This window comes from Phaseolus vulgaris, chromosome 1 (assembly GCF_000499845.2).
Source record: "Phaseolus vulgaris cultivar G19833 chromosome 1, P. vulgaris v2.0, whole genome shotgun sequence".
NCBI lineage: Eukaryota > Viridiplantae > Streptophyta > Magnoliopsida > Fabales > Fabaceae > Phaseolus > Phaseolus vulgaris.
The window spans coordinates 30,681,804-30,825,982 of NC_023759.2; the positions used below are offsets into that span (position 1 = coordinate 30,681,804).

At 35.7% G+C, this 144,179-nt stretch overlaps 9 protein-coding genes and 2 long non-coding RNA genes across 15 annotated transcripts; 3 read left to right on the top strand and 8 right to left on the bottom strand.

The window, feature by feature from the left end:
* The first annotated feature begins 3,010 nt into the window (after positions 1-3,010).
* On the top strand, positions 3,011-6,316 carry LOC137813903 (psbP domain-containing protein 6, chloroplastic). 3 transcript variants are annotated; one of them, XM_068616366.1, is made up of 4 exons: positions 3,011-3,448; positions 4,412-4,728; positions 5,333-5,516; positions 5,986-6,316. In XM_068616366.1, exons 1-3 carry the CDS (start codon positions 3,136-3,138, stop codon positions 5,501-5,503), a joined length of 801 nt encoding a protein of 266 aa, XP_068472467.1. In that variant the 5' UTR covers positions 3,011-3,135; the 3' UTR covers positions 5,504-5,516; positions 5,986-6,316. The 3 variants fall into 3 exon arrangements, with proteins under 3 accessions (XP_068472467.1, XP_068472468.1, XP_068472469.1); XM_068616367.1 differs by having other exon boundaries at positions 6,015-6,316; XM_068616368.1 differs by having other exon boundaries at positions 6,044-6,316.
* A 28,456-nt stretch (positions 6,317-34,772) lies between these two features.
* On the top strand, positions 34,773-38,480 carry LOC137813900 (uncharacterized). Its single transcript, XR_011081521.1, has 6 exons — positions 34,773-35,302; positions 35,394-35,453; positions 35,581-35,928; positions 36,778-36,814; positions 37,677-37,808; positions 38,275-38,480. It is a non-coding gene; the product is annotated as an uncharacterized lncRNA (long non-coding RNA).
* A 7,028-nt stretch (positions 38,481-45,508) lies between these two features.
* LOC137813902 (bZIP transcription factor 17) lies at positions 45,509-49,168 on the bottom strand. The gene is made up of 2 exons (XM_068616365.1): positions 46,900-49,168; positions 45,509-46,214 (listed from the first exon to the last, which is right to left on the bottom strand). The coding sequence occupies exons 1-2, from the start codon at positions 48,809-48,811 to the stop codon at positions 45,772-45,774; spliced, it is 2,355 nt and encodes a 784-aa protein (XP_068472466.1). The 5' UTR covers positions 48,812-49,168; the 3' UTR covers positions 45,509-45,771.
* Positions 49,169-65,587: 16,419 nt separating this feature from the next.
* Positions 65,588-68,992, top strand: LOC137813907 (uncharacterized). The gene is made up of 4 exons (XM_068616374.1): positions 65,588-66,243; positions 67,003-67,624; positions 68,000-68,282; positions 68,694-68,992. Exons 1-4 carry the CDS (start codon positions 66,132-66,134, stop codon positions 68,742-68,744), a joined length of 1,068 nt encoding a protein of 355 aa, XP_068472475.1. The 5' UTR covers positions 65,588-66,131; the 3' UTR covers positions 68,745-68,992.
* A 1,172-nt stretch (positions 68,993-70,164) lies between these two features.
* On the bottom strand, positions 70,165-71,084 carry LOC137813908 (uncharacterized). Its single transcript, XR_011081523.1, has 2 exons — positions 70,937-71,084; positions 70,165-70,831 (listed from the first exon to the last, which is right to left on the bottom strand). It is a non-coding gene; the product is annotated as an uncharacterized lncRNA (long non-coding RNA).
* Positions 71,085-74,644: 3,560 nt separating this feature from the next.
* LOC137813904 (transcription factor MYBC1-like) lies at positions 74,645-78,007 on the bottom strand. Its single transcript, XM_068616371.1, has one exon. The coding sequence runs from the start codon at positions 76,572-76,574 to the stop codon at positions 75,639-75,641; it is 936 nt and encodes a 311-aa protein (XP_068472472.1). The 5' UTR covers positions 76,575-78,007; the 3' UTR covers positions 74,645-75,638.
* Positions 78,008-78,865: 858 nt separating this feature from the next.
* On the bottom strand, positions 78,866-88,652 carry LOC137813905 (calmodulin-interacting protein 111). 2 transcript variants are annotated; one of them, XM_068616372.1, is made up of 11 exons: positions 88,237-88,652; positions 87,434-87,601; positions 86,416-87,293; positions 84,495-84,699; positions 83,225-83,432; positions 81,696-82,150; positions 80,735-81,161; positions 80,434-80,514; positions 80,128-80,318; positions 79,859-80,046; positions 78,866-79,678 (listed from the first exon to the last, which is right to left on the bottom strand). In XM_068616372.1, the coding sequence occupies exons 1-11, from the start codon at positions 88,534-88,536 to the stop codon at positions 79,597-79,599; spliced, it is 3,183 nt and encodes a 1,060-aa protein (XP_068472473.1). In that variant the 5' UTR covers positions 88,537-88,652; the 3' UTR covers positions 78,866-79,596. The 2 variants fall into 2 exon arrangements, 1 of the variants encoding a protein (XP_068472473.1); XR_011081522.1 differs by lacking the exons at positions 78,866-79,678; positions 79,859-80,046 and having other exon boundaries at positions 80,257-80,318; positions 80,673-81,161; positions 88,237-88,610.
* A 1,430-nt stretch (positions 88,653-90,082) lies between these two features.
* On the bottom strand, positions 90,083-93,016 carry LOC137813906 (G2/mitotic-specific cyclin S13-7-like). The gene is made up of 9 exons (XM_068616373.1): positions 92,729-93,016; positions 92,202-92,340; positions 92,042-92,102; positions 91,736-91,933; positions 91,508-91,633; positions 91,170-91,418; positions 90,926-91,084; positions 90,630-90,808; positions 90,083-90,530 (listed from the first exon to the last, which is right to left on the bottom strand). The coding sequence occupies exons 1-9, from the start codon at positions 92,763-92,765 to the stop codon at positions 90,377-90,379; spliced, it is 1,302 nt and encodes a 433-aa protein (XP_068472474.1). The 5' UTR covers positions 92,766-93,016; the 3' UTR covers positions 90,083-90,376.
* A 17,505-nt stretch (positions 93,017-110,521) lies between these two features.
* LOC137813909 (G2/mitotic-specific cyclin S13-7-like) lies at positions 110,522-113,586 on the bottom strand. Of its 2 annotated transcripts, none has more exons than XM_068616375.1 (9): positions 113,131-113,586; positions 112,676-112,814; positions 112,530-112,605; positions 112,221-112,457; positions 111,990-112,115; positions 111,649-111,900; positions 111,393-111,545; positions 111,041-111,219; positions 110,522-110,933 (listed from the first exon to the last, which is right to left on the bottom strand). In XM_068616375.1, exons 1-9 carry the CDS (start codon positions 113,165-113,167, stop codon positions 110,780-110,782), a joined length of 1,353 nt encoding a protein of 450 aa, XP_068472476.1. In that variant the 5' UTR covers positions 113,168-113,586; the 3' UTR covers positions 110,522-110,779. The 2 variants fall into 2 exon arrangements, with proteins under 2 accessions (XP_068472476.1, XP_068472477.1); XM_068616376.1 differs by having other exon boundaries at positions 110,642-110,933; positions 112,221-112,451; positions 113,131-113,318.
* A 14,934-nt stretch (positions 113,587-128,520) lies between these two features.
* On the bottom strand, positions 128,521-129,774 carry LOC137815857 (uncharacterized). The gene has a single exon (XM_068618968.1). The coding sequence runs from the start codon at positions 129,772-129,774 to the stop codon at positions 128,521-128,523; it is 1,254 nt and encodes a 417-aa protein (XP_068475069.1).
* A 9,987-nt stretch (positions 129,775-139,761) lies between these two features.
* On the bottom strand, positions 139,762-140,169 carry LOC137815858 (uncharacterized). Its single transcript, XM_068618969.1, has one exon. The coding sequence runs from the start codon at positions 140,167-140,169 to the stop codon at positions 139,762-139,764; it is 408 nt and encodes a 135-aa protein (XP_068475070.1).
* Positions 140,170-144,179: the final 4,010 nt, after the last annotated feature.

Here is a 144,179-nt window from a genome sequence, read left to right on the forward strand (position 1 = left end):
TATGCACATCAGCAATGTTCTCCTCGGGTTGCATTCTAAACAATTCATATTCTTGAATGAGAGAATGTTTTCTTGATCTTTTCACATCTTCAGTACCTTCATGAGTAACTTCCAAGACCTCCCACATCTCCTTAGCTGAACTGCATTGAGATATTCTGAAGAACTCGTCCATTGTTAATGATGAAGTTATGATGTTCTTGGCTACAATATCATATTGACCTTTTAAAAGTTTCGCACAGATTCAAGTTTTATCACAGTACACATAAAATAAATCGATTTATTTAGCAATGAACAAATTTATTTTTACACTGTTTATGTATTAAAGCGTTTATAACAGTAAAGTAATTCTTGAACTTATGCAGATTGATTTGCAAGCTATACACACACTGCTTTTAAAAGAATATTATATAAAACAAAAAACAATGACCTTTAATTTTTAAGCAAGTGATAAAGGTTCAATTATTAGCTTGGCAATCAATTGGGTAGCCTATCACAATCAAATTGTTCCAGTTGTAATTAACAGTTCATATATCTTCTTAACAGAACCAAACTGATTTTTTAGAAAATAAGAACAGAATGAATCAAGCCCAGAAAGAACAGATTTATTTTTAATTGAACAGATTCAATTTTAGACAGATTAACAAATAAGCAAGAAACCGAGTGCAAGGATGAAGAGAAATGAACACACAACAGTTATACTGGTTCACTCAAATGAGCTACATCCAGTCTCACCTAATCGAAGGTGAAATCCACTAAACAAACGTAACAAACACACTTACACAACCACTGTTCTTGAACCCTACAAGAACCTTGACACACTTGCTGAAAAACACTATTCCAGCACACACACTCTTCAAGAAACACTATCAAGAAGAGTTTACAACCACACTTTACAAGAAATTGAAATGTGAAACGAATACACCTGATAGAGAATGCAGAAATCTGCCTTAGACCAGTAGAACAGATTGCTCACACAGTAGCAATACCTCTAACCAAGCTTTAGAACCAACCAAGAACAAGCACACTTTGTGATGTGGAAAATCTTTCAAGAACACATGCTAATTCTCTGAAAATCCTTAGTTCTCTATTGTAAAACTTGTTTTCTCAATTGTACGATCACTCTTTAAACGCAGAAACAAGCTCTCTTTTTATAGAAAAACAACTTATAACAGATTTTCAAAAAAAAAGTTAAAGCTGTTATAAAAAGAACAGATAAAAAATAAAAAGAACAGAATTATTTTCAAAAGTAGTTAAAGAATCTGTTATGTGAAGGAGACTTAGTCAAACACACTGGTGCAAGGATAAAAACATAAAAAGCCTTTTAAGGTAAACTTGGCACCAGACTAAAAATAATCCATTCATTTACAGATGAACAAATTTATTTTCAAAACAATAACAGAAACTTCTTAACAAATAAAACACAGTCGTTTTGATAGATTGAAAATTTAGTTAAAGTACTTGATGCACAAACCATGATTTTCACAAACACTTTATCAAAGCATCAACTTAAGAAAAAAATCTATTCATTTAGAAAATAACAGATTCATTTTTTATGCAGTAAGGATATTTTTGCAAAACATGTGAAAAATAGTTTCAGAAAACTTGTGCTTGCTCTTATCACATGGTATGGGGTTAAGAGGTGAGTTACCTAGCAAAAAGCCTACTCTAAACAACCTCTAAACTATACCTAATACATTTTTAAAGCAAATGTAAATACAAATGAAATTTACACAAATGCCTTCACCAAACACATGTCTTGAAGGGGCATCAACCATCTTCAACATTACTAACAGTACTAGTATTTCTAGCAGTGCTAGTATTACTAGCAGTATTAGTATTACTAACACAAATAATATTACTAGCAGTACTAGTATTACAAGCAGTACTAGTATTACTAGCAGTACTAGTATTACTAACAGTACTAGTATTACTAGCACAACTAGTATTACAAGCAGTATTAGTATTACTAGCAATACTAATATTACTAATACTAGCAATACTAGTATTACTAATACTAGCAGTAATAATATTACTAGCATTACCAGTATTACTAGCATTACTAGTAATACGAGCAGTACTAGTGTTACTAGCAGTACTAGTATTACTAGCAGTACTAGTCTTACTAGCAGTACTAGTCTTACTAGCAGTACTAGTCTTACTAGCAGTACTAGTATTACTAGCAATACTAGTCTTACTAGCTAGCAGTACTAGTATTACTAGCAGCACTATTATTACCAGCAGCACTAGTATTACCAGTATTACTAGCAGTACCAGTATTACTAGCTGTACCAGTATTACTAGCAGTACCAGTATTACTATCAGTACTAGTATTACTAGCAGTACTAGTATTACTAGCAGTACTAGTATTACTAGCAGTACTAGTATTACTAGCAGTACTAGTATTACTAGCAGTACTAGTATTACTAGCAGTACTAGTATTACTAGCAGTATTAATATTACTAGCAGTACTTGTATTACTAGCAGTACTAGTACTAGAATTACTAGCAATATTAGTATTACAGTATTTAGCAGTACTAGTATTACTAGCAGTACTAGTATTACTAGCAGTACTAGTAATTACTAGTATTACTAGTAATTACTAGGATTACTAGTAATTACTAGGATTACTAGCAGTACTAGTATTACTAGTATTACTAGCATTACTAGCAGTACTAGTATTTACAAATTTTTTTACAATCTGTTATTATAATGGTTTATATATAAATATCTGTGCAGCATAATAAAATTATTATTTAAAAAAAATATAGGTAAAATTATTTATAATTGACCTTGTGAGCAATAATTTAAAAAAACCAATGATATTAAATATTTAATCCTTTTTAACGTAAAACAATGATATAAATAAAATTCAAATAAACACATAAATAAATAACAAAATGTTTTTGAAAAATGAAAAATAAAATATTAAATTCATTTTATAGTAATTATACTGAAGAACAACTTGAAACTTAACCTTATTAGTTGTTCCCATAGAGGAGGAGTATGAAGTGTGATCCTGGTGTGTCCACAACGGATAAGAGACACGAGACACGGTGAGTCAGATTCTAACATCAACCTTAATATTGTCCCTTCATACACACATTTCACTAACATTAAGCCCCCCCCCAATCAGAAATGGCAACCTTTCCATTCACTTCCATATTCCCACTCACACTCTCATCTTCATCTTCATCTTCATCTTCCAAGGTCTCAACTTTTCATGCTTTCAGAGCCTCAACTTCTGAGTATGTTTCCTCCCAGCACACACCCAGAAGGGAATTCTTGAAGGGTCTTGCTTTGATGCCTCTTCTTCCTCTTGTGCTGAGAGAGCCACCCCCTTCTCATGCTAGAGAAGTTGAGGTTGGATCCTTCCTCCCGCCCTCACCCTCTGACCCATCTTTCGTTCTCTTCACGGCATCTCCCAAGGACACTCCCGCCCTTCGAGCAGGTACATGAATTTTACACTACAGACTAAGTTGAATTGTTGAAGTATGTGGCTGGAGAGAGTGTTAGAGTAGATAGTGATTGCATGGTTATGTATTTGAGCATCACATTGTGTTGCTTTATGTACTAAGATAATTGGTGATTATGATAATGATGTTCCAAGAACCTGAATAATTTTATTTGCTGAGGAAACTATGATTTTGATGCCTCTTATGCAAACAATTTGGCGCGTTAATTGATAATTGCACCTCCGAGTCTCTTATTTGATCTAATGGAATGCCTCTCAGTTGAATATTTAGAAGATTATAGCTGTAATTTTGGAGTCTTGTGACTCTCAAAAGGTCTCATTATTGTTATTGGCATCTAGGTATAATTCAATTTTGTAGTTTAACTCTAGGGTTAATCTACAATTTTGTTACTATGTGTACTCTCCTCCTCCCCATGAATGCGTGTTTGATCCCTCTTGATACTGTTAAATTCCTACTTGCTTAGAAACCCTCCTCAGTAAGACCATTGTACATTCCAGGAACTAGTTGAGTAGCTACATCCGGGTAAAAGTGCTTATGGTTTATTCTTGTTTTGTAAGCATCCGGGTAGGCTTCTGCAGGTAGGTATAACATGTCATTGGTGTCTTGCTATTGGAGTGCCTCCATGTTCTACCACATTTTTTTAGCACCAAAAAAGAGGTGTGGGTCTGTACAGAATGGTTCTCAAAAGTATCAAATTTCTACCAGTCCCTCAAAGTACTAAGTTTGTTTGGATAAATCCTTTCAGACCAAAGTAGTAACAAATTGCCACTCATGCATCTACAGTTCTACTAAGAACCCTTTTTTGTAAATGTTTATTAAGTCAGTGCCTTCTGATTAATTTTATATATGCATATTTGAGAGACAAACCATATCTCAGGCATTTGATCATGCCTACTGTTGTTCTATGCAGTTGATAGTCTAGATTTAGTTCTTTGCAGGAAATGTGCAGCCATACAAGTTTATCCTCCCCCCAACTTGGAAACAGGCTCGTGTAGCAAACATATTATCTGGAAATTACTGTCAGCCAAAATGTGCAGAGCCCTGGGTGGAGGTTAAGTTTGAAGATGAAAAACAGGGAAAGGTTCAGGTAGTGGCTTCGCCTTTGATACGCCTTACAAACAAACCGAATGCAACAATTGAGGACATTGGTAGCCCAGAAAAACTGATTGCTTCTCTTGGGCCATTTGTCACTGGAAATACACTGGATCCAGAAGAACTCCTTGAGACTTCAGTTGAAAAGCTTGGTGATCAGACGGTACATTTCTTTCCATGCCTATGTTGTCTAAACACTCAAGACATGTTAGAAAATGAAGAAACTGAATGAAGTACTCAACCAATAAGTTTAATATTTAATAGTCTTTTACTTTCTTCAACTTTGTCACAAAATCAATGATATTGACGAGTTCCTATCCTACGCAGACAGAACAAGAATGTTTCAGTTGAAGCGCTTCACTAAAATGACCATGTAGAAGATGTTTATACACAAATATATCATACAAGTAGCAATAAGAAATTACAGAAAACAAAAGTATTTAAAACTCTGGAGGGTGCAGAATTCTTAGCTAGTGTCGTTTTACTATTAACATGGTATTTTAGCTATTCATGTGTTGCAATAAGGTGCTTATTACAGTTTTATCCATATGTCTGTTCTTAAATAAGAAACCCCATGTGCAGTGTGCACCCCCAATTAAAAAAGATAAACAGAACATAACCAAACTTTTTTTATCCACTGAAACTCACACCACTATAGATTTCATTGCATACGCTTCTTTTTAAATATTTTCTTTTCATGTTCTTGGCTAAATATTGTTTAGTTATTAACAGTTATTAGTGACTAACATTCTGAATGGTATCTGCAGTACTACAAATATGTGCTTGAAACTCCATATGCTCTCACTGGCACACACAATCTTGCAAAAGCAACAGCAAAGGGAAACACTGTCGTTCTGTTTGTGGTTAGTGCCAGTGACAAGCAGTGGCAAACTTCTGAGGAGACTCTAAAGGCCGTGCTTGATTCCTTCCAAGTTTAGTTTTCTGTCAAAGGTAAATAAGAGAAGTTTACCTTCAGTCTATTTCTTTCTAGTTTTGTTTATACCAAAAGACTCAGCAATGCATTGGCCACCATTTCAAATTTTGTGTTTCGAGGTTGGATCGTGTTTAAATGCTTTAACTTTATAGCAGTATGGCCTTTTTCTTTTTGTATATACCTCATTGAGTAAATCACATATGTCTTTATTGTCTTAAATTCTTAATTTGTTTATCTTTGTAACCAAAAACTAGAACAAAGAAAGAAGTTAAATAACAACCAGAAGAAGAAAATAAAGATGTTCAGTGCAGGAGCCGATTCATTGACTTCATTTGCATTTGTACTATAAATAGTTTTGTTGATTTTTCACAATTCAGTTTTATGAACTACAACTTTCTTATTCCAAAACCTTTGTTATTTTCATTGCTTTATCTAGTCAGAAATCTAATATATTCTGGTCTTCTTTTTCTTCATCTTTGGCACTAGGGACTTGTTTTTTTATGGTTTTTCTGCAGTCCTTCTGAAGATGTTATTTCGTGTGAAGTTACATAGATATAGAAGAAAAAGACACATGGACTTGTGTTTTTAAGGAAAAGACCTGAAGATCTTTAGTAGGAGAAATTTTAGTCAATATAAATTCTGAACTTGGAAAGAAGAAAACAATTAAGATGGAGCTAAGGAGTGAACTAAAGGAGCCATATATATAGTCACTTGTGATCATTTTACACTGTATTTAAATTAATGTAAAAATAATATTGTATGGTTCTTCTATAGTTTTGTAAAATAATGCATCATGTTAGTTTACACGTGTTAAAAATTTTGAAAGTCTTGTTCTAATGATGAAAATTTGTTCCCACTACTCCTAATATTTAAAATTAAGGGCACAATTATATATATATATATATATAGAGAGAGAGAGAGAGAGAGGGAGAAATTGCAGGTATTTTAGGTTATATAATTCTAAAGAAAGACATTAAAATGCAACATATTATTCTATTGATAAAAGTCTAACTTAAACTAGATTTATTTTATCTTAAGGAAACAAAATCAATTTTAAGGATGTTCACCACTATATCAGAATTTAATTTATAAGGATGATAGAAGTGTTAAGGTTTCCAAGAGAAGAAGATGAACAGCAGACAAGAACAAAAACAAATGAGAACATAGAATAAGACAATGCGGTAAGAGAAGGGAATAAAAAAAGGGATGAAAGAGAATATCTTATAGATTGATGAAGATTGTCACACTAATTGGAGAAGTTCCCAGATACTCCATGATATGTGTTAGATGTAATTGTCACTTGATCCAATGATATAACATAAGACTTAAGAAAGAACGTTTTCAAATAACCCTAGAAAATATAGAAAATCTCAATTCATTCAATACTCCAAAAGTTCTTTTACAAATAGAAGATGGGGCTATTTAACATTTAAGTTCCAAAAAATTTAAATACAAGTGAGGGAAAATTTTGAATTTCAAATTTGAAAAAGGAAAGTATTACTTTGTTTGTTCTTTCAGTAGCTTTGTTTTGTTAAGGTGTGTATTTGGTTGTCAATTGATATTGAATTCCATCTTGCTCAAAAATGCTTGTACAAGAGACATATTTTTGGCCTATATTTGTTATAAGCACTTTAATTTTGTATCCACTTTGTTTTTCTACTAATGTCTTAAACATCTTAAAGACATCACATGCTACTGATTTCTTTCTTAGGAAGTAGACCCATATTTTTCTCACTAAAGTCATTAATGAAAGTGATAAAATACTTATCACCATATGTTGGTATTTCAACTTCACACAAATTTGAATGAACTATTTCTAAGTTTTTTCATCCTCTTAGACTTTTTAGTTGGAAACAATTTTTATGCCTTTTTCCAATTTCACATGTCTCACATCTTTAATGGAAATATTTATAATAGGTAAGCCAAATCAATTTCTTTTCAGAGAAATAATTTAATCTAGAGAGGTGAAAATTATCATAACACGTGTTATAATTATCTTTTTCATGATGAATTTTTCAAAATGAATAGGTGGTTGGGAGTCATATGTACCTTAGTAATGAATCTCCTATTTGTGTTAATCAACATGAAGTAGCCATAATGAATTTTCCTTTTGTAACATTTTTTTGACAATTGTCCCATACTCAATAAATTGTGATGAAGACCTAGAGCATAAAAAACATTGAATGATAAATTTTGAGAATCGTCTTTCAATTTAATTTAATTTAATAGTAATTTGACATTTTCTCAAAATGGGGATATTTGTGTTTCTTCTAAGAGATTTCACAATTTCATCTAAGAAAGAAAATAATTCTTTTCTTTTTCCGACACATGTGATTGCCACAACCAATATCAATATCAAGTATTTTCATCCTTGAAAATGTTGTCAAAATTAAACTTTATGGTCTCACCAATATGTGATTTTATGCTACTTTTATTTGTTCTTTAAATATGTAGTTTGCAATTTTATGTTCATATTTTACTTAGTAGAAATCAATTCAAATTGGTTATGTCTTGGTAAGTGTTACCACATTGTCTTCCTTAACTGACAACTCCATACTTATTTTCACCATGCATTTAGTTGAATGATTTGAATTTTTTTTCTCTTCCTTGGTTGGAATATCATTGTCTTCTTCTTCATAAGTTTTCTTAATATTGACCTTTATAATTTATCTTACGCATTTGTTGAAATTATCACATCGCCTTTTTTCATCATTTTGACTAGTTCCAACAACATTGTTGAGATTCACCTAACACTTCAAGGCTTTTGTCTTACTCCTTTTGCCTTCTCCAAAATCCTACTCCAGTGGCTTTGTATGCTTCCTTGCAACTTTCCCACTAACATGTTGTATATCCCGTGGGACTCAATTATTATAGTCATTACATGATCAAACTTCATCAGCATAGCTTTAACATTTTAGTCCATCACTTTACATTAGAAATATATTTTACATACACCTTCATCTTATTCACTAGATGTGTCATATATGAAAAAATTTGTTTCACAAAATCAAAACTAGACCATTTTTGGCTTTATTCTACTCTTTTGTAAAATAAACTTTAATATAAAATTCTTTGACAATTTTGGCATACAACTTTGTCCAAAAAATAGTAGTCTACTCCTTAGTGAATCAACAATAATAATTATTATTCTCTCCGTGATTTCGTTAGCTCTCCGTGAACCAAACTCCTTTGTGAACTCTCAAATGTGTAGGCAACAAATTTTTTCATAATTAAAATCTAGTTTATTATATGGTTTAGAAATAAAGTATAGAATATTACAACAAGTAGTCATTTTCTCTCCAAAAAAAAATATATCAGCACTATTTTTTAAAATAGTATAAATGTTTTTATTTTTTTCCACATTCAATATTTTTCACTAAGACTTTAAATAATTTTGTTCTTTTATTTTAATATCCATACATATATACATATATTAAAAGTAGATATAATTATGTAATAATTTCTAAATCTTTAATTGATTAATTAATGTCTCTAATAGGATAAATTAAAATAGTTATTATGTTTTCATATTAAATTACTTTATTAAAACTAATAATTAAAATTTAATTTGTAATTTGTAATAATTTAATTTTTAATACTATTATATTTACATCTTTCAAATAATATAATAAAAAATAGTAATAATTTAAATATTTTTTTTTATTTAAAAAGCGAGTCAATGGATAAACCTATTTTCTCATGTCTACTTTGATCCTGATCCAGTGAACTAGGCGAGACATGTCAAAGCAATCTAAAATTAACAATCAAATACATCCAATTTGATCTACTTTGTGATCCCTACGCTCATTGCACCACATTTATATTATGGATTAAAAGATAGAATTAATCAAATGCTCACAAAAAAAAAGGAAGAGAATTACATTTACTGTCATTTTTATTCTAAAAAAAATCTCACTTATATATTACAATGAATTCTTACGACCCAATCCTAGACAAAGTTTAGTAATAAAATTGTGATAATCAACTCTAAATCATGTTCAATAGACAATCTATTGAAGAGCTTAGTTAGATGATCTGAAAGACTGTCTACTAGAAACAACTTAGTAGTATTAAGAATAGTTAGACCATCTAGCACGTCTCATTATAATTTTCTTAAATATTTTTCTCAAACGGTTTTTTGTTATTACGATCCTTAGGTTCTATATATAGAGATTTTTATGTGTATAAACGGTATATTGTATTATGTGAGACTTTCTATGTATAAAATCTCTTTCAGTGTTAATAAAAGTGTTTTCTTTCAATCTTGTTCTTGTGTTTTTTTTTTTTGCTTATTATTGTCGCAAACTCAATAATTGACGTTGTATGTGGGAACAAGAAAAAGAAAGTCAAGAAATTGAAGACACGACCACCAAGTTTGACATCAAGAACGTTTTCGAGGGAAAATACTTTGGATTGTGGAGAATCAATATGGAGACCTTCTTGATACAAAAAAAAAGTTGCAGTCATGCTCTAAGGGGTGAGGCGAACATGCCAACGTATATGTCTAAAAATTAGAAGGTTAACATGATGAATAAAGCTAGAAGTGCCACAATTTTGTGTCTTGGTGATAAGGGATTGAGGGAAGTCGCTAAGGAGAAAATTGTTTTGTTGATGTGGGTAAAACTTGAGTCATTATATATGACTAAGTCTTTGGCACCTAGACTTTGTTTGAAGCAACAATTGTATTCATCCCAGGATAACCAAGTCAAGAACGATGGTGGATCAACAAGCAGATTTCAACAAAATTATGGATAATCTGGAGAACATTGATGCGAAGCTTGATGATTAGGATAAGGCTTTACTTCTTCTTAACATCTTTCATAATACATATGAACACTTTAAAGATGTTTTGTTGTTTGAGAAGAAGCAGATCATTACACTTAAAAAAGTGCAAACCTCAATAAGGATTAAGGAGTTTCATAAGTTTTAAGAGTAAGAAAAAGGATAAGTGGCTGAGTTTGAATATTTCTAAGTCAAAGGGAAAGAAAAAGAAAAAATTTAAAAAGAAGAAGTCAAAATAATACTATCAGACGATAGTGCAAAAGTTGAGTGTTACAACTGCCTCAACAAAACTCATTTCAAGTCGAGTTATATAAAGAATGGAGAAGTGAGAAAGGAAAGAAGTCTCATTTCAAGAAGGAATTTTTTTATGTTGCAATATCGTCTGATAGTTATTAATTTGTGAAGGTGTTGGAGGCATCTACATCTGGTACACAGAGGAGTTAGGTCAATGACTCAATCCATTTATCACATGTGTCCTATGAAGATGTCATTTGAGACCTTGGAATTGAAAGAAGGTGCAGTAGTCCTTATTAGGAACAATAAAGAATGTAAGTGTTGAAGATAGTGAAGATTCTACTCAGCTTTCATGAAGATATGTTTAATGAAGAAAATAAGTTTGAAGTTGTATATGAATGTATATCATGGTCTTAATTAGGATAAATTTGCTTCAGTGGCCTTTTGCATTTTGACACAACTCCATATCTCATAGCCATGGTAATGATCTCAAACACAATGGTCTTTTAAAAGGAGTATTAAAAATCTATTCAAGTTTTACTGCACTAAAATTTCAATATGTTGTTTGATAAAACAATTGATTTCACTGTACTGCACCAAAAATGTTTTCATTTTTCAAAAATTTGTTTTGTCTACAAAATTCAGTTTTGTTCACATATTTTGTTTTTAACTAACCAAAGGTTGGTTATGTTACCATCAAGTGCATTTTCAAAATATAATCTATTCTTTTAAACTTTAACCTGTTGTTTTAAAATTGTTTTTGGAAAAACTGTTTTGATTTGATTCCTATAAAAGGATAGTTGTATCACAGTTCAAATCATCCCTTGCAATTACAAAGTGCTTACTGTTTACAAGAGTTTTTAGAGAAGTTCTCAAGTGAGTTTTGTTTTTTGGAATATTTGAAAGTTCTTGTGTTCTTTTTACATTGGCTGGGGATTTGAAGTTCCATCAAAGTGCTGCAATTGTGGAGATCCAGTTTTGAGTCTCTAAAGTCTTCATAACAAGGTGTTTCCTTTACTTAAACTTTTTTTTTCTATGTAAGGTGTATTCTTTTGCTTCTTGATAGTGGTTCTTGAAGTAGAAAGTTGCTGAAATAGTATTTTTCAGCTTGTATCCTTGGTTTTTGACAGGTTCAAGAACTGTCTTGTTTATAATTGTATTGACCAGTGTCCAGTTCTCGATAGTATTTTCAGATACTCGGTTCTTTTGCACCACGAGAGGCTTGCTCGGTTCCTTTGCACCGTGAGAGATCTGCTCGGTGTTTGGGCCTAAGTAAACATGGGCTAATGACCTTGGTCAGGTTGGGCCCAGAATGCATTATGGGTACACAAAGTAATTTCATTGATGCACCCGTTAAAAAATATATTTGTGTGGTAGATATAATCTTGTTATTATTATGTAGCAATATTCTCTCTGTTACGTATCTGTTGCATGTTTTTGTTGCATATCTGTTACACGTGGCTAATTGCTATTAACCCTATTAAGACAGGGAGATGCTTGAGTAACAGAAGGTGGGCCTGCGGATAGCAATCATTGCTGCCCGTGGCAGGCGGTTTTCTGTTACAAACAAAAGTTTAATATAATTATTTTCGATTAAGATTCGCTGATCTCCAGGGAGAATGGTGGCATGTTGCATGAGCAGTGATAAAAGGAGAATAGGTCTCCAGGTAAGGGTACGCTGTTTTTGCACACTTGACTAAATTGCTATTTTTTGGTGACACCTAATTGACTTGATCGTCGGAGTATAATCAACAGGTAGGGTGCCCTATGTCTGATGTGATTCCACTAGCACAATTAGAATGATTCTTGACATTCTTAGGAATCATCTTGAGTTGGTTATGAGATAGGCACTTTATCATAGAATTGGATCAAGGTTCTATGAACAAGAACTCACCAAAACTAGTGCAAAAACACAAACTCATATGGCAGTTCCAATTATTGTCAAATTGAACCGATTAAAATGAGAGGAAAAGCAATTGCACCGAATAGAATGGCTTAGAATTGAAATGTACCGAACAAAAGATAAGAAAACTGAATTAGAAGTGCTGGAAATTAAAAGGCACCGAACCAAAATCAAAATAGAAGAAGAACAGCAGCTGGAAAATGAAAATGCCGAACCAAAAGACAAGGAACACAAGCTAATACATGAATATAGAAAGAGAAGGAAGGAAGGAGAAGAGAAAGCTCATGAAGATGGAGGAATGGTTGGATGATCACGCCACTAGGAGGATGGAGACTCCAAGATAAGTGTGCAAGCCGCCACTTGAGGTAACCATGGAACCATCAAGATAAGACTAGTGAAGAAGGCACAAAGCTCTCCAATTCTCTCTCAAAAATTGAGTATAGTTTCTTTAGTCTAAATTCAAATCTGAAATGTACAAGGGCAACACCTTAATTTATAGCCTAGAGGTGCTGAAATGCAAACTACACAAATTCAAAAATTCCCCCTAAATTCAAATGAAAGTGGCGCCTAATCCAAGTCATAAGGAAGGTGTGATCTCTTCTCTCACTTTGGCACCTCCTTATTTACTCCTACACCTATCTACTAACGCACCCCCCCCCCTAAGACTCCTAACTAAAGACTAAAAGATGCTTTAACAATAGAGGTTTCTAATGTTTCCCTCTAAGCACCTTTCTAAACAAAATTCTTTATTATTTAATACTTGGCCTTGCCCTTCATGAGATGGACTTGGGCTTTTTGGGCTTTGGCCTTCTTGGGCTTGGGCTTGGGCTTTTGGTCTCATCTTTTGCAAAGATTAATAAGAAGAACTTTAAGTGTGAGGGCGAATGATCTTGTCCTTCATTATTAAAGGCCCCCTTTATTTGATTCTCATCAATGTCCCAACAAAGCCTTATTCTAGCGCAACAAGGAGACATGATTCTAGTTCCAAAGGAGACAAATCTAGGAGGCAGTGTCCAACTTAAGGTCAACCTGCGACGCGATCAACCGAGGAGAACAGTAATGTTTTGTAAACATTGTTGTGTTTTTAGTGGAATTCATCTTGGTGTGGGATGAGACTGGATGTAGCTCAAGATTGAGTGAACCATTATAAATCCTTGTGTGTGATTCTTCTTTCATAAATTTCTGCCTCTAAAACTGAGAAATTTGCATAACCATAATAATTGAATATGTTGTTTTTAAATTGAATCTATTGTTTTATTGTAGTATTGGTCTAGTTTATATTCTGATTTCAAGATTTTGGAAATAATTTAAAATTGCAAGGTAAACTTAATCTTTGATAGATTTATACTTAGAAACTAGTCATTGAAAATCAAGTCTCTTATCAAAACAGTATATAGAAGAACTGATTTGTATCTAGCATTTAAAAAGAAAACTAATTCTAGAAGAACTGATTTGTATCTAGCATTTAAAAAGAAAACTAATTCTTTTAAGTACATTGTGGAAGCACTATCCAATTAGAGTTCAGTTTTGAATGCTTCTGTTTTGAATCAGAAATTAAGAACCTGGACTTACATGATTCTTTTTTCAAGATCTTGCTTTCAAATGGAATTTGAATCTTTGATAACTCACTGTGTTTTAGAGATATTTAAGCTTTTATCTTTTGATACTAATTTCAATATTCATTTTGTATAAATATAAGAACAACTTAAAATAGAATTCATAAGTTAGGAATATAATTTGTTAATTCTAAAATTAATTTATTGTTATTCTGGTTTGCACCCTCAACAAGAAAATCAATTTATTTTCCTTCAAATAAATCTATTCTTTTACTGACAGAATTTCTTAAAACTTACATTTTCAAAAATTATTCTAAGTACAATTCACCTCCTCTTAAACTTAGACGCTCATAGACTCAACGGTAAGGTGCAAGCCATGTTATCATATTAACGTTTGATAACCAAGAGATGTTATTATAAGAAATGGGTGTTATGCTTAGTAAATTTTGATCTCCGAAAATAAGTCAGGCTTAGTAAACTTCAACCTTTTTTGTTGCACCTATTTACTTAACAGACTATAAACACTTAAACAGATTTACTTTAAGGTTTTAAGTAATTTCAATATATTAACTCAATAGTCCACTCAATTAATATATTCATTGTAGTCTTTTAAGACTTCGATTATTAACATTTTAATATATTTAATTATCATTTTAATCAATTAAAATTATCTCTTAATCGAAAATAAAATCTAACACTAGAAAAAGAAATCTTTATAAAACTAAGAATCAACTTAATCTCAAGAGGCAAAAGCTGACAACTAAAAAACACACACATATCGTAATAAAAAAAAAAACTATGCCTTGAATCATCATACAAATTGTATTCATCATATATAAGCTTGATATTCATCTTCATCAGTACTATCAACCCCTCTCATCTTTTAATATTGACTTTGTTCTTTATGTCTCTAATTATGTTTTTAATGTACTATTTTTTGCTCAATTATTTTATCTTCACACAATCCCATGATATTATCTTCACTTTCACTAAAAATATAAGAAAATGATAAAAAATGGTAAGAAGAAGAGATGTTTCTTATTCTCTTATGTGTATATTACATCACTCATGTATAGGAAATATATAGGGAGTTTCTCTCTCCCAAATTACAATCTAATTAGGTAGGATACTAATCATGAGATTCTATAATTATTAAATTAATTGCATATAATTGGGTACAATATCGTCAAATATTGCATACAATAATTGCATATAATTTGATAATTATTATTTCCTTAATACTCCCCTCAAGTTGGTAGGTGAAGATCAAGAACCCCCAACTTGTGTCGTAGCGTCAAAAATCGTTCCTTGCCCAATGCCTTCGTAAAAATATCTGCGAGCTGATACTGTGTCGGTACATATGAAGGACTGATTATCCCAGCTTGTAATTTTTCTCGCACAATGTGACAGTCTATCTCAATGTGTTTTGTGCGTTCATGAAATACTGGGTTTGCTGCTATATGTAATGCCGCTTGATTAGTTGAGCTGGCAAGTTACATGGCACCTTTAAATCCTGCAACAGATATCGCAACCAAACTATCTCCAAACAAGTATTGGAAATTGCGCGGTATTCTGCTTCTGCTGATGATCTTGATACGTTTGTCTGTTTTTTTTACTTCCATGAGATAATAGAGGAACCAAGAAAAATGCAATATCCAGATACTCATCTCCGAGTTGTCTGACAACCTCCCCAGTCAGAGTCGCAATAAGCTGTCAATGTCAGATTGTTTTCGGATGGCAATAGCAATCCTTGTCCTGGTGATCCTTTGATGTACTTTAGGACTCGAATTGCGGCATCCCAATGAGGTTTCCGTGGATCCTGTATATATTGACTTAGGGTCCGAACCGAAAATGCTATGTCAGGCCGAGTAACCGTGAGGTATATCAGTCGTCCCACGAGTCGCCTGTATTTTACTGGATCCTTTAATAACTCTCCATCGTCTGGTGTGAGTTTTAGGTATTGTTCCATTGGAAATTTGTCTGGACGAGCACCTGTGAGTCCCGTATCCTGCAAAATATCAAGCGCATATTTTCTTTGGGACATGTAAATACCAGCTTTGGAACGGGAAAATTCAATCCCTAGAAAATATTTTAGGTCTCCAAGATCTTTAATGCGAAATTGTTGTAATAAACAATCTTTAACACGCTGAATTTCTGTCAAATCATTTCGTCAAAAGAATATCATCCACATAAATCAAAAGGGCAGTAAATGATGAGTTATTATGTCTTGTGAATAGAGAGTAATCTGTCTTGGACTGTTGAAATCCTACAGATTTAATCACATGAGAAAATGTTGAAAACCATGTTCGAGATGCTTGTTTGAGACCATAAAGGGATTTGTTGAGTCGACATACAATGTTCTCTCCCTGTCGATGATGTCCGGGTGGCAAGTCCATGTAAATAATTTCATGCAATGTGCCATGTAAGAAGGCATTTTGCACTTCTAGCTGGTGAGTAAACCAATTTCTGGCTGCTGCAATGGTGAGGAGACACCTCAAAGTTGTTAATTTTGCTGTTGGTGAAAAAGTTTCAGAATAGTCGACACCTTCAATTTGAGTGTACCCTTTTGCGACAAGGCGCGCCTTATATCTGTCGACGCTACCATCTGAGTTGTACTTTATTTTATAGACCCATTTGCATCTGATGGGTTTCTGTCCAGCGGGTAACGGTGTCAAGGTCCACGTTTGATTTAGCTGCAAGGCGGAAAGCTCTTCGTCCATTGCTTTTTGCCAATTTTGATCAAGGATAGCTTGAGCATAAGTGTGAGGTTCTTTGGTGGTTGTGATGTTAGCAAGATATGCACTATGTGTAGAAGAAAATCGTGAATTAGAAAGAAAATGATGCATATGATACCTGGTTCCATTCGGTCGGTCTTGGGCAGTGGTCGAATGATTGGCTTAGGATCCCGTTACGTAGTCTTGAAGCCAGGAAGGTTGGGTTGATGTGCGACTGGATCGTCGAACAGGAAGGTCGGTTAGAGAAGGTTTGGTAATGGGTGCTAAACTTCTTGGCATGGGAGAAGAAGGTTGGTCTACTGGAGGTTCAGGTGTATTATGACGAGTAGGAGAAGAATGTTGGTTTGATGGAGGTTCAGGTGCATTGTGACGAGTAGGAGAAGAGAGTTGGTTTGATGGAGGTTCAGGTGTATTGTGACGAGTAGGAGAAGAAGGTTGATCAAGTGAATGTTGGACATGAGTGGGTAAGTCAATGTCAATAGTGGGCAAAATACCTTGTAATGGAGGTGAGGATTGTGTCTGTGACTGTTGGCAGAATGGGAAAACACTTTCATGGAAGATGACATCCCGACTTGTAAAAAAAGTGCTTGCATCTATATCAAATAATTTGTATGCTTTTTGACTGTGAGGATAACCAATGAAGATGCATTGTCGGGCACGCGGATCAAATTTTTGCTTAGGTGAAACAACAGTTGCGTAACAAAGGCAACCAAAAGTTTTTAGGTGAGAAAGTGAAGGTGGTTGATTATATAGTAGCTCAAAAGGTGATTTATTTTTTAGTAAAGGTGATGGCAAGCGATTAATGATATATGTGGCAGTTAAAACACATTCTCCCCAAAATTCTAATGGTAAATTGGATTGAAATAGGAGGGCTCGTGCTGTGTTTAAAACATGTCTATGTTTGCGTTCTACTACTCCATTTTGTTGAGGAGTGTAAATGCAAGTGCGTTGACATTCAATACCTTTTTTGAGAAAAAAATCATACATTGAAATAAATTCCAGTCCGTTGTCAACGCGGATGGTTTTAATAGATGCCTGAAATTGATTTTGTGCAAATGTAATGAATGACTCTAAGAGATGTTGGGTTTCAGATTTGTGATTCATAAGAAATAGCCAAGTGCATCTAGTATAGTCATCGACTATAATGAGAAAAAAACGTTTTCCAAAATGAGTTGGGGTTTTATGAGGACCCCAAATGTCACAATGCAATAGATTAGATGGAGAATGAGATTTTATTGTGCTTAAAGGAAAGGGTAGCCTTGTATGTTTAGCTTTGGGACAAATACTACAATGATTATGAATGGGAATGAGATTTTTACTGATAGGGATAGGTAGTAGGGAAGATACAAGTTGTAGACACGCTGGAGAATGATGTCCAAGGCGCTTGTGCCATAAATCAGGATCGGTCGATATTTGAGATGCGTGGGCTTGGTTTGGAAGAGGGGACATGTAGTATAAGCCTGCGTGTTGTTTACCCGAGCCAATCATCCTCCCCATAGCCAAGTCCTGTAAAACGCAATCATGTAGAGTAAAAACGACACAACAATTTAGTGAACTGGTTATCTTACTAATGGACATGAGATTTAAATTAAAAGAAGGAACACAAAGAACATCTTTGAGAGTGATTTTGTCATTGAATTTAATTGTGCCTGTAGATGAGATGGGCGCAGTTGAGCCTGTGGGCAGATTAACATTTGAAATAAATGATGATGAAGTGTGTGTGAAAAATTGTGAATCAGATGCAATGTGATGGGTTGCTCCGCTATCCAAAATCCATGGTTTCGTAAAAGCAGAATGAGAAGAGGAGTTATGGGCAAGCAGACCTGCAGAGCTAACAAACGTGTCACTTTTACCGTTATTGTTGAGCGAGTAAATAGCCCTTGCCAATTGCTGAATTTGCTCGGCACTGAAGCGTTGTACGTGGTTTCTATCGGACTCGTTACTGGTGCCATCTTTGCCAGACATGATTTTTATTTAGGGGATAAAAATGGAGAGGCTGTCAGGGCACCAAGATCGGTGCTCTGATACCATATAAGAAAATGATAAAAAATGGTAAGAAGAAGAGATGTTTCTTATTCTCTTATATGTATATTACATCACTCATGTATAGAAAATATATAGGGAGTTTCTCTCTCCCAAATTACAATCTAATTAGGTAGGATACTAATCATGAGATTCTATAATTATTAAATTAATTGCATATAATTGGGTACAATATCGTCAAATATTGCATACAATAATTGCATATAATTTGATAATTATTATTTCCTTAATAAAAAATAATGTTACCTTGCAAGATTGCATATCAGGTTGGACGATTGGCATCAGATGTGAGTGACATAAATTTTACTATTTCTATCCATCATCGTTAGTATGTTCATCAATCTCTCAAATTATGATTCATGATATTAATTAGAACATGTCGGGTTAAAACAGTTGAAGATGGTGTCAAGTTTAAAACATTTATATGCTTTGGATTGTGAGTCATGTTAATTAGAAAACATGTTTGTCACTCTTTTTTAGATGTTTTAACAAATGAGTTTTGTCTCCTTTTTTTTATTTCACTCTGATATTTGAGGTCATTCATATTGTTACTCCTTTGGTTTTAAATATCGTATCACATTTATTAATGATTATCCGAGTTGTATTTAGATTTCGTTGATGAAGAGTCTATTAGAAATGTTTTCTATAAATTAAACATTTTTTAATCAAATCAAAACATAATTTGGTATATCCACGTTTGTTTTTTGTAGTGACAATGCTCGTGAATATTTCTCTAGCCAATTGAAATCCAATGATATCCTTCATCAAAATTTGTGTCTTTATTCTCCTCCACTATGGAGTGGTTGAACATGGTTGAGAAAAAGAAAACATTTTATTGAAACTACTTGAACATTCCTTCTTCACAATCGGCTTCCTCGCCATTTTTTTGGGGATGTTGTCCTTACACCATGTTATTGATGACTGTATACAGCAAGTGCATCGTGTTTTTAGAAGTAATAATGTGTCCCTAAGGACGGATATCGAACCCACAAGGAACAGTTGAATAATCAAGTAAAATATTCGCTAAATAAATAACAAAACAATAAAAGTTTGTTGAGAGTTGTTATGATAGAAGGAATTAACAAGAAAACAAGTCAAATAGTTTGTTGCTTCAAATGGAAAAATAGGGATTGGATTTCATCTTTCTCACTCTTTTGTATTTTGATTAGCATGAAAATATTGCGCCCTTTGATTGATATTGATGCCCGTGTAAAAATCATTTATTGATTCTTCACAAATAAAATTATTAAAATGCTACCTAAATATTGATTCCTCGCATACTTATAAAAAAAACTTATCTTTTAAGATTATATGTTGATAGCAATTAACATTTAAAGTCTATTCCTAGCACTCAAATATGTTAAGTATTATTGTTTAGGTCAAAACCCTAAAAATACTTTCCAGGCTAATTTAAGATTCTAGATCAAGAATTAGAAGCAAAACAATAATACCAATAATCAATCAATAACATAATATTATGTTAATATATCACCTCAATACATAAGAGTTTGAACAGATTACTCCCAATCCCAAAGGGTAGAAATAGCCACACGTCTTCTAACACATTCTATTCTAAATTGGATTACAATTCACTCAATGGTGTTTTCCTCTCCATCTTCCACACTAGGGTTGTGCCTCAAGTCCCCTACTTAACCTAATTTTCTAAGGTTAGGTGACTTTTTGCATCGCGCTAATGGGTTGATTGTGAGATTTCATAACAGCTTTTTGAAAACCTATTAATTTGTTTTGGATGTGAATCAAAACTGTTTTGGCTAATAAATGCTGCCTAAAATGGCTAGTTTTGTGTGCTATAAATATAGTCTTTCTTTCAAAACAAAATACAAAATATTTATATCAAACATAGTGAGATTGAGATTGATTTGAAAGAAGTTTTTCAAAAGTTTTGCAAGATTGTTGTTTAGCTCTGTACTAGTTCAAGGTCTGATCATAGGAGCTTTCTGATTCCAGTAAACTCAGGTGTATTATGTTCCTTTCTTGATTCTTGTCCCGACCAGTCCTCATTCATCGACCCAGAGACTGACCTCAGAGATCGCGCACCGATGTTTGGTGATGGAAGGGGGCCACATGAGATGGGCCCCAGATGCACCTACCAGGGAATTGGTTATTCTTCAATATTTGTATCCCAAACCCCGATGTTGGAGATCAATATCGAACCTCACCAGTAGAGGGAGAAGATCAGACATCGGTTGTATGGACGTTGCAGAGAGCCACGTAAGATGGGCCCTAGAGTTTTCTTAAGATAACAGCCAATGAAAAGAGATGTGTGGGGAAGCCTAAGTCATGAGGGATCCATGCACGTGGGGTGTATGACGCATGAAGGCGCAGCACGTGCAGATAATCCTAAGAGGCGTTAAAGCCCATTGGGGTTAGGGTTTCCAGAGAAAGCTGCATGCATGGCACGTGAATACTAAGGGCACCCACGAAGCAGATGGCGCAAGAGATTAGGTGTACAGGTTAGTACCCAAGCGGCCACTTTGTTATTCGTCGCACTCCAGTTAAGGGAAGTTCATGTGCCAGATACGCTAAAATTCTATGAATAGCGGCGCAAGGACATTCCCCAAGGAACCCTAGTCAAGGGTAACAACGCAAAGGTAAACCTTAGTTTCAGCCTATATAAAGGGTGTCAAAACCCTAGTAAGGTACGCAGTTTCTAAGACTGAAGCTAATATACACACTTGGTGTTTCTTTGCCCTAATACTGACTTGAGCATCGGAATGCAAACGACCGCTAGGGCGCCCCTTTGTCTTTGCAGGTCAGAGGTTTCTTGATCAAGAAGGCACGTTTCTCAGGCAAGATTGAAGGGTGGCAGCGATTGTTAGAGTCAACCAGCAAAGTAAGTCAATCGGCAGGAACATTTGGTGCCCACCGTGGGGCCCGTTAAAACAAGGTCCCACTCACAGTCACGTTAAGAGTCTTTACCAACAAAATAAGGAGTACGAGGCAAGAAGTTGTTGGATCCGTAGGAAGGCTACCCTCCGTGGAGGACAATGTTACCACGCAACAAATCTTGGATACGATGCGTGCCCTCCAATTAGAAGTAGCGGCTTCCCGAACGGACAACGCAGAATTGCACAGAGCCAATGAAGAACTACGTAGGGATTTGCAACAGGTGGGGGAACGCGCGACAAACGAACGTGCTCCGCCGGCACCACCTAGGGCACGTCCTATGTCGTTCTCACGAGCAATCATGAATACGGCGTTACCAACAATGACCCTGGGCCCGAAGGTCTCCTTCACAGGAGTAGAGGACCCTGAGGCCCATCTCACTGTGTTCCACACCCAGATGATGCTCACTGGAGGGTCTGACGCCGTGTACTGCAAAATGTTGATGAGCACACTATCGAGCGCGACAATGGAGTGGTTCGTTAGCCTTCCCGACAGACACATCACCAACTTCGACCAGTTTGCTACCCTATTCAGGGAGCAGTACCTCGTGAACAAGGCCCCCACTCGGCTTTCTTATGATGTTTTCGATGTCAAACAGTACCAGGGGGAGTCCATAAAGGACTACTTGAACAGGTTCGGTGTTCAAGTGGTAAGGTTGAAGCCCACAAATGAAGCCATAATAGTACATGCCTTTGTCAAGGGAATGCTGTCGGGACCTTTTAGTGAGTCACTACTAAGGTTCTACCCGAAGACGTTCACAGAGATTAGACATCGTGCATTAGTACACATCACGACAGATGATCGAGTAACGCAAAAACAAGGTCTTGTTGGCCCTGCCGGACCTCGAGCGGCAACACAACCTCCACCAATGAGGGTGCATGAGGCAACCACGGAGAATAAAGGGAGTGGGAAAGCCCTATGAACGGACCCACACACGCACGCGAAAGGACCCACCCCCGAAGCATAACTTTCGTGTGGAACTCAAGGAGTTGATCGCCATCCCGAACATAGCAGCGAAATTGAAGGTACCAACGAAGACAGATAGGAAGATAGGGCCCAAAAAAAACGCTTGGTGTGAGTTTCACTAGGCAAGTGGCCACTGCATACGAAATTGTTTGGCCTTGGCGCATCAACTAGATGAACTGGTGAAGAGTGGTTTCTTGAAGAACTATCTTCAAAAGGCACAAGACGACCAAGCGTTGGTAGTTGCGGGAGCGGATCAAGGGCACGAGATGCCTATCCACGGAGAGGTAAACACTATCTCAAGAGGATTCTCATGAGGAGGATGCACTGCCTCCCAGCGAAAGAAGTACGCACGAGAGGTGATGGCAGTAGAAGTACTACAAACAGACCTGATCCCCGACGTCGACCTCACCTTAACGAAAGCCAACCTCCAGGATGTCATACCTCATGATAATGATCTGGTGGTAATCTCGCTGGTCACAGCCGGGAGGAGGGTGCGCCTTGTCCTTGTAGACCAAGGAAATTCGACGGATGTTATGTTCCTGACAACCTTCAACCGGTTGCAGTTGTCCACGGACCAACTAAAGCCCTACACCAGATGTTTGTATGATTTTACAGGGGACGAGGTAGAGATTCGCGCGCACATCGAGTTGAGGACAACATTCACAAATGGCACGTCTTCACACACCACAAGCATCAGATACCTCGTCGTTAACGCTCCCTCGGCTTATAACATATTGTTGGGGAGACCGGATGACTAATGGACAAAGTACTAGCGGCCATGTTGGGGCGGAATGTCCAAGCGTACGTAGATGACATGGTGGTCACCTCCCAGCAGAGGGAGCAACACATAGCTGACCTGGAAGAGCTATTCACTACGATAGCAAAGTACAGGCTAAAGTTGAATTTGGAGAAGTGCGTGTTCGGAGTGGAGGTAGGAAAGTTCTTGGGTTTCCTACTCACTGAAGTGTGCTGCCATAATAGCTATGAGAAGCCCAATCTCAGTGAAAGAAGTGCAGCAGTTGACGGGGCGCATGACCGCTCTGTCCAGATTCGTATCGGCAGGAGGAGATAAGGGACACCCTTATTTCAAGTGCTTGAAGAGGAACAACAGGTTCGTCTGGACCCGTGAGTGTGAGGAGGCGTTCGCCAAACTGAAGGAGTACCTGGCCAACCCCCCGGTGCTGTGCAAGCCAGAGTTAGGTATCCCACTCCGTTTATACTTCGCAGTAACGGAAAGGGCGATCAGCTCGGTCCTATTGCAGGAGCAAGACCAGGTACAGAGGCCAATCTATTTTATCAACAAGGTATTACAGGGGCCGGAGGTGAGATACCAGGCCTTAGAAAAAGCAGCCTTAGCGGTGGTATTCTCAGCAAGAAGACTCTGCCACTACTTCCATAGCTTCACCGTGATAGTGATGACAGACCTTCCAATCTGCAAGGTTTTGCAAAAACCGGATGTGGCGGGAAGAATGGCACGATGGGCGGTGGAACTGTCTGAATTCGACATACACTACGAGCCTAAAGGCCCCATCAAGGGCCAGATCTATGTTGATTTTGTAGTGGAACTCTCCTCGGCGGTCACACACCAGGAAGGGGTAGATTTCATATGGGTACTCTTTGTAGATGGTTCCTCAAACCAGCAAGGTAGTGGAGCAGGTGTTATCTTGGAGGGACCAGATGGGTTGCTGATTGAGCAGACCCTACGGTTCGCCTTCAAGGCCAGCAACAACCAGGCAGAGTATGAGGCCCTGATCGCGGGGATGTTGTTGGCTAAGGAGATGGGAGCAAAGGGGTTGTTAGCAAAGAGCGATTCCTTGTTAGTTAGAGGCCAGGTCACAGGAGAATACCAAGCTAAAGACCCTCAGATGGTCGCATACCTAGAATACGTTTAGGTCCTGAAGGAGTCGTTCTAAGTGTTCGAGTTAGTCCACGTACCCAGAGAACAAAATGCCCGAGCTGACTTGCTTGCAAAACTCTCCAGTTCGGGCAAGGGGGGCAGACAGAGGACGGTGATTTAGGAGTCCCTGAAGACACCCCGAACGACCACGGGCGATACGACAGAAATCCACCAGATTAGCACATTGGAAGGGACGAGAAGGAGTCATCGTTCGTTTATACAAGAGACAGTGAAAACACCCAGAATAAGCATGTACCCAGTTGTTGGAGAAATAGTGCCTCAAGTTTGCCAGGTTGAGTTAGGAGAAACCTGGATGACGGCCTACCAGCGCTACTTAGCCGATGAGATACTCCCGTTAGAGCCCGCAGAAGCTCGAAAAATCAAGAAAAATTCGACCAAGTACACCCTGATCGATGGGAAATTATTCAGGCACGGATTCACCCATCCTATACTGGTATGCGTGGATGGTGAGCAATGCACGCGCATCATGGCAGAACTACACGAAGGGATATGCAGTAGCCACATCGGTGGTCGATCTCTCTCGTCAAAAGCCATTCGTGCAGGATATTACTAGCCAACCATGAGGGAGGATTGCACAAGATATGCCCAACGGTGCAAACAGTGACAACAACACGCTGATTGGCACAAAGCGCCCCCAGAGAAGTTGAGATCGATATACAGCCCGTGGCCATTTCATACCTGGGGAATCGATATTCTGGGGCCTTTCCCTTTAGCGGTACAGCAGATGAAGTACCTCGTGGTTGCCATAGAATATTTCACGAAGTGGATCGAGGCCGAACCAGTGGCACTGGCTTGGTGTATGGTTCGGACGCTATGATCCCAGTAGAAATCCAGGAGAACTCACCATATTTCCAGAACTTCATGGTCGAGGAGTCGAACAAGGAAAGAAAGCTGAACTTGGACCTACTGGATGAAGTGAGGGAAGAAGCAAGGATTAAAGCTGAAGCCTTGAAAAGGAGGGTAGAGTACAAGTACAACTCCAAGCTGAGACCTCGGCAGTTCCAGGTCGCCGACCTGGTGATGAGGAAGGCTCATCCGTACCAGTTAGAAAACAAGTCATGTCCCAAGTTGACCAGTCCTTTCAAAATAACAGAGGCCCTCGGGAATTGAGCATACGGGCTCGAGACATTAGAAGGCGGTGTGATCCCTCGCACTTGGAACGCGACCAACCTGAAGTTTTATTTTAGTTAACCTTGAATTGTACATGTTTAAGGGGACACTCTTTTTCCCTTGAGAGGGTTTTTTAACGAGGTCACCCGAATAAAGTTTATTCAATTAAGAAATGTGCATTGCAAATAAACGAAGTAGTATGGTCCCCCGAGTGGACCTCCCTGTTGTGTAAGTTCACCAAGCCCGAGAATAGTATGGCTCGCCGAAATAAACGAACCTCTCCCTTGTAGTGAAAAGTCAAGAGTGGAAGTAGTATGGTCCCCCAAGTGGACCTCCCTCTTGCGTAAGTTCACCAAGCCCGAGAATAGTATGGTTCGCTGAAATAAAGGAACCTCTTCCCTTGAAGTGATACACAAAGAAGCAGAGGTAGTTTGGTCTTCCCAATAAACCCCTCTCGTGTAAGTTCACCTAGGCGAATAATAGTATGGTTCGTCGAAACTAAAGGAACCTCCTTCCTTGAAGTGACATGCGGAGAACAGAGGTTGTTCAGCCTCCCCAGTATGTTGAACCAAGTGGTGTTCAAGCTTTGAAGAATCCAAACCCTTTGAAGGATGTTGAAGCCTTGGCTGAGCTTGCTGTTGCTGTGCTGTTTTAGTTTAGTTCTGGGGTAGTTTGAGTGTTGTAATCCACCCGTTGATTAAATCTAAAGCATAGGCATTCTCAATCTTTTTGAAAGTAAAATGTTTTTCAAACTAAGTTAAAACAACCGATTGTTTTGTCGAAACGATTGTTTATACTTAGATGTTTTGAGAAAAGATTGAAAACTGTTTTTCAAATAGTTGAACTGTTAGAACCAAAACAACCGATTGATTCGAGGAAACAACCGATTGTTTGTTTTGGGACCATAACAGAAAAACTGTTTTATCTTTGACTGAGCTTTAAATGATTTAACTGCTTACGCTCCAGTCATTAAATGCTTTGACCAATCTTTAAATGCAATTTAAGAGTTTGTTAAGATTTCATAAAAACAACACCTTTGAATAAATTCAGAAAAACAGATTTGAGTAACAAGATTTTGAAAAGAGTTTTTGAGTTTTTCAAAGAGCTGAGATTGCTTAGAGTTTGTGATTGATCAAAGTGTGTGGAATAGGATTCTGCTTGTATTGATTTCAGATTATCTTCTGTAACAAGTGTAATCCTTGTAGTCTGCTAAACAAGTTTTGTGTTTGTGTTTGCTGAGATTGGTTGTGTTCTTGAGGGGATCAAGATCAACAATCTTAGTGTTGGTGTGTTGGCCAAGAAGAGTGTGTGTCTTGAGGTGTTCAAGGTCACTTTCTTGGTTGTGGTGTAAGTGATCAAGTTGTGGTTGCATAGTGGATTTCCTCAGGGTTTCTGAGAAGACTGAATGTAGCTCTGGATTTGGAGTGAACCAGTATAAACATCTGTGTGCAATCTTTCTATCCCTAACTCTTTAAATTCAGTTTTGTTTGTTGTTTGCTGGTATAAACAACCGATTGTTTCTGTGAAACAACCGATTGTTTTTTTGGTACTACTGTTTTTTATTGCTGTTTTGGCAAACTGAATTTCTTATCAATTGTTTCTTGAGATAATTTCATTCTTGTTTTAAAAGTTTGCGAAAACTCTCTTTAAACAATTCACCCCCCCCCCCTCTAGTTTAAAGTCATCCATTCTAACACAGTAAACCCCTCTCGCGTAAGCACACCAAGGCGAAAGGAAGTACGGTTCGAGTACCAAAGTCTCGTCCCTTGACTTTTGTAGCAAGGGCGAGGTCAGCTATCCCCTGACTTTATACAGCAAGGGTGAAATCGAGAAAGTGTCGTTCCCTTGGGGTAGGAACATCAAGGAGGGAGGGGCAGACATACGTCCCCTCTTGCGTAGTAACTCCAAGGTCGAACAAGCATACAAAGTGAATGGAGGCCATAGTTAAAAGGAATAAAATACTAATAAAGTATACATACAAGAAAGCTTGATTGTCAACAAAAACAGAATTACAAAGGGGAGTCATTCTCGTGGCACGATCTAGCCATCCACAACGCATTTAGACTCACCAAAGAGGGTAAGATCCACCTCGGGATGCGCACAGGCAAACTGAGCGACGACGTCTTAAAACCCCTCTCACCGTAAGCCTCAGCGGCATCGTTAGTGAGCTCCTCCTCTGTCCTTCTGAAGGATTCAGTCGTCCTAGCCAAGGACTCAGTTTTCTCGGCCAACTCACCTTCAACCCACCCCAGAAGGATTTCGCGCTACGTGGCCCTCTCTTCCAGATTGGCCACTTTTCCTTTCAGTTTGGCCACAAGATCTTCAGGCTCGACCGCACGATTACGAAGAGGCAAGATCCTCGCTTCTAGTTCGACCGCCTCTAGGCCCTTGTCATGGAGGGCCTTTTAGGCGTCCTTCTCAGATTGGCGAAGGCTTGCCAACTCTAGGTACAAGGCAGTTTCGCGATTGGTAAAGATTTTGGTCCTAGTGGCCAAGTCCTCCTCGAGCTTTTCCACCCTAACCTTGAGGTCCTCGGACTCTTGGGTCCTGTTAAGCGCAAGGTTGGAGACAAACAGGAGGTCCCCAAGAACATCGGCCACTCGCTCTTGAAGGAGATTGTCGCTTAAGCCCTCCACCTCTTGGCTTTGGAAACGACTGAGTGCTTTTTTGAGCAGCAAGGGAAGTGGCGAGGAGGAGGGTGTTTCTTGGCCTCCGGGGGCACTCCGAGAGCAACAACTTGAAGCGGGAAGGAGGCGCTAGGGGGATGATCCATGAAGGTCGGGGTACCGGTAGAGGCGGAGGCAGAAGGTGCCACGGTCACGCCCACCCTCGGTCGTTTGAAAACAAGACCGGTGCACGTATTTTCGTCATCAGACTCGACCGCCACTCCACCTCTTAGCTCAACAGCGGCAGGGGCCGGATTGGTGGGTTAGGAAGCAAGCGCAGCCGAAGATGAAGGGGTTAGGGGCGTTGAAAGGCTCGCCCCAGTAGGAGCCGCCCTTCGCTTGGCCAAGAGGTTGGCCAGCTTCTTCTTCTTGTCTTTGTTGAAACCCATATCTGTGTAAAAGCAACAAGTCAATGCGGAAGTAAGTAAACAAGACAAGTATGCAGGCAAAAATGGGATAAAATAAGAGGCATAAGAACAAAGGAGTACCAATATAGGTTTCGAGATCTTCGGGGCTAAACTCACGCTTGAGTAGCTCCAAAGTGTTCAAAGGGGCAAAGAGCCAAAAGAGAAGCTCGCATACACCTCGCTTCTGAGGGGAAAGATCCTCAAGACTCCGGGCTCTCTGAAGGTTTGGCTTCTCCGTCCAATATAAGGGAAACCCATCTAGAAGAGAAGGGTCCCTCCGATTACTGCGATCTTTGAAGAAGTTCTTCTTGAACCCCTAGTATAATTGCTAGAAGAGTGTTAAGAGCACCTTCCCAGCCACACCATTGAAGCTGACCCACAACTTTTTCCCTGGGTCTTTGACCTCGAAGAAATAAAGGAAGATGTCTACGGACGACGTGAGGTCGAGGCTGCAACAAAGGATGGCAAAGGCCCTCATGAACGCCTAACTATTAGGGCGTAGTTGGGCGAGGGCAACATTCACCTCGGCCAGCAGCGTGCGCTCGAAAGGGGTAAAGGGTAACCGAAACCCCAGTCTTCGGAAGAGGGTGGAATAAATGAAGCAGAAAGGGCCTTCGGGGTCAGAAGCTTCGTCAAAACATACTGGCTCCCCCTCGCGACAAGCCACCATCCGCACATACTTATCGTGGTCTTTGCCAAAGACACGCTATGGATGGCAAGATTGCTTCTTCCTATAGGTTGTTATGCCCTTAAGGGTAGTAAAGGTGGACATTTCCTCTAAAAGGTCCACCGGTGCCCGGTGGTATAAAGATTTATAGAACGAGGCAGGAGGGGGAGGGACTGGTGAAGAAGGTGGAACAGGGGACGACGACAAAGTCGAAGTGGAATTAGAGTCTGAGAGAGAAGCCGGTTGGGGAACTCGTTTGGTCATCTCGGATAGGAAAGCTAAAAAGAAGAAGAAAAAGAGAAACTTTAGAAGGTTGAAAGTGGCCCAACTCGACAGAATCAGAGAAGCCCAGGAAACAGAGACTCGAAGCATGAATAGTAGAAATGAATGTGCAGAGAAATGCCGAAATCATAAACAGTCCCAGGCATATATGAGCATGTTACAAGCAGTGAAATCATAAATGGTGAAATGACCGGGAAATAAAAATCATACCTTTCGGGTGATGAGGTTCGAGGGTTTGAAGTTTGGGGAGAGAGAGAAGAGAGCATTCTTTCACAAAGGCCAAGTGAAGGTTCGCATAATCAAAAGTGATGAAACAGTGGTAAGAGCGTAAGTGTTAAAGTGTTTAAACAGTACACGAAGAAGTTCGACCGCCAACAAGGCTCAGCCATTGATCCCAACACGTGTACGTTCACCAACAAAGAAATGATGAGATGTCACTTCAGTGCACTATTCACACCCGTCACCCAGTGCCACGTAGGTCGCCCAGCGCGATCACTTAGTCTCTTCACTGAAACCAGTTACAGATCGAGACTGGGGGACTTGTGTCCCAACCAGTCCTCGGTCATCGACCCAGAGACTGACCTCAGACATCGCGCACTGATGCTTGGTGATGGAAGGGGGCCACGTGACATGGGCCCCAGACGCACCTACCAGAGAATTGGTTAGTCTTTGATATTTGTATCCCAAACCCCGATGTTGGAGATCGATACGGACCTCACTAGTAGACGGAGAAGATCGGACATCTTTTGTATGGACGTTGTAGAGGGCCACGTAAGATGGGCCCTAGAGTTTTGTTAAGATAACAGCCAATGACAAGAGATGTGTGGGGAAGCCGATGTCACGAGGGATCCATGCACGTGGGGTGTATAACGCATGAAGGCGCAGCACGTGTGGATAATCCTAGGAGGCGTTAAGGCCCATTAGGGTTAGGGTTTCCAGAGAAAGTTGCATGCATGGCACGTGAATACTTAGGGCACCCACGAACCAGATGGCGCTAGAGATTAGGTGCACAAGTTGGTACCCAAGCGGCCGCTCTGTTATTCGTCGTACTCCAGTTAAGGGAAGTTCATGTGCGAGATACGCTAAGATTCTATGAATAGCGGCGCAAGGACATTCCCCAAGGAACCCTACTCAAGGGTAACAACGCAAAGGCAAACCCTAGTTCCGCCTCGCTATTGGCCCACACGGGCTGCGGGTTATGCGAGGCAGGCTAAAATGGGTCAGAGGATTGAAAAATTGAGCCCGCCCTGCGTTTTTTCCTAGCAGGTCGCGGGTCGGCTTGCATGGCCATCCTGTTTTGTCATCCCTACATAAAATAACCCTTAATTATGAATTTATATTGTTTTACATATTTTGTGATTTTAATTTAAACAAGAACGATTTATTCCCAAATTTGTGTTAATTTTAGGATTCTAAGGAAGAATGGAGATGCTTGGGAAAAAAGAGAATATACAAAGCTAAAAAGGGAAAGTTGGAATGCACCAGCACTCACCAAAGCTCACCCAAACTCGCCTAATCCAGGAACCCCAGAGGATCTCGTTCAAGCGAGCTCAATCTTTCCCAAGCGAGATTGCTCCAAAAGCGTTGGCCTTTTTTTGTGAAACTTGCTCAGGCGAGCCCAATAACGCCCAAGCGAGAAGTCACTTAGCCCAAGCCAATTAGGTTAAATAGGAGGCTTGAGGCACAACCCTAGACAGTCAATGGTTGAGAAGAAAACACCATTAAGTGAATTGTACTCCAATTGTGAGAATAGGAGGCGTTAGAAAATCTATAGGAGGCAGTCGTAAAGGAGAAACATCTGGAATCTTCTTTTCTTGTTCTCCCTATTTATAACAGCCAACATGTGTTGTTAATTCTACCCTTTGGGATTGAGAGTAATATGTTCAAGGTGATATCTAAACATAATATTATGTTCTTGATTGATGATTGGTATTTTCGTTTTGTTTGTAATGCTTGGTTTACCATGATCTCAAAATTTAGATTTGACTGAAAAGTACTTCTAAGTTTTTTACCCAAATGATAATTCTTAACATATTTGAATGCTAGGAATAGATTTGAAATGTTAGTGGCTATCAACGTTTTATCTTAATGCTAAGTTTTTATAAATATGCGAGGAATCGATATTTAGGAGACATCTTAATAACTTTATATGCGAGGAATTAATATAAATTATTTTGATACAGGAATCTATATCAATCAAAGGATACAATATTGTCATCTTAATCAAAATACAAAAGAGTGAGAAAGATGAACTTCAATCCCTATTTTTCCAATTGAAGCAACAAACTCATTGACTTGTTTTCTTATTAATCATTGCACTCATAATAAAACCCCAATAAACTTTGTTATGCCATAAAAAGTCATAAGTGGTTTAGTAGAGTCCCGGGTGGCTACATAACATCCTTCCAAGAGTTCTTTAGAATCTTCAAAGAGCAATTCTCAACTAACAAAGTTGATCATCCTCAGCTGCCCGATCTCTTTAACGTTAGACAAAGGGAAGGCGAATCCGTGAAAGATTATCTGAATCGCTTTTGTGTCGTCTCAGTAAGACTTTAAACCCCGAATGAAGAGATGGTGGTTGTTGCCTTCGTAAAAGGGCCCTTCAGTGACTCATTACTTCGGAATAGGGCATAATTAATGGTCAAGGTAAGAGAACTAGTAGCAGCCCAAATCGGAACAGAATAAGCCATACAAAGAAAGAATGGGAATGCACAGTCGAGGCAGGGAAAGTACAAGGACAGAGGACGAGAGCACCGCCCAAAGAACGTCGAGGTATTCACAAGTCGGGGGGCAGACCAGCGATACATTCCATATGTTGCAAAGAAAGATGATACTAAAGGGCGATCCGACGATGAATCGCCTAGACCGAGGTTTCGAACATCATATAAGTCACTCGTAACAAAGGACAACATGGTGGACAAGTTGCACTTCCCGAAGAAAATGGATCGGATACTAGGAGAACGAAAGGACAATTGGTGCAAGTTCCACCGATCTCGAGGCCATGATATCGAGCGATGTCTTACGTTATCCTATCAACTAGTAAAGTTGGTGAAGGAAGGTTTTCTGACCAGATATCTTAAGAATGATCAAGAAAAATAACAAAAAAGAGGAGTCAAGGCACAATAATTAAACCATGAAGCTACAATTTTGGGAGATTTCAATTCCATCGCATGAGGATTTTTTAAGGGAGGGGCCTCGACATCTAGTCGAAAACATTACTCCCGAGCTGAAATGACCTTAGACATTCAAAATTCTGAGTAGCACTCAGTTCTGTCTCTCTGCTTCACAACAACAGATTTCGAGGATATCTTCCCCTATGAAAACGATCCTGTAGTCTTATTAGTCATCATTATGGGGCGAAATGTGCATAGAGTCCTAGTATATCAAGGAGTTCGACTGACATTATGTTTTGGGGAACGTTCTTAGGTCTACAAATTACCCTCGACCAGTTGAGGCTTTTTTATGGTTATCTCGTCGATTTCACGGGTGACCAAGTAGAAGTTCGAGGGTATGTCGAGCTTAGAACAATTTCTCCAAAGAAAATGCAACAAGGACCATAACGATCAAGTACATTGTGGTAAATACTCCTTTTGTTTATAATTTACTTTAGGGACGACCATCCCCGAATAGATTATTTATTTATTTATCATATTTATTATTAAAGAATATTAAATCCCTTTTGCTAAGTTTATTTCTTTCTTTTTTTTTCAATCTAAACAAAGAATTTGCACTGCCTTAAAAACATAACGATTTATTTTTAACGTTTTTTTTCTGGAGTTTAATAGTATAGATTAAAAATTATAGGCATCACAATTTTATGATTTTAATTTTTTTCAAAAAGAAGATTTTAGTTGTCAAAACCCATCATTACAAATCTTACACAAACAAATTTATACTAAAAGAAAAATTAAAATCTTATAATACTTAAAATGTTATTTTGACAAAATTGAAGCTCAAAAACTAAATATATATACATGAGGAATCAACTATAGTTAAATCCTGACAAAATTAAATTTATACAACTTTTGCTAGTGAGACATCGAAACCTACATAACTAAAATAACATTGTGGGAATACCTAACAGACAATTAAGGTTGTATTTTATCACTGTATTTTTTCCACTAAGTCTTCTTTTTTTAGAAAAAAAAATAATTAAATTTGAATGACATTGTATTGTTCGGTCATGATCGGGTCATGAATAGGTTAGGTGTGGTGGCCTCCACTTCCAATATGAAGTTAATGTTGCCCTCGCCCGAAGGCAAAGTGATTGATAAGTGTCTAATTTCAGTAATATTTCATATTAAAATATATGCACTTATGAGTATTAATTGCTAAAATATATACAAAATAATCCCTAATTTATGAATTTATACCTTTTTACATTTTTATGATCTTTATTTGAATAAGAACGTTTTATTTCCAAATTTGGTGCTATTTTCGAGTTTTTAGGGAAAATGGAGATCACTGGGCTAAAGAAGAATAATATAAGCTAAAAGGAGAAAGTTGGAAAGTCACAAAACGCACAAAAGCACAGAAAGCCCAAATCAACAACAGAGCATCTCGCTTGAGCGAGAGAACACCAAAAACATTGGGTCATTTTATGTTTTAATCAACAAGCACATTAGCGTGACGCAAAAAGTTACCTAACCCTAGCAAATTAGGTTAAATAGGGGGCTTGAGGCACAACCCTAGTGTGAAAGATTGAGAGGAAAACACCATTGAGTGAATTGTAATCCAATTTAGAATAGAAGGTGTTAGAAGATGCGTGGCTAATTCTACCCTTTAGGATTGGGAGTATATGTTCAAACTCTTATGTATTGAGGTGATCTCTGAACATAATATTTTGTTCTTGATTGATTAATAGTATTATTGTTTTGCTTTTAATTCTTGATCTAGAATCTTAAATATGACTGGAAACACTACAAAAAAACGTGTATATAGTGGCGGTTATAATATGGCGGTTATTAAAAACCGCCACAATTAGCTGTATAATACGACAGGTTCGTAGACGCCATAATGTTCAATCAAAATGTGGCATTTAGAACCGCCATAACTAGCTTCTGAAATAAAATTTCTCCCGCTTTTCGTTCCCTCCATGAGCTTCATCTTTCACAAAGTTTTTTTTTGTTTCCCCCTCTTTTGGTCTTCTTCAAAAATATACCTCTATCACTCTTGGAAAGATACCTCTTTCACTCTTCATATTCTTCATTCACTCAACCTCTAAACCCTCACTCTCACCCTCATCTTTTTTCAATCTTCACATTCCTCATTCACCGAACCTCTAAACCCTCACTCTGACCCTCACCGTAGTCTTCCCTTCTCAGCCCCATTTTGAAAACCCTCGCCCTCACTCTCACCGCAATCGTTCCCTTCCCAATTGTATTTTGTAAACCCTCTCTCACCTCCCCATTTCGTATTCCCCTTCTCTCACCGCAATCGTTCCCTTCTCTATCGATTTAGGGTTTTCAATCGCATTCGTTCTCCCCGCAGTCGTTCTCGTCGGAAACGTTCGCGCAGAGGCAATGCTGTCGAGGGAGGTGCCAAGAATAAAACGATGAGCGAGCAGAACCATGCCACTCGCAGGATCATACGCTCTCAGTTCCTCAAACTCAAGACTCTCATCATCGGTACATAACGTTACCACTCACTCTTCAATTTATTTACAACGCTAAATTCAATTTTTATCCCTAATTAGCTAACCCTAAACAAACCTAGCAGAGAAAAGATATGATTTGTTGAACATGGAGTCCGACAACTTCGACACCATTTTGGACCAAGGTAGGTAGTTGTACTTATTCCTTTGCTTTTGTTCTTGTTCTCGTTCTCGTTGTTATAATCTTAAGTTCTCCGCTGGACATCTGATTTAAATTTCTAGTGATTGGTCTGGTTGGATGGAATTTTGCAGTTGAGAAGCCCAGAGAGCAGGTTGCAGATGCATAGGCATTGTTGGATCTGACACAAGTGTAAAAGTATTGAAGCATCTAACGGGTCACTGGATAAAATGAACCCAAAATTATCTGATGTAGATGCAAAGGTTTCTAATCGACCTACAAGTGATAAGTTTCTTAAGTACACATTCTGTAGAAAGCGTAAGAAGGAGGCAGTTAGTTGTGATGAAGATTGCTCTCAAGATAATATCAATTCAAAGAAAAAGTGTGGAGAGAAGCAAGATCATAATGTTGATCCTATGAAGTCTTGCACGATGACTGAATCATCTCGGGACAGCCGACGACTAGCACAGGTTGCTCGTCAGGTTGGTGATTTGTGAATGTTACTTTCCATCTTTCACTGTTTTTAGCATGCATATGTGTGCACATACTATGTGATTCTGTACCAGTGTTAAATAAACTACTCTTTTTTTCAAACATGGTCATAACATTATAGGAGATATGTTGTTAGCTGCTGACAACGGTTCACTTTGACTAATATTTAGCTAATTTTAAACATACCTAATTAGAAATGGGCAAATTGTTTTAACTAAGTGGTAATTTTGTTATACTCTTATCATACTTTCTTGTTTGGTGAAGAAAACACTAGAGCTGATGATTGATGATCTTCACTTTATTTAAGTTCTAACTGAACTTCTTTTGAAATCCTCAATTATTCCTCAAGTCCTTTCCATTCCCCCTTTCACTAGCCACTGATCTCATTTTTTACAATTACTATGGCATTCCAATGCACAGTCAAAGAATTTTCTTATGAAAAACCTGTACTTATGATGGCATGTATAGTTCCAAATGCTTATGAAATTTGATCATTGAATCATTTGAACCTGGCTGTAGACAAATCTCATACAGAGATTCTTTCTTGACTCCAGGGTTATGGTTTGGTAATAGAGACAACCAAAAACATTTGCCTCCCTTTGGTTTGAGGTTCAAAAACTGTCCAGTGTCCAATCAAACCCCTTTTACCAGAGCAATTTTCTAGCCAAGCTTGTCTGCATTAAGAGTCTTTAATCCTCCTCCATTTTTTTGTGTTGTCTACTTCACAGCTCAATATTTTATTTTTCTGCTACAAGATATTGCTATTTTTCTATTGATTTCATAGCACCATCTTCCTTTTGTTTTGACTTCTTTCCTCTGTTATCGTTGCTCTTTCTCAGCCATGGCATCATTTTGGAGATGATGATTCCAATTAAGGTAAGCCTATTGAAAAGTTGAGTTACTTTAAGCTTATAGAGGCTTGTGTAGGACTCAGTGCTTAACTTTTTTTTTTAATTCATGTTCCTTGACTTTTGTTGTTATTGTTTTGTCAACTATGCCTTAGATTGGTGGGGGTGATTGCGTGTCTAGAGTCTCTCTGGACTATGACTTTTAATTGCTAATGTTGAATGTCTTTACTTTTTTTCTATGTACGTATAAGTATTTTTATTGTACCGGTAACCATAACCATATCTGGGATTGACGTATGTCTCTGGTTATTGAAAAGCACTTCCTCTTTATGGAAATCCAGTTCTCTGGACTATGATTATTTATTCTGGTGATGTTTCCTCTAATTGTATTTGTTTCTATACATGCTAAATACTGAGTGTTGCAATAGATAAACTATTTTTGCTTCCTTTGACAAGTACAGTTTCAAACACATTAGTGGGGTCATTAACAATTTATTTTATCATTATTTTCTGTCAATTTAACTCTTGAGTGGGATGCTTCCTTGTGTTTATTTGAAAATAAATGTTTAATAGTATCCAACCGTGCATTACACAAAAATTATACAAAAGGTCAAGATGGATTTCAAGTGGGAAAAAGTAATTTCAACCTCTAAGTGATATGCTTTGTAGTTTATGAATGTCTTCTTCTTTTCCCTTCTAATATATAACTTATTAACATTTTTTTTCGGTAATAATACAATGATAGTAACATCTAAAAACATCAATAATATTTTAAAGAGTAATTAAGTTGTTGTTTAACTAATATTGATGATCAATAAAAAACTTATAAGATTCCTTGAAAAATATTTTAGAAAAATTATTTTACTAATATGTTACTTTTTCTTGTGCAGGGATGTGGACTGGCAAGACAATGATGGAGCACTAAACACAATAACCATGACTCATCTTCTCCTGCCAATTGAACACCCCAACTGCTTGGTTGAAAAGGAATCAGATTACAAACCTTTATATCCTGGCATCTGGTCCGTAAAACTAGCACCCTATATACTTTTTTCCCATAATAATTGATAACATAGTCAACCTTGTAGCCTTTGGCTTAGCTTTGCATTATTTTCTTATATCTAAAGCTATATGGTCTACTAAATTGGTTCCCCGGATATCAGTATAGTGTAATGACCTCTTTTTATAAGTTGCATCAAGAACATCTTTAATAGGAATTTTTTATGAATAAAAATATTATTTTATTGTGGGTCTCAACTATATGAGTTTTTTAAAATTAAAGAGAATGCATGCATGTGAGACTCGCATTAAAATAACAACTTTTGTAAGTGTATTCCATTGAAGATGTTACTAAACCATCTAATTTCTAATATGATATTTTGGAAATTCTTAATACGGGCGCATGAAATTTGTCCACGAAATTAAGCACTTTTTTTGTTCTGAGAAGATGTTTTGTATTGATAAATTTATGGTATTTTGATGAAACAGGTACTACAAATATGTGGAAGTGATCACATACTATTCATTATTAATAGGGAGAGAGCAGGAGCAGTTTGACATAATTTATGACAAATTAGGATTGGGAGTTTACTTCAAATATAAACAATTTATATTTTTACAATGTAATTTACTTGTTTGGATTAGTTTGACATTATCAATTTTTTTTTTCTTAATGAAATTATTTTTTATTATTATATTTATCCATTTTAATTATATTATGAAGTTATATTATGAAATTAGTTTATGTTATAACTTAATTATATTATGAAACATTACTGTGTAGTGAAATTTAATTATGATATTAAATTAATTAATATTATAAAATTAAATTATAAAATAGAATTAAATAAATTATTAAAAATGTTAAAAATAAAAATAAAGTTTAATTATAATATGAAATTAAATAATATTATGAAATTAAATTATAAAATAGAATTAAATAAATTATTATAAATATTAAAAATAAAATTAAATATTTAATATTTGAATTATGACAGTTATAAAGTGGATTATAAATGTCATACTATATTGTATTAAGTGGCGGTTAAAACTGTCACAATTTACGTTAAAATTTGTTTACTCAGTTTTAAAATTACGACATTTATAACTGACGTCAATTACACGTTTAAAACCGCCACTTTATACAATGCATAATATGGCGTCTGCTACAACGGTTCTTAATTGACCGCCACATTAAACTTTGTGGCGGCAAGAATTCTGGCGGTACGCTGTACCGCCACAGACGTATAAGGCGGCGGTTAAAAATGTCAGTTTTTACGAAAATAACCGCCGCATTATACACGTTTTTTTGTAGTGAAAGTAATTTTAGGGTTCTGATCTAATCAATAATACATGACATATTTGAGTGCTAAGAATAGACTTGAAGTTAATTGCTATCAACATTTGATCTTAATACTGAGTTGTTTTTATAAATATGCGAGAAATCAATATTTAGGAAGCATCTTAAGAATTTTATATGTAAGGAATCGATATAAATGATTTTTTTACGAGCATCAATATCAATCAAAGAACATAATATTATCTGGCTAATCTAAATACAAAAGAGTGAGAAAGATTAAAAACAATCCTTATTTTCCAATTGAAGCAATGAATTCTTTGACTGTTTTCTGATTAATCATTGCCAACGCAATCACTTTCAACACACTTTTTATTGTTTTGTTTTATATTTAGCGAACATTTTACTTGATTATTCAGTTGTTCCTTATGGGATAGATATTCGCCCTTAGGGACACATTATTATTCTGACAACGCGGTGCACTTGTCGTAAAATGTCATTAGTAATCGCCATGAGAGTGGATCAAAAGATAGCACGTAAATGCTATGAAAATAGTTTGAGAAATCAAAGGAGCATGTATACGATCACCACCCAACTAGGAGGGTCGGACGTGGAGGTAGAGTCGTCCCATTGTGAGGAAAGGCAACCTAGACCCGTGGGAGAAGTTCGAGAGGTGGAGATAAACAGTAAGAAGTTCAAGCTCGGTACCTCATTACAGAAAGAGTTGGAGGAAATTGTCGAGGTCATCTCAAAAAACATGAATGCCTTTGCATGGTCATTCGCTGACCTTCTAAAAATTGACCCAGATTTCTTGTGCTATTGTCTTATGATGGACGAGAAAGCCAAGCCCGTCGTCTAGAGACAAAGAAAATTCAACAAAGAAAAGCGTCTTACCATAAATATTGATTCTCAAAAACTCTTAACAGTTGGCCATGTGAGGGAAATCCAATACTCTTAATGGCTAGCAAATGTGGTGATGGTGAAAAAGTCAAGTGGAAAGTGCAGGATGTGCGTCAATTTCACTAATCTCAACAATACCTGTCCCAAGGATCCTTACCCCCAGCCCAACATAGATTCCTTGGTGGACAGCGCATCAGGATGTGGCTTACTGAGTTTCATGGATGCTTTTTCAGGGTACAACCAAATCTGCATGCACCCAAGAGACAAAAATAAAACATCATTTATGGCCGAAGCAACCAACTATTGTTACAAAGTCATGTCGTTGGTGTTAGAATGTATGGCTTTAAACTAGATGGGGGGTGAATGGTAAGGGGGTTTTCGCAAACATTTTAAGATAGAATGAAATTCTTTGCAAGAAACCAAATTTAGGAATTCAATTTGCCAAGAACAAAGCTCAAAATAGAAAAGCACCAGAAAAACAATCGGTTGTTTATACCAGTAATATAACAACAACTGAAATTAAAGAGTTTAAGGAAGAGAGAAATGCACAAACAGTTTATAGTGGTTCACTCTTAACCCAAGAGCTACATCCAGTTTCCCAGAAACCACTAGGGAATCCACTAGGTAATCAAATCCAGATTACATACACACACCACCAAAGAAGTGACCTTGATCCCCTCAAGACACACACTTCCTTTGGCTCAGCACATACACCACCAAGAATGTTGATCTTGACAACCTCAAGAGCACACAACCCTTCTTGGCTTTACAACACCATAATGTACACAAATCACAGAACGCATTACACTATTACAGAATCAACTGAAATCAATACAGAGTAATCCTATTCCACTTCTCCCTTGAATAACCAAAGCTCAAGTTCAAACTCAAAATGCTTCAAAACTCTTTGAAAAACTCAAATATGTTTTTCTTTTCTTGTTGTTTGTTATAAAATATTAACAAACTATTTATAGTATTCAAATCTTGGTCAAAGCATTTAAAGCAGGAGCGTATTCAGTTATGAAATCAATTAAAGCTCTTTTAACAAACAAAATTGTTTTCTGTTAGGATTCCAAACAAACAATCGGTTGAAATAGCGAATCAATCAGTTGTTTGGGTTTGACAGCAAGTCAACCATCCAAAACAGTTTTCAAACTTTTTCAAAAACACCTAAGTATAAAACAATCGATTGTTTCAACAAAGCAACAGATTGTTTTTCACTTAGTTTGAAAAACACTTTAATCTTAAAATATTTGAAAACACTTAAGCTTTAGATTCAACAAATAGTGGATTACAAATATAATCTACCCCAGATCCTATTCTAAAGCACCTCAGCAACAGCAAGCACATCCAGCCTTCCATCAAACACAAAGGATTTGGATTCTTCAAAGCTTGAACACACTTGATTCAACAGCTGGGGCTAAAGAACACAAGCGCCACCTATCAAAGGCTTATAGATCGGATCCTACTACCCTCTCTCAGACGTAATGTTTAAGCATACGTAGATGACATGGTTGTGACATCGAAAAGGTTGAAGGTACATGTGTCCGACCTAGAGGAACTTTTTGCAACCATAGGGAAGCACAATTTGAAGTTTTCATTACAAGGTGCAGAAACTCATTACCAGACCATTAAAAAAGTTGCCCTAACAGTAGTTTTCATAGCCCGAAAATTGTGACACTACTTCCAAAGTTTCATCGTAGTAGTAATGACCGACCTACCTATTTAGAAAGTCCTTCAGAAACCCAATATGGCGGGTAGGATGGTTCGTTGGGTCATAGAACTATCGAAATTTGACATTCGTTATAGACCATGAAGGTCCATCTAGGGATAGGTGTATGCAGATTCAATGACGAAACTCACCCCTAAAGACTCTAAACCTGACCGCGACGATTTCATATGGATCCTCTCCGTGGACGGATCCTCCAACCTTCGGGGAGATGGGGCGGGCATCAAATTGGAAGGACCAAATGGCCTTATGCTCGAGCAGTTACTCAAATTTTCATTCAAGGCCAGCAACAACCAGGTTGAGTACGAGGCATTAATAGTTGGGATGTTGTTGGCAAAAGAACTAGGAGCACATTGATTGCTAGCAAAAAGTGACTCACTGCTCATAACAGGGCAAATATCTGGATATTATCAAGCTAAGGACCCACAATTAGCTTCCTATCTCGGGTATGTCAAGGATTTAAGGGAAACTTTCTCTATTTTTTACCTTGTCCATGTCCAAAGAGAACAAAACACTCGAGCATATCTGCTATCCAAGCTCTCCAACTCGGGAAAGGTAGGGGGCCACACCGATCTATAATTCAGGAAATCCTAAAGACACCAAGAGTGACCATCCAAGAGTTGCACGAGGAAAACAATCTTGAAGTCATGCAAATCACCTCGGGGGACACTTGGATGACGCCATATGTTCGATACCTGGTGGATAGACTGCTCACCTCTGAGCCCACAAAGGCCAAGATTGTCAAGAAGAATGCAAGTCGGTACACCTTGGTGGACGGTCATCTCCTCCGATATGGCAATCAAGATCTGGTCACTTAAAGCATGTCTCTTCAGCCCACTAAGCTCGGGCCCAATAGACATGGTTCGGCCCAAGTAAGGGGAGGCCCAATGGTCCCAAAGAAGTCTGCTTTGACAGATGGCAAAAACATTAACGTTATGCACTGAAGTAAACAAGAAACAAAAAATAACTTAAATCTACAATTGAATCAGTTAATTATATTTTTTATTGTCACGAGTGTTAGAATTTCAGGGCTAAAACAAGAGGGGTGATGATTTTTTTATGCAAGATTTTCGCAAACTTTGAAGGTTTAATGAAAGTCAAAAGTAGAATCAAAGATACATAACAAGTTCAGCCAAAATCAAACATGTTTTTAAATGATTCCAGAAAATCAATCGATTGTTTCTTCAATTCAACCGATTGTTTTTATCAGCAGTGTATAAAAACAAGGACTAAACAGATTTAAATGAGATAAGGGGAAGAGAAATCAACACAGTAGGTTTATACTGGTTCACTCTTAACTAAGAGTTACATCCAGTCCCCAGAAACACCTGGGAATTTCACTAACAAATCAAACTCCTTTGATTTACAACACACAACAAAGAGATGTTTTGTATCCCTTCAAGAACACAACCTTCTCTTTGCAAACATTACACAGATCAAAATACCCTCTTAATCTATACCACACAACCTTACAGAAATACAAAGATTAAAGGAAGAGGAAAGAGTACATCTGGATCAATTCACGAAATTGGAAAAAATGACTTAACACACAACAGTCTTATTCCTCTTGAAGAAAAGTCCAAAGCCTTAGGCAATCTTGGAAAACTGATTTCAAATTTGCAATTTGAATCTCTTGTAATCATATTTCTAGCTAGGAGTATAAAACCTTTTTTATAAACTCCAAGTAGTCGTTAAAATCAAAAGTTAAAGTAGTTTTGTAAACCAGCCAAAACAGTTTTAACAGACTTAACAAAACTTTGTTAAGAAATTTCAAATATCAATCGGTTGATTTATCGAAACAACCGATTGAATTGGTTTGATAGCAAAGTCAACCAAAGTCAAATTGTTTCAAACACTTTCAAAAACTTCTAAGTGTAAAACAACTGATTAAAACGATAAATCAACTGATTGATTTTTCACTCATCTTTATAAAAGGTTTCAAGATCAAATGGCCTTGGATCAATTCTTGAACTGGATCACAAATTTAAACACTACAAAATACTCAACTAAATAAGCAGCAACAGAACTTCACACAATTCTTCAAGATTTGGAGTCATCAAAGTCTTTGTTCAACAACGAGGTCAACAAAAACAAACAATCAAAGACGATACTCTTTGCATCAACATCCCTAAAATAAAGGGGAATATATTGACAATTTATGAGGTTGTTATTAACTCCTGAAAAAGGATCTACGAGTGTTATAAAAGGGCCTTGAGACCCTGGACAAATGTAAGTGTTATTTTATGCAATAGATATAACACACTCATATTTAATGTTCTCACTTATTTGATCATCGGAGTCTGTTGCTTTCCTCATTACACACTAATCTCTCCAAATATCTGAAGGCTACAATAACAAAGGATTGAACTGGAGACCACCTCATAACCCATAACTATTGGCCAGACACATTTCTATATCTTTCCTAAATGTATTATTGTACTAACATTTTTTAAATACATAGTTTGGTATGGAGTGTTATTCCACTGTTATACATTTTACATTATGAAAGCCGGATTATTATGAGGAAACAAAAGTACACTTATACTATTATTATCAATTATCAATTATCAATTATCAATTTGTTTCGTCTTAATTGAAATTTAATTGTCTGAGGTAATTTAAGTTCTCTCTGTTTATTTCGTTTAATCTCTTAAAAATTAGGAAAAAAAATGGGTTGACCTCTTAAAAACTTCTTATATTTCCCTGCTTATTTCTTTTAATCTCTTAGAATAACATCATTTATATTTAAATATTTGAATGCTTAACTCAAAATCATTTTTTTAATATAAAAACTAAACATGGGACATCTATGTAAAATCACATGCTTGATTATGACAAAAGCGTTATCGACTAAAGCCTTCAAGAATGAATACGGAGAAAGTAAATTATATTAGAGTAGACGGTTATTTTTGTTCTAAAAGTACAATAACTTATCCCATTAGATTCTGAAACTAGCAATTTTAAGTTTGAGTTTTTTTTTATTCTTCTGTTAAATTGAGCATTTAATGATATTTATACTTTTATATCTTCATTTTAACGGTTTTAAATTATTTTTCTATTTATAAAATTTTTTTATTAAATAAGCAGTTTTTTAACTTTTTAACAGTTTTAAATTATTTTTTATTTATATTTTTTTTAGGTGACTGATAAGTTAATTGTTTTTACTTGTGATCACTTAAGTGTCAGGAGAGATTGATTCTCCTATTTAAAATAGTTATTAGAAAATAGTTTTGCGTGTAAAACAATTTTTTAATTTTTTTTCTCTTATTTTATCTCTTTTCTTACTCAAATATCAAATATCTTGAAATTCAATAACATATTTTTCATACACACAAATATACACATAAATTTATATTTAATATATATATATATATATAATAATAATAGTAAAAATAAATATATATATATATATATAATACCCACATTATCACTTAAATTACATGTTTTTATTTTATTTTTTAATCTTAAAAAATCATTAATCATCAAACTAATTGTCTGTTAAAGGTTTAGTTTAAAAAATGTATGTACACGTGTGCCTAGTCAAATAATAACGTAGTTTCTTTCTTGAAACCAAAAACACAATTCCGAAATTCACCCAATAAGTGAAAGAAATATATATATATATATATATATATATATATATATATATATATATATATATATATTAACGATTTTGCAAAATCATCATAAAAAGAAAATTATAAAATTATCATTATCCAAAATCGAGTTTACAAGCAATGTCTCAAACACACACTTTGAACTATAAATTCAGTCATGCATGACATGGGATCCGCTCATAAATTAAAAGGTGGGCATATATTATTAAGTTTCTAAGAAAGGTCTCAACCTTACACATTTGGTCAACAACCCCCATTGAAGCCCAGCTCTGTATTCTCAGCTACAATTTTAAGCTTGCTACTTTAAATATGTTATTATGTACAAAACTGGAGCCAGTTTCTTTCCTTCCTTCCCAGTTCCCACATACTTTCGTTACAAAACTAAAACTCAGGTTAGATGGTTCAGCTCTATCAAAACATTTCACCGAAGGAAGGATGGATTCTCATACATATGCAGCCACCAAATGGGGAGAAGCACGAGGCAGACCGCAAGAGTAAGTGACATACTTGACACTATCAATTAGCACAACCACGAATATTCGAGAGAGTGACTTTGGTCTCATCATGCCATCGACATCAACATCACCATCACCAGCCTCTTTGGGATCAACAAGGACTGAAACCACCATAGAAGATTCATTACCATGGAGGTGGTCTTTCTGCAAGTTTTTTACATGTTCTTCTGTTATGTTCAGACTCGATCCAGTAAGAGAATCTGGAAGCCCATGAAGGGTTCTTCTATTCCTGGTCTTTTTGACCGAGGTAGCATTCTGACGCTTTTCGGTTGACAAATTGGCAACTGATGTCGCAGGAACTATAGCTCCAGGACTAGGAGAAACATCAAACTGGAAAACTTCAGTGCACATGCCAGAACTTAACATTGGCCCTGTATCAGAAAACCAGAAAACTCAGCATACTTTCAATTGTCAGGAAGAAACAAAATAGGTCAACAGTTTCTTTATTTTGGCATAGTTTAGACGACCAGCAAAAAACTGTCCAAGCATGACTGAGAGGTGGACATCTCGAAGACATTCTTTTCAGCTCTTATATTCAGAAGAGATGCCATATATAATGAGTGTAAATCATGGCCTAAGAAAAGCTACTCTACAACTACAACAATGAAGAGATGAGCCAAAATTGCGAAAAGTACTGGGCGGATATTTTTATAAGCAATCTCTTCACATTAGTTTGAGACCCCGAAGGAAAAAAAGGAGAAAACATCTAATCAATTTGGAAGTTATCAGAATTTGCTGCAGAAATATTTAATCATAAATTTATAATAAAAAAACAGCATCATGATTTCTTATCTTATCAGGGGAAACCAAGGACGACCAGCGAAAACAAAAAACATGTTATGTTAGCAAAGATAGCAATAGCATCCTTAAGACTTATTAATCATCACCAAAATTAGAAACCTTAAACCTAACGTGCTAGAGTATTCACAGATTAAGATTAGAAAATAACCAAGACATCACATAAATTAGTAGAGGAGTAATGTATCATATTAATTCCTATCAAGCAGTCTATACAGAATAAAATTAACAATGAAATCCACAATATTGGATAATCACCTGCAAGACCTTCACGGAACCACTGTTGCATTTTACCATCAGTTGCAGAGGACTTCATATGGTCCTTCAAAGCTTTGGTTGAACCAGAGCCAAGAGCCTTCCTCTGTTCCGCAGGAACCCTATACACATGTGGATGTTGACCTCTTAGTCTTCCAACTTCAGGAATAGCCAATGCAGAATCCGAATCCTTAGGAATGGCCAAACCTGTTTCTTTCTTCTCCTTTGCCTCTGCAGTTTGAGATGCCATAGCTTTTTCACTAGCCATAATGGAATGGATAATTAAGTTTCCATCAATCTTCACCATCTTATCATTCCTGGGAACATACAAAGAAGCAACAAGAGGTTCGCTGGCATTTCCCTGGCGACCAAAATCATCAGGGCCCTGCCGTTCACCCCTTTCTTCTCCTAAATGCCGGCCTCTCTCGTAATTCATTTTGTCTTTAACACTAAACCTCTCATTAGAAAACCCTACTTCCTCATCTCTTTCAGACCCATTCCTAGGACCATTCACAGACCAAACCTTACCTCCACCATGACCATGCACCCTATCACTAACATAGCTAGATAGACCAGTATCAGGAACATTGTCCACTAAACCGCCAAACTTAAAATCCACAAGAGGAACAAGCCCACCAAAAAGCATGATAAAGAAAAACAAACCTAAGAAACTAATACTAGCAACCTTCTTAGTTTTCCCCTCACTCTTCTTACTCTCGGACTTTTTACCTTTGGGTGCTGAAGTATGCTGCTGAGGCTTCAACCTAGGAATGGGTACCAAAGGAACCTGAGATCCTTGAGGCTTGACAACATAGGGAGCACAAGGCATCCAAGGATAAGGCATGGGTGCCATTGGAGGATGAGGGTAAATCCCAGGAGCAGGTGGTGGAGGAGCACACATCACACCAGCACCCACTTGCTGTCTAAGTGTAGCATTCTCAGCCACCATGTATGAAATCTTGCTACTCAGATCAGCAATGATGGAATTCATTGATCTCACTTTCTCCTCAAGCTCCTCCACATAATGCTTCTTCCTCTGCCTAGAAAGCTGTGCACTTTCCCTATTCCTCATCAACCTTGCCTTCCTTTTCTCATCATCATCATCAATTGCATTCACATCAGACGGAGTCTGTTTCTCGGTCTTAGTATCCACCGAGGAGGAAGAGAACCTTCTGTGCTTGGTAGCACTTCCTTCACAACTCTCTTTCTTCCTCTTCAGATCACACCCTGAAATTTCCTCCAATTTCACACCCTTGTCCATAACTTCATGTGCATGAGACGATGTTATGTCCCTCTCGAAAGATACAGAATCAGGCGAGGGCGAGTTTATGGCCTCATACACACCCGATCCAGCATTTCCTGAACCCTGAGACGAAACCGGTCCACTAGAAGACTCCTCCCGGTCGCAAAATTCAGACTCCGGCGAGGGAATGTTCGAAACCCTAACATCAACCGCGTCAAGCGAACCTTCTTTGCACGAATTACCCTCAGAAACAGAATCCGACGCTTGCGAATTGAAAAACCTTGAAACGCCGGAGCTCCGATCTCCAGAAACCACAGATGCGTCAGAACGCGGAGAATCGGAATTCTTCGCGGAAGATTCCTCAATCGGCCCCAAAACGGAGGTGTTGTCGGGGTTACATGCGTCAGTAAGAAGGAAGTCCTCGGCGTCGGAGGGAATGCAGATGTCGTCGAGATCGTCGAAGGTGATTTCGAACTCCCCATTGTTGTCATCAAAATCCATGCCGAATTCAAGATCTGAGGCGAAGGGAAGCGTGTCGGAGTTGAAGAGCGAGTCCATGGACAGAAAGGGGAGGGAACCAAACTCGGCAGAGAACTCGTCGAACAAGGGATCGGAGGCCAGCAGCTCCGCCGCCTCTGACGACGGTTCCACGGCATGCATTGACTCGGTCATAGGTGAGGGTTTCCGCGAACGGAGAAGGAAAAGTTTGGGTTTTAAGAAATTTTGGGGTTTCGTTCCTTATTAGAAGACGAGAGCGTGAGTCACGCGCTATGAACCCGTCCACTGAATACGATAAATACTTCTACAGTTCTCTTGAGTCACTCACTCGTATGTGCCACGCGTTAATTTTGTTCAATGAGAGAGAAAAAAAATAAGAAAAGCGTGTCTAGAAACTTGTGGCTAATGTCAGAAGGGATAATGGGGAGAAAGTGGGAAGCAAAATCCAGTGAGCAAGAATTGCGTTTCCGCTACGTTCGGTTGCTTTCAACGACCACGACGGAGGGTGTCATTTTTAAACGACTTTTGGACTTTCTTTTCAAAAGTTTAACCTAAAATTATAATGTAAGCAACTTACTACTCATGTATATATGTGTTATTTAATTAATGGCTTAATTACTTTTTTATTTTTATTATAAGGTTCGAATATTACTTTCTTGTTGATTTTTAAAAAGTTTAAAATAGTCTCAACATTTTTTAAAGTAATTCATTTTGATGTTTTCTTTTAAACTTATTTTAATAGCGTTAACTAGATAATGATATGGGACATGAAGTGGTCCATTATGGTATATAAGGCTGATAATTTATAACACGTGTATAGTATAAAAGGTGAAGGTGAAGTAATCGGAACTCCAAATGGAAATTATGAAAGTGAAGTAACTCCAATTTAGAACATCATGAATTTTTATGTCCTTTGAGGAAATTATGCTATTGTGTATTTACTATTGAAAGTTGTGAGAATGGAATGTATATATATTCTCCTATTTACATAATAATAACAGTTTATTCAATATTATATTTAATACACATAAATTATATCATAAATCCATTATAAATCCGTTATAGGTTATTATAATATTAATTATAGGTTATTATTATAAAATTTATTTATATCTCATAATAATTATTTAATATAATTTTTAATAGTTTGAGTCCCAACAATACCTATAAATAGGTGATGATTCTTATTTTCGCCGGTTGACTCAGTCGTCGTTGACTTCAGAGGCAGGTGGTGGCTCCTCCTACTTTCAGGGATTTTTGTGCTCCCTTCAGGTGATGGAGAGTGGCTCCGTTGAAACAGATGGGGTCTTACCTGTTGATTGCACTCTAATGATCAAGTTAATACTGGGCTAAAGAACAATGAATGAGTAAAACAGATTCAGTCTTAGAAACGGCGTACATTTACCAGGGATCTCAACTCCCTTTTATAGGTTGTTTTAGGTCAACTTCCCTGTCCCACTAGAACTTCTATTCAAGTGAAATTAGGGTTACTAGGAAGACATTTTGCACGCGTTATTATGCAATCTTAACACAACAGCGGCGCTGAACCTTCCTCTTCTGGAGTGTAAAGACTATAGTATGTCCGCCAGGGTACCAACGTTGCGCGCTCATTTGTCTTGTAGGTGCCCTAATTCTTCATGTGCCCTGCATGCAGCTTTCCTTGGAAACCCTAGTGCTTGTGGGCTTAGGCGCCTTCAAGGAATACTTGCTTGTGTTAGGCCTAGAATGTACTATACATACCACATGCATGGACCCTCCCGAGATTTAAGTATTTCTGATATCTAGGTTTCAATACATACTATTTATGGGGGCCCGCTTACGTGGCTCAACATCGCGACCAGACCACCGATGTCCGACGTTAATGTCTGATGCCGATGTCTGAGGTCTGGCCGGTACAATTCTCTCATTAAAGGGACACCTAAACTCTATTATATACTCTTAACTCTCATACTGTTAAGAACTTATCATTATCTTCTTTATGCTCATATTGGCGTACTGTTAAGAACTTATCATCTTTGTGCTCCTACTGACTTACGCATCGGAGGTCTTTTTCAAGTGGACATCCATCTTTCATCGAAGACCAACTGAAAGTTTGTTCCCTAAGGAACACGTAGTCCTCACTGAGATACCCTCAAAGTACATTTCTGGTAGGAACATAATGGTTTCTAAAAAAAATGGAGTTTTCTCTCCTTATTGGAAAGCAAAACATTAATCGAATCAATTAATTTGGCAGCTAAATCGCAATTTTTTCTCCATCTTTTTTTAATTTTTGCACCCCTCTCACATTGCTTGTAATTTCCCCCACTTTCCATGATCGATATATAGGATTCCACTCTATGTTCATCCCTCATTCTTCCCTTCAAGAATAACCCATTGTTGAACACGATGGAGAAAAGGGTGAAGAGAATAACCCTTGTTGAAGCTTGTTCTTACAAGTTACAAGGCTGAATATTCCCTATCAAGCTCTTCAACCTCCAGGTCATTCAATCTTCTATCTCGGTCTCTCCTCTTGTATGGTGTGGGGGGATACTTGCAAATGCACTCTAACACTCAAGTTAGTCGCAGTTATACTCAGATTTGTAAGTTCAGGATTAAAACAGTCATTATCTTTACCTTGGGAATCCCCTCTTATTTATAGTTTTTTGGTGGGTTGTTCTCTGTGCGAGGATTAACACAGGCTCCATACTTGCTTAATCATGTTTTTAGTGTTTAATTAGATTTTACTTCCTAACTATGTGGTTAAGTCGTGTCTAACTTTGGTCGAGAAGTCGAACTACTGATATTCGGTTAATCAGCTTGATTTATCGGAACCTGGGAAGTACAAACCTGTTATTCTCGATGTGGAAAATAAAGTTGGAGAAGTGAGGGTCTTTGGAGAAATTGGTGATGGAATAGAATGTTTTCTTGACTTCTACAAGATTTGGGAATTTGAAGATAGGGTTTGGTTGTGGGATGGGTTTTGGAGATTTTGTTTTTCTTGAGAGCGGGGAATGGTTTGGAGGGAGGAGAAGATGGTTGAGGGTAGTACAAAGAAACTTTTGATTGTAGAGCAGAATGAATGAGAAATTTTCCCATGGTTGCTTTCTCTCTTCGTTTTCTTCTACAACACTAGTGAGAAATCAAATTTTCAAGATTGTGAAAGAGAGAGGTTAATAAATGTAAATGATAATAGCATAAGAGGGGCACATCTCATTCCATTTTAGGGAGACCTCAAGGGGTCATCAACACCATCGCGAGAGGATTTGTAGGGGTGAGGCATCGTCTTCGACACATAAGAGGCATCTTTAAATCGTGCAATTTGTCCACTCACTTACTAAGAAGCAGAGTATACTAGTTATAACCTTCATTGATGACTTCCAAGCAATTAATCTCAACCAAAATGATCCTATGATCATCACGAATTGGCAAACTTCGCAATGATGAAAACTTTAGTGGATCAGGGTAACTCGGTCGATTTATTGCATTGGAAGACATTCCAACAGATCGAGAGAGTGAAAGATAAGATCTAGCCAAATAATGAGCAGATCGTGGGATTTTTCAGAGAGAGAATGGACACTAGAGGATATGTAGACCTTTACACCAAGTTTAGTGAAGATAGGCAAAACAAAAAAAACATCAAGATCTGATATATCATCTTCAATGCGAGCACCTTGTACAATATCCTTAGTGCAATAGCTAAATGCTCTCAGTGCAATAGTATCCATCCTACATCTGAACATGAAATTACCTTTTGAGCATGAGGAGATTGTAACCATCTACATTGATCAAAGGACGACTAGGAAATGTTACATGGCTAGTCTAAAGATAACACATACTCTTGATAGACAACCCCAATCGTAAAGTGAGGTCGACAAGTTGGTGGCCATGGATGGTGCCAAGAGAAGAAACAAATCAATGCATGCTAAGGATCAAGCATCAGAACACCCATCTATGGAGCAACTTAATGAATGATCAAGCAAAGGTGCTAGCATATGTCCTTATAAGAAATCAAGACCTATTCGCTTGGACTGATTTTCGATATATTGAAAAATCATCAGAGCATAATCTCACATAAGTTGTCGGTATGCAAAGAAGCACGATCACTCACCCAAACGAGACTTTGACTCAAAGAAGAGAAGAGAATGACCTCCATAGAAGAGATAAATAAATTATTGCAAGCCAGATTTATCCAAAAAGTTTAGTATACTACATGGTTTCCCAATATCGTCTTAGTACAAAAATGAAACTGGCAATGGCGGATGTGTACAAATTATACCAACATAAATAAATCTTTTTCCAATTACATTATCAACTGTTGAGCATTGATCGGATTATCGATGAGGCATTGTGACACAAAATGTTGAGCTTCTTAGATGCCTATTCTTGATACAACCATATATTGATGTTTGGCCTAAATGTGGAGAAGACCACATTCAACACTGAGTCGAAAATTATTGTTACAAGGTCATGCATTTCAGCCTTAAGAACGCAGAGACCACCTATTAACGGTTGATGGATAGGATTTTCCATGACCAAATTAGAAGAAACATGGATGTGTATGTAAACCGAAAAGATCTCAACTCGTCAACAATACCGAAAGAAATGGATTTTTCTTTCAAACAACTTTGCATGCTCATCGAACATTCAAGCTTAAGGGATCAGTGTACCGTCTAGTGTCTCGGCCTCTAGAAAGGGGTACCCAAACGGAAAAACCTTAATATAATACATATTTTTGGCCTTAAAGACCTTAATCATGGATCAGGTCGCTAAACAAGTCATAAGCATGGATTAATAAGAGGATTGAGCCTGAACATGACACATAACAATAAAGGTTCATCACAAAACAATATAAATAGAGGGTTAAGGGACATATAATAGTTAGATTTAATAACATTTATGACTCATTAATACATCATTCTAACTTTAGCGTCAGAGTGTCTTTGAAGATATCATATCTCCCCCTCATGCTAAACATTACAAAATAGAGAAGACCAAAACTGAGAAAACCAAGACCTAGAGGACCGAGAGGAGGAGATTGAGAGTGACAGGAACAACACGTCACTAAATCTTCTCCTTGCAAGCTTCGTGAATTGGCTCCAAAGGAATGAGAGAGCTCCACATGTAGAAGATACTATGACACTCAAGTCAATAAGAGCATGAAATTTAGTGTATAAAGTGAGTTTATTGTCAAATATGAGTTGAGTTTACTCCCTAATGCTTTGTTTGGATTAGAGGTTGTGGGTAAGTGGAAAGTTGAGGGTGTGGGGGAGTGGAAGTGTGAAGAAAGTTGAGGGTATTTGTATTGGGGGATGTTAGAGTGGATGTGTGAAGAAAGTTTATTGGAAAGTGTGAATGATGTGATAGTTGTGAAAGTATTTTAATATATTTTAAATAGTGTAAATTGTAAGATTACAAATTTACCCTTGTATATAAATAAATAGGAAAATGAAATATTCATTAGTTTAAAGGATATTTAAGTTAATTAAAATAATTAGTATTATATTATTTAATTTCTATTACATTATGTTATATATAATAATAAAGTATACTTTTGTCCATGTGTGTAAAAAAATAAAAAAAAATGATTATTAATTTTGTACATAATTTTGATAATTAAAATAATTGTAAGTTTCAATTATAACTTAAAAAATAATATAAAATTGAAATGAATTAAAAAATAGAATATAGAAATGAAGTATGATTTCTTCATTTTTAATTTTATTAATTGAAAAAAATTGTATGAGTTAAATTTTTGTTTGTAGATAATTTTAATATTATTAATGATTATTTAATAAATGTTATGTTATATAAATATATAATTGTTATTAATTATGATTTTGATTACTATTAATAATAACATTAATATAATTTAAGAAAAGATGTCATGAACATTAATTAGTTGCAAAAATATATAAAGTTATTACATTTGATGTAGAAAGAGATAAATACATGTTAATTTGAAATTATGCAAAACTTAAAAACACATAATAATGTTAATTAGAAAAAGAAAAGACATCCTCAGTAATAACATTTTAACCCTTCTTGTGGAAACCTTCAACGTGATTGCATTTTTGTCATCGGCAACGCCTCCATTGTACCATTTGAAAAATTATAGCCTAGAACAATGTCACTTGTAATCTGTTTTGAAGAAAAGAATAACATTCAACAATTAAAAAATTTAAATAACAATAGTTAAGTTTGCAGGAAACCGAATTGAATTAAATTTACCTTGTACTTGGGACAACCCCAAAATCGTTTTCCGACATTTTTTTCAATTGTTGTTCTCAAAACAGCAAAGTGTCCACAATCACAAATAGGAGCAACGAACGCACTTCTGCTCTCAGCAACAAGGGTAAAAGTATCACGTGATTCTGCACCACAACCAGTGCAACTAGAGGATGATGTCATGTCATGCGCAAATATTGAAAGCTACGTAATGAATGTTATTCATTTTCCAATTTAGATAATGGACCCAAAATATTTACTTTAATCATAATAGAATTCAAATATTAAAGAACTTGCATTTAAAATAATATGAAGCTTAATGTTAAATATCAATTTCTCAATGTTCAAGGTGAAAAATAACAAAAACAATAAAAATAGCAATAATAATGTTCAACATGAAAAATAGAAATAAAATAAATGACAATAACATAATGCAAATAGACAATCAATGGCCTTGATGACGATAGATCTGATTCAGAGTATCCTTCATTTTGTTCATCATTTGATCATTCCGCTCCATCCTTTCATCAAGTTTGTCAAAACGAATGTTAACGTTCCTCATGCTTTATTTCATGTCTTGCATCCTCGCCCAAATTTGGGTTAACATTTCAGTTTGACTGGGGATGAGTTAACAGTACTAACATTCCAAATTTCTATTTCTATTATGTAAAAATAATAATTTCAAATAAATAAATCTATTTTTTATAAACAATTTGATGTTAAAAAATTATTAGTAAAAATTTTAATTTATTACGTAACCTTTTTCTGTTTTTTTTTTAATTATTACAATATTTGATTTAAATTTTAAATAATAATATTAACAACTTAAGTAAATTATGAGAAATAAATTATATATATTTTCATAACATTATGGTATGTTTATGTAAAATTAAAAAAAAATTATAAACATATCATTCAAAATTTTTGTATTTCCATTCTATAAAAATAATCATTTCAAATAAATAAATGATTTTTTTATAAAGCATTTAATGTTAAAAAAATATTAACTATCTACACATATTATTAAAAAATTGAATTTATTATGTAATGTTTTTCTGTTCTTTTTAATTATTACAATATTTATTTTAATTATAACAACATTAACAAATTTATGTAACTATGTACACATATTATTAAAAATTCTAATTTATTAGGTCATCTTTTTATGTTTTTTTAATTAATACAATATTTGTTTTAAAAAAATAACATTAAAAATTATATTTACACTGTAAAAATAATAATTTCTAAAATATAATCTATTCTGTAAATTTAAATAAAAAAAATATTTATTAACAGCTTCAAAGTTAAAAAAAAAAAAAATTACTATCCACATTCATAAATTTATTTATTAACGTTGTAAATTGTTAAAAATCTTCTTTATATTTGATTTTTTTGTTTTTAAATTACTGCAACAATTTTTATAATTTTTTAATAACAATATTAAAAAATAACAGATTTAGATCTCTAATTTCAATTTATAAATTCAATTCAATTCATGTCACAAAAATAACATATTCAAATTTCATGAAATTTTTACATTAACAATATACAATCTTAAATAATCAATTTTCCTAAACATTCACATCTAAAATTAAAAACTAATTAACAACTACTTTAAAATAATTTAAACAAATTAAATTCAAAATAAAACTAAACATTCAAACACAATTTAAAAAAAAACACATACCTCAAGTGAGTCGAACAAAACCACAACACAATGCAAGTCTAAGATTTATCGAACTATGCCTGAAAAAAAAAAATCATTGAAAAATTAGTTCAAAAAACATAAAATCATAAATCTGGAAGATTAGAACCATAATCGATTATCACCCCAGTGTAAAATAGCACATAATCGATTATGCTTCCAGTGCAAAAACGACCATAATCGATTATCTCACGAAAATTTTTACATAATCGATTATGTTCATGACATAACCGATTATCAACAATTTTTTTCCACATAATCGATTATGGCATACGTTCATTTTCAATGATAATCGATTAAGAATGAAACTAAACTCATACGCAGCTCACCAGAGGTCACAAACGAAGAACCAAGCGCACTCACGACCCTCTCCAAGCTCTCTATGTAAAGAACCGAATTGCCTCTGCTTTGTGAGGTTTGTGAGCTTGGGAACCACATATATATTGTTGCACCTCTTTATCACTTTCATCCACCCTCTCACCAACTTGCTTATGCATTCATTGAGCTTTGAACTTGGTCAAACAGGAATTCCTGAACAATGGTCAAAAATCTCATATGCTTGCTGCTGAAAAGCTTCTCTTCACAGATGTGCATGCATGCTTCACATCCAATGCCCACATATGTCCAAAAATCTAGTGAGGGCACAAATGATATTTCACTCATCCTACTTGGCACTCACTCCCTCACCCTCTCCTTTCTCTTCACTTCTGAATGCTCTCTCATTTGGCCCAACTTTCCCCTCACTCACACCCTCAACCATGACCGGGTCCAAACAGGGGTGGCACCCCACATCCGTTTGCGGCTACTGTGCCACCCCCCAATCCAAACAGGGGCTAAGAGTGGTGGTCTATTTATAAATTTGTCATGGACCTAGACCATTGATATTGGTTTTTCCATGTTTTAATTAGGAATATTTAGCCATAATGATAGTATCTTGTCATAAAACCCGAATATAGGGGAACAAAATCAAAGTATTATGTAATATAATTAGGGGTGGCAATGCGGGCTGGTCCCACATTTGGCCCGCAAAAAAGCGAGTCGGGTTGGCTCGCTCCACGCAAGAAGTGTGGGCTCATTTCACTAGCTTGCCTCACATAAGAGGTAACCCACGAGCATGCGGGTCAGCCTACATAAAAAAATTCAAAAATTAAATTTCATTAATTATAAAGAAAAACTTATACCTACTAGTGGAAAATTAAAATTGTATCCCTGTTTCAATTCATTCAACTAAGATAAAATATATGAATTCAAGTATAAGGGTTGTTAGAATGCTTTAAAAATAATTTTAAAAAAAATTGCATCTATAATTTTCTATATATGTATGTAAATGTATAAGAGTATCTTATCAAAGTTTTGCTACAAAATATTTTAATGAAGATGACTAATTTTTTAATTATCTTATTGAAATCTCTTCATTATATTATTATTTTTTTCAATAAAATTTAAACATAAGACTTAACTTAAAACTAAATCTACTTCCATCTTAATATTAATTACTTTAGATGATTAAAATAAAACATTCGTTTTTGTAGTACATTAAATTCAACTTTTTTAAAATAAAATAAAATAAAATAAAGATCACACTACAATAATGGGTGTGTGAGGTATGATTTTTTATTTTTTTTGCAGAATACAATTTTATTTTTTTATTTATGTGGGCCAGCGAGCCAACCCGTCCCACCCTGTTGTTTGTCCGTGCGGGTTGTGGGTTATGCGGGACGAACCTAAGTGAGTCAGCAAACTAAGTTAGTGAACCCGCCCTGCGCTTTCTGATAGTGGCCTGTGGACAGGCCCGCGTGACCTGTCCTGCGTTGTCATCCCTAAATATAATAAAGAACATTTTATGATAAAATCAGTGCCTTTAATGATATTGGGATATTGTGTATAAAGATATTATATCAATTTGTGTTGATAAGCTTGATTAATAGAATATATTTGTCCAAATTTACATGATTACAATTTTGTAGGAATTTTTAGTTTAAGATGTCTTGTTAATTTTACTTCTTCATGCACCTCAATGATTTGGGTCGAATTTGGAACAAATCTAATTTAGGCCTAACTGGTATATGTCATGATGTTACGCACTACATTATCTTATAATCTTATTTATGTTATAATTTATAATAAAAATGAAAAAGTATTTTACATTCTCATTTAATATATTTTAATAAATTTGTTGAATTTTACAATAATTATCTTAAAAGTTATATCAATAAGAATTCATAATTTGAAGATAAAGAAAAATTGTTATATACTGTTAATGATAGTAAAATTTTTGGCAACCTAGTTCATAACATAGTAACATTGTTATATACGGTTATATACTAGTAGGATTTGTTTGATTAAATGTCTCGGCCAGCATGACAACAATGTTCTTCTCCAGAGTGAAGAGCTCGTCCTCCAAAGATGTCTTATTGGCTTGCAGGGCCGAGTTGTCCAACTTCAACTCTTTCATGGCCTTCTCCAGCTCGATCGACCTCTTCTTCTCATCCTTCTGCCAGGCCATTGACATACCGAGCTTTGCTTAGCTCAAGCTCAGCTTTATCCTGAACCACCCTCAACTCATTAGCCGACACTTGATTCAGTGTCGACTTCAAAGAAGAGGAAGCCTCGGACAGTTCATGCTCGAGCCGAGATATCTCTTCAAATTTGCGATTGCGGGAGTAAGCAGCCAACCGCACCAACACCATTCCTCGACAATGAAGCTCTATCGATGTCGAGAGAAGCTCGTCTTCTATAACCGAAGAGAAAAGGTTCTCCTCATTCGGTGTCAAACCAATCCGAACACCCCTCGAGAACTTGGAATCTCCACCAAGTAGCGCCAAGGGGTGATCGAATACAGCATCGTCGATGGGACCCTGACAAGTGAGAGGCTCTTGAGCCAAATGGGAGAAGGGTGAGGAGGTCATCGTGGAGTGCCATTTGGCTACCAGGTAGTTGTGGCGATGTCCCTCCTCTTTCTTTTCTTTTCTTTGGGGGCGATGGAGGGACCGACCTTGGAGTGGACGGGTTGTCGGCAACAACCGTCTTAAAGCTTCCCATGGCCATATCGGCCGACTTCTTTCAAAAAGCAGTAAAGTCGACCACTTGAGGAGCTTCTTTTGCCATGATATCTACAACAAAGAAAATATATTAACCAACAGTGTATGTCAAACGAGTTTTAAAACAATAAAGAATACAAGCATACCCTGAAAATCAGTCCACCTCTGGGACGACTTATACACCGACAGGATCTTGCGGGTAGGAAGTCTCCTCGGGAGGCTATCAAACAAGTTACAAACCTCCCGCTCCTTGGCACTAGCGACCGGACGAGGCCATTGCTTGAAGCAAGTAGGGGTCTTGGTCCAATACAAAGGAAATTTGGACCGCCCGAGCTCGTAAAAAAAGAGTTGCCTACCCTTGGGCTCGATAAAATTTTTGAAGATTTTTCCCTTGAAATTTTTGTAAGAGGATGTGAAGGGGGCAGAGAGAAAATTACTCGGTCGGCTGATAAGGGATAACCAGCTAACCGGGTCGGACGAGTGCAATGTGTAGTAGAGTAGGAAGGTGGAAGGAATAGGAAGAAGACGAAGCATGTCACACATGAGCCGAAAGGCTTGGAGGGAGACCCATGTGTTGGGAGGGAGTTGTGAAGGGCAACGTTGAGCGTCGAAAGGACACCCATCGTGAAGTCATCGAAGGGCAGGGCGACATGGAGGTCAGAATAAAAAAGGAATATACAGAGAAAAAAGGACCATCAGAGGACGACCGACCCATACAAATGGTGTTGGTCGGACGTCAGTAATCAATGACCAACATATTGTCAGAAGCATCCAACTTTAACAAATGATACTTATCCATGAAGGAGTCAATGGAAGATGAGTCCTGATAGACAGAGATAAACTCGGTCAACTTTGGATCAAGCTAGTCAAATCTCGGACTATGGGATGACTCTTCAAGAGAATTCGACCGATCGAAAGCACCGTTCGGGTCGTAAGCCCTTATAGAATCCTCCACGGGGGGCAACGTTTAAATTGTCCCGACCGACAAAGGCTTGGTCATGGAGGAGCCAGAAGAAGAAGAGGATGACGTAGAGGAAGAAGAAGAGGACGAAGAGGAAGACATGACTAACCTTTCGGGTGTAGGGTAAGCAACGCACCAGGACGAATGAGTTTCAGATGTCAGAGCAAGTAAAACAGTACCTTGGAATTGTAGGGGACCACTATTTATAGCCTTTAAGGGACTCAAGAGACGAAGCGTCACTTTCATCTCAACCGTTGAATTTCCTTCAATCCAACGATCTTCATCGGGTTTTTGGGCGCATTAACGAATTAAACATTATCGAGCCTAGGGGCAAGTGTACTAGTAAGGTTCGCACGACCGAGACCATGACTTGACACCCGATCCAAGCCGACTGGCACCACAAAGACCATTATGCTTAAGTAGGATTGATGAGGCTAATCAACAATCAAGCACTAGGTAATGCATCTCCAAGCATGAACCAACTCCTTAATTCGGCCCAATAACAAAGGACACATGATAATAATACAAATAGACACATATTCCAAGAATCAGGTACGTCATTACACAATACTCAGAACACCGAGTGTCAAATACCGAATTTTTACTTGAGCGTCAGAGTGTATTTTACAGGTACCATCCAATCCAAATTTCGTGAAGACCCAGAGATAGAGTGACAAAAGAATAAAGAGGAGTTTGTTAAAGAGATAAAGTGTAAACCAACACACCAAAAGGTAACTCAAATCATTCTTTTGATTTCAATCCGTTCAAAAATAATCTTAAAATTAAATCAATAAAAATTTATAATTTGAAGATAAAGAAAAAAAATGTTATATACGGTTAATGTTTTAATTTATTTATCTTTAATCATTTATTATCTTTTAATATATAATGATGGATCAGCTCAATTGTTCCACGAACCGATAACACCACTGTACGGTCACAGCCAGTTGTCAGTAATCTATTTACATTCTTAGAATCAGAATTAATTCTAATAAAAGTACGATTATGTCGTGTCGTGACACACAATTTTTTTTTTTATATTATACAAGTATATTTAACTTATATCAATTACATAATAAAGTACGACATCTACTTAAAATGAGAGTTTTTAAATTTGATTGAATATATCTAGAGATATAATTAAGATTAATAATAGAATACGAAATATGAAAAATATAATATTTGAAAGTAAAAAGTATTATTAAAATGATTAATTTGTAAATAAAACAATAGAAAAATTAAGTTAAAGTAAGATCGCAAATACTCTAAAATATATTTTATTAATAAAATTAAAATTTATATAAATTTTATATTAACGTGTTTGTTTCTTTTATTTCATATTTATCAGCTACTTTAATAAATAATTTTATCAAACATTTAAAATTTAATATGTTAGATTGACAATTTTAAACCAATAATTATTGACTTTCTTCCCTATCAACTAGTTTTCCAGTTTTTATATAATTTTTTAAATTTGAATTAACTTTTCAGTTAGTTTTCTTAAACATAACCTAAAACATTTTTTTTTTCAAATTACATATACTACAACAATTAATTTTTAGTTTAAATGAATAAAAACAAGCTGATTTTAAATTTGAAAGACTAAAGCGCATTAAATTAAAAGAAGTTGCAATAATAAATTTGTATCACAATATAATTGTTTATTATGAACTCAAAAATATAATTTAAATTATTAAAATGTTTATTTATTACTAATTTTAACTATAATATAATTTACAAATTAAACATCAGAGTTAAAATAAACATATATTGGGTGTATTGTAAAAAAAAACTAACTGGATAATATTATTTTTAAATGAATGAGAAAGTAAAACTTATTTGATTCGGTTTCTGTACAAAAAAAGTTATATGTATTATATATGATAAATTTAGTAATTTTTACAAATAAAAATTTATAATTAAATGATAATGGAAAAATGTTTTTGTGTAATGTTGTTGACAAATGAAATGTTTTTTGTTCTTACTTGTGGAAAGATTTAAACCTAACTACAACTAAAACAAACTTGGTGAAAAATATAAAAAAGCATTCAATATTCAACTTTGTTTTTAATAATTTAATTTAAGAAGAATGGGCCAAGTAAGATGGTGAGTCCAAAAGAGTTGTGGTCAAACACGGCCTAACCTGTGGCAAGTTGGTTTGTCCAAAATTAGTTGAACAAATAAATGTAGAAGCTAAGATATCATATCAATTGGTGAGAGAATAGGGTTTCATGGATATCATCATTTATGTTATGTTCCTACACTCCTCAAACTACACTCAAGTCAATACATCCATAAAACAAATAAATGTCCATACATTTTTACACTGTCATAATATTTTAAAGAGAAGCAATATAAATAGGATGTAAAATAGATAGATATAATTACTCTAATTTAGAGTTAATTGGTTGATGATTGTTGTCTTATTTTTATATCAAGAACAAAGATTATGATGTGATTGTTTTTATTTTCTTTTCAACTTTTTAAATCAATACTATTATTATAATGCACCTCATTCTTGAAAGAAAATAAAAGAAAAAATTGGAAACCGAAAAATATATGAATTATCAATCTTATTTAAGAATTTACTAATTGAAAAGATATTTATATATGAAATAAACATGAATATAAAGGTTTTGTTAGCATGTAAGTCACTTGGCATATCAAAAACTAGTAGTAAATGAAACAAATCTGTTTGAAGTTTTGTAAAATAAAAAATCAATCAATTTTTATATGTGTTTTCTTGTTAAATGTGAAATTCTTTGTTATATATATATATATATATATATGACAAATTTATTATTATAATATGTGATATATTTTCGTTTGCAAATCATTACACAATTGTTGAAACTATTGGAGCTCACAAAACCAGTAAAGTAAGAGATTAAAGAATATTGCAGTTTGCTTTTTTATTTTCCAAAAAAATAAATACAACTATCTCAAAGTTAATGGAAGTGTTCCATATTAAATAAGAAATTTTTTTGATGATAAGTTGATTATCCTTTTAAGTGTCTTAAAACATAATGAACTGCTTCCAATATGATGATCATGTGAAGCTGAAACAAATTAGTTTTATTTATCAATAATAAAACTAAGATCAAGTCTAGTGTGAGGATGAGATATAAATTCATCCAATTAACCTTTTATATTTAATAAGATTGGAAATAAGTGATTTTTTTTCATGAGACAAATGACAAAATGTAGAACTTGTAAGTTTGCAAGCTAATAATCTTCTATAAAAAAAAATAAGATTTAAGTAATGTTTTCGTTAATTAAGAACAAGTTCAAGTTTAAAAGATGAATGATTTATTTCAAAACCAATAAAACATATAAGACTACCTGATGTTAAATGAGTGATAAAGATGAGACTTAACACACCGAATTTCTTAAAGACCATTTTCAGCCAACACAATATCATCAACATGGACAAGTAAAATTGTAAAAGAATAAGTAATTTTGTTGACAAATAAAGAATGAACAACTAAACTTTGAACATAGCCAATATGAATCAAAGTTCGGATTATGTTCATGCTCCTTTAAAAAAAAAACAATAAAAAACAATTTACTTGATTTATGAACATTTTGAAAAAACTTCAAATAAGTATTCCATTTATTGAAAGTATGGAACAAATGTCTATGCCAAATTTACCATGGAATTTAAAAAAAAATAAAAAATAAGTACAATTGTAAGTCGTCGTGATATTATTATACACAAATTTTCAACCCAAAAATCTTTATAATTGTAAACACTATTGATATAATATTTGTAGACAAACTTTTACTTAATCTTGTAACTAACATTAATCTCATGCTCTCATTCATGTTTAAAAAAAATTAGAGATTTTGAAGTTAAACTAAATCAAATAATATTCCAATCAATTGACAAATCAATTAAATATCCATATAGTGTAAGAGATGATAATTTGGTAAAAGTTGATAATTTAAGACTTTAAAATAATAGGTAAAAAAAAAAGCAAAAGTTCCATTAATACCCATTTATAAAAACCACAAAAGTTATTATAGATTATATGAGGTCAAGAAAACTTTAATTTATTTGAAATTTGAAATAATGCAACATCCTAAAGATAAACAACATTTAAAGATAGATACTTTGTATAAATTACTTGTTTAAGTGCTCAGCAAAACTACAAGTCAATTCCATTAAAAAAAATCAGTAGATGAATCTAAAATTTAAAATGGTTAATTTCACTTAATAAATATCATTAATATTATTTTACTATTATTATTTCACTTAAAAATATCATTAATGCAAATATCAATAGTGTTTCACTTAACAAATATAATTAATTCCACATCATTAAATAATATAAACTTTAAAATAAATAACATGTGACCAACTCAACTAAATTTCTCAATCAATTCATTAAGGGGTTGGGAAGTCAACTTAAAAATGAAAATGCATAAAAGATATTAATATATTATAATTTTATTTAGTGAGATGAAACCGATTTTATCTAACAAAACGATTAAAGTGAATACGCCGAGGTCTTTCATTATCCATTACAAAAAAATATGCAAATCCTATTTACAAGTGTTAATCACCCAAATCTTAATTTTCAAGTTCCAAATATTTATTTTATATCTTTTCATTAATTTTGAAAGCAAAATTCATACACTTCGTTCACGATTGACACAAACAAAAAAAATCTTAAATATTTATTAGTTTAATGATATATTTGATAAAAACACCAATAATCAAATGAATGAAACTAGCATAATTAGTTTAATGAATAGGGATAAAAAGTCATAATCCGAGTAAACATCTTCTTAAAACTAAATTTACGTATTTTTGTAGTTTAAAAATTGAGCATATGCAAATTGAATTAAAAAATTGATTGTAGTGAAACAAATTTAGTTTTAAAAATGATTTGAAAGCTAAAAAAACCTTACTAATCCCTTGTTGTTGATAGTATTGTAAAGAAAAGCAGAAAAAAGAATTACAAAAATTATATTAATGATAATAATAGTTTTTATTAACTGATAAATAGAAAATTACACAAAATTAGACAAAAAGTAAATATAATTTAGAAGAAAAGTGAAAGAAAAAAAAAAAGAGTGTGGAACTAATGATTTGTGATGGATGGAATTGTAGAAAGTGAACCATGGAAAAGGAGATAATGTGGAGAGGGTTTTTGTGTGTTCACATTAAAGAAGGAAAAAAAAAGAAAAGGGATGAAAAGAAGAGTTGGAGAAGGAAGTGTTTATTATTTGTTGCGTGGAAGCAAGATAAGAATAATAATAATAAGAAGAAGAAGAAGAGAGAGAAGAAGTTGAAGGGTTGGGTTTTGTAATCCAATCTTCCTTTTTTCCTATGCTTTTAAGGCACAATTCCTTCTCCTTCTCCTCTACTTCTTTCTTCTCTTCCTGACCCTTATTATTCCTTTTCTTTACCTTTCTTCACCTTCTACCCAGGGGAAGAGAAAGGGAAGGAAAAAGGAACAAGTAATTATATTTTATTCTTATTATTATACTAATTATTCATATAATTATTTTTATTACTATTATCATTATTATTTGTTAAATTAAAGTTATTACTATCGTTATTATTATTCCTCATCCATGGATTCGGCTTGTCTCTCCAACGATTCGGTTTCTGGATTCAAAGACAAGGAGTCAATGGTTGACCCCTTTTTAGTCGAGGCTCTCCAGAACCCTCGTCACCGCCTTACCAGTTAGTGTCTTCTTAATTATCTTCCTCTTTCTCCTTTAATAATTGTTTTTTTTCGAAATTTTGTTTCTGGGGCGGGATTGTTTCTGCTATTTAGTGTTTCTGGGTCGTTCGTATGCTTCAAAATTGTTGCTTTAGGACCCCTTTGTTTTTTTATTGAATTTGTTCGTTTATGGGTTTTGCGTTTAGGTTTTTTATAAGAATGTTTATGCTTTTTTATTTTTTTGGTTATGGTTAGGTTAATTGAAGTCAGATCCGGGATGGCTTTGGTTATTCCCTGCTTAGTTGTGATAATTTGGGATTGAGTGTCTTATTTTGATGTGTGGGTGTTGAGGTTGCTCTTTGGTAATAATCAATGAATAGGATGGTCATTTGGGGGCTTTAATGAAAATTACGTTGTCGTAGAAATTGATGTGGTCGTTGTTGGCTGTGTAGGCATGTATGTTTCTGCGGAATTAAATTTTAATTTAGGATGAAATAAGGGGTACCTTAATTTCCAGAGTTCATAAATTGTATTGTTGTGTAGCATTTTTATGCGTTTAGTTCTTACTCTTTAGATGGAGTTGTTGAGCTATTGCTTGCTTTGATCAAAATTTATCTGTCAAAGTTTAAAGTAAATGAATGAGTTATTATTTGATGATTGTGCTCTGCCTGTAATTTCCCGTTACCAATGTTGTTTCTGATCACATTTTTTTCAATTTTTTCTTGATCGTTGTAAATCTTGATTTTTCTTATTATTTTGTACTTTGTTTTTGTCCTTAGTTTTGCGGATGGAGCTGGACATTCAGAGGTTTATGAATAATGCTGATCAACAGCATTTTGAGTTTCCACATTTCCCTTCTTCCTATCTCAGATTGGCTGCGCATCGTGTTGCTCAACATTACAGCTTGCAAACAATGGTTCAAGATAATGGCTTAGATGGTCAGGGAAGTAAAATTCTGGTGAGAAAGTTACCAGAGAGAAAGTATCCTGTGGTTCGGTTATCTGAAATACCTGCAAAGCAATTGGAAAATGATAAATCTGAGCAGAAAAAATTTGTTATTAGACCTAGGCCTAATAAAAATAGTTTGAATGATGCTAATGGAGTTGGGAAGAAAGGAAATCCTGTAAGAAGTGTGGAAGAGAGGAAGGAAGAATATGACCGAGCACGGGCACGTATCTTTAGTGGCTCTAGAATCTCTGACTCAGGTGATACCTTAACCATGGTTCCAATGGATGGGAGAAATTCTTCTTCTAGCAAGGATGTGAGTGAAACTAACAAGAACCCCGTGGCTGATTCAGAAAGATTTATCAGTGTTAGGGATATTTGTGCAAATCGAGTTGCCATATTCAGGGATAGGGAAAAGGATCGTAGTGATCCAGATTATGACCGTAGTTATGGAAGGTGAGTCATATCACTGTACCCTGTTAACTAATTGAGAGCTTTCCAGCAACTGAATGCTATAATTGCAGATGCATGATAATATAGTAATTTTTCTGCTCTACATTTAGAAATTTGAGTTGTATTTGCATTTGAAAATAAAAAATCAAGAGTTCCCTTTTTGTGAGAGAGACAGAGTGGGAGAGGGGTGAAGAGTGAAGACTGAATAATGACAATTTTGTTTTTTGGCCGCCACATTTGATGGCACTATGGATTTAGAATTTATATAACTTGTGATATGATGTTTAGAGATGGCTCTTGTGTCTTCAGGTTTTGCGTATGTGTACTGATTTAATTTTTAGTGTACATTTATCAGACTGAATTACGTTATTGGTGCAGGTATGCTAGGAGTATTCCAACCTCTGCTGTTAACTTGGTGCCATTTAACTTGCAAAAAGTTCAACCTTCATTTGCTCAATATGATGCTACATTTAATCAGTTGGGTCAGATGTCACAAACTCAGGCCACACATGGCTATGTACCTCCTTCTACCCCGATAATGAATCCTTTTTGCACCACAGGATTGAATCAGACACCTACAGACGGTGCTTACCTACAGTGGCCTAGTGCTGCTATGATGTATGCACATTCATATGACCAATTTAGACATGCTGTTTTCCAGGTGAGTGATTTCTGTATCAGCTTAAAAATTACGAAGACATGTTAGCAATAAGTGTAATAATTTTATTAATTAAGGATGTAGGTATTGTTAATGCTCTCAAGTCCTTAAAATGGTTTTCAGAAATCACTGTTTTTGTGTTGAAGTGTGTGTTGTTTTTATTCTTGTAACATAATGCATATAGATTCGGATCGGACTAAACTTGTGTGGGGAGGTAGATCTCTATAACCATTAAGTTGTGTTGATTTTCCTGATATATGATATCATGATTCATGGTTGTTGTGGTAGAGTTCCAGATTATGCTTTATTTAAGTTCTACTCTCGGACAAGGATGAAATAATATTTTTCCTTTTTATTCACTATATCTGCTTTTACTTATCATTATGCTTCTCGTACTTTTTACTGTTTTTGCAGGCTCCATTTGGTCAACAGCCTTTGAGCTTTGACTATTCGCAGAACTATTAGGTGACACTTAGGCGAGATTATTCAATTTGGATGCAAAAGTTATGTTAGCTTTTAGAATTTCATGTTAGGTCCATTTGTCAGTGCTGTCATAGACCCTTGTTGTAGTATTATGTCTTTTGTTTTCAGTTTTGATGGTTATAGTAAATCGTTGGGTTGGGTACTTCTTATGTGACAGTTTATAAATAGTGAGTTGTAGTGCATAACTGGATTTACGATTATATCATAAGGTTTCTGTGGTGCTTTTTAAACTACCTTTGTCAAATTCTGGGGGGTTACACAGAGGGGTTCTTCTTGTTTCATGGGTATGTTTGTTTTAAGATTTGCGAAAATTAATTTTGATCCGTTGAATATTATTGGTATGAGTATTTTTAAATTCAGTTCGTTAATAAATTTTAAATTAAAACGTGTTATGGGAAGAGAAATTAATTAGGAAGTTTTGACAATTGGACACTTTCACCAAATACTTTTTCAATCAGTTGGAAAAATTTCTACTAGTTGAAAACTTGTTTGTTGAACTAATTTTTTTAGTAGTGTTTTAGTTTCTTTATGAAAGTGTTTTTCTAGTTTCTTTCTACAGATTTTTTCGTAACACTTTTTAATTCATTGTTCTTTTTAAGTTTTTTTTGAAATATTGTTTATTTTAATTCATGTAATACCTGTTTTAATTTTTCTAAAATAGATTCTCCATTGATGAAAAGTTGAAATTGCAAAAAAGACAATTCAAAGAATTATACTTTAAATTAATGTTTTTTATTAAATTTTGGGAGTCAAGAAAAGACAGGCTTGTTGGGAATTGGTTGTGTTGTGTCCCACCCTGTAAGGATAAGAACACCAGTTGGATGGTGGCCATTTAAAAACTAAATTGGAAGATTAGTTTATTTTAAATACCAACCGAACATTCTGGATGTAAGTTATTATTTTTTTATTAAGATCCAATCCAACTCAATTATCAATTTAGTTTATGTTTCAAAAATTTATCACTATAAAAGGTTGATGTATGAAGTGATTTTTCAAAGTTGAATGCATGAATATTTTTAATATATAAATTATAATTAGTATGCATAATAGATAAATGTATATATTACTAATGTTTTAAATTGTGATATAATACCATATTTTTTTCACATTGGGTGTCCTTTTTTGTTTAAGGTTAATCATTAAATGTGAACATATACATTTGAACCTTTTATATGCTATTTTTTTATAATTATTAGCAGTTTTAAAAGTTAAATTTAAGTTAGAGATGTAAGGAATGAATAATTAAGAAAAACAAGTATATAAAAAAGCAAAAGAAAATTACTTAAGATTAAGATAAATTGTTGACTAATTATAGAAGAAGAATGGGAAAATATCAATATAAGAACTAAAACACTGAGAATTAAAAAAATCAAATGAGAAAATATGGAATAGGAGAAAAAAATATGTAACACCCCCACCTGAATTATATTTAAGATTAATGTAAGGTTGATTCATACAATAAAACTCACAACTTCACAATGAATTTAAATTTTTTCAAAAGTTGTGTTACAATGAAACAAGATTCTTTTATATAGAAAGGAAAACATCCCAAATCCAAAAAATTTAGAACATTCTTGTTTTTAGACGTTATTTTTTATGCAGAATAGAAGCATGTGAGTTCCTTAGGTAGAGAATCTCCATGGCTTCCGTTTTGAGGCAATTGCTTATGTACCCGATCAATTGTGACTGACACCCGACAAACTTTTTAAAATCCCATTATGTCCTTGTCTTGCGCAGAACAACAATAACACTACGAAAAAATTATCCGCAAGTCAAATGTCTCTTGCGAATAAAAATATCCGGAGGCCATTCTTCCACAACTGCAGATAAAAATATCCGGAGGCCATTCTTCCACAACTGCGGATAAAAAAATCCGGAAGTCAAGTGCTCACTACGGATAAAAATATCCGGAAGCCATTCTTCCACAACTGCGGATAAAAAAATCCGGAAGTCAAGTGCTCAATTGCGGATAAAAATATCCAGAAGCCATTCTTCCACAACTGCGGATAAAAAAATCTGGAAGTCAAGTGCTCAACTGCGGATAAAAATATCTGGAACCTAGTCCTGAACTGCGGATAAAAATATCTGAAATGTAATAGTAAATTACGGATAAAAACGTGCAGAACTCAATAATGAATTACGGATAAAAATATCCGGTAGGCATGACAGAGTACCTTTCTCTGACGATGGTTTCTTCTCCGACTTCAGAAGCTGACGGTGGCGGCTGCTGCTCTGCCTGCGATGATGAAGCTCACTGATGGTGAAGGAAACCAAGAGAGACGACGGTGGCTGAGGGTGGCTGCAGCTGCTGCTTCAAGCACAAATGAACAAGAAGAAGAATAGGGTTGGGTGCATAAGATTGGGTGCCTATCACATTTTAAGATTCATTAAGGGTAAATTGGACTTTTCCTATGATTTATTAAGGGTAGATTGGACTTTTACTATGTGTGATTGGGTGGGTGCTAGTTAAAAATGATATGGTACAGGGAGAATCTGCCCCGTTTTGATTTAACTGTGTTTAGTTTGCTAATAGTAAACCTTGAACTACAGTTACAATAAAAAAAAGAATTAAAGAATCTAGATTTACAAACAAAGAAATTCTATATTATAACTACTAATACTAGGCTTGAAATAGATTCTTTTTATCCCTCCATTCATTGCATCACAAACTCTTCTTTGTTTCCCCCTTAAGATGCCTAACTAAAGATGCCAATTGATAGAAATAGTTTATATAAAAATCAATAACGAATGTGAAAATTTATATTTTTTCCTCATCATAAAAAAAATACGTGTCTTATATTAAATCTACTTATTTTTGTTTTCAATTATTTCATATTTTCCATTAATTATGCTAACAATTTATCATTAGAGTGATGTTATTGTTATGAAATGGAAAGAATAGTAAATGATATTATCATTATTTTAAAGCTTATCAATGTTAACATTATAATGTTAATATATTTTTATCTTTAATTACTAAATATTTAAGTTATTTTTAAATAATTAAATATGGTCTAATATTAAGACTATATATGAAGTCATATTCAGTAGGCTTTTCATTTTTAATTTTACTTTTTGTAAATTTAATATTGAATTTTCAATATAAAAAAAATCACATGTGATGAAAAAAAATTTAAAATTTAAAAATTGAATTGATTTAATGAAATAAGTAGTTTAAATTCTCTAATTTTGTTTTATCCAAACACTAGATTCTATACCAAAATCCAACAAATAAAGCTGCAATACTAATATTTCTTATGTGTCACTTAATCTTCTTTATTGAGATTAAATTAAAATTAAACTAATTTCAATTATTTCTACAAAAGGATCAAAGTTTTATTCCCCAATAATGAAATTAATTTCGACAACTTTCAAGCCCTTGGTATGCTATATAAATCATATAAGTCATTTATTCTCCAATCAACGAAATTGGAATTGAACAAGATCAACGAAAAAGGTGATGAGTTGGATTGTTATTATTTTTTGTTTATGTGGATATCGATTATATTCTACATAATTTATAAAAGCATATTTTGTTTTTTATAAAGGAAAGAAGAATGCAGAGGATGATCTGGATTTTATTCCATTCCTTTGACCCATTGTGCTGGAATCCACAACATCATGTTCACGTCACACAGCCCAAATCTCAGCCACTGTGGCCCATGGGGCAAGATTTGGTTGACCCATTTACAAGTCAATTGTGTTCTTTGAATATGAAATATGTATTGGGCCACAAAAGATAGGGAAATTGATGTATTTTGCATCAAGAATATATAAATGACTCACTTTTAACTTTCTTTTTTTCAACACACAACTATTAATTAGTTTGTGTGAACTCTACTGAATGATGCAAATTTAACCCTAAATTTAATGAGCCTAGTTTATGATAGAACATTATGTTTAAATTTTATCTGAAAATAAAAAATGTGTCAAAAGTGTATAGAAAAGCATTACTAATATGCCTCCTGATCTGAAACAATCATCCATTCCATATAGGAGCAAAGATACAAAAGGTTTTTTTTTTGTTTCTTCTTACATATGACCCACCGAATCCATTCCCTTGCAATTGCAAATAATAAAGAAAAATATTTATTTTGAATGTTACGTTGTGTTCCTCTTATATGCATGTAGAAGCAAACAAAACAAAAAAGAATCAGAATTGAGTGTATCCACTTTTTTGATGATGCTATACTTTTTTCACTGTGATAGCTTAAGAGGATAGATCTGTCTTTGCCTTTGTGGTTATTATCTTATCTTTGTGATGGTTCTTGCTTTGAACATTTTTATATATAAAAGATGTACTTCATCTGCATTAGTCATAAGAGATTTGACAGGTACCTAGTGCACCATCCAGACAATTGATTAGTGGGAAATGGACAAATCACAAAAGCTCTGCGCACAAAGTTAGTGAGTTGTGAGTTGTGATGTGTGTACAAGCTCAGGTTTCTTCTAGGAACCAAACTTTTAACACAGACTTCAACTTCTTCTTTCCAGGGTAAAAATATCGATTACGTTGCACCAAATGTCAAACAAACGAAAATTTCATTCGGATATGTACTTTTACAGCCTACTGTACCTGTCGTAGCTGCTAAGAAAAGAAGACACAATAACGTGACCACTAAGAAAACAAGAGATAGTGATATGCCATTATTGTCAGCAAAGCATTTACAAACTAGTCAAGTATATCATACTAATTGACACTGCATTTTTTTTTCCTTTGACTTAAAGTTTATTTTATCTTTAACTTCTTTTTAGAAACAATATCTCCTCTAATTAATTTTGGCAAAAAACTTGTTTCCTTCTTCAAAAGAGGCAAAAATAACTATCAATAACTAGTGCCTTGGAGAAAAAGTTCCACCTGATAGTTATACATGGGCAGTGCAAGTCTGGATCAAGAGCATGCCACATAAATCTCTACAAGTTGTTTAACCCAACGGGGAAAACTGAACAGTAGTTATAGATGGCAAGGATATTTTTCACATGGAAGATTGAAAGAACTTCGTAAGGTTGCCACCTCTGAATGGATAAAAAGACATCGTTGTCGTGTGGGTGGTGCATTGTTTATGAAGTATGCATTACAATTTACAGCTCGTGTTCATCATAATGAATACGTGAGGTCATTTGTTAATCAAAACTGACATGTTGACGATAGACAACAACAGGAATTAAAACTCATGGGAGCCCTGAAGGACAGGCTACAAATTGTTTATAAGCTTTTGCAAAAATAATCTTGTCACGCCAAAGCCAAATCCATGTTTCTTTAAAAGCAATAAATTCAAGAAAAATGAATAGCACATGAAGAAACTTGGAAACTGAAGATACAATGAACAAGTTATTTGAGTAACTAAAAGGTGACGTAAACCCTACCAAATTACGTTGTTACGTTACCATTTTTTAATTTGATATTGAGCAACTGCAATTAAGATAAGAAACAGTTCCAAGTAACACAGAAAAGAAAAGTATTCACAGACAGAAGAAGATTCCAGAAGATGATGATCCAAAAATACACTGGACAGATGACTCTGGTTGTCAATTTTCAGACTTCTTGACCTTACTATCAGTCTTAACCATAATGCATGGCTATTTCTATTACATTTCAATTCATACTGCTCCTAATGATATATATATTAGTGCAAGCACATGATGTTAATCACTTTATCACATATAATATATCATATCCGGTAACACTCAAACAGAGTATATATTTCTCAGCAGAGAAAAGTTTCTTTAACACCATCAATAGTAAATGACATACATTTAACAATTACTTATAATAATATAATAATATTTTACCATGCCATCAAAACTAGAAAAAGGATGCCGATGTGAACAGTTGGAACATTATCCCTGGTGCCTCTAAAACATAGCTAAGATACTGGTCATTGGCAAATTGATCATCAAATTTCAAGACTCCGGAGGAGTCCCCGAACAAGAGGGAATCAGAGAATTCCAGTAAAAGAAGAATTACATGATTAAGTAAACATGAACTTATTGTTTCCGTAAGCAAGGTAAACCTAGAAATTATGGAAACTAATTTACTTGAGTTCATCTACCATATAGACCCCACGCGGGAGTAAGATTAGAATATTAAACGATTGCCTCACACCAGGCATTCAAGTCTTCTATAGAATAAAACAATGTACAACTCACCTCTACGCAGCACAACAAACTCAACACCAAGGAGACAAGTCTTTAGCAATAGAGGTTCCCGGATTTAGTCGAAGAATTCACAACCAAACACGCCAGTCAGATTCGCTTCCATTAGTTTCTACAAAGTGTAACCCTTGTTTATTACCACCTGCCGACACAAGTACCAAATTGACATCTTTTGCCAATCCTTCCATGAATACCAACACAAAACCACCCAATCAATGATCCTCCAGATTTCATCCAGCCAGAGACCAATTCCCAGAGAATCAGAGGAAGCCCCAACACCACGAAACCACTGATTGCCACCCTGAATTACTTGCAGTTGCATTACTATTGCCGCCCAAAAGTGACATCATGATGAATGTCAGTCACCAGAAGCCGACAGAGAAGTTAATCCAAGCAGAAGCGGATATTGGTACCCCCACAAGGTAATTAATTAATTAATTAATTATACCACACCCACCAGAAGCATCATGACTGCTGGAGCTTTTGAATCTCCAGACTTAAACTCTAGACTCCAATACCCCCAATTAGCAACACCAAACTAATTAACAATAACCCTAACACAAAAATACCAATTAAGACCTTAACCAAACATGAACTTCACATTCACAATACAACAAGGACACATTGACACATACCAGAAGACCAAAGATTACCATACTACTACCACCATCATCGTCATCATCACCATCATCATCATAATATATGACCAAAATTATTCAATCAATCATCTCCAGTTGGAAACAGGGTAAGAACCTTTCTACCTCCAGATGCAGCATTAGCAGATTCCATATCCTCCACATAGCCACTCACAGAGTGGTGGTTATGCACAGGACCACCCCCACCCCCACCTATCCTCTGAAGATTCGGCCTAGACATGAACGGGTTCTCGAAGTGCCCGTTCGGCGGCGACCCGAAATGCCCCACCTGCCTATGGTACTGCGCCGCCGCGACCATCTGCTGCTGCTGTTGCTGCTGGTGGTGGTGGAGCGCCGGCACCGGCACAAACGGAAGGAAGTGATCCGAATTTGGCCTCGTTGCGGGGTGCAGGAAATGCGCCGGCACCGGGGAGCTGGCGAAAAGGTGGTCAGTGGCAGGGTCGGCGACGGCGCCGGAGGCGCCGCCTCCGGGACCACCGGGTCCGGCGGCAGATATCCCCTGCATGCGTTTAAGATAGAGACGGTACTTCTGCAAGTGGCTGGCAACGTTTTCTCTGGTCAAACCATCGACGCTCATGAGCTGCATTATGGTCTTGGGAACGGCGTTTTTTATGCCGAGGTGGGCGACGGCATCGACGAAGCGCTTATGGAGTTGTGGGGTCCACACAAGGCGCGGGCGCTTGAGGGTTCGAGCGGGCTCCTCGCCGGCAGTGCCGGAGCCGAGCTCGCCGGAGTCGGCGAACTCAGCGGAGGTGGGTTGTTGGGGGTTGGGGAGCGAGGAAGGGTTGGAAGGTTGTTGCTGTTGTTGTTGCGGTGGTTGTTGTTGTTGTTGGTGTTGAAGCTGTTGGGCGGTGTTGAGGTTGGTGGTGTGGGGGTTTCTGATGTCGAAGGCCATGGCTAGATCGGGCGTGATTAGGGTTTGCGATAGGGGCATGAGATCCTCTGGCGGTGGGAGTTCCTCTTCCCATCGCGAAAACCAATTGGAATCCTCTTCCTTCATTCCTTCTTCAATTGGAGGAAATTGGTGTTCGTTTTTGTTGATTGCAATTTAACGGTCTAAGGAAAGGGGTGTGGATGTGATGGCGGGCGGAGATTGGGATTGGATTCGTTTTGGGAGGGGAATTTGATTTAGAGGGTGTGAGAGTGGTGGTGGTGGTGGTGACGAAGGGTGGAGTGTGGAGAGAGGTTCGAGGTGGATCTTGTTTTTCTCTCTCTTTTCAGCTTTTTATTGTGGGCACTGTTGTTGATGCTTTTTCTTATGGTTTTTATTTTTCCGGGATTTGGGGGTCTTCTTACTTGAGAGTGAGTGTTACAAGATCGCTCCAGTTTTTTTTTTTTTCATAATTTATTTCCGCAGTGGGGCGTGTGACAGACGCGCCTCCCTTATCCAGTAGGGAATTTTGAATGGGTAAATTTGATTTGAAAATGTAGTATTTAAAAATAGTAGATAATAAAAAATGTTTGAAGGTTTGTGGGTTGGGGCGGCAGAAAGATTGGCGCGTGCAGTGCAGGGAGGGAGGAGGGAGGTGGGCAATAAGGATGAAATGTACGATTTATGATGAGGAAGGAATGTGGAGAGAGATGGAAAGATTGTTGGGTTTGGGGAATTTATTTCCTGTTTGGTAGATAGATGATAGGGAATAAGTTGAGCTGGTGTTGGTTTGCCTCTCATGATGTCTCCGCTTTCAAAGTTAAAATTCGATTTGACTGAACCTGAATGAATTCGGGAATAGGGATATATGCAGAACACAAGGTTAGGGAAATTGACGGGTGAGGTTACTTAATTAATTGTTTAGATGAAATGAAGTGTATGCCAAAAATTGGAAAAGAAGAATGAGGTATAAAAATAAAATAAGGAGGAAAGGTTAGTGGTAGGGCCGTGGAGGAAAATAATAATGAAAGAAAAGTGAGAAAGTAGGTTTAGTTTGGAGTTGGAACAGAAAGCATGAAATGCCCAGAAGGGAAGTGGTGGAAGTGGGATACCTGTGTTGTTGCAGATATGGATTTATACCCAATCACACTCACTCACTCACACACACACACAAACAGAGGTTCTATTGTATTGCATTGCATTTGCAGGAGTACAGAAAAGAAGGTGAGAGGGAAACAGTAGAGGCATGAAGAGTTGGGGGGTTTTGTCTACCTATTATTAGCAAAAGGGGATGGTGCAATTATTGTCCCTAGAAAGGCATGTTTCCTCGTGCAGTATTGGCAGCAGTACTGACGGACCAATTGAATCAACGTAATATGATAAGGGTACCCCCATGTGATACCCATGTTTGATGTTTCAACAGACTACCAATATCATGACAGGTGTATCTCTTCTATCATTAATGTTTTGGCATTTATCACACACCATGCCCTCCTATACTATTCTTCTCTTCTAGTGCTACACTTGTTATCCCCCTTTTCTCTACCAGGAATATTCATCAAAAATACCCACATATCCAAAACTATTTACATATCTACAATTAGAAATATCCAACACCCTGTTTTCATACCCCCTCTTCCACTTTCCTTAATATAAAATTACCCACTTCAATAATTTCCTATTAACAATACCTAAATTTATCAATCTTTCAAATTTAAATAACAACTACGCACCCTATTTTATGGAAGCAATAATAGAAAAACGAACATTTTTTACATGCTGTTCTGTATATATTTTTTCTTTTTGAAGGTGATTTATGGGCTTGTAAAAATAAAAATTCCAATGATGCAAAATGAAAAGAAAAAGAACAACTTTACCGCAATCTTTTTTTTTCTTACAAATAAGCGACAAATTAAAAGTATAACTTTCGTTAGTTAAATAGTATTTTTCACGGCGACAGAAAAGTAACAAGCTGACAAATTTTGTGGCGTCGTTATTGCTAAACTGTATAAAAATCACATGGAAATTTGACAGCCTAAGAAACTACCAAATGGTAAGAATCTTAAATTCGTGATGTTTATCCAATCATATCAGACAAATTATTCAGATCTAACTCCGTTGGCGGGCTGAATCATATAGACAAACTGTGCTTGCAGTTTATAAATTTAAATCTCGCTGAAGACACGTGGCTAAAGATAAATCACCCATACACCAAAAAAACTCTCATGACCAAAAAAACCCATTGACCAAAAAAAGATCTCATAACCAAAAAGTATGCATCATTCATGACTGAAGAGATACGGGGTAGAGATGTAATTTTGAGTGGAGAAATAGATTCTTATAAAAAACGTACGAAAAAAAAAATCACTTGTACATTTCAATGAATGAGTAGATTCAGCGAGCCCGATGCAACCATCCAAGAAAGGAAGACTAATAATAACAATAATAATAATCTAATGATGTGTCAATAATGCAGCATCTACAAAAGTTAACAAAATCAACTTTTCAGCTAAGAAACTTTTGACCAATTCGCTAAAGAAATTCCTAGTAAAAAATTTCATCTACAACTGTTATTACGCATTGAATAGGCCAAAACAAGGCTAATCTGTATATGCGTTGCTCTCAGCTAATATACAACATATTCCTCAACCTATTTAAGTTTTATCAGCAAACTCGATAATTTATTATTTTGTGTGCAAACTTATGTGGTGACACCTTTAGAAAATTGGCCTGCTGAAAATGACGCACAGATCTGAATGACCGTTCCCTACAACATCGTTGCTTCTCTCACCTTCAAAAGTAATTAACATTGAAGCAAGCAAAACTTCCAAGCTAGACCACGTTAGTAATCATTCTCAAAATATATTCATCTTCTAGCGGAAAGGCTGACGACCATGATTGGTCAGCCAAGGGGGTTTTCAGCACAAATTTGAGCAATTACACCTTTTTTGTTGGTGTACACATTGATTCTCATGATTGTGCTCCATAAGCAAATAAACCCAGCCTCAGGAACATGACAAACATGATACTGCGCTCATACTTAATAAAGGCTCAATCTAGAGTTTGCAGTGCAGATGATCTTCACGTGATGAACCTGAACCCAGTCGTGGGATGGAATATGACCAACATAATAGTTCTCTGAGGACTGTGGTTAACTACTTCGAGCAGTTCTTAAATTGAAGATGGCAACTGGAGTCTGATAGAGGAACAACGTGCAAGATTTTATGAACTTCCTGCTTATTCAGAGAAATTAAAATGAAAAACAAGATAATTTAATAACTACTGAAGGTGTAAATAAAATCAGTTTTCAGCTGAGTTTAGCAAAACCATTTTGAATTTCTAATTCCACCTTTCTGGACCCCAAAAAAACAAATGAATTCTAATTATCACAGGATGGAACAAGACATGTTTACCAAACGTTGAACTGGATAGGTTTAGTGTCGCACTGCATGTCATTCAATTCATCCTTTATATAACAGCTGTGGACGGCCCTTTGAAATTTTGTTGACAGCTTTTGGTAGGAGTGAACATCTGATCGCTGGATCCGTTCGATTGCCATCTTTAAATGCTTCATTGTTATAACTGAAGCATCAAGGCTCTCCTGGTAACATAACATCAAAACAAATTTTACTTTGATAAAAGTGACAACACAGATATCAAAAAGTCATGTTGATTGACACACCTCAATTGTTGCAACAGCTGCCTCCCGACATATCAATGATATGTCAGCCCCAGTACAACCATCTGTGAGTAGAGCTAGTTCTCTAAGGCTGACATCAGAACCGCATGGGATTTTACGCAGATGAATGCGAAATATCTCTTCCCTATCCACCTCATTCGGAGGTCCAACATATAGCAGACGGTCAAAGCGCCCTGTAAATGTTAAAAATCAATCATTTAGCAACTTAAGCTGTTAATACAACTCATCCACCATCATGTATCTGAATGGGCATAGAAGACTTGGAGAACAACAAAAGAGAGAGGATACCTGGCCTTAAAAGGGCCGGGTCAATCTTGTCTGGCCTATTTGTAGCAGCTATGACAGTGACATTAACTCTTTGATGTAGACCTGACACAAATAAAGATTTTGTCAAAAGAAAAATACGATCCCAGTCCAAAGTTCAAAACTAACTGATTTAAAAAAAAATCATTTTCTGGCTAACAGACATCAATCAACATGTTGGAGCCACACACAAGCTGAATGAGCCCCAAGTAAAGTTATCTTACATCTTAAGCAATATGTATATAAGCAATAATTCACATTCCACTGCCCAAGATTCATCACTAACCATCCATCTCAACAAGAAGTTGACTCATGACCCTATCTGACACTGAAACACCATCACTTTCCTTCCCACGAGTTACAGCAAGACTGTCTATTTCATCAAAAAATACTATTGATGGGGCATTGGCCCTTGCTTTTGCAAATAACGATCTGACGGCCTTCTCAGATTCACCAACCCATTTGCTGAAGAGTTCAGGACCCTTGACTGCTAGAAAGTTCAACCCTGCTTCAGAAGCAACTGCACGTGCCATGAGGGTCTTACTACAACCTGGAGGCCCAAACATCAATACACCGGTAGGAGGGCGAGTTCCAATTCGGTCAAATGCATCATGGTGTTTCTGTGGCCATTCAACTGCTTCCATCAATTGAGCTTTGACCTCCCTTTGACCGCCAACATCTTCCCAATTAACCTTTGGAACCTCAAGGATTACCTAAGCATTCAAAAATTTGACAACGAAAGTATTATGCTTCACAATCCATTTTCATAAAATTTTGAGATAGAAAATTCTGATATTTATATATCTAATCATGTTATAAACAATTTTACATGAACAGAACATCAGATCTCATTATAGTGAAACGCATTGTGGTCACAGGTTCCTCAACTTCAATAGTTTGTATCAAATAAAGTGTAGATGAAAGAAAATACAAAAAGAAAATCATTTTATTTGACAGAAATTCCATAAATGTGAGAGACTAAACTCATTACAGCCAATAACAAATCACAGTTGAATGGGGGTGTTGACAAGAGATGGCATTCCTTGTACAAGTAATTTTAATGAGCCAAGATATGCCTGCTAGCAACACACTAAGGTAATTCATTCTATGATGAAACTTGAAAGGGATTTGCGAAAAAATAGGGAATACCAAAATAAGCCCAAATAAATAAGACAGATCTTGGGTCAGAGATAATATATTTTAGTAAAAACTGGTTCGCAAAAATCCCACTTTGACATCAATCATACCTCTCTCATGGCACTAGGTCTTATTTTCATCCTGGCCTTCTGAAAATCTTCAAAGCTTACTTTCAAAATCTGCTCTTCTTCAACACTCTCAGGAATTATTTCTGTAGTTTCATAAGTTGTTCTTATCCTGCAAGGACGTAATACAGGACTGGTAGCCGACATATCTGAAACAGATGAAGTTGCCTCATCCAAATGATCTATTGAGTTTGTTACACCATTCATCAGAACAGGTTTATCGGTTATATAATTAGAAAAAGAATCATAAGTCTTCTTAAAGCTGGCATAATGTCGCAGACAATTCAAGGCTGCCTCATTGCAAAGTGCAGCTAGATCAGCACCCACAAAACCATGAGTGACTGTGGCAAGGTGTTGAACTTGTACCTCGGAGAGACAATGATCCATTTCGTTGAGAAGAGTGAGCAAAATATCTGAACGTTGTTTGGGGGATGGAACACCTGCGTATGGATTTGACGTGTGCAGTAAATGAGTTATTCTGTGAATCCATTGAAGTATTTTGAACAGAAAAATTGATCTGTATCCTAAAATGCTTGCTTCAGACTAACATTATTTTGCAAGTCAAAGTCACTCAATCAACCACTAAACAATAGTGGCATTGGTAATTTTTAAGAATCAAGGATCAAAATGGAATCTAATTTTCCCTTTCTTGACTCATAGAATACAAAGCATGTGGTGATTATACCCCGACCCTAAAAAAAAGCACATACTGCATTTGTCTCTTTCAATAAATAAAAGGATAACAATATGCAACTTTACAAATTTTTATTATGTCATTTCATAAAATAATGCAGAGTCAATTTAGATAATGTAACTACCCATGGCAGTAAGTGCTAAAAAGCCTCAATTTAAAATAACACATTGTAGAAAAATATTTAACTCAAAGAAAGACCATGATAATTTATGTTATGTGCTCTTCTAATAAAGCACTTCTAAAAATACATAGTTCTGATAAACTTCATACTGTTCAGAGTAGTAAGTTTTTTTTATTCAACGTTGTACTCTAAAACTCAAATACTATGTATATGTTAACATAGGGAGAGAAAAATTTGCAAGGAAACACAAACTCAATTGTTCGGCTCCTGTGTATATACACACTGTAAGTACGGGTATATGCAATACAAGCTTATAAATCCAAAACCCAACATGTATAAAGAAGCACAATTTTATTATCAAGTCATCAGTGAATAGCAAATCTGGAAATCTCCCCATTGCAAAATGGCAGTCTTATAACAGAATATAATCAACTAATAGGGTATTTATAGTAGTAAAATAATAGAAGTTTAGATATTAGAATGAAAAGGAGCAGCAATACATATGAACCGTTTTTTCTATTTTTGATAAAAAATACCCATATGCCTGATGCAGAAATTGCACTGTTTACATATCAAACCAGATCGTGCTTACAAAGAAGTAACATGTGGAGGCAGAAGTTAACATAGAGTTAGGCATGTAAGCATTTATTTTAAGATAATAGCATACTATTCATGGGGAGGTATCAGCTTAGGTCATACCAATTTCAATTTCCTTGTCAAATCGTCCAGGTCGTCTGAGAGCTGGCTCAATATGGTCAGGGCGGTTAGTGGCAGCGATTACAAGTAACCCTTCAGTTCTACTAATTCCATCCATCATATTCAATAAAGTCGCAACCAATCTTTGAGATAGCTCTTCACCTCCTTCTTTCCTTGCAGGGGCAATTGCATCTAATTCATCAATGAATACCTAACAGAAATCAAATATTCAGTCAATCAGGAGAACTTTGAATATAAAACATCAGTTTTGAAATAAGTGGAACTATTCTCATTGAACCTTAAAAATACAAAACTAGAGTAATAAAAGTTTGGACTAAAGTGTCAAGATTGTCCAAACATTGAACAAGAGCAGGCTTCCATGGGCAAAGTATGATTGGAATGTTTCAACAAATCTAAGAATATTGAAGAGAAAGTGTATTAATTTAAATATTGCTTTGGCGGTGTAACTCACCTGAATATTTTGTGGTGAATCTCACACCAGAGAAATTATAGATACAAGAATAATTTCCAATATAAGACAGTCTTTTTACATCATTAAATAACACGATTGGAGGCTACCATCAATAACTTCCTGAAGTTGTACGGAACAAGAACTATTCATGAATTTATAATAATTCAGGAAACTTTTAAGGATTTTTAAATCATAGAAGAGAATTAAAAAAAAATAGAATCATCCATAATTTTTTTCACCAGAATTTAAAATAAAAATCAGGGCATTAAATGAAAAAATAAATCTTAAAATTTTAATTTTATATATTTTATAATCCTATTGCCTTCAAATCTCACCGATACCCATTAACAACATTTTGTAATTGAATGATGCATCAGAAGATTCAGAAATCTTTGTATTGTACCTACGTCAAATTTCACTTGATTTATTTTGACCACAATTCTGGCAGCAAAATTCGTATATACTTCAAGAAGCCTCAAAATGTTGGGTGTATTACTGGTTACACAAATCAGCACCATATGCCATATTAGAGATATTGCGCCAGAATGCTTTTAAGGAAAGGGTCTCTTCTTAAATGCATTAGTTGTATCACAAACTGGAAAGGGAAATCACAATGAGAAAATCCCCACTACCTACATGCATGATTGCAGTATTGCACATGGTAAGAGTTACCGCTAAAGTTCTAAACCTATAATGTTAAACTTCAACAACTTCATGTAATATGTAGCTAGTAGAAACATTATTTAGTTCAAACACAATGGAAGGAAATAACTGAAACACAATCTTGACAAAAAATCTAACCACAGCAGGTGCAGCTTCAATGGCTGAATCAAAAACTTTATGTAATGCTTGCTCACTTTCCCCATAATATTGGGTAACAATTTCAGGTCCATTTATTGGGAAAAAATTGACTCCCACGTCATGAGTACATAGTTGAGCCAGGGAAGTCTTTCCTGTACCAGTTGGACCATGAAGAAGGACACCTCTTGTAGTTCTTAGACCAAAACTACAGGTTGGAAAAACAAGAAGCATGAGCATTTAGAAGTGCATGTCCCAATGCATATAAATATGTGAGAACACATAACCATAATCATGGAGGTCAGTACTTTGAACTATAAATTTAATCATTGACAATTATAAACTGATATAAATGAACAGCAAGAAATTGTCAAAATCCATGTTTCTAATAAATTGACTATCAAAGAATTAACTGAATCGTATAAAGTTAAAAAATGATAATATATGCAAATTAAATCCATTAAGAACAAAGAGATAACCACTTGAACTATCTTGTTCACAAACTAATCACCAAAAAAGGGTATCTGGAGAAAATCTATCAGTAACTGACTTTTATGACGGACACGCCGTTCTCTTAGGAATAAAATTTCAATGGTTATCCATTAATTAAAAAATAATAATGCTCTCCACACACAGTTAAGTGTACAAGAAAGATGAATTAAATGATAATTAACAATTACAGCTTGTAACAAATACGGGAGAAGACAAATACTAAATAACGAACATGTTGCTTAATAAAGAATTACGAGAAAATTTCAAATATTTAATCTGAAGGTATATAATATCTAAATGCACAACCATATGTTCCGAAACCCTTTCGGTTCTGAGCAGAATATTTTTTATATAAAGAACAAATTCATTAGAAAAGAGAAACAAAGTACAAGAGCAGAGGATGCTCCAAATCTGCTTCTGAAGCAGAAGGGCAAAGAGGGCCCTCTTCCACAGGAATATGAAAAAGTGATATCATATCAGTGTTGCCTAAGAAGCCAAAAGGTGCAATGCAGCTATGGTACTGCTGGGGTAATATGCTAAATGGGTAAAATAGTGAGACTAAAAAATATCAAGTAGTCTTTAGGACTCTCTGAAAAAATTTTAATCTTTTATTCTGTCCTGTCCTGAATGCTATGCTTGAGATATTATATTATATGGAGATTTAGTGCAAAATAATTAAATATTTAACTGGTTCTCCCATAGCTAACTTTAAAACCTTTCTTCAGCAAGGGGTTAACTTTTTTGCAATCCATGAAAAATCCATGAGCAGTTTCACCCTGGACTACCTTGATATACACTATGTTAAGACCATGGATGGACAACACAATTCTGGTTTTGTAGAGTCCTATGATAGCACTGTGTCTATTACATTAAAAATTCACAAACAATAATGAAAAATCAGACAGCAAGAAATCGATGTTTCAGGGAACTTCAAATGACAAGACACAAAAAAGAAAAGGGGCATGAACACGGTAAAAGGGATTTGGTATACTGGGACAGGGCATGGTAAAGAGGAGGCTGTTGGACCTTTGAGTAACCTGATTCACATGAATAAAGATATGACATTCTGTGTGCTCTGACACTATAAGTAAGACTCTTCTACCACTAGAGAAGAATGTATAATCAAACTATTAACCATTTTTCCATTTTCTTATGAAACTATAATGAAGATATCTTATAGAGACATATATAACATAAAATTCAAATAAAGAAATATCAAACCTTCGTCCCAAATATAATATGAATGCACCTAATATTATGAGTTTGTGGCAGGAACCTTAATTAACAGTAAGCACTACTTGAATCCACCAAACATAAATTATGCATAGAACAACACACAATCTACAGCAAGGAGATAAATAAATAAATAGTAGAAGTGTTCAATATTATATGTCACACCCACATGCGAAAATATGCATCAGACAAGACCTACCTTGATAAAGCATCATTCAGTGACGAAGAAATTATGTCCTTTAGAAGTGTATATTCTTTGGATAGACCACCCAATTTAGAGATTCTATCTGGTAAGCTAGCATTACCAACTTTGTGATCTAGTTTCACACAATGTATGTCCCTTTGAATTGGCTCTTCAGATGCTGTATTTGATGGCAGAGATAAAAATACCTTTGTTTCGTAATTAACAGTGAAAGCCTGATTTACACTATCTGCTATATCAGAATCCTCAGGATATAAATCACTGCTTCCATTTGATGGATACTGATCAGATTTGGTAACTGACTGCTTTTTAGCTCCTAACACTTGGAAAAAGCACTCTGAAAACATTGGAACACTGACAAGATTTCCTAGAAGTAAAGATCGAGAATATAACCATGACGTTGCCCATGTCTCAAGTGATTGTTTAGAATTTTCATCCCTTAATGCTAAGCTGACATCAGATGAAATCAGAGATTGACCCTTATGATTTGGCACACTAGATGCTGAATCGTCAAATTGTGGAGAAGACAGACCACTAGCATTAGAAAACTTTGATCCATAAGAAGGTGTTGCAGGAGAAGCAACAGTGTCATTCTCAAATTGGACATGAGATTTCACCTTAGACACGTCCAATGAGGGAAAACTATTAAACTTCAACGGTAGCCCCTTTTTAGAAGGAACCAACTGAAGATACAATTCCTTGCAATTATTAATAGGTAGACGATTATTTTCCATATAATGATGTTCATTGCTCTCACTGGCAGGAGTAGGCAAGAGTTGTTTCTGTAATGCACAAACAAACACACTTGTTCCCATAGGAGGACATCCCATGGTATAATAAAGGTTGGAAGACAGTCGTACTCCATTCTTCAAAACCTATGTAAATGTAATAAAATATAAAATTCTGGTAAAGATAGATGCACGGTTATAAATACACACATACACTTACATATGAAAAGGGTCTCTTTAAATACAGCTCATAAGAATTTTATAAAAGAAATAGTAACAGGACAAACCTTACTAGCAGGAAACACCGTTGCAAGCACAAAGTAGTTCCCCGCAACATCATCATCAACTGCCTTCCCAACTTCCAGTCCATTGCATTTGGCACATTCATTAGCTAATGACACTAGGGGGAAACTATGTAATTGTGAATTTTTCTCGTCTGAAGATGGAATAGACACCTAAAAATCAATCAAAATGGTGAAAGAAGAATAGCAGCATCACAAAGAATCCAATAATAAACTGATACGACAACATGAAACTATGACGGCCAAAACAAACCGATATTGACATTCATTAGCTAAAACATAATTTTCACTCCGGCAACTTTAATTTTGTTAAACCAATCTTTTCCTTTTTTATAATTTATATAACTAATTTGGTAATACATGTCAAACAGTGAGAAGTGAAAAATCACCCAAAATTGACACAGTTGGTGTCAAAACTGCCATAAAGACCACCAATTTGATATAAACAGAATACTATAAGAACTAAAGTGAAACTTTTTAAACTTGAGGGAATGAACTGTATCAATTCGAACACTGTTTGAGACTAGATTCGATATCTAACTCATTGAACTTAGTTACGAACCAAACAAGTAGTTAGCTCGACTTCATTTACAAATTTCACACCAAAATAAAATTAATAATATAAGTTCAGTAATACAAAATATATGATCAACCAAAGGATTGGAACTACTACAGCACAAGTGCAGTCTAAAAAGGGGGCCAAAATGCAACCTTAGGCACATTAATTTATAAAAAAAGGTAATTGTGATGATGATTATAAATGTGTTAGTGACGGTGATGGTGATTACCGAGACAATGGAACCGGGGGAGAGAGAGGAGGAGAGCATGGAAGGTTCGGATAGCCAAATTCTGAAGCCCTTGAAAAGGGGAACGATGTCGTCGACATGGATGATTTCGGCGACGAACGCGGATTCAGCGATGAGAGAAGGGAACTTTCGAGAAGCTTCTACGCACAAAGAGGCATGCTCTTGTGGTTGTTGTGGCTGCGTTCTAGAAGGCGTTGTTGTGGTATTCGACGACAATGGTGAGTTTTGCAGCTGCGCCTTCGATTGCTTCTTTTTCTGCTTCGAATTCGAGCTCGAAGGCATTATTTCACCCTGCGCTGTACTGTGAGGGAAAAACTGAATCTTTATGCAAAACCCCCTTCAGCAGAGAGGGTTTTACCGTTTTAGTATAAATAGCATACCATGCTTCTGCACCGACCAAATACATTGGAAATTTAGATAAATTACATAATTTTTCTTTTGTAAAAGATAAAATCATATAATTCATGCTTACTTTTTTCAAATATTCAAATAAAGTTTTTTATAAATGTTTTTAAGAGAGAATAAATACACTTCTTCAGTTAAGCTAAACTAAAATAAATTGTATGTTAAAAAAATAGGCAATAATAAAGCTATTAAATTAATATATAATCATAAAAAAAATTATGGTAAATTATGGTTAACACTCACTGATTTACAAAATGACTGACAATAATAATAATTAAAAAACATATTTAATTGTTAGCTAAAAAGGTGTGGTTTCTTTCTAAAATATATTAAATTAGAGTTTATTTCTAAAACATATTAAGAATAATCCTTAGCACTTTTAATTAGAGTTATTATATATTTACTAAAAAGGAATAATAATAATAATAATAATAATAATTAATGGTTGAAGTATTGGAAAATAAAAATAAACATATTTAATTGTTAGCTAATGGTGTGTTTCTAAAATATGTTAAATTAGAGTTTCTTTCTAAAACATATTTAGAATCCTTAGCAATATTTAGAAGTATTGGAAAATAAAAATAAATATATTAGAAGTAAAATTCATTACATTTAAACAAATTTGTGTGTGTTCCATTACTTTTAAACAAATTTGTGTGAAACCCTAAACCCTAAATAATATATTAGAAGTATTCATTACTTTTAAACAAATTTGTGTGTGTTCCATTACTTTAACCAAATTTTAAAATTTGTGTGCGTGACAAAAGCAGAAAGAAAAATAAGAGGAAAAAATAATTTTAAAATAAGTTATATTATAAATTTGATTAAAATGAAAGATATATTGCATATTTACTGGAAATGAATAGGTACATAATAATAATTAATTGCTGATTAGTATTGGAAAATAGATATAAATATATTTTTAGGATTTAAGATTTATGATTTATGATTTATATAATTATTATTAATACATATGTTTACATTGTGTATGCGTATATAATTTAAAAAATAAAAAATATTCAAAAAAATTTATAATTGGACATAATTTTGAAAACCCTAACAATTTGGGTTTAGGGTATATAAAAAAATAATTATTTGAAAACCCTAACAATAAAAAATATAAAAAACCCTAAACCCTAAAAGTTATTGGACATAATTTTGAAATGACAAAAATAATAATTAAAAATATGAATTGAATGTGATCTCAAATAATAAAGCTATATATAAATTAGATATAAAAAATGTAATGTGATAAAATAAAATGTAACTATATCATTCTTCATTTTTACTTGTAACCAAAACTCCCTTCCCCATTTACATATTTATGCAACATTACTGTTTTAAAAATGCTATTTTTTTTAGTGCGTGTTAGCATTATGACATTGTTAGCAGAAACAACATCCTGGTTGCACCAGTTTGAGTTAGATAATCCGAAGAAGTTTTAAGAAACAATATGTTTTTGCAAAAACTAACAAAATTTCAAAAAATGCTGTAAAAATGTTACTTTGGCAGCAATAACACAATATTTTTTAACCTGTGTAGGGAATTTGCAAGTGCAAAACTTGCAAGTAATATTATAAAATCAGATTTTGTAGTAAGCCAGTACAATAATCAAAGAAATAAAACTACTACGGATTATTTTATGAAATCCGCGTAAAAAACAACTCTATAACAACAGCTTCTTCTTCCTTTGCTTCTTTTTTAACTCTCTACTCCATTATTGGGAGGCAGAACCTTCAGGCAGAAGATATTTAGCTGGTGGGCGCACAGCAACAGCTCCCTTCTGAGGATCAGAATACTTTCTGTACACAACCTTCAGCTTTCCATTTCCAACAGAGGAGTGGAAGCTCGCCAATAGTCTAGCACAATCCCTGTTTGCAACAATGCCAAATAGAATTAAAATTTAAGAAACACCACTTGAATGATAAAAATCCAAATAATATTAGCAAGACCCAATCTATTTTGCGTACATAAGTTGTTCTTGTGAGTAACCCGTGTGCAACTTAAGTGTCTCATTCCAAAGGGGAGTCTTGTTCAGAGTGCATCTAGCTGCAAAGACTGCTGAGGCAGCAAGCATTGATGGGCAATACCTTAAGGTCGCGTAATTCATCATTCCCAACTCAGATAGAAAATGGGACATGATTTCCAACTGAAAAATGCAGATATCCATAAACACATTCAGACAAGAACACATCAAATGAAAACAAGGTAAGAAAATCATATTTTACTTGGACTTGAAAAAAAGAAGAAGTTCACACTCACTCACCTCCAGATCTGGGACTGAGGCCTTGATAAAACGCACTAGGAAAACAAAAGTTGTGGGAACAGTCAAAGTCCATTCCAACTTTCCTAGTATAATTTTCTCCATAACAAGTATCTGTTCATGAGTATAAGCCCTATCTGAGAGGTGTACAAAGTCATTAACCTGCAAAGCAAGACAAAGTGTAATGTTATTCCCCTGTTTTTTATTATCATGACATTCATCATCAAGGCAGCAACGAAAATATTACCTCAGGTGGCCAGATTTCTTCATACTTGGATGCCATTAGCATGGCACTGACACCTACCAATTGCAGATCCCTTCTTGGAACAGTCTTAACTGCTAGGAATCGATCGATTATATTGATAGTCAGGTAAAGGGTCTCAGGTGAAAGTTCAAACTTGCTGTGGACATCAATCAGCCAATCAATCAAAATAGCTCTCATCCTCTCATTTATCTCAGGTTGAGAGTCTATGTAGTCACGGGGGCGACTTTCGTGCTTCATGCATCAAATGTTCATTCACAATATTAGAATGTCATCACATCAGACTAATACAAAAAACCCACAACAGAAACCATGTTTGATACCTCAACAAGTTTATAGAACTTGTAAATGTCATCAATATACTCCACAGCAGCAAGTTCGTTGTCAACATCACTGGCATCGATGTCAATAATATTCTCCTTTGGTTTGTTAGTTATGCCACATGCTGCCTATAACATCAAAAGGAGGAAAGATGGCATGGCATATTAGTTGTATAACATTGGTTCAAAGAAATTTCTTTTTCATTTTATTTCTATTAACTGTGTATCTACCTTGCTTCTAGCGGTGAGAACTGAAGTAAAAGCTTGTGAATTCTTCTTGTCTTTCTGGACCTCTTTGTCTGGACTATCTTCAATGTCAATGACTTCCTCAGGCTTTGGTTTGACCGTAACTTTCTTCTGAGCCGGCTTGGGGACTCTCTTGGCCGCAGCAACAGGAGCAGGACCAGCCACATTAGCACAGGCTTGTTTCTACAACTCCAAAACCAAATACAGTCATGACATGATAACATAACTATATTGAACAATACAATCCACCTTAAGGTAAAATGAAACAAAGTAGCATAAAGAGTAGGTCACCTTGTTATTCTCTACAACTGCTGCGGCTTGTGCGTTGGCAAGTAGTTGGGCACCAAAACTCCTAAAAGAATCATAATAATATCACATCAATATTGAGTGATTCAGAGAAAGAAAGAGAGAGATAAAGAAAGAAAGAGAGAGGGAGGAAGAGATAGGAAACCTTGTGATGGGGCGATGAGGCTTGACTTCAACTCCTCTTACATTTGCCAAATTCCCAATATCACCCAACGCCTTGCGATTCTTTCCATCCGCTGCACCGTTCTTCTTCTGTTGCTTTCCTCCTCCTATTACCGCTTCACCTAGGAAATCACAACCAAACCACCCATTCAAAAAAGGTAACAGACAGATTGCTTCTTATCTAAACAAACAGATTTACAAGATAACTCCAACAACAACAAAAAAGTCTACACTAGAGAACTTTTTTGGTCTGAAAAGATTGATGAGTTACACAAAGAGATTTGTGTACAAAGATCCGGGAAAACTGAAACTTGTCCGTTATACAAAGGGTTTTGATTCCAAACAGTGCTTTTCATATTTCCATCCGATACAATAGAAACCAACCCAGAAACAAAATCCCAACTTAAAGACAAAACTTGAACCATCTTCCCAAGGGGAATCAGAAAATAAAGACTCGTTCACACAAGAAACAGACATTAAAAGAAAATACAAAGTTGAAAAGGACACTACCTCTGGCTTGTTGTTGAATTATTGCTCTTGACGCCATTTGGGATTCTTTTGGTTTTGAAATGAAATCAAAATATGAAAGAATACAAATCTGGGTAGAAGCGTGGGTTACTTTCCCCTTCCCTCTCTTCTCTCTCTCTCTCTCTCTTTCTCTGGGCGACGAATGAGCTTGGATGAAAATGAGGGCGAGAGGGACAGTGAAATAGCCTTCACATTTGAAGCTGAGAGACACAACGCTTCTCCTCCCTTTAACGGTCAATTTCTGTAGTCGAATTTGGACCTTTGGATTTACATTCATCGACGATTGAGGTTCGACAATAATATAGCCGTTGGAAATTCAAAAACTAGAACGTGCCTGTACAGAAAGTATTATAATGGAATGGAAAAAAAAGGAAAATAATAAGTAAATAAATAAAAATGTCACGGGTAATAAAATGTCTTCTTAATTTTTATATCTGGCAAATTAATTTTATTTATAATTTAATTATTATTTTATTATGACTTAATGATGCCGTGAACTCTCTAATTCCTTTTTTTTTTAATTTCTGATATAATTTTTTTATATTTTGTACAGCCAGAAAAGAATAGTAAAATGCTAAAAATTCTTAAACATAGTATTTATTTAATATATGAAAACAATAATACACATTCTAAACAAAGGTTAAATACTTTATAATTATCTATATTCACTAACAATTTTTAATAATGAAATTATAACTCAATTCCATCACATCATTATCATTTACATTATCATATAAACAAAATTATTTTAAATTTAAAGTTTACTTTAAACTTGTATATCAATAAGTCTCTATACAAACTAGAAAAAAAAAGTAATTAAGACACATTCACATATCAAAATTTAGTATGAGGAGTCAGATCCCACATAATATTGAATTCATGATAATTTGTTTTGAATCCTAATTAAAATTGAGGAGACTTGATAACCAGTGTCACGATAAACTTAAATCTCGAATAAGATAATGACTTTGATACAAAATTAAGATAATAAAATTTAAATGTAAATCAATCTCACGAAAAATTGGTTTAATAAGGTGGATTGGTCTCCACTTATATAATATAAGTTAGTTGGTTTAATAAGGTGGATTGGTCTCCACTTATATAATATAAGTTAGTTTGATCTCTAGTTGATGTAGAATCTTTAATATAAATTCTCATGTCAAGAACATTGTAAATTCATGTAAAAAAACATATGTATAAAAATTGAGAAAGACAACTCAACTTAATTTTTCTTTTAAATCTGATATAAAATTTATCTATATATAATATAATTAAGTTAATATTTAATGAAAACTCTACATTTAGAGGAATAACATATCTAACATTCTCCTCATCTTTGAGAACTTCATCCATATTGAGTTAAGAAAACTATTTGATGGGTACTGTAACTTGACTTCCCTTTGGTGAGGAGCAAATGTAGGTCTAACAAAAAAATGTGTGCACCAAATGAAAAAGCGTGAATTTCAAGCTTGGTCCCTTATTCCTGATTATCCAAATGCATAAAGATTGGGGATAAAATGTTGTTATTATTCCTATTATTATTATTATTACTATTATTATTTTAATATATTAGTATTATTTTTAAGTTAGATTAAATTTTTAGTCCTTTTTAGTTTTTTATTCCAAGATTTTGGTCTCTCTCTCTTATTTTTAGGCGATTTTAATTCTTATATGTTAGAAAACTCATAATTTAGGTTTAATTTCACTTTTATGTGCATTTATTTAAATTTTATTAGTGTAATACTTTTTGGGACAGTCAGTGATTTTTCTCTTTTAAGGAGTTTTCACGTTAAATCTAGTGCAATTTCTTAATTGTCTATTCGTGTAAATAATGACAAGCAAATCTTCTCAAATTTGCCATTCTTCTTCTCCGCAGATTTTTTTTTTATAAATCAGAATTTCTTCTTCAAAAAATTTAAATATTCTTTCTCGCTCGCGTTCATAAAGCTGATTGATTTAATTGGACGGATACTTGATAAATTAGATAATTGAACACAGAGTTTTATATTGATGATTGTACTATTGAAATTTGAGTTTATTTTAGAAATTTTTCACTTATAGTTTTACTATAATCAATTTCTAATTTATTTAAATTTTTTTATATTTAAATTTATTTTCTTATCATTATTATTTTTATTTTCTATTTAAAAAAAAAATATTCTTTTTCTTTCTCTTCCTCTATTTATCCACATACCATCTTTTCATAATTGGTAAACTTAATCAATATTCATTAGAACATCTAACTAGTCCAAATAAGATGACTTTGTTCAAATAAAAAAAATATGTATACAACTTAAAAATAAATAAATATAAACACTACATTTTTTAATAATAATTTAATTATTTACAAAATATTATAATCAATTAATATTATAATTTTGTTTAAGAAACAAACTTTATTTGTATAATAAACTTATATAGTTATTTTGAACTTTCCAAAACAACTACAATTATCTAATATATTTTAATATTACAAAATTAGTTTGTAACATGAGATTCCCACCTTATTTACATATTATAAGTTGACATTATTTTTAGTCGATGTGAGATTTTTAACACATCTCCTTGAGTCAAGGAATGAACATGTAACATTGTGTTTGTTTCTAAGGTTCCACTATAGACGACGACAAAAGTGCACTAACAAGCTGTGTTTGTTTCCACTGATTGAAGCGAAATTGCGAGCGTGTAAAAGCGGGTAAAGTTCCGAAAAGGTTTCTCATGTATGAAAGGAAAAATGTGAAGAAAGTCACATAGACTATGCCAAAGTTACGTTCTTACCATTCAATTAGTGTTGAATCCACGTGAGTGCACAATGCATATTCATTTGAGAAAAGCTACATGGCCATGCATGCAAAGGTCTTTCGTTGGTGTATTTAGGTAAGATTTCATGAATCCAAAGCAATGTAATCCAATTTGTATGAGTTGGAAATTGATTTTGTGATCACAAGTACACGCATAATCAATTATCACTGTTTCACGAATGGTCCATAATACATTTTGAACTATTTTTTCAAGGATAATCGATGTTTGATTTGCAATAGTCGATTGACTTAAATTTGTATGGATAATTGATATTTCCTTTGTATGGATAATCAATATTGTCTTTATTAATCAATATTGTTTTTTTCATGGTGAGAAGAGAATTGATTATGGACAATGTAATACGCTTATCAGAAGCTAATTGATTTTTATATATTTCAGATTTTTATTTAAATATGATATTAAATAATTTAGGGTTTGTATTTATTTAATATTTTGAATACTTTAAAATTTTTATTTATTTCATATTTTTTATTTATTTAAGTAGGACATTAAATAATTTTTTATTTGTATTTATTTAGGATTTTGAATATTTTAAAATTTTTATATATTTCATATTTATGTTAAACATGATATAAATAATTTAGAATTTTTATTTATTTAAGATTTTAAATAGTTTAGGAATTTTATTTATTTCATATTTTTTATTTAAGTACATATTAAATAATTTAGGATTTTTATTTCTTTTGGATTTTGAATATTTTAGGAATTTTATAGATTTTATATTTTTATTTAAATATTACATTAAATAATTTAAGATTTATAACTATTTAGGATTTTGAATATTTTATGAATTTTTTATATTTCAATTTTTTTATTTAAATAGGACATTAAATAATTTAGGATTAGTATTTATTTAAGATTTTGAATAATTTAAGAAATTTTTTTATTTTTTTATTTAAGTAGTATATTAAATAATTTAGGATTTGTATTTATTTAGAATTTTTAATATTTTAGGAATTTTATATAATTCACATCTTTATTTATATATGACATTAACTAATTTAGGATTTGTATTTATTTAAGATTTTGAATAATTTAGTAATTTTATTTATTTCATATTTTTATAAATAGAACATGAAATTTAAGATTTTGAATATTTTAACAATTTTAGATTTTTATTTAAATAAAACATTACCTAATTATGGATTTATATTTATTTTGAATTTAGAATATTTTAAGATTTTTATATATTTTAGATTTTTATTTAAGTAGAATATTAAATATATATTTTTTTTCACAATTGGAAATATGTTATGACAATTTCACATAATTCGTATATTTTCCAAAATTAATTCTTACACATTACCATAAATAAATTTTTAATTAAAAGCAATTATAACCTACAAATAGATCAATCAAATTAGTTTTTCAAAAAAAAAAAATAGAAGGGTAAATTTGTAATCTTTCATATTTATCAATTAAAAAATTACAAATCCAATTACACTCATCACATTACTCACAAACATTCATGAATTTTTCCTACACTTTCCACTCTATTTACCTTAACCTAAACAAACTCACTTTCTTCACACATTCCTTTCAAATAATCTCAAATCCACTTCCTAATCCAAAAATAACATTATATGTAACACACACATACATACACACACATAAACACTTTAATTCCAAACAATTCAATTCCCTCTTTATAAATATTTAAATATATCACCAAAAATTAAATAAAAACATATAACATAGCATTTTCTTCTCATCCATCACCTCATCCTTTCACCCACCACATCATTTATTCTAGTGTAGGAACACGATCATCACTATCAAATCAAAACAAAAACCACACAATAAAGGGTAAGATAGTAATTAAACACTTTCATAAAAAAAATAACAATAATTTTATCATTGAGCCTACACCAAAAACATGTTCACCAAACATGATCAACTCAACTGTTTATCCATCTCATGGGACATCACATGCTACATTCCATAAGTATAACACTTGCATGTCATTAAACCCATCACACAGACACTTCGCTTCGGAAAGATATACAAATGTGTTGAATTTAGATTGCAGATATTTTGCACCTCACACTATTGTCCTCTTTGGCACTCGAAAAAGGGAAGAAACTATATCTACTCACATGACATGGTAAATTCCTATGACTTATAAGACACAATTCTTTTTCAAACTGCAAACTAAGTTATAGAAACCTCTATCAACTTTCATCACTTGATACATTTCTCTATGTGAGTCAAGTAAACAATAAAGTTAGAATAATTTTTTACAAACATTCTAAATTCAATACATTTACCACTATGCAACACAATGTTATCTTTTTGGTTACATCATGTCCACATTAGAATTATCAATCTTAAATCACATCCCTTTGCATTTCACTACTCACATTCACCATTACATTTTTTATATAACATAATTTCATAAAATAAAAATCAAACAATTCAATTAAAACATATAATTGAATATTTTATCTACAACTATAAATGTAACAATCATATTTATTTTAGTATTGAAACATCTTTTTAAAAGCTCTAAATATTTATTTTAGGACTAACTTGAGCTAAATGTCTAGCGAATTTTTTTATTGTGAAAATTGAGTTGTATCAAATGATAAGTGTAATAATAACTTTTTTTCTCATGTAAATTGGACCTCTTGATTTGTATTTATACTATCAACTTTGTTTATTTGATATTGGAATTTATGGTTTAAATATTTTTTTGGAGATAGAAATGATTACCATTTGTCTCATCATTTTTTCTAGAGATGTGAAAGCTTGAAGCTAAAAAGAGAAAGTCATTTCTAGATCTTCTTGCCCAACCATGACATTTGTCAAACGAGAAGACCATTGTACTCGCTAGGATAGTAGCACTTTCGCTCAGCAAATGCAAAAAGTTTGCACTATTTAAAAGGTTGTCTCTCGTCCAACGAGAAGTCACCTTTTTGGAGTGGCTTAAAAGGTGAAATCTGAATGTGTTGAATGAGATTTTTGGAGGGAGAACGAAATCAAGTTCTTGGAAGAGCTATTGCGAGGGGAAAAACTCCAAAAGGACTTCCCACTTCAATCTTGTCATTCTCTTGACCATTTTTTGTACTCTTGTGTTCTTTCTTGACACTTCATGTGCATGATTTGATTATCTATGCTTTTAGTGTATCTAAACATTGAAAAATGCTTTTACTTTGTATCTAAACATTGAACTTAGTTTTCAAGATTGAATAACTTAGATATGATTCTAGAAATAATTTTATACCTCTTAGTCATTTTAAGCATTTACCCTTCATGAAATTCTTGTGCAGAAAGAATTAAATGATTAACATTTTTGCATTGTTTAGAATTTTTCTTTAAGGAATTAAGACTAGTGAACTTGTTGTGTAAATGTTGGAATTATGTTAGAGATATATTGGTTAGAAAAATTTATTGAGTCTAGTTCACGAAATTCAACCTCAATAAACTTTGCCACGATCTAGTAATATAATTTTAAGTTGGTAGCATTAAATATTTTAAATTGAGAATTATCATAACTCTTTAAATTTGTATGAACCAATGATTTTAAATCTTTAGTTCAAATTAGTAAGAATTCACATTGACTAAACACACACAAATCTCTTGGAAAGTGACATTTGTTAGAATATATGGCTTTAAACTAGAGGGGGTGAATGGTTTAAAGAGGGATTTCAAAAACTTTTAAGCCTTGAATGAAATTACTTCGAGAATATCTTGATTAAGAAATCAGTTTTTCAAAACACAAAGCTAAAAGCACAGCACCAACAAAACAATCGGTTGTTTCGCAGAAACAATCGGTTGTTTATACCAGTTTACAAATATCAAAACTGAATTTAAAGAGTTAAGGGATAGAGAAAATGCACACAGAGATTTATACTGGTTCACTCTAAACCCAGAGCTACATCCAGTCTTCTCAGAAACCACTGAGGAACACCACTAAGCAATCAAACCTAGATCACTTACAACACAACCAAGAAAGTGACCTTGATCCCCTCAAGACACACACTTCTCTTGGCCAACACACCAACACTAAGAATGTTGATCTTAATCCCCTCAAGAACACACAACACTTCTTAGCAAACACACAAAGATTCTTGTTCAACAGATACAAGGACTACACTTGTTACAAAAGCAAATCTGAAATCAATACAAGTAGAAATCCTATCTCACACACTTTGATCAATCTCAATCTCTAAGCAATCTCAACTCTTTGAAAAACTCTAAAACTTGTGTTAATTGTTCTTTTTCAAATTTGTTTTTCTGAAGATATTCAAAGATGTTGTTTGTTACCAAATCTTAACAAACTATTCATTGCATTTAAAGATTGGTCAAAGCATTAAAGACTGGAACGTAATCAGTTAAAATCATTTAAAGCTTAGTGAAAACAAAAACCATTTTTCTGTTATGGTACCAAAACAAACAATCGGTTGTTTCCTCGAATCAATCGGTTGTTTTGGTTTTAACAGCTCAACCATTTGAAAAATAATTTTCAATCTTTTCTAAAATCACCTAAGTATAAAACAATCGGTTGTTTCGACAAAACAACATGTTGTTTTTCACTTAGCTTGAAAAATACTTTTTCTTTTAAAAAAGATTGAGAATGCGTATGCCTTGGATTCAATCAAGAGTGGATTACAAAACTCAATCTACCCTAGATCCTATCTAAGACAACTCAACAACAGCAAGCACAACCTAGCCTTCAACATCCTTCAAAGTGTTTTGGATTCTTCAAAGCTTGAACACCACTTGGTTCAACAATCTCCCCCTATTTGATGAAGACAAATCCCTGATGCTTGTGTTGTACCTGATTGAATCTGAAGTAGTTCCTGCAAAGCACAATTTTAAGCAAAACACATAACTTCTGATATTTGGTTAACACAGAAACAAATATAGAAATTTAGAACATAATATCAGAGCAAACAATCAAACAAAATATAGGAGCAAAAACCTATAAGGTTTTACTCATCCAAACTGTTTTTGAAAGAAAAAAAACTGAAATCAAAACACAGCATATATCTCCCCCTATTTGTCTTCACAAATAGACAAAAAAGAAGAGATGAGAAAGATAATTGTTCTTAGTATAGTAGATTTAAAACAACAAAAGCAGAAAGAATAGAAAACTGATACAACCACAAAAAACAATCGGTTGTTTCGATACATCAACCGGTTGTTTTTCTTCATTCATCATCATCAGCATATTGAAGATCAAAAATTTGGTTATGTACTGCTTCAATTTGTTCATCTAGAGTCATGAAACGTGCATCCATACTGTCAAACCTGTTATCAATCCTCTAGAAATTGCTGACACAAAGATCATGGAGATTCCTTTGATTCTCCGCAAAGCTATCAAGCCTATTCATCATGAGTTCTTCAAAAGAAGACATGGATTGCATTCTTTCTTCTTGATTTCCAGCACCAACACTAGGTCCAACATCTTGATGTGCTTCAGGTAGATCTTCATGTTGAAAATCCATATCAGCAGGTTCATCTTGTTCATGATCAGCAGCAGTACTAGATGAGGCTCCAAAGTCACCATCTTTGCTAATCCATTTGCCACCTACTTTGGTGAAACCCATTTTGCTGAGAGATCCATTGTTCAACTCTTGAGTTGACTTGACTAACTCAGATGTTTCATCATCCTCTAGGTTCACTTCAAAATAATGCAGAAATTTAGAAATCAAAACAGCATATGGATAACTATAGTCACTTAACCTCATTGCCTTTTGCATGTGCTCTTTGATGATGTGTATCCAATTAATTCTGATCTTCTTCATAATGCAGAAGATGTACACCAGATCTTCCTCAGTGAGAACAGAATGATTGCTTCCCCTTGGAGTTAGAATCCAAGTCACAATGAAAGCTAGCAATCTTTCATCAAGTCTTAAGCCACCAACCGAACAAGTACTAACTTGTGCATTTTGGTTCTTCAAGCAACTCTTGTAGTATTGAACTTTGTTGAAGTCCTCCACTACACCAAGGTTCCCTTTGTTAATTCTGAGGCCTGAGTACTTTAGACCAGCTACAACAGTCCACACTTCATGTGTAATCTCCATATCTACACCTTTTACATGAGAAACAAGGTTGTTTCCCTCAAATTTGAGATTTGTGTAGAAAACTCTTATCAAATCTGGATAGATATTCCCTTTCGTCTCCAAGAACTTTCTAAGGGACTGATCTTTGAGGAGCTTTCTTACAGCTTTTGACTTTTCAGCCAATCAAAGCAAACAACTTTAGGGTTGTTTATCACTTTGGTGCTAGTTTCAAATCTATATCTCTTAATTAGATCATTATCACTAGAAAACCATCCTTCAAGCCTTCTTCCAGACCTTACAGTTCTGGATTTGACTCTTCTTGAGGTGGGAGGAGTTGAATCCATGATGGTAGAGATGAACAGCAGAGAAAAGCTCACTCACCAATTTTGCAAGAGATGTTGCAAGAGATATTGCAATGGGTTGTTCTTGTGGAAGAGATAAGCTGCAACAGATTTTATAGCAATAACAGAATTATAAGATATTCAATGACAGGAGTGGGTACCAGATTTTCAGAGAGAGAGGACTTGACCATGCCCTGCACAAAAAACATCAGAAAAAATAGAAAATCACATGGTCTTCACATGTGATCTTTGACTAGTCATTAAGACTCTTGAATTTCCAAGATTTTGGAATATATTCCTTTATGATTGTTGTAACTTCTTTCTGAGCGTGATCAGCTTTCAACTCAGGTTCATTGACCAAGGATTCTCTCTTTAATTTGATCTGCAACGGATAGAAAATCAAAATAGAAATTAAATTGGTTTCTTCACAGTGCTGTCAGACTCAAAACAATCAGTTGTTTCGAGAAAACAATCGGTTGTTTTTCTGCAACAGTAAACTCATTTTGAATTTTTAAGCATGAGCAGAAATAGATCAAAGCAAATGAAATTTAACATTTTAAGAAGATTATTCAAACATGTAAAAGAACTTAAAAACAGAAATTAATAACATAGATAAGGAATATCTTATCCTTTGTGTTGTTCTTTCAATGAGCCATGTGCTTTGAGATCAAGAAGCCTCATTTTGACTGTTGAGGGTTTTTGGATATATACAGACATTGATTCAGCTTCAATGTTGGTCTCTTTCTTCAAAAGGCTTGATCAGATGACCCAGTCCTTCACACTTCTTTTAGATTTCCTGCACAAGCATGAGTTCAAGCAACAAGATTTGACCCCTTCGCAAATGTGGATCCAATTTATTTCTTTTTCTCATTTGGAACCTCACATTCTTTAGGAATCCATTTCATGTAGCCTCTAGAAACAGAAAACTTTCTTATTTTGCAGAATCTAACCGAATGACCTCTTTTCATGCAATAGAAGCATGTAACAATCAGTTGTTTCGATGGTCCAATCGGTTGTTTTTCTGGCATTTTCGAAAATGATTTTGAAAATCTATCTTGTTTGTTTTGTGGGTTAAAACCCAATCCAGCTTTTCCAAAAGCACAGTTTTGAGATGCCAAGACACTCTCAAAGTTGGATTGATCTTTAGAAAGCTTATCCACAGTTTTAACAAGATAGTGAACCTTATTTTCAAGATTTTAGCAATTTTCACAAACAAGAGTATTACACTTGCAAGAGGAGTTTCTGTAAATGATTTCAATGTTTTCAAAATCTGTTTTTGAATTTTCTAATTCCTCTTCCAGTGATTTTACTCTGTTTTCAAGTCAGCTTTTCTTTTCTTTTAACCGATTGTTCAAGAGGGTCAATCGGCTGGCTTCTTCATGCGTTTCTTGAAAAGCTTGAAGTAATTGACCATAATTTTCAGAGTTTGAGGAGTTAGATGAACTTACACTACTTGAGTCATCCTCCTTTCTGGCCATGAAGCAGAGGTTGAGACTTTTCTTGTTTTGCCTTCTTTTCCTTCTTGCTTCACTCTTTGACCTTGCCTCCTTTGGTTCATTATTTCCATGAGCAGCCTTGAGTGTGTCCCACATCTCTTTAGCAGTTTTGCATCTTGATATCCTGAAAAACTCATTAGTATCTAGTGCAGAAGCTATTATGTTTTGAGAGCACAATCAAGCTTGGCCATTTTACATTCATCATTGGTCTATTGAGACAAAGGTTTTGCAATGAAAGAACCATTCTTTTTAAACTTTGGAATGTAAGGACCATTCTCAATTGAATCCCAAATTCCTTGATCAATAGATTCCACAAAGATTTTCATTTTGGCTTCCCAATACTTGTAATTCAATCCACAAAATAAAGGTGGTTTTTAGATTGAAGCACCTTCCTCAAAAGATTGTTTTCCAGCCATAGAAATTTTTTTTTGGATCAACTTGAATAACTTTCAAGAACCAAGCTCTTGATGCTAATTGTTAGAATATATGACTTTAAACTAGAAGGGGGGTAATGGTTTAAAGAGGGATTTCGAAAACTTTTAAGCCTTGAATGAAATTACTTCGAGAATATCTTGATTAAGAAATCAGTTTTTCAAAACACAAAGCTAAAAGCACAACACTAGCAAAACAATCGGTTGTTTCGCAGAAACAATCGGTTGTTTATACCAGTTTACAAATATCAAAACTGAATTTAAAGAGTTAAGGGATAGAGAAAATGCACACAGAGATTTATACTGGTTCACTCTAAACCCAAAGCTACATCTAGTCTTCTTAGAAACCACTAAGGAACACCATTAAGTAATCAAACCTAGATCACTTACAACACAACCAAGAAAGTGACCTTGATCCCCTCAAGACAAACTTCTCTTGGCCAACACACCAACACTAAGAATGTTGATCTTGATCCCCTCAAGAACACACAACACTTCTTAGCAAACACACAAAGATTCTTGTTCAACAGATACAAGGACTACACTTGTTACAGAAGCAAATCTGAAATCAATACAAGTAGAAATCCTATCTCACACACTTTGATCAATCTCAATCTCTAAGCAATCTCAACTCTTTGAAAAACTCTAAAACTTGTGTTAATTGTTCTTTTTCAAATCTGTTTTTCTGAAGATATTCAAAGATGTTGTTTGTTACCAAATCTTAACAAACTATTCATTGCATTTAAAGATTGGAGCGTAATCAGTTAAAATCATTTAAAGCTTAGTGAAAACAAAAACCATTTTTCTGTTATGGTACCAAAACAAACAATCGGTTGTTTCCTCGAATCAATCGGTTGTTTTGGTTTTAACAGCTCAACCATTTGAAAAACAATTTTCAATCTTTTCTAAAAACACCTAAGTATAAAATAATCGGTTGTTTCGACAAAACAACAGGTTGTTTTTCACTTAGCTTGAAAAACACTTTTTCTTTTAAAAAAATTGAGAATGCCTATGCTTTGGATTCAATCAAGAGTGGATTACAAAACTCAATCTACCCTAGATCCTATCTAAGACAACTCAGCAACAACAAGCACAACCTAACCTTCAACATCCTTCAAAGGGTTTTGGATTCTTCAAAGCTTGAACACCACTTGGTTCAACAATATTTGAACTTCTCATTTCACTAATAGTACGACTTGGACACTTGCTAAGGGGATAACATCAAATTTTTCTCTTTTATGATATTTTCGCTTAAGTGAAGATCGCTCGAGTTATGTTCCTCCTCTTAGTTTCACTTTCGCTTGAGTGATCAAAGTGTCGCTTGAGAAAAAAATGTAAACTAGATACCTACAATCAATTATAAGACCTATACCAAATTGATTAAAAAAACTAATATATTTTAACTTTTAAAATAAAGTAAAGTTCAACACTTATTCAACTAAGTAAAGATCAAATTTGATGAAGTTTACAACATTCAACTCCAATTCCAAATGCATATCCTCCAACAAACGTGAATATTAATATCTCCAATTATAATGTTTTTCATTTATAAGTTCTAATTTTCATTCCAAAACTTCTAACCATTTAAGCCTATATCTTAAATCCTATAGCTCTAACCATTTCCATCAAGTGTTCAAATACATTTATATATCAAATTATAACACATAGCTCACTCACATTAACCTAAAATGATAAAAAAAAATTAATATACACTTAATTTCACTAAATATTCAAATAAAAACTTAATCTCATTGAATAGAGCTACAAATTTAAATTAGTTTATTAAATTTTCTAATAACACTACAAGAAAATGATTAAATGGTAACTAATTTAGAAATAAAAAAATAGTTTCTATAGTAACTAATTTAGATACCATTTTATAAACTAAAAATTATTGGATACTAAAATAGTATCTATTATTAATAAAAATTATAATATATTTAGATACTATATTTTTGGTAGCTAATAATAATAAAAAAAAAATTTAGAGATATTTTTTTTAGTCTCTTGTTAAGATGTAATTGGAAACCATTTTTTAAGTCACTTTTAATCTATAATTGGAAACCATTTTTTAAGTCACTTTTAATCTATTTTAGAGACTACTTTTTTGTCTATAAAAATAATAAAATTAGAAACTAATTTTTTAGTTTATTAGATACTTAAATTTTTAGTCACTTTTATTTAAATTTAGATACTAATTTTAGAGTAATTAAATTTTATAAATTAATTATTAATTATTAATTTATAAATATTTTTAATTTATATGAATAAATTTACTAATTTATTAATTTTAGTGTAATATTAAAATAATTAATATCAATTTAAAAATTATATTTAAAATGGTATTTTATTCTTTTAATTTTATTTAAATATATAATTAAATTAATAATAAATTAAAAATATTATTTAAATTAAAAATTTAATAAATTAATTTAAATAAAATGCATATTTTCAAAAACATATTTTATTTTTTAAAATCTTTTCAAAGTTTATCTGCCGATCTCACTCTGATCAACGCACTCTGCAACTAGACGACAATCCAACGACGCGACAACACCCTGCAACTGCAACGTACCCGCGACGACAACGCATCTTGCAAGGGCAACGCACCTGCGGCGGCAACAACGGACCTGCGATGACAATGCACACTGCGACAATGACGCTTCTCTACTTTGAAGGAGGCCAACCTCGCTTATCATCGTAAGTTTCATTCTCGCTCCATTAAATCGTGCTCCATTCTCAAGCTTCACAACTTTACTCATTATGTATCTTTTTCATCTTAAAACCCTAGATTCTCTCAATAGAGAATGACCTTCGTTCAAGAATAATTAGGAATTATGATGGTTCAAATGTCTAGTTTCATACGCCTGGCATTTGATTTCAAATCATTTTTTCCTTTTATCTCGTCATACAATATTGTTATTCACTCTGGTCCACTGTTCCTATATGTAATTATTTTATTTATGCTATTTCAGCATAATATATTTATACTTTGTTTCTATTGATTATTCTTTCTACATCATAGGATATTACCTTACAAGCCATCCTCTAATCCTGGAGCTGGTGATATTTTAATGAGATTTTTGTGATCTGTCATTCTTTTATTTTCCTTCTCTATGTTCAAGCAAAGAAAGGTAACCATCAAAGTTTCTCAGTAAATAAATCATACACTAATGTCAAAAAAAATAAGCGGATGAATACAATGTGTATATTGTCAAATAGTTATGGTATTTCACAATGTTTGACAAATTGCAATCAAACTTATACCCAGGCTATGTTTGATATGTTATTTCTGAGTAGCTAATGATATAGAGTAATAGTTCTAATAATATACATTAATAGCTCAACAAGTGAGAATACTTTATGCCAATTTTATTTGAACATTTAACCCTTGCCAGCCTCCTCAAGATTAAAAGTGTGGATTGGTGATTTCATTTTGAATAATTTGAGTAGCATTCATTGAATTTGAGTAAAAGTACATAATTAATGTTGTATTATCATATTGCAGTGATGTTAAGCCACCAGGGATGGGCTAATGAAGAGGGTTTTGGATAGTTTGCAAAAGGTTATAAGTATCCATGGTAAATCCTCTCCAAAGATGTCTAGATGGTAATTTTTTTTTTTTTGTTTTTTGCCTGGATATGTAATTTAACATGGTTATACTACTATAAGCCTACCTATTATATATATATATATATATATATATATATATATATATTTCTTTTTTTTTCAATTTCTTTCTAAAGTAGCTAAGACCTTTGAAAGGTGAATGGAATAATCATTGGCTTATATGGAGTTTGATTTTATGTGAATATATGAATTTAATAGAGCTACGAGCTAAGAACATATCATATACTCTTGTACGCATAATGTTTCACTTAACCGTCATTAGCATGATTTATACCCAAATACCAAACTTGCTTCGTAACATTGTTTTGACATCACAAACATGTGATAGATGAATCATTTTATCATTGGTTACTCCTTTTTCCATCATTTTCAACTTGTGAAAAGACATGCAACTGAGATTTTCACCTCTGTTATCATCTCAACAGTATTCTCACTGTAATAAACTACCTTAGAATAAGACGTCCCACTATATTAGAATTGTTTCGTCGCACGCACCAACAACGACGTAAAGACAACTCTTAGGTGGATCAAAAATCACATAAAAAATCACCAACGACGTAAAAACAACTCTTGGGTGGATAAAAAATCAGAACAAGTAAACGTAATGAACTTTCACAATACCAAAATATAACCATCAAACAATTTCGCATAAATATATATCACTGGAGCACAAAAACATATTGTGACCAAGCCACATTTATACCGTGCAAATTTTCTACCATAAGGTGCTATCAAAGTTTCACTAGCTTTCCTCATCTAAAAAGTATAGTTATTCCAATCAAAGTTCCAACTTAAAGCTATCACAGGAAATTATGATAATCAAAGCTTCATTTTTATCCATCAAATCTCACATAGTAATACATATTCATAGGCATGTAATCAACTCCACATGCAATCATTTCAAGAAAAAAAGGATAAAGAGAAACACAGTTTTAAAAAAATTATGATCAATAATCTTTTGTGCTAGCATCACTAACGATGTGTTTGCTTTTGGGGGTGGTACTATAGTCACAGATGGATTAGAGGTGTCACCCTCGTTTGCTTCAAGGGGGAGGGGGGGGGGGGGGGTAGAAAGGGAAAGTTGGGTGAGTTTTTGTACCTCTCATTGGTGAAGAGAAAGTTGAAGGGGAGAAGAGAAAGCCACATGGACTTCTACAACTTACATTTTTACCCTCAATATATAATAAAAGATAATTAAAATCATTTTTTTAATTCTATTTCAAATTAATGGTACAAACCCAAGTAAATAATAATAATAATAATAATATAAACTATTATTAATACTAATAATATAAATATTAAAATAATAATAGTATTTAAAATTAATTTATAAAATAATAATAAAACTATAAATAATAATATTAACTAAAATAATTTTTTAAAATAATGATAATAAATGTAAATCAAACAAATTTAATAAATTATTATAATATTATTACTATTTTTTTATATTAAATATAAATAATGTTATTAATAATAAAAATAAAAATAATTATTTATATAAAAATAAATTTATATAATAATAGATAATATTAATAATCTAAAATACTTAATTAATTTTTATATATTAAATGAATTTTTAAATTTTAATTTTTTTTCAATCACACTCATCATATTATGTATAATTTTTTTATGACAAAATTTTATGTTCTAAAAGGGACTTGTATTTTTTTATATTTCATATTTTATTATTTAAATATTTTAAAGACTAGGGTAAATTTGTAAACTTATATTTTTACATATTTAAAAAAATTTAAAATTTTATCACAACCATCACATCACTCACAAACTTCAATAAATTTTGCTCACATATCCCAATCCAAACATTCTCAACTTTCTTCTCAAATCCTCACACTCCCACACCCTCAACTTTCCATTCCCCCACACCCTCTAATCCAAACATAGCATAAGACATAATTTTATCTTGAAAAAGCTTAATGACTTATTTATAAACTTAGAGAGAATATAGAGAAAATATATTTTAGAGAGATGATAATTTTTAAGAAATAAAGTTAAAAAAAATATTTGTTTTCTATTTATAAACTTTTTAACTTAACTAATAAATAAAATATACATACATTTAAACACTTTTGATCTTTCACAAATTTAACTTGATCTATACATTATGTTCTCTTCAGTTATTTTATATTTACTAACTAATTTATAAGTTAGTTTCTAACACTTTTAAGGCTGATAAACACTTTTATTGGCTCATAACTTATAAGTTAACAATTTATTAGTTATAAATTTCCTAGTTAGAAATTTATACCTATAAACGAGTTTATCAACTAGTTTTGCCAAACACAATATATAATAAAATCAACTTTATTTGTTGGAAATAAAAATTTGTAATTTGTCAATTTTTTTTGAAAAGTATTCTATATATATATATATAAAGCATAAATAAACAATTTAAGAAAAAAAAATTATTTGTTGGAAATAAAAGATTGTAATTTGTTAATTTTTTTTTGAAAAGTATTCGCAAAGGAAAATATATGTTTTAAATAGTTGCGAATTAACCTCTCTTAATTAAAATACTATTTTAACCTGTTTTATTCTCTAGAAAGTTATCACAATACCCTGACCTGGGCAGATGCATCCCCAATTTTATAAAATTATAAGGAAATATACGGTTTTTTTAAAGTTTGCACCCCGCAAAGTTATATATTCACCCAATAATTAAGTGATGGACTCAATGTTAAACAAGCGTGCACAGTTATTTAGATTTATTTTTTGTTTCTCCCTCATTAATTTGATTGGGTTGTCGTGGCCAGAAAACTTTAATATGGAATAGTAGAGCAAAAAGTCAAACAAGGCATTATTTCAATTTTTAAATCAAAGAGATTAGAATTAAATGAAATATAAATTACTTAAAATGATTTCTCGTTACTAAATACGTTATAGCAATCTGAAAAAGTCTTACCAGCATGTTGGTAAAAGCACTCATGCAAGTTAAACAAATATTGTGTTGGCTTGGCAGAGAGATATACGATTGCAATACGTTTTCACGGCATATTTTTTACAGTGAACAATTGCACTACTCATTGACATAGAAAGCACACTATGCAATTTCAAAAGATGTTGTTTTAACATTATGTTGGCTGAAGCCTGTTCTATTAGCAATAACAGTTAGCAGTTAAGTTTTTTTAACAAAGAAACTGTCAAATGGCACCTGGTTGCACTTAGTGAACTTTTCATAAGGCGATGAAGGAATTGGATTGTGCAAAATTGCTATAAAATCAGTTTTGTTAAATTGTGCTTATGAAAAAAACCAAGGGATTTTTTTGCCTGCTTTTCATTAACTCTATTGAGGGACAAAACCTTCAGGCAGAAGATTTTTAGCTGGTGGGAGCATAGCAACAGCTCCTTTCTGAGGATCAGAATACTTTCTGTACACTACCTTCAGCTCTTCATTCCCAACCATGGAGTGGAAACTCACCAATAATCTAGCACATTCCCTGTTTGCAACCAACAAAGCTAAATATAATTAAAATTAAAGAAACAATGATCATGATGAATAACACAATCCAAACAAAATTGGCATGTCCAATTTATGTTCACATACATAAGTTGTTCTAGTGAATAACCCGTGTGCAGCTCAAGTGTCTCGTTCCAAAGGGGAATCTTATTCAGAGTGCATCTAGCTGCAAAGACTGCTGAGGCAGCAACCATTGATGGGCAATACATTACGGTGGCATAGTGCACCAATCCCAACTCAGACAGAAAATGAGCCATGTTTTCCAACTAAAAATTCAGACATTGAGAAAGAAATTCAAACAAGATAGAAATTCAATAATTTAAGAGATTTAAAAAAAGATAAGTTCGCCTTGGATTCTAAATCCTAAACTCTAAAGAAAGAATCAATTTAAGAGATTTGATAAATTTAAAAGGCCAGACACACACACACACTCACTCACCTCCTGATCTGGGACTGTTGCCTTGATAAAACGAATCAGAAAAACAAGAGATGTTGGGACTGTCAAAGTCCATTCCAGATTACCTAGTATTGTTTTCTCCATGACCAGTATCTGTTCATGAGTGTAAGTTGTAAGGCAGACAAAATCCTCAACCTGCAGTTGAAGAAAAATGTTATTCCCTTTACATTTATGGAAAAGGTCAATACATCAAAATGTAGTAACAAATGTATACGTACACACACATACAAACATATACCTGAGGGGGCCAGATTTCTTCATACTTGGATGCCATCAGCATGGCACTGATGCCAACCAATTGCAGTTCCCTACAACTTGGAATACTCTTAACTGACAGGAACCGATCAATTATATTGATTGTCAAGTAAAGGGTCTCAAGTGAAAGGTAAAATTTGGTGTTGACATCTATCAGCCAATTAACTAATATAGCTCTCGACCTCTCCTTTATCTCAGGTTGTGAGTCTATGTAGTCATGAGGGCGGTTCTCATTCTTCATGTATCAAATGCACGTTTACATATTAGAATGATCACACATCAAACAGAGCATGCAAAATGGATCAAGGAAATCACGTTTGTTACCTCAAAAAGCTTATAGAACCTGTAAAGGTCATCAATATACTCCACAGCAGCAAGCTCATTGTCGACATCACCAGCATCAATGTCAATAATCTGCTCCTTCGGTTTGTTAGTTATGCCGCACGCTGCCTGTTATAGTTTCACAAAAGCTTCTTGTAAAAAAAAAAAAGAGGTATAGTGGCCTTCTTGTACATATAGCAAGGTTCTTATTTTATGTTCATTTTCTGAACCTACCTTGCTTCGAGCTGTGAGCACTGAAGTAAAAGCGTGTGTTTTCTTGGAGTTGTCATCTCCTTCCCTTTTCTTTTCTTTCTGGATCTCCTCATCTGGGATAGCTTCCTTGTCAATGGCCTTCTTAGGTTTTGGTTTTACAGCGACTTTCTTCTGACACCGTTTATGGACCACTCTTTTGGTCACTGCAACTGCATTAGAAACAGGTGGAGGTCCAGCCACATTGGCAGAAACCTGTTTCTGCAATTCCAAAACAAAACTTAGTCATGACCGTATAGGATAATTAAACAAGTAATATAAAGAGTACTTCACCTTGTTTTTCTTATTCTTATCAGCAGCTGCTGCTGCTTCTGCTTGTGCGTTGGCAAGTAGCAGAGCTCCAAAACTCCTACAAGAATCAATAACAATGTCACCTTAATAGTGAGTAAGAGAGAAGAGAGAGAGAAGAAAAAAATCACCTTGTGATGGGGCGATTAGGCTTGACTTCAACTTCTCCTACATTGGCCAAATTCCCAATATCACCTAATGCCTTGCGGTTCCTTCCATTCGCTACACCTTTCTTCTTCTGCTGTTTCCCTCCCTCCACTACTGCTTCGTCTATGAATTGCAAAAGAACCCACTCATTCAAAAAAACTTATATATCTTTGCATCTAAACACACAGATTCACATGCAACACCTAAGATAATTCCAAGAACAAAAAGAGAGACCCTTTCGTGTTTTCATCCAACAGGAAATAAACCAACCCTGAAACCCCAAGAGCCCAGAGGAATAAGACAAGAAAGATTCAGTCAATCTTATTTTGACAAGAACAAGAAATGATAGTCACTCAAAGAAACAAACAAGGCAGCATCATCGTAAGATCAAAGAGTATAGTATACATGCAATGATTCAAAAAAGACAATACAAAAATACCTGTGCCCTGTTGTTTAACGGTGATTCTTGATGCCATATGAAAAACTCTTTTCTTGTCTTGAATTGAGACAAAGTATGATCTCCTTGGGTAGAAAATTTGCCCCTCTCTCTATGATCAGTGAGAATGAGAATGAGGATGAGATGAGAGGGGACACTTTGCCCTCAACGGTCAATTTTTTTAACCACTCCTGAAGGTTTAATTTTGCATTCATATGACTGTGGAGAGTAACATATATAGCCGTTGGATATTTAAAAACAATCAATAGTAATTAATGGGAAATGAGGAGAAAAGGGGTAATGAATTTCAAAGGAAAAAAAATAATATGGGGTTGAAAGGAAATTCCAACTTTGCGTGAATCAAAGCATGAGATACATTAGAGGATATTAATGCTGAGAAAGTGAAATACAAAGGCATAACGTTCAAATGCATACGTGAGTGATCACACGTGTTTGGAGGGGGATGAACAAAATGTAAACTTCACTTGTGATAGAAAAGTGAAAACCATGGGCAAGAGTCACAGAAAATGCACATATAAAACCATTATTTTATTTAACAAAACATTAAACCATTAAATTAGTTATGAAAGTATGAGAGTTTTTAGTGTCTTTATTTATATTATGTGATACCTCAAAGTTTCACTCTCTGGGAAATCAAATTTTCCAAGAGAAAACTTAGATACTTTAGAAGTATAAATTAACGAGGTTTAATGAAATTCTTTACTAGTGTGTGTAATTATTGTCGTATAGTTCTTTACTAGTGCGTTTCAAAATATGGTTGACATAAATTAGTTTTAAGATACATATATGTTCAAGAATTATAAAAATAATTTAACATATCATGTTACCTCTTGCCAATCACTTTTAAGGCCTACTCTTACAATGGTAATCATCCATTGCATAACGTAATAACCACACTCATGGCTTCTTTGTTGTTTATTACACTATAATTCAATAAAAAGTAAAAGTTAGTATATTGATAAATAATGAAAAGAGAAAGAAAAAAAATTACAAACCTTTAGTCTTATCAATTTGAAAATTTGAAAATTTGAATTGGATCGACCTTTTAGAATGTTATATCCACGCCATGAACTGGTTAATACAAAAAACCTCGTTAGTAGATGATTAATTAGTAACATACAGAGTTAAGTTTATAATGTACTTACCTATCAATGATATTCTTAAGACTTGGGGATATCTTCTTGTGTAGGGAACATAACCACACAACAGTCTTATCAACCATTGATAAAACAAGTAACTGTCAATGACCCTTATATCATCCATGAAAAGAGTTGGTAAATATTTAAAACATGAAATAGTAATAATTGACGACATATAATTAAACTACTCATTAATATAAGGGCATAAATAAATTTGTTTTCCCTCTTTTTCCAGGGTGTTAGTGATTTATGATTGAGTCTCATTTGCCTTTGCTCCAGTGGGATTAGTATATGTGGGATCTAAGAATCCATACACATTTTCCTTCTCCTCAGTGATAGAGACACCATTAAAAAACCTACAAGTAATTAGTTAAAGCATAATGAATGCTAATTTAACATAAATTAAATTGTAATATAGGTAAAGATACTTACATCATAAAAAATTGAATTATATTTATATTGAGCTCCTGATCCCCAACTACAAATTCTAACAAATCTGACATGTATATGTACAATGGCAGCTCAGTCTTTGTTTCAAAAAACGTATCATCCCATGGAACTTCCAGAGGGTCTCGTCCAATCTGTTTAGCAACTACAGCTAAGGAAGCTATAGGATTGTCAATCAGAACCTCATGCTTCCTTTTCAGACTTGGTTTCCGACGAGGTTTCTACAAAATAAAGAACATTAATATTAAATTAGATGTAATATATACATATAAATTAGTATAATGAAATGAAATTATTACCGGAGGTTCTGGCATAATTTGAATGAGGTGTCTGGGCCAGGCAACGAATGTTTGAAATGCTTCGGCCACAATGGTTACCTCATCTGAGGGTAGTGGAACACGAGCATCAGGTACTCGTACTCTTTCAACTGTTACCTTCGTCACATCAAGGGAGAGAGGAACGTTATGTAAGGTAGTGGTCTCTTCATAGACTTTTCCAACGGCCACCACCTAAGGAAGCATGCCGCCCTCTATCAGTAGCCCACATTGCCTAGTCTGGCCAATGATATCCTCCCCTGATGTTGTAGGAGACGCACAACTCCCCTTTGTGCTCTTGGGAGCGGGACTAACAAGGGGTTGAATCGGCTCAACACAAACTTGTTGCGATAGAAACTCTTGTCGCAACTCTAACCGTATTCGATCAATCTCCTTTCTCATCTCCTCCATTAATTCTTCACGTATCTTACTCGTCATTTTTGCTTTGGTCTCTTGGGGGGAGAAGGATGAGTGTCATTGTGAAACTCCAAAATATAGTTTAATTCCAACCCCCTGTCCAGCTGCACGAACATGACCATAATGCTCAGGTTGTCCAATTACTTCAACCAAGATATCGTGACGACCTTCAGGAACAAAATTACCTTGGGAGCTCTAGGAATCCTGCAAGAGACAAAAATCATATTAGTTTTTAATATAATTAATGCTTTAAAATAAATGAAAAAAGACTAAAAATAACTTACAATTTTTTCGATGATAACCCCTGATTGCTCAAAAGTTGGTGCACCTGACTTTTTAATTTGGGTCCTCTTCCATTTTACATGGCGAAAAGGTGGTGATGAAAGAGAAGTGACCCATGTTTCCACATTCTCAAAGCATGTTCTGATCGACCTCTAACAGATCATCTCATGAATTAATCAAAATGGAGAGCCTCTCACGAGAAACAACTCCAAGATAGCTATTAAACTCATCTACATTAGAACCAAAAGCCACTCTAGTGTTGACGTCAATGTCAACATGTGTCGTCTCACCAGCAACATGTTTCAATGCGAGACGCTTCAATCTAGTAGGTCCTCTACTGCCTCGTTCAGATCGGGATCTCTTGAAGTCTGATCGTCATCCATATTTGTGTTAAAAAAATTACATAACAAACATTAGTTAATCTGCATCAAATTAAAATCATATAAAACAAATACATAAAATTCTAAATGCGTATTATAAAAAATATTTATAAATTTACTACCATAGTGGGTTGAATATGCATATGTAAATTCCTTCACTGTGGTCTTTACGGGTTGCATGTACATCGTCATCTTTATTAATTATCATTGGTGTGAATGAACGGGGGTCACCATTTTCAATATCATCTATGTCCTCCCCTTGTTTTTTCCCGTGTAAAATGACATACCAATGTTTTGACGTAGGATCTTTCACGTAGAAAACCTGAGATGCTTATTGAACCATTATAAATGGCTCATCTCGATACCCTATCTTTCGAAAGTCCACTAGTGTGAATCCTGATTCATCAATTTTAACTCCACTTTTATTGTCAACCCATTTACACTTGAAAACTGGAACATAAAACTTAGTGTAGTCAACCTCCCATATCTCTTCTATAAACCCATAATATGTCATTAATCCAAGTATTGGATTTCTATCTTTCGAAGTCGAAAAATGCATTGACTCGACTTCAAGAGTAAGACAAGAATTTTGAACTGTACTTTTTTCATCCATAGACTTTGTGTAAAATATACAACTATTCACTTCATACGCTTTACAAGAAATGATATCAAACTTCAATCCAGCAGCCAACCAGGTCAAGGTTTCTGATGCCGTTGAATCCTTTAACACCTCGTCTTTAAACCAAGGCATGAAAGTTCTATTATGTTCCATCAAGACCCATTTCTCTGCTTGTCTTGGGTTATTTTCCTTCACATTGGCTTTATGAGCTTCTATGTAAGGTATAACATAATTTGTATTATTCAATATATACAAATGTGCTTGCAAGACTTCTGATTGAGATTTGCTTGAAATATTCACACCACGTAAACATTTACTTGTAGAACGCCTGTGGTGCCATGAATTAGCTGGAAGACCTATTGGATTTGCTTTTGACATGTACTCTGAACAAAATTCAATACTTTCTTCAACTATGTATATTTCAATCATTGAACCTTATGGACGATAATGATTTTTCACATAACCTTTCAAAATTTTCATATACCGCTCAATAGGATACATCCATCTTAAGTACACTGGTCCACACAATCTAACCTCTCTTACCAGATGCACCACTAGATGAACCATGATGTCAAAAAGAGATGGAGAAAAAAACATCTCCAATTCACACAAGATAACAACAATTTCATCTTGAAGTTCATCTAGTTTTAATGGATCAATGACTTTACAACAGATGGAAGAGAAGAATGAGCCAAACGGATTATGGTATGTCTAACAGTTTTTGGTAAGATCCCACGAATAGCTATCGGCCGAAACTGTTGCATCAAGATGTGGCAATCATGAGACTTCAACCCAATTAACTTTAAATCTTGCATTGACACTAGGCTCTTCACATTTGGGGAATGTCCTTGTGGCACTTTCACACCCTTTAGACATTGACAAAAACTATTTTTTTCATCTTTTGACTTGGTGTAACAGGTTGGGGGCAAATATGTACGCTTACCCATTTCTATGGGTGCCAACTCGGCTCGTATGTTGATCTCAATCAAATCTAAACGAGCATTTAGACCATCCTTTGTCTTCCCGTTAATGTTAAGAAGTGTACCAATTAAGTTATCACACACATTCTTCTCAACATGCATTACATCTCTACAATGTCTGACTTCTAGCCTCGTCCAGTACGGAAGATCAAAGAAGATTGATTTTTTCTTCCAAATGTTTGTCACAAATGACTTTTTTTTTACTTACCGAAGGTGTGGTATATGTTATTTACCTTTTCTTAAACCTCAACATCAGTTAATGGAGTTGGTGGACCACTAGTCTCTTGGTGTCCATTAAAGGCTTTTTTCAACCTCTAGTACGGATGATGACTTCTAAGAAACCTTCGATACTGAAGATATATTGTCTTCCTTCCATGTTTCAATTGTTGAGAAGCAATGTCTTCTTCGCATATTGGACATGCTTTATGACCCTTAACATCATAACCTCATAAGTTACCATATGCCGGAAAGTAATTGATGGTGCAAAATAACATGTCATGCAGCTTGAAAGATTCATTAGCAAATTCGTCAAATACTTCAACACCCTGGTCCCACATTAACTTCAAATCTTGAATTAAAGGACTTAGATAAACATCTATGTCATTCCCTGGCTGTTTTAGACCGAATATCATCATAAACAACATCATGTATTTTCGCTTCATGCACAATCCAGGAGGTAAGTTGTAAATAACTAGTAAAACATGTCATGGACTGTGATTTATACTCATATTACCAAACAGATTCATTCCGTCTTTAGCTAAACCAAGTCAGATATTTCTTGATTCTTTACCAAACTCTAGAAACTCATCATCAAATTTCTTTCACTTAATAGAATCAGCTGGATGTGGTACATGCCATCACATTTCCTCTCATCTGGATGTAATATAGGATTCTTAGCATCGTTTAGGTTTGTAAACAAACGCTTCATCCTTGGAATGATGGGAAGATACCACATAACCTTCATTGGGGGTCCATGCTTTTCTATATCTTCAATAGTATCATCATCTTTTTGTTTCAACTTATAATGTGATAACCCACACCTCAGACAACTTTTCAACAATTCAAAATCTTTTCGGTATAATATACAATCATTAGGACATGCATGTATCTGTTCCGGCCGGTTGACCAGGGACGTCTTTGCGCGTGGCCTATCCCCGCGGGCTAGGGCACCTTCGTTCTGCACCGCCTGTGTGTACCTGAAAAAGAAGTGAACAAAAGGGTGCCCTCGCGGCCGTTTGCACTCCGACGATCAAGTCAGCTGGCGAGAAACATCAAAGTGACGCACCCCGTATCGAAGCACCGCAAATGAATGCTCTGAAGGTGGTCTAATCACTGAGTAATTAATGCTTTTTCTCCCTAATTGCCTGTGCATCCAGTGGGTGCACGAGCAAGCAACTAGAGTGTATCTGTGTGTGTTCTCCCAAAAAAAAAACTCCCGATCCCTGTCTCCCACGTCTAAAGCCCCCTTTAAACGTCTCTAGCATTTAAAGCGTCTTAAAGCGCATTTAAGGATAAAACGTTCAGCGCCTTTAAGACGTTCAAAACGCCCAAGGTGTTTAAAGTACTTTTAAAGCGTTTGAAACGTAAACTTAATTACTTTGAAATAATCTTAATTACCTCATACCTGACAAACTATCTGGAAAACATTGATGTTTCTATTCTTCCCGCCACGTGTCCTCCTGACTTGACCGTTATTCTACGTGGAGGGCCTCACAACACTGTAACCCAACTTAGGGATATTTCATCGTGTGAGTCCTCATTCCTTGGAGTGCATCTGGCGCAAGGGGTGACTTTTTGGGTGCCAACTCATGCGCCCCAACCTCTAGTCATTCGCCCTGGGAGTGTATCCACCTTCCTCTCGCACCCTGCACCTGGTTTCCCTTGGGCATGACCTTCTCTTGAGTCGTATCTATCCCAAGGGTCTCCCTGAGGTGGCATGGATACTTCACGAGTCAGGCGACTCCCTACTGGCGCTAGTACTATGGCCTTGAAGCCACCTTACTCTTCTCTTTATCACTGTTCTGAGCTGTCGAGGTCTGAGGCCTTCCCGTGGTGTCACTCCCTCCATGGTCTTTCCTACCCATGGGTATCGGGGAGTAACACCGTCAACGCCTTGCTTGGCGACGCCCTATCTTGGCGACGCCTTATTTTGGCGACGCCTGATGCATCCAATATGTTGACTTTGGCCTTGACTTTGACTTTGACTTTGACTTTGACTTTGGTCAACGCCCGGGGACGGGACGGCACAGTATCCTTTTATACTCCATACCCATTGGACAAAGAATCTTTTTAGCCTCATAATTACGATTAGGTAGAGTATGTCCCTTTGGAAGCATATCCTTCAACAACTGAAGCAATTCCGTGAAGCTTTTATCAGTCCATCCATTTATTGCCTTCAAATTCATCAATCTTAACAGTGCCGACAATCGTGTGAAGTTAGTTGCTCCAGGATACAATGGAGTCTCTGTATTGCTTGACATACTTCCATATACATGCGCCTTTGCAAAAGACTGAGCTCCCACATCACGAATCATGTCCTCCAATCGATCATCATCTACATCATTATGTACTGCATCATCCATGGTGGACCCCACATATTCTTCAGTTACGGAAACACGTGGTAAATTTAACAATTCACCATGCCATGTCCAAGTTTTATAGGATCGAAGAAACCCATCACATAGCAGTTGCTATCTCATTATCTTAACATCCAGTATCTTTCCATTTAAACAGTTAACACACAGACACTTGATCTTTGATCCATCATGACCTTTATTAATCGTGTTACATTGTGCAAATTGTATAAATTCTTCTACTCCTCTTTCGTACACATCACTTATGTGAAGAGAATTAATCCAATTTTGATCCATTATATTCTGAAATAGTCATTCTGGTGTTTTCTAATCAGTGTTCTATCTCACGCGTTTACCGAGGGTCGAACACCCACAGACTCAATACCAGCACGTATCAATTGCCAAGGGTAAACACCCTCAGACTCAATAAAAACACGATAATTTTATTCTAAACTAACAACTAACATAATATAAATTGCAAATTATAATAAAAACTAAATAATATAAATTTTAATAAATGAAAATTATAATAATAAAAAAAAACAAATTCATAACATTAAAAAAAAATCAAAATATTTAAAACATCACCAACCTTGTGTGTGAAGGCAACGTTGGTCAAGAGTGGCACGACGGCGACAGCGGACGCAAAAGCAACAACGAAGCAAATCAGAAACCACAGAAGAACCCACGAAGGCAATGCAATAGTACCTCGAGTGCAAGAAACCAAACAAAGTAAGATAAAGGAAAAGGATTTATATACATTGGTGAAAAAGAAAGAGAGCTCGAAGAAACTTACAAAGGCAATGAAGTTGCAGAAGAAGAGATGAACACTAAGTGAAAATGCGAGCAAGAGTGCAAACGCGAAACGCAAAGAGGAGAAAGAAAATAAGAAAGCGTAAGTGGTGCGCTTCAGAAATTAGGGTAAAAGATGATTTAAGAATGCAACTATTTGTAAAAGCCGCATTCATAAATCAAGCATTTTCATTACAAGTGCGACTATATGTAAAACCGCACTTGTAAATCAAAGTGCTTGACTTATGAATGCGGCTATTTCAATTAGCCGCATTTGTAAATGAACTTAATTTAAAAAATGCCACCGCGTTTTTAAAGACTGCGTCTGACCATAAATCCGCACTTAATAAACAATAGTTATTTCTACATTTTGCACTAGTGTCAAATGTTTCAAACGTAAGTGCATAACATGATTAGCAACAATGAGAACAACACTCAATTTATTTGAATAAATGGTTGGAACGTCCACACAAACATGATGTTTTGTAAGAGGGACAATCCACGTGATTTCAAAGAGCACAACAACTTTGCTTCTATATTTTGCATTTGTGTTGCTGCGATAAACAACACGCTGCTCATGTGATCCCACGAAATACTGTTTTTTTACAATATAGACACAATTTTTTTTGTTGACTTACGACCATCTAGGTCTGAGCCCCAATCAACATAAAAAAACTAACAATTGAGAAATGAGGAAAAGTTTGAAGGAGGAAACCACAATGCACAATTCTAGCGAGATAGCAAAGAATGATTTGAGAGCTTTCCATTGATGTTCTTGCGGCCGATGCATATATTAACAAACCTTATTAATAGAGTAGGTGAGTTATGGACGAGTAATGGTAACATATTGTTGGACACCAACAATAGATGTGTACAAAGTGGGATCATGAAAGGCAGTGAAGCAATTTTAAGTGGGTCGCAACAACATTATCATTGGTGCAGGTTGAGCTTTAGCTTTATGCATGTTAGCTTTGATAGAAGTTGATTAATATATTTAGTTTGAGACAAAGGAAGTGTAGCATTCTTATTCTAGACAACGTTTATGCCAAGAAAATAATATAAAGTTCTAAGATCTAAAAGCAAAATGTGTGTGTAGTGAAGAGATAATTGAAAAAAACCCCATAAGAAGAACTACCCGTTATAATAATGTCATCAATGTAAACAAGAAGAAACATAGTTGAAGCATCAGTAAACTTTTTGAAGATAGATTAATCACTTTGTGTTCAGGAAAAACCCATATTAAGAAGAGTTTGACTGAGTTTGTGAAACCAAGATCTTGGTGGTTGTTTAAGATCATAAATAAGCTTATTTATCTTACAAACGTGTTTTAGATTTGAGGAAGAAAAACCTAGAGGTTGATTCATGTACACAATGATTTTCTACAATTTCTTTTAAGTCCCCATGTAGAAAATCATTCTTGATATCCACTTGGTAAATTGGCCATCTAGAACATAGAGTATGATAAAGAATAATACGAATTGTGGTAGGCTTAAGCACGGGTCTGAAGGTGTTAGTGTAGTCGAGACCAAGTGTTTAATGAAAGCCTTTTTCAACTAAACGACCTTTGTGGCATTGAAACGTGTCATCTACATTGTACTTATTTTGTACACTCATTTACAACCAATATCATTGGAACCAAATGGGAGATCAATAAGAGTCCAGGTATTATTATTAACAACAGCAATATACTCAAGTTACATGGCATTAAACCAAGCGGGGTCAGTTATAACTTGTTTGAAAATAGTAGGTTCAATGTAATTAATAGAAGCATAAACAATGTAGATTTTTAGTTTGAATGTACCTGCCTTGGCACATGTAACCATAGGATGATGATTATTAATCAGTGAGGATGAAACAATAATGTTCTCTGCAGATAATTATGTTGTATGTAGAACAATAAAATCATGTACAAATTGAGATAAAAGTTTATTATTAATAGGTAGAATAAAGCGACTATTGTTAGAAAAAAAAGTTGAATAAATATCAAAGGAAGTAGGTTGAGAAAGTAACGGAGTGTTGGAATTATCCTACTGAAGAAAGTTAGCATAAGGAAAAATGTGTTCAATGAAAACAACATGTCGAAATATATAGGTTATTCTAGATGGGGACAAAAAATATAGTCTTTATTTTGATTACTATAGCCCATAAAAAGACAGAGAAGATTTAAAATAAAGTTTGTGCTTATTATATGGACATAACAAAGGACAACAAATACACTCAAACACTTTAAAGAGATTGTAGTCAGGTTGTTTGTGAAATAAAACAGTATAAATAGAAATTCCATGAAGAAACACATAAGATAAAGTACTGATAATGTTTACAACAACTAAAAGTTTCACACCAAAACTTATGTGGCATGGATGCACGAAAAGGGCTAATTTTTTTTCAATGATATATCTTTGCTTGCGTTCAACAAATCCATTTTATTCATGTGTAAGAAGGCAAGTAAGACGATATCGTATGCCATGAATACAAAGAAAAGAAGCAAGATTAAGAAAATCCTTCACATTATCAATTTGAATTGATTTTAGTTTGTAATTAGTTTGAGTTTCAACAAAACTTTTGAATTGAACAAACACATAAGAAATTTGCATTTTGATTGCAACATATATAACAATGCAAATCTTGAATAAGTATCTAAAAAGACAACATGATATTTTGCACCATTCGTAACATTAGCATGTGCAGGTTCCTAAATATCTAAAAATACCAATTCTAAAGAAGTAAAATAAACAATATTAGATTTAGAAAATGGTAGTTGATATGATTTGGCTTTTACACAAGAATCACAAAACATAGGAGTAATATTATTGTAAGGTATTTTACATAATTGGAAAACTTTCTTAACAATATCGATTGCAACATGACTAAGCTTGGAGTGTCATAGTTGTAAAGAAGAAAGCAAAGACACAAGAGGAATAGTATTAGCAAAAAAACATAGGAAGCAGAGGAAAATGTGGAAAAACTTATAGACTATCTTTGATAATTCCTTTAAGAATGATCTCCTTTGTATCATAATTTTTCACATAACATGAGTCATCATATAATCTAAAGTAAACATTGTTATCTTTAGCAAATTTAGAAACACTCATAAGATTCTTGGTTATACGAGGAACATACAAGAGTTGATTTAAAAATAATGGGGTAGAAGTGTGTAGGACAAAACATGTTGTAGTACCTATATGATGAGTGTTCATGCCTACACTATTGCCTAGTTTTACAATATTGTTACCAGTGTAAGGAGTCTATGTAGAGAAGTCATTTTCATAATTGGTTATGTGATGAGAAGCATCACTATGAAGATACCACAAAGGGTCATTAACAGTTAAAGGTGTACGAAGAATAAAAGGTGTAGTGTCTCTAACATCTACAAGGAAAAACTAAGAGTGATGTGCATAAATATTGGACTAATATCATTATCATACCAATGTCCACAATTAACTACAATATGACCAATCCTGCAACAATTTTAACATTATGATTTTTTACCTTGCCAAGGATCGATATTAGATGCACAACTTCTATTTAGAGATCTTTGTGTTGAATATCTAGTAAACTTGTTGAAAGAAGAATTTCTATATTGATTACGATTGGCCTTTTGGTAATGATGCATGAAACCTGGGTTTATTTATTTTTAATTCCTAGAGGACCACAAACATGAGACTAGATTGTATTACAGTAAATTAAGATGAATATTCCTTGCCTGATGTGATGCTTTAATGTAGCGTACGTAATTGCACGTAATCGTAATGGAGAAAAAAAAGGTTTTGATAAACCCTAATTGTAGAGAAAACTAAATATAAAATAAACTTTTATTCACTAGTATATTAAAGAGTAAAATACATGGTGTATATATAAGAGAAAGATTAAGACCTAGCTGAAACAGAAAAGGAAAGTTGGGCCAAACAAACAAAACCCAATAATTTAAAATGGAAAATTAAATATGTTAACACCCCCTCAAGCTGGGGAGTAGATATTTGTCAGGCCCAGCTTGGATTTGAGAGTAGAGAACTGTGCGGAAGCAAGGGGCTTGGTGAATATGTCAGCAACTTGCATTGCAGAAGTAATGGGCAGTAGTTTGAGGAGACCAGAGTTAAGTTTTTCACGAACTAGGTGACAATCAATTTCGATGTGCTTGGTTTGTTCATGAAAAACTTGATTGGAAGCTATTTGAAGGGCAGATTTGTTGTCACAATACAGGTTTGCAGGCTGGGAGAGAGGAAGATGTAAATCCTGAAGGAGGTAAGACAACCATTGTAGCTCACATGTGGTGGTGGCAAGTGCTCTATACTCGGCTTCAGAGGAGCTGTGGGAGATAGTTGGCTGCTTTTTTGATTTCCATGATTTAGGGAGTCTCCTAAGTAGATGGAATATCCAGTGACAGATTTGCGTGCGGTAGGGCATGTTGCCCAGTCAGAGTCACTAAAACCACAAAGGTGAAGTGAACTAGTGTGAGAAAAATATAGTCCTTCACCAGGGGTGCCCTTGAGGTAACGCAAAAGACGGGAGACAGCTTGTTGATGATGAGTTGTGGGTGCATATATGAATTGGCTTAAATTGTGGACAGCGAAGGCGATGTCTGGTCGCGTGTTGGTTAAGTAAATTAGACGTCCAAGGAGTCTTCTGTATTGGGAAGTGGCATCAACATCGAGAGGTGAACCTTGGTCGGGAGAGAGACGGGAGGTGTGAGTCATAGGAGTGGCCACAGGTGCAGAGTCAAGCATGCCAGTTTCTTGAAGGAGATCAAGAGTATACTTGCGTTGACTTAAATGAAGACCAGTACTGTTGCGAGCAATTTCTAGTCCCAAAAAGTAAGTGAGATTACCTAAATTTTTTATCTTGAAGTGATGGTGAAGGGATGCAGTAATTGTATTGATTTCCTCCGTGTCATCACCAGTTAAGACCAAGTCATCAACATAAACAAAAATAACAGTGAGCTTATCATTATTATATTTAAGAAAAAAAGAGTGGTCAGCAACAGAGATAGAGTAATTATTTGATAAAAGAAAAGTAGAAAGTTTTGCGTACCTTTGACGACAAGCTTGACGAAGACCATACAAAGACCGTTGAAGCTTGCAGACATGCTGGGGAGAAGGAAGAGAGAGACCAGGTGAGGGGGGGGGGGGTCATGTATACCTCTTCATGGAGATCACCGTGAAGAAAGACATTATTTTTTTTTTATCAGCAAAGAATTAAGTAAATTAAAGGGATACTTTAGGGGTATCCCGACCCTTATACAAACACCAGCAGCTAGTCTAATAAACAATACCCTGCATAGTAACTAGCCAAACCTAAGCTTTTATCCTACACTTGGTCTCAAAACAAAACATATAAGTGCAAGGGTCGAGGTCCCCTTCCTCAGCATAGCAGAGTAATTCAGCCCCACAATTGCATAGAAGAAAGACATTATTGACATCAAGTTATTTTAAAACCCAATTTTTGGTAGTGGCAACAACAAGGAGAAGGCGGACGGTAGTGAGTTTAGCAATAGGTGCAAAAGTGTCTAAGAAATCAAGTCCTTCAAGTTGGGTGAACCCTTTGGCAACAACTCTAGCTTTGTGGCGCTTAACAGTGCCATCAGAATGATATTTGATTTTATATACCCATTTACAATCAATAGTTTTCTTTCCTGGAGGGAAAGGGGTAAGGTGCCAAGTATTGTTAGCAGCAAGAGCTTGAAGCTCAGCTTGCATGGCAGATTGCCAAGAAGCATGTTTGGAGGCTTCGGTATAGGTGCGAGGTTCAGGATGAGAATTGATAGAGGAAATAATATTTCTAAAATTAGAAGATAAGGAATTGTAAGACAAGTAATTATGAATAGGATATCTACTACTTACAGTGTTGGTTGCTGTGTGGAAATCGACAAGATAGGCAGGTTGTCGGTGAGGACGAGTTGATCTTCTTGGAAATTGGGGTGAGGTGCTTCCTGGAGGTGCAGTGTTGGATGCAGGAGCAGAGACATTATTTGCTGGAAGATCAGAGGATAATAAGGCTGGTGGAGGGGCAGTATTGGGTGCAGGAGTAAAGGCACACGGCTCGGCAGAAGGTGCAGAAGTAGAGGCACACGGCTCGGCAGAAGGTGCAGTATCAGAAAAAAAATCAAGAGCAGAATTATATGCATTAGAAATAGGGAGAGATAAGGTGTTGGGGTCCCTAGGCAAGCCACTATCCAATTTATATGGAAAATGGGTTTCATGAAAGATTACATGTCTTGATATCTCTATGCGATGAAACTTTAAATTTAAGACAATATAACCTTTTGTATTTTGCGGGAAACCAAGAAAAATACCTTTGATAGATCTATCATCTAATTTCTTCCTATGTGCAGTAATGGTACTAGCATAACATAGGCAACCAAACACTTTTAAAAAAGAAATGTCATACGGTTTTCCAAACAATTGTTCATGAGGAGTGATGTTATTAAGTAATGGAGTAGGAATAGAATTTATTAAGAAAACAACATGATTTACAGCAAATTCCCAAAAGATAGGAGGAAGATTTGCTTGAAAAAGTAAGACCCTGGTTACATTTAGTATGTGTTGATGTTTACGTTCCACAATGCCATTTTGTTGTGGTGTTTCAACACAAGATGTTTGATGTATAATTCCCTTTGAAGCATAAAAACTTGACATAGCAAACTCAACACCATTGTCAGTACGAATCGTTTTGATATTAGTTTGGAAATGATTTTGAACAAAAACAGTGAAGTTAATGATGTGCGGACGCACTTCAGATTTATTATGCAACAAAATAACCCAAGTATAGCGCGAGTAATCATCAACAATAGTTAAGAAATAACGAAAACCTTGCATAGAAGTTATGGAACAGGGTCCCCAAATATCAAAGTGTACAAGATCAAAAATAGCAGAGGTAGCAGTAGTACTTAAAGTGAAAGGAAGTTTTTTCTGTTTTGCACGACTACAAGTGTCACATACATGATGAGTATCAATAGTAATAAAAGAGTATTGTTTGCGTAAGACATGTAATCTTTCATGTGAAGGGTGCACCAGTCTATAGTGCCACAGTGTTTTGTCCGTGATATTACAATTAATAAGAGGAGCAAAATTATGTGGTTTAGAGCGACTAGAAGCAGGCAAGGTAGTGACAAGGTACAAGCCACCAGTGGCTTCAACTGTACCAATCCTCTCTTGGGTGAGATTGTCCTGTATAATGTAGTGAGTTAAAGTGCATTTAAGTTGGTGTGTGAGTTTAGAAACAGATATTAAGTTTAATTGAAAATGAGGCACATATAACACATCAGACAAATAAAACTTGGCCGAAAAGTGTACTAAACCAGAATATGTGGCATAAACAGTTTGACCATTTGGGAGACTAATTAAGACAGATTTGATTTTAGTCCAAGTAGTAAAAGCGCTCAGATTGTGGCAAACATGATCAGTGGCACCAGAATCAACAAGCCAAGATTCTTTTATAGCAGATAGTGAAGAGAAAAACGTACCCGTTGAAGATTGCTCGGTATTGGTGATTTTACCGCCGAGAAGGTTCCGACTTGATTAATTTGAGCGTGAGGGGCAGGATCCTCAAGGTTTTGCTGACGCAAAATGTTGGTCAGGAATTGACACTGCTGTGATGTAAGTTGAATCCCCTTTACATCCTGTTCTTTAGAAAAAGACTTAAAAGAAGGGTTAGTAGTAAACATATTGTTGGCTTGGGATGTCCTATTGATGGATTTGTAGCCAGGAGGAAACCCATGTTTTTTATAACAGGTGTCGACAGTGTGGCCAAGACGATTACAAAAAGTGAAAATTTTTCTAGTAGAAGAAAACTTTGAGGTTTTAACATCACCAGAAGGAAAACCCACTTTTCGAAAACAAACAGCTTCAGTATGACCGTATTTACCACAAAAATTGCATGTAGTAGTGCGACTACTGTTAAGACTATGAAGACTAGGGGCAGGAACAAGAGTGGATAATTGTCTCTCTTGTTGAACAACCAAGGAAATTTTTTTGGATATGGTAGGAATGGGATCCATAAGCAAAACATGAGAACAGATATTTTTATATTGATCATTTAATCCTCTTAAAAATTGCATAACACGATCCTCACACTTTCTTTGATTTATAATAGAAATGACAGAACAAGAACATTTTACTGGGCATGTGCACACATGATTAGGTCTAAAATTCTCTAATTCGTCCCAAATAATACGCAATTTTGTAAAATACTCTGTGACAGACATATCCCCCTGGTTTAAAGAAATAGCCTCAAATTGCAAATCAGAAATGCGAGATAAATCCCCTTGTGAATATCTAACTTTTAAATCATTCCAGATGTCAAAGGCTATGTCCATCCAAACAATGTTTTGCCTAATAGGGATTGAAACATAGTGTACTAACCAAGAGACAACCATGTTGTTACAATGTGTCCAAGACGAGAAAGTGGGATCATCCCTTTGTGGGCATGGGTGTGAGCCAAGTATGAATTCCACTTTGTTCTTGGCACTAAGAGCAGTGATGAAGGACCGACTCCACGAATGGTAGTTTGTTGAATCAAGAACAGGCGACACCAACGAGGCTGCGGGATTCTCGCTTGGGTGTAAGTATAGGAAGTTGTTCATCGGCTGTTCCAAAAGGGGCATCGGTGTAGGGTTTCCATTTGAAGAAGAAGTCGGTGTAGGGTTTCCATTTGAAGAGGAAGCCGGTGTGGGATTTTCATCAGCCATCGCCTACAAGGTTTTAAAGAAAGAAAGAAAGAAAAAAACAAGAACAGCAAAGAGGGAAATAAAAATTAGAGAAAAGCGCAGCAGAGCTCTTCATTCGAAGAGCTCTGATACCATATTACACTAAATTAAGATGAATATTCCTTGCCTGATGTGATGCTTTAATGTAGCGTACGTAATCACACGTAATCGTAATGGAGAAAAAAAAAGGTTTTGATAAACCCTAATTGTAGAGAAAACTAAATATAAAATAAACTTTTATTCACTAGTATATTAAAGAGTAAAATACATGGTGTATATATAAGAGAAAGATTAAGACATAGCTGAAACAGAAAAGGAAAGTTGGGCCAAACAAACAAAACCCAATAATTTAAAATGGAAAATTAAATATGTTAACAAATTGCCTTGGAGAAGATAATGTTCAATAACTTTGTGTTTTTTAAAACGTTATTCTTAAGATAAAAGCAAGACCTCTATTTCTTCAACCGTGTAAGGATCAAGTCATGATAAAACTAAGGTGACAAAACTATCATAATCTTCAGGTAATCCATCTAAAATTACTTTGACGTGATCATCAATTGTAAGAGGAAAGCCAATAGCAACCAGAGTGTCAACGCTTTCCTTGATGTTAAGAAGGTAATCAATGATGGATTGATCTTTCATGGAAGAACACAACTAGATTTTAGGTTTCTTTGTCTTGGCTCTATTTTGAGATGCATAATACACACATAGCTTTGTCAAAATCTGACAAGAAGAATCGAGACCAACTATTTTGTTAGAATAGGAGTAGACATGGATGTAAGAATCCAAGAAATAAGAAGTTAATCTTGTTGTTCATAATGAAAAATGTCTTGATTGATGACATTGCTGTGAGCATATTCAAGGGAGGTAAGTTTGAGAGGAGCATCATGACCATCCAATAATTTAGTGAGTTTGAGGTCTTTAACAGTATCTAACACCTATTGTTATCATATAAAAAAGTTGTCATTATCTAACTTGAGAGATATATGAGTATTGAAAGTGTGAGGAAGAAATGAAGAAGGAGTTGAATTTGTTTAGAATGCCTGATGGAGGAAAGTGGAGTGAACGTCGTGGCCAAAATTAATGAGCTTTGGATTCCATGTTAGAAAGAAGAGAGAGAAAGAGAAAAATAAATATATTATTCATGTATGTGTAAAAATGGTTTACATCAAAGAATATATATAAATATATCAAAATAACTACTGCTATATCAGGAAAACAGAAAAACACAATAAAAAACCTTTTATTTCAATTATTCTATCATGACTAATCTAATTGGAAGAATTAGTTTTTTCAATTATGTTTTAATGTGAACAAAGCTTCAATGTATACAAATGGAGAATCCATTATATTGCAAACACCTATGCTATTTCTTAATATAGTTGAGAAAATTACGCTAATTCAATTAATAATAATAGTGGAATGTGTATCAATATAAGTTTTTATGATAAAAATATATTTAGAGACAATTTTTTTATAAAATTTATTTAAAATAAATACAAATAAGTATTTTATTTAAAATTTACAAAAAATTTAATGCAATAGACACTCATTTTAAAAAATAATTACTTAAAACAAAAAATTATCATATAGTTATGTACCGCCCAGGTAGTCGGAAGTGATGACGTGGCAGCAAGCGATAATATAGGCGTGTTGAACGGAACACCTGGTTGACAAAAGGGAAGGAAGTCGGGTAGCTCGTGTAGTCGCCAATCGTTAAGTTGGCGTGCTCCGATCTCTAGCATATCTAAACCGGCGGTCACCAGGTTTGTTTCGTAGTCGCCGGATGCGAACCCAGGCGACCAAGTGATTAGAGATCGCCGAGAGGAGGACATTGCCGAAAGATCAGGAAAGCTTGTTCAAGGCTTTCAAAGGGCACGAGTGCGAAGGATGAAGTTATCAGATGATCATTCCCTAGCTAGCCAGAGGTTGAGGCCAGGGAACAGCTTACCAGGACATGCACGGTGAAGCAAGTGAAGCAGATCATGATGGCGGCCGGCGAGACCACAGGGAAGGTGTGCATGGTGACACCCCGTACTCGCCACACAGAAGAGATCACGCTCCAAGGCAGCTATACACCGAGTTACTCCTTGCATGGGTAACTTAGTCGAACAGCCTGAAGAGTAAGAAGTGACGCTCAAGCAGAGGACGCTCCAGATGGTGACACGTGTACAACTGGATGCGAGCCACGTGTTCAGATGTGTAACCGTCAGGAGAGAGAAAGTGCACAGGTATATAAGAGATTCTAACGAACTTCTGAGGTACGCACATTTAGAACACTTCTTTACGCTTGGAGAATACTTGAGTGACTGAGAGAGTGTTTGCACGGTTCCTTGAGTTCTTAGTTTTCTCTCTTAGAGTTTTGGTGGTTCCGTCACTGACTTGAGCGCCGGAGCGCGATCGGCCGCAGCGGCGCCACTCTGTCTTTTGCAGGTTCTTGAGGTGAATCGAGGTGTGAAGGAAGGAAGCTAGCGTGGTGCAAAGCCGATCCAGAGGAAGAATACCTTTGACGAGGCGAGGCTCTTGCGTTCTGGTCAACCGGCAAGATCATCAGGCGCCCACCGTGGGCCGTGTAAAATCTGTCCCCATCCACAGCGCGAGTTCTTGAAGTTTCTGTGTGGTTGTGTGCTGGTGCAACCATTTTCCACCGTTCATTCAAGCTTTTGTTCGGTGATTTCAAGTTTTCCGCCATTCGTTTGGGTTTTAATCGGTAGTTTCGAGTTTTCCACCGTTCGTTCGAGCTTTCGATCGGATTCTTGGAGTTTCTTGCTGTTTGCGCGGTTTTCAATCGGTTGTTCGGTGCTTTTTCCGTTCGTTTGTGTTTCTGGTTGGTGAATCGGGAGTTTGCTGGAGGAGCGGTAGGTTCGTGGTGAAAGTGCAAGTTTTTGTGAAGGTTTCGACGTCCGAATCTATCGGCGTGCTGTTGTGGTTGTGTTTTTGGAAGTTCTTGGGAGTTTGGGAGTTTCTGACCGATTGATTGTTGGATCGATCGTTTGCTGGAGAAGGTTTTGTTCGTTGAAGTTTGGTCTGCTGAGTTTTCATGAGAAAGATGAGAAGCAACCGTTCAAGTCCCGTTGTGCCAGTTGCTGCAGAAGGCGCCCTGACCATGGCACAGATGATGGAGATCATGCGTGCGCTGCAGACGAATGTGGAGGCATCGCGCATAGAGCAAGCGAAGATGCATGAAGACCTGGTCGCCTCTCAGGCCAGGAATGAAGAGCTCAGCAAAGTGACTGAGGAGTTGCGCCAAGCTCTTCAGGAGCAGAGAGGACGCCCAGTTGTTGAAGAGGTCGCGCCGTCGTAGCCGCCGCGCGTTTTCCCTATGCCGTTTGCTCAGGCGATCACAGACACGCCCATCCCTGCGAGCGTAGTACCTGTGAAAGCTTCTTTCACCGGCGTGGAGAACCCTGAGGCACATCTCACCACGTTCCACATGCAGATGATGCTGTCAGGGGGCTCGGATGCTGTATATTGCAAGATGTTTGTGAGCACGCTCCAGGGAACAACGCTGGAATGGTTTGTGAGCTTGCCTACAGGTCACATAACCAATTTCCAGCAGTTTTCGAAGCTTTTCGTCGAGCAGTACATTGTGAACAAGGCGCCACCTAGGGTGTCTTATGACCTGTACGACATAAGGCAGTACCAGGGAGAGTCCCTCAGGGACTACTTGAATCGCTTTGGAGCACAGATGGTCCGCTCGCCTGCCAAAGACGAGGAGATGCTGGTATACGCCTTCAAAAAAGGGCGTGTTGACGGGACCTTTCTGTGAGGCGCTGATTAGGGCTCACCCCGCCACGTTTGCTGAAGTTAGGTGATTTGCGGTGGCCCACATCGCCGACGAGAGTGAGGTCGCCGAGAAGAGAGGAAGCGTGGCCCCTGCTAGGCCACGTGCCCAGACTAGAATCCAGCCGCAGAGGGTGCTGGAGACGATGGCGGCCAGGAAGGATCAAAGGACTCGCCATCCTTATGATCCGAGGAAGAACAAGGGAAGGGGCTCAGGGCGCCCCAGGGAGTACAATCGCCCACCAAAGCACAAGTTTGTCATGGGGTTGGCGGATCTGATCGCCATTCCCAACATAGCAGCCAGGCTTAAGGCACCTGAGAAAGTGGGCGACAAGGTGTTGGGACCAAAACCAGACGCCTGGTGTGAGTTCCACCAGAGTTTTGGTCACACCGTTGATTCGTGTTTGGCCCTGGGATACCAGCTCGACGACCTGGTCAAGAGCGGTTTCTTGAATGATTACCTGTTGGACAGGAGGACGGGAGATGCGTCGAGCTCCCAGCCGGCGAGTGGCGAGATTCAGCAGCACGAGATGCCTACTCATTGTGAGATCCACACCATCGTTGGAGGATTCTCGGGTGGTGGATGCACTGCGTCACAGAGGAAGAAATACGCAAGGTCTGTGATGACGGTGGATATGTTCGAGGATCACTCGCCAGATGTGGACATCACGTTCACAAAAGAAGATCTCAGGGACGTTGTGCCTCACGACAACGATCCCATAGTTATCTCGCTCGTCACAGCGGGAAGGAAAGTCCACCGGGTGCTAGTGGACCAAGGAAGCTCGGCAGATGTGATGTTCTGGCTGACTACCCCTTAACCAGCTGAGGCCCTATGGAGGATGCTTATATGGGTTCGCTGGCGATCAGGTGGAGGTCAGGGGGTACATTGAGCTGAGAACAACGTTCACGAATGAGGTGGCCTCGAGAACGGAGAAAATCAAGTACCTCGTTGTGAACGCCCCCTCAGCCTACAACATTCTGTTGGGGAGACCAACCCTCAACAGAATAGGAGCTGTGCCCTCAACTAGGCACATGAAGGTTAAGTTACCGTCAATGGAGGGGGTGGTGATCACCATCAAATCTGACCAGAAGGAAGCGAAGAAATGCTATGAGAATAGCCTAAAAAATAGGAGGTCAGTAAGTTACATCACCACGACGCCGCCTCCTGGTGTGAAGCCCAAGCCGACAGAATGGCGAGTTGTTGATGCGGCGATGGAGGTGGCCGCCGGAGGCGATGTCACCATGCTGGATGCTGAGGTTGAGGGAGAGAGCGGCGGACGGGAGGAAGAGGCGAGGAACCGCCCAGAGGAAGCGAGGGAATTGGGAATCGCCAGGGCGGTGATCGCCAGGGAAGCCAGACCCAAACCCGTCGAGGAGTGGCTCGAAAGGGAGATCGGGGGAAAGGTCTTCAAGCTGGGAAGATCTTTGGAGACTGAGCTCCAAAACCAGATCGCCAAGGTGATAGAACGACATCTGGATGCTTTTGCATGGTCTGCTTCAGACATGCCGGGAATTGACCCCGATTTCTTGTGTCACCACTTGGCAATGGACACACAAGTTAGACCAGTGCGACAGAGAAGAAGGAAATTTAACGAGGAGAGGAGGCAGGCGATCAGGGATGAAACACAGAAGCTCCTCGCCGCAGGCCATATCAGGGAGGTCCAGTATCCTGAGTGGTTGGCTAATGTCGTACTGGTGAAGAAGAGCAATGGGAAGTGGCGCATGTGCGTCAACTTCACTGACCTGAACAAGGCTTGCCCAAAGGATTCGTATCCTTTGCCAAGCATAGACGCCCTGGTTGATAGTGCAGCAGGGTGCAAGTTGCTGAGTTTTCTGGACGCCTTCTCGGGGTATAATTAGATAAAGATGCATCCTATGGATGAAGAGAAAACTGCCTTCATGACTGAGAGGTCGTGCTACTGTTACAAGGTGATGCCCTTTGGGCAGAAGAATGCGGGGGCCACGTACCAAAGATTGATGGATAAGGTACTTGCACCAATGCTGGGAAGGAATGTGCAAGCGTACGTAGATGATATGGTCGTGACCTCGCCAGAAAAAAGCAAGCACATTGCGGATCTGGAGGAGTTGTTCACCACAATCGCCAAGTTCAGATTAAAGCTGAACCCCGAGAAGTGCATTTTTGGCGTGGAGGCAGGGAAGTTCTTGGGATTCCTCTTAACGGAAAGAGGAATAGAGGCAAATCTTGATAAGTGTGCTGCCATATTGGCAATGAGGAGCCCGGCTACCATGAAGGAGGTGCAGCAACTTACAGGTCGGATGGCCGCCCTGTCTCGTTTCGTATCGGCTAGCGAAGAGAAAGGCTATTTGTACTTCCAATGTTTAAGGCGAAACAACAAGTTTGTCTGGACGAAGGAGTGTGAAGAGGCCTTTGTGAAGCTTAAAGAGTACTTGGCGAGCCCGCCGGTTTTGTGTAAACCCTTGGTAGGAACCCCTCTCAGGTTGTATTTTGCTGTGACTGAGAGGGCGGTGAGTGCGGTGCTCGCCCAAGATCAAGACCAGGCTCAGAAGCCTATTTATTTCGTCAGCAAGGTGTTGCAAGGCCCGGAGGTGAGGTATCAGGCCTTGGAGAAAGCTGCACTGGCTGTAGTATTTTCGACGAGGAGGTTGCGCCACTATTTTCACAGTTTTACAGTGCTGGTGATGACCGACTTGCCCATCCAGAAAGTCCTGAAGAAGGCTGACGTAGCTGGGAGAATGGTGAAGTGGGCGGTGGAGCTGTCGGAGTTCGACATCAAGTATGAGCCCCGAGGTCCGATCAAGGGGCAGATTTTCTTCGATTTTGTGGTCGAGCTCTCGTCGGAAACAACACGAGTTGAAGGGGATGATTTTCGTTGGGTGCTCTCGGTGGACGGATCGTCAAACCAGTAGGGTAGCGGTGCTGGAGTCATTCTAGAAGGGCCCAACGGCGTGCTGATAGAACAGTCCCTGAGGTTTGCCTTCAAAGCCAGCAGCAATGAAGCAGAGTATGAGGCGTTGATCGCCGGAATCTTGCTGGCCAAGGAGATGGGAGCTAGGGTGCTGATGGCTAAGAGTGACTCGTTATTAGTCACGGGACAAGTAACAGGCGAGTTCCAGGCCAAGGATCCACAAATGGCGGCTTACTTGGAGTATGTGCAGGAGTTGAAGAGTTCCTTTGTCTCGTTTGAAGTGGTGCATGTGCCTAGAGAGCAGAATGCCCGAGCAGACTTGCTAGCTAAGCTCGCCAGTTCGGGAAAGGGGGGTAGGCAGAGGACAGTGATCCAAGAAACTCTAAAGACGCCTAGAGCATTTGTGGCAGACCACCTGGTTCTTCAGATAAGCAAGTCGACAAAGAAAGCGGCGAGGAGTCACAGGTCCTTGACTCAGGAGACCTTAAGGTCGCCGAGAATAAGAGCATGTCGGGGGGAGAGGGTGAACATGACGCAAGTCTATGCCACGCATGAGCCAGACACATGGATAACCCAGTACCAGCGCTGCCTGGCAGATGGCCTTCTCCCGCTGGATCCGACGGAGGCTAGAAAGATAAAGAAGAACTCCAGCAAGTTCACCATGATTGATGGCGAGTTGTACAGGTTTGGGTTCACACACCCACTCCTGGAATGTGTGCACGGAGAAAAATGTACAAGAATTATGGCCGAGCTCCATGAAGGGATATGTGGAAGTCACGTCGGGGATCGAGCTCTGGCTGCAAGAACTCTCCGTGCGGGTTATTACTGGCCAACAATGAGGGAGGACTGCAAGAAGTATGCACAGTGCTGCAAGCAATGTCAGCAGCACGCCGATTGGCACAAGGCGCCTCCAGAAGAGTTAAAGTCAATTTACAGCCCTTGGCCGTTTCATACGTGGGGAATTGACATTCTGGGACCTTTCCCATTGGCGATCAGGCAGATGAAATACTTGGTGGTGGCGATTGAATACTTCACCAAGTGGATCGAAGCAGAACCAGTAGCCCAGATCACCGCACACAAGATCGAGAGTTTTGTTTGGAAGAACATCGTGTGCCGGTTTGGTGTGCCTAAGCGCCTGGTGTCAAACAATGGGACTCAGTTTGCAAGTCACCTACTGAAGAAGCTGTGCGAAGAGGTAAGAATTCAGCAGGTGTTTGCATCCGTCGAGCACCCTCAGACAAATGGCCAAGTAGAGTCCGCCAATCGGGTGTTGCTAAGAGGCTTGAGGAGAAGGCTAGAGAAAGCCAAGGGATCGTGGGCTGAGGAGGTACCCGCATAGTTTGGGCGTACCATACCACCGAGCAGTCAGGAACCCATGAGACCCCGTTCAGCTTGGTCTATGGATGTGATGCAATGATTCCAGTGGAAATCCAGGAGAGCTCGCCGAGATTCCAGAACTTTGTGGCGGAAGACTCGAACGAAGAGAGAAGGTTGAATCTAGATTTACTGGATGAGGTTAGGGAGGAGGCAAGGGTAAAGGCTAAGGCAGTGAAAAGGAGGATTGAACGAAGGTATAACTCGAAGGTGATGCCAAGGCAGTTTAGAGAAGGCAACCTGGTGATGAGGAAGGCCCACCAGTACGAGATGGAAAACAAGTTATCGCCTAAGTGGACAGGACCGTTCAGAATAACCGAGGCGATCGGGAACGGCGCCTACCGCTTAGAAACATTGGAAGGAGGGGCGATTCCTCGCACTTGGAACGCCACACACCTCAAGTTATATTACAGTTAAAGCTTTGTAAGTAAAAACGAACATGAAGAGATTTGCAAGCTTTCTGTTAAAACAGTTTGAAGGGGGCACCCTTTTTTCCCTAAGGAGGGTTTTTAATGAGGCCACCCAATAAAAAAGAGTTTTCAAAGTTTAAAGTTTCTAAGAATGCATGTTTGTTGTTTCGAAAGTTTTAGAAAAAAGACCTTATCACTCGTACGTGATTCAAGGCAAGTTTAAAGTTATGTTGCATGCTTTCTAAGAAAAAGTTTTAAAGTCCCCATCGCTTTTCGGCGATTGGTGGCATCAGTTAAAGTTTTAAAGTCCTCATCGTCTTTCGGCGATCAGAGGCACCAGCAATGACTAAAGACCTCAGCGCTCTCGTGCGTTTGGAGGCAAGAAGAGAAAAGACCTCCTCGCCCTCGAGCGAGTGCAGGCGAGAAAGAGAAAAAGTCCTCAGTGCATCCAGGGGGGAGGAGATGTACACCCTGGGCAAGTTGAGGCACCAGATAAAGTCCTTCTCGCCGTCGAGCGAGTTCAGGCCAGATAAAGTCCTTCTTGCCGTCGAGCGAGTTCAGGCAAGATAAAGTCCTTCTCGCCGTCGAGCGAGTTCAGGCGAGAAAAAGTCCTTCTCACCTCAGAGTGAGTTTAGGCTAGATGAACTGAAAAGTCAAGGGTGTTCGTGACCTTAAACGGCGGGAAAGGAAGGAAAACGCCTTTCCCCCTTTAAGTGAAACATCAATATTGACTTAGTAAGACCAGAGAAGACTTCCACGCTTGTAGGCGGTGTGAAGGCAGATAAAATCCTTCTCGTCTTGAACGAGTTCAGGTATGGCGTGAAGGGTGAAAGAAGTTTAAAGGATAGCTAAGGTAGGTTCAAAGAGAACACCTCGCTATCTGGCTTATTGTTCTGAAACTCAGGGAGGTAGAGAAGGAACCGAAAGGCGCCTTTACCCCCCAGATGAGGGAACAATAGCCAAGTTATGAAGGCAAAGAAAGCTTACATCGCCAGACCTCTATGGCGATCAGAGGAATTCCAGGCGATGACAGGAGTAAAGGCTAACCTTGTCAGGCTGATCAGGTAAAATGTATTGTGATACCAGTTTAAGTTAAAACCTGCTGCCTAGTAAGTAGCTAATTGCCTTAAGTTTGCAAGTTACGTTAAATGTCATCGCTTGAACGTTAATAAGTTGCTCAAGTTTTACTTTGAGTTAACAGTTGATCAATTGTTATAAGATTGATAGTTTGCTCGAGTTCAAAGCAGTGAGTAAACGGTTAAGCCCGAGGAATCGCTAAGTTAATTTGTTTAAAGCGAGTTCTACCAGATAAGTTGATCAACCATACAGCGAGTGAGAAAGCAGATGAAGGTTAAAGAATGCGAAGTAAACATAAAGATGAGGTGCAAAAAGCAGAAGAAGTTATATAAAAGCAGTGTCAGTTCAAATACATAAGAAGAAAAATTACATGTAAAGTTTTACAAAACAGAAATAAGCGCCAAGTTTTCAAAGAGCAAAGTGATGGAGGGAGACAATTAATCTTCAAAGGGCACGATCTTCCCATCCACCACTTCATTGCAGATGGACACCATGGTCAGATCAAGCTCGGGGTATTGGCAAGCGACTTGCTCCAGGGCGGCGTCGAACCCGGCGGCAAGGACTTGGGCGGAGCTTTGCTCGAGCTCTTCGGTTTGTTGCTTCAGCTCGTCGGTTCGTTTCTTCAGCTCTTCAGTTTCCCCGCGAGCTTGAGCAAGGTCTTCAGCAACCTTTTTGCCTTCGTCCCGCGCCTGGGCCAGCTCTGCAGCAATCTTCTTGTTTTCCTCTTGAGCCTTGGCGAGCTCAACCATGGCATCGTCCCTCTCCTTCTCGACCCTCCCGAGGAGCACCTCCCGATCAACTGACCTTTTTTCAAGGTTTTCCACCTTGGCCGCATCTGCTTTCATTGATGCCTCCAAGCTGGAGGAAGCTTCTTCCCTACCAAGACTTGATGTGTGTTTGATGAAGAAAATGGCTTGAGTGCTTTGAAGATTGTAATAGGTTTTTAGATTCATTTGTAATTAGGCTTGTAAGTGTGTATGATTGCCTTTTGCTGTGTAACCTATCCTAGATGCCTAACCAAGTCTAGATCAAGCACATGATGTGGTTAAATGGTTTTTGAAAAGCTTTTGAAATGTTTTTAACAGTTTTAAAACAGTACACAAATAAATCTATTTTATGGAGAAAGAATCTGTTTATTTCTTCTCTGTTAAAAAGGCTTTCGTTAAATGGTTTTTGAAAAGCTTTTTAAAATGGTTTTAACAGTTTTAAAACAGTACACAAATAAATCTGTTTTATGGAGAAAGAATCTGTTTATTTCTTCTCTGTTAAAAGGCTTTTCTAAATTTCTGTTAAGGCACCAAGGGAAAGCTCAGTTCGTTATTTCAGTTAAGATGAGCTGGCTTGTGTGTTATACTTTAATCTGTTTTACTGTGAAAGAACAGGTTTATTCTTTGGTCTGCTGAAAGGTTTGTTTTTCACAAGTTAGTTAGGGCACCAAAGGTACCACTCAGACAGTTATTTCTGTTAAGCTGAGTTGGCAGTTTTTACAAAATAAATCTGTTAAGTTCAAAACTGAATCTGTTGTTTTCTTAACTGCTTTTCAACTGTTTTTTGAAAAGAAGTTAGAAACTGTTTTCTATATAAACAATGTCTCTCTCACATGAATAAGTGCTGAGGAATTACGCTTTTGACAGAGATCAAACAATTTCCATGTGAGAAGAAGGATTGAAAGGGTTTTTGAAAGGTTTTCCAAAGAGATTTTCAAGTGTGCTTGTTCTAGGAAACCTTGAATCTTGGTGAAGGTGCTGGTGCAGTTCTGCAGCAAATTGAACTACTGGTTTTGAGTTCTTGCATCTTCTTTTCAGGTGTAATCTTTCCTTTATTCTGTGTTGTAAAGGTGTAAGTGTTAGTCACTCCTTGATAGGGTTTCTTGGAGTGCAAGGTGTGCTGAAATAGGGTTTTTCAGCATTGTGTGTGTTGTTCTTGTAGTGTTCAAGAACTGCTGGTTTTGTAAGTGATTGGTACTGTTTTTAGTGAATTCCACCTTGGGGTAAGGTGAGACTGGATGTAGCTCTGTATGAGTGAACCAGTATAAAAACGTGTGTATCTTGTATTCTCATCCCTGCACTCTTTTCTGGTTTTTTGCTTAATTCTGTCAAGAACTAAATCTGTTCTTTTTAAATTGAATCTGTTAATTCTGGGTTAAGTGAAAACTGTTCTTCCTGATTTGTTGAAGTTTTCTGATCATAAACAAGGTTGCTGCATATAATGGCTTAAGTGAATTGTGAACAAACTGATCATTCATTAAAATCTGAGAAAGGACCATACTTCTTGAAATCTTGTGTTGTGTAGCTTTTGATTGATTTCTAAGCATAGCTGTATCCTTCATCCTCACAATATTAAGCTGATCTGGTTCTGTTATATTTCTTGTTGAACACAACTTTACATTGAACAAAATTCAAATTGTGCCAAGACTGCTCTGAAGAATCAATCTGTTTCATGTAAGAACAATCTGTTCTTTTTGCCTCTGGAATACTGAAAAATTGTGTGTTCTTGCGAAAATTTTATAAGCTCAATTCACCCCTCCCCTCTTGAACTTAGACACTAATAGACCCAACAATTGGTATCAAGAGCTAGGGCTTGTATTTTGCTCAAGTGTGTGTATGATGTTTGAGTTTAAAATGCCTTTTGCTGAAGGTGCATCTATTAATAGACCTCCTATGTTTGGTGGTGTTAACTATGCTTTCTGGAAAATCAGGATGAAGATCTTTATGGAATCTATTGACATGGGAATCTGGGATGCAGTGGTCAGTGGACCTTTTATACCTATGCAGGTTGTCAAAGATGAAACAATAAAGAAGCCTTGGTCTGAATGGAGTGAAACTGAGAAGAAAAAGGCCCAATATGACTCTTTAGCCAAGAATATCATCACATCTGCACTGAATATGGATGAGTTCTTTAGAGTCTCTCAATGTAACTCAGCAAAGGAGATGTGGGATGTACTAGAGGTGACTCATGAAGGAACTGATGATGTGAAACGAGCAAGGAAGCACTCACTCATTCAGGAGTATGAGCTGTTCAGAATGCAATCTGAAGAAAGTATTGCAGATGTGCATAAACGATTTACACACATTGTAAATCACCTCACTGGCCTTGGTAAAGTCTTTGACAAGGAAGAGCTTAACATTAAGGTATTGAAATGTCTTGATAGGAGCTGGCAGCCTAAGGTAACAACAATCTCAGAATCCAGAGATTTATCCAAGATGTCCACTGCAGCACTTTTTGGAAAGCTGATAGAACATGAAATTGAGCTGAAAAGATTGAAAGAACAAGAAACAGTGGAAAAGAAGGCCAAAGGAATTGCTCTGAAAACTACCATAGAACATGATACAAGTGAGGAAGAAGGTGATCCAGAACATGATGAGACTGTGAGTCTGCTCACCAGGAAATTCAGCAGATTTCTTAGAAAGAAAAACCGTGACAGAACTTAGCAGAGAAAGAGGTATTCCAAACAACCTATTGATTCAAATTCTTCCAATTACACGTGTTTTGGATGTGGTAAACCAGGTCATATAAAAGCTGATTGTCCAAACAATCAAAGTAAAGAAAAATCAGCAAGCAAGAGGAGTGACAAAGGGAAAGGTAGAAGAGCATATATCTCATGGGAAGAAAATGATGTATCCTCATCTAGTGATTCTTCAACTGAAAGTGAAAAAGCAAATCTTTGCTTCATGGTGAATGATGAGGGATCCAACTCTGACTCAGTAAGTAATTTCTCCACTGATTTTAAAAACTATGATCAACTGCTATTAGCCTTTAAGGAAACACATGATGAAGCAAACAGGTTGGCTGTAATGTGCAACAGATTGAATAGAGTAAATAGGGTACTTGAACCAAAGGTTAAAACTCTTGAAGAAGAACTGCACAAAGCTAAAACTGAATTAATTAGTCTTGAATTGACATGTTTGCATGCATCAATTAAAACTTGTGATAATTGCAAAAAGCTGGAAAAACAGGTTGAGTATTTGTTAAAAACACTTTCAAATTTCACTAAGGGAAGAGAAAATCTTGAAACATTATTAGGTTCACAGAATGCTGTTTTCAATAAAAATGGTTTAGGATATAATCCTGGAATGAAAGGTAATGTGAAAAAGCTGTCAAGTTTCTTTGTTCCTTCCAAAACAGGTTTTTCCTCTTTTAGTAATTCAAAACCAATGCATACTGCAACATGTTTTTATTGTATGAAATTTGGTCATGTATCTAGAACATGTAAGGCTAGGAAATATCTTGTTCCTAAAGGATTGGCCAAATGGCTTCCTAAGGAAAGGTGTTAATCATGCTGGACCCTAGACTAAAGGGGTACCATATATGCTAAATCTGTTTTGTTGCAGAAAAACAGCAGGAGAAACCAGTGGTACCTAGACAGTGGCTGCTCAAAGCACATGACTGGTGATGTGACTCAGTTTATAAATCTGAAACTCAAAGCTGAAGGGCATGTCACATATGGAGATAACAATAGAGGAAAAATTCTTGGAAGAGGAGATGTTGGTACTAAAGACTCAACTACAATTGAGAATGTTCTATATGTTGAAGGGCTAAAACATAGTCTTCTAAGCATTAGCCAGCTGTGTGACAAGGGATACAAGGTCAATTTCGAAGCAAATACTTGTACAATTTCAAATGAAAATTCTGGTAAGGTGCTGTTCACTGGAAAAAGGGTAAACAACATTTATCTCCTAGACATTATAAAGAGTTGTTCTGAAAATGAGTGTTTGCTATCTAAAAATGATGAGTCATGGCTGTGGCATAGGAGACTAGCTCACATTCACACAAATCACTTGAACAAGCTAAAATCTAAGGAACTTGTTTCTGGCTTACCAAACATAAAGTTTCAAAATAACAGATTGTGTGATGC

What these genes read in the sequence shown, in the direction of transcription:
- LOC137813902 (XM_068616365.1), bottom strand. Translation starts at nt 48,811, where the DNA reads ATGACCGAGTCAATGCATGCCGTGGAACCGTCGTCAGAGGCGGCGGAG. An exon ending in GTTCCGTGAAGGTCTTGCAG is followed by an intron (nt 46,215 to 46,899) that starts GTGATTATCCAA and finishes TTTCTGATACAG; the next exon opens with GGCCAATGTTAAGTTCTGGC.
- LOC137813904 (XM_068616371.1), bottom strand. Translation starts at nt 76,574, where the DNA reads ATGAAGGAAGAGGATTCCAATTGGTTTTCGCGATGGGAAGAGGAACTC.
- LOC137813903 (XM_068616366.1), top strand. Translation starts at nt 3,136, where the DNA reads ATGGCAACCTTTCCATTCACTTCCATATTCCCACTCACACTCTCATCT. An exon ending in CACTCCCGCCCTTCGAGCAG is followed by an intron (nt 3,449 to 4,411) that starts GTACATGAATTT and finishes AGTTCTTTGCAG; the next exon opens with GAAATGTGCAGCCATACAAG. An exon ending in AAAAGCTTGGTGATCAGACG is followed by an intron (nt 4,729 to 5,332) that starts GTACATTTCTTT and finishes TGGTATCTGCAG; the next exon opens with TACTACAAATATGTGCTTGA.
- LOC137813907 (XM_068616374.1), top strand. Translation starts at nt 66,132, where the DNA reads ATGGATTCGGCTTGTCTCTCCAACGATTCGGTTTCTGGATTCAAAGAC. An exon ending in CCCTCGTCACCGCCTTACCA is followed by an intron (nt 66,244 to 67,002) that starts GTTAGTGTCTTC and finishes TTTTGTCCTTAG; the next exon opens with TTTTGCGGATGGAGCTGGAC. An exon ending in TTAGACATGCTGTTTTCCAG is followed by an intron (nt 68,283 to 68,693) that starts GTGAGTGATTTC and finishes CTGTTTTTGCAG; the next exon opens with GCTCCATTTGGTCAACAGCC.
- LOC137815858 (XM_068618969.1), bottom strand. Translation starts at nt 140,169, where the DNA reads ATGAAAGCAGATGCGGCCAAGGTGGAAAACCTTGAAAAAAGGTCAGTT.
- LOC137815857 (XM_068618968.1), bottom strand. Translation starts at nt 129,774, where the DNA reads ATGGCTGATGAAAATCCCACACCGGCTTCCTCTTCAAATGGAAACCCT.
- LOC137813906 (XM_068616373.1), bottom strand. Translation starts at nt 92,765, where the DNA reads ATGGCGTCAAGAGCAATAATTCAACAACAAGCCAGAG. An exon ending in CCTCATCGCCCCATCACAAG is followed by an intron (nt 92,103 to 92,201) that starts GTTTCCTATCTC and finishes TGATTCTTTTAG; the next exon opens with GAGTTTTGGTGCCCAACTAC. An exon ending in TACTCACAAGAACAACTTAT is followed by an intron (nt 90,531 to 90,629) that starts GTACGCAAAATA and finishes TGTTGCAAACAG; the next exon opens with GGATTGTGCTAGACTATTGG.
- LOC137813905 (XM_068616372.1), bottom strand. Translation starts at nt 88,536, where the DNA reads ATGCCTTCGAGCTCGAATTCGAAGCAGAAAAAGAAGCAATCGAAGGCG. An exon ending in TGACAAGGAAATTGAAATTG is followed by an intron (nt 82,151 to 83,224) that starts GTATGACCTAAG and finishes ATCCATACGCAG; the next exon opens with GTGTTCCATCCCCCAAACAA. An exon ending in CCTATCCAGTTCAACGTTTG is followed by an intron (nt 79,679 to 79,858) that starts GTAAACATGTCT and finishes CTGAATAAGCAG; the next exon opens with GAAGTTCATAAAATCTTGCA.
- LOC137813909 (XM_068616375.1), bottom strand. Translation starts at nt 113,167, where the DNA reads ATGGCATCAAGAATCACCGTTAAACAACAGGGCACAG. An exon ending in CGTTAAACAACAGGGCACAG is followed by an intron (nt 112,815 to 113,130) that starts GTATTTTTGTAT and finishes TGCAATTCATAG; the next exon opens with ACGAAGCAGTAGTGGAGGGA. An exon ending in ATAAGAATAAGAAAAACAAG is followed by an intron (nt 112,458 to 112,529) that starts GTGAAGTACTCT and finishes TTGGAATTGCAG; the next exon opens with AAACAGGTTTCTGCCAATGT.